This window comes from Palaemon carinicauda, chromosome 4 (genome assembly GCF_036898095.1).
Source record: "Palaemon carinicauda isolate YSFRI2023 chromosome 4, ASM3689809v2, whole genome shotgun sequence".
Classification (NCBI taxonomy): Eukaryota; Metazoa; Arthropoda; class Malacostraca; order Decapoda; family Palaemonidae; genus Palaemon; species Palaemon carinicauda.
In genome coordinates this window covers 49,919,266-50,033,848 of record NC_090728.1, presented here as the reverse complement: position 1 = coordinate 50,033,848, position 114,583 = coordinate 49,919,266, and the positions used below count along the sequence as shown (strand labels likewise).

Genomic DNA, 114,583 nt, shown 5'->3' with positions numbered 1-114,583 from the left:
ACCCGATGATCATATAGCTGCATCCCTGCTGCCCGACAGAAAAAATCTACGGGCGGAATACGCCAGCGATCGCTATACAGGTGGGGGGTGTACATCAACAGCGCCATCTGTCAAGTAGGTACTCAAGTACTCGATGTCAACATAGAACCAATTTTCTCCTCTGTCCCACTGGTTCTCTATTGGGGAGGAAGGGTGGGTCCTTTAATTTATGATCATCGGGTAAGTATATTCAAAAATTTATTTTATTATAAAAATAACATTTTTCAATATCAAACTTACCCGATGATCATATAGCTGATTCACACCCAGGGGGGTGGGTAGAGACCAGCATTACAAGTTGACATTATGAGCTAAGTATTCCGTATTTCATTTTAGCAGTTATTCAAAATAACAAGCATAAAATAAATAAGTACCTGGTAAGGAAGACGACTTGAACAATTACTCTGCCTTTTTAAGTACGTCTTCCTTACTGAGCCTCGCGATCCTCATAGGATGCTGAGCGACTCCTAGGAGCTGAAGTATGAAGGGTTGCAACCCATACTAAAGGTCCTCATCAAAACCTCTAATCTAGGCGCTTCTCAAGAAATGATTTTGACCACCCGCCCAATCAAGTAGGATGCGAAAGGCTTCTTAGCCTTCCGGACAACCCAAAAATATTTCAAGAGAAAGATTAAAAAGGTTCTGGAATTAGGGAATTGTAGTGGTGGAGCCCCCACCACTACTGCACTCGTTGCTACGAATGGTCCCAGAGTGTAGCAGTTCTCGTAAAGAGACTGGACATTCTAAAGATAAAAGACGCGAACACTGATTTGCTTTTCCAATAGGTTGCGTCGAATATATTTTGCAGAGATCTATTAGTTAAAAGGCCACGGAAGTTGTGACAGCTCTAACTTCGTGTGTCCTTACCTTCAGCCAAGCTTGGTCTTCCTCATTCAGAAGGGAATGAGCTTCTCGTATTAACAGTCTGATAAAATAGGAAAAAGAATTCTCTGACCTAGGCAAAGATGGATTCTTAACTGAACACCATAAAGCTTCAGACGGGCCTCGTAAAGGTTTTAAAATAGAACTTAAGAGCTCTTACAGGACATAATACTCTTTCTAGTTCATTTCCAACCATACGATAAGTTTGGAATATCGAACGATATTGGTCAAGGCCGAGAAGGCAGCTCGTGTTTGGCTAGAAAACCAAGATGTAGAACATGTAGCCGTTTCAGATGAGAATCCGATGTTCTTGCTGAAGGCATGAATCTCACTGACTCTTTTAGCTGTGGTTAAGCATATCAGGAAAAGAGTCTTAAAGGTGAGATCTTTCAGGGAGGCTGATTGAAGTGGTTCGAACCTGTCTGACATAAGGAATCTTAGAACCACGTCTAAATTCCAACCAGGTGTAACCAAACGACGCTCCTTCGTGGTCTCAAAAGACTTAAGGAGGTCCTGTAGATCTTTATTGTTGGAAAGATCTAAGCCTCTGTGACGGAAGACTGATGCCAACATGCTTCTGTAACCCTTGATAGTGGGAGCTGAAAGAGATCACTCTTTCCTCAGATATAAGAGGAAGTCAGCTATTTGAGTTACAGAGGTACTGGTCGAGGATATGGATACTGACTTGCACCAGTTTCGGAAGATTTCCCACTTCGATTGGTAGACTCTAAGGGTGGATGTTCTCCTTGCTCTAGCAATCGCTCTGGTTGCCTCCTTCGAAAAACCTCTAGTTCTCGAGAGTCTTTCGATATTCTGAAGGCAGTCAGACGAAGAGCGTGGAGGCCTTGGAGTACCTTCTTTACGCGTGGCAGACGTAGCAGGTCCACCCTTAGGGGAAGTGTTCTGGGAACGTCTACTAGCCATCGAAGTACCTCGGTAAGTTATTCTCTCGCGGGCCAGAGGGAAGCAATTAGCGTCAACTTTGTCCCTTCGTGAGAGGCGAACTTCTGCAGTACCTTGTTGACAATCTAGAACGGAGGGAATGCATATAGATCTAGATGAGACCAATTTAGTAGAAAGGCATCTATAAGAACTACTGCTGGGTCCGGGATAGGTGAGCAAAGTATTGAGAGCCTCTTGGACATCGAGGTTGCGAAGATATCTATGGTTGGCTGGCCCCAGGTGACCCAACGTCTCTTGCATACATCCTTGTGGAGGGTCCAATGTGTTGGAATTATTGTCCCTTCCTACTGAGACAATCTGCTAAGACATTCAAGTTGCCTTGGATGAAACTCGTTACTAGTGAAAAGTCTAGACCTGTTGAACAGGAGAGGAGGTCACTTGCGAACTCGTACCATGTCAGAGAGTAGGTCCCTCCTTGCTAGGAGATGAACATCAAAGCACGGAGTTGACCGTGTTCACCTCCACCACTTTGCCTTGAAGGAGAGACCTGAAGCTTTTCCAGGTCAGACGTACTGCCAGAAGCTTCTTGCAGTTGAAATGCATTGTCCTTTGACTCGAGTTCCATAATCCCGAGCATTCCCTACCGCCTAAGGACGCACCCCAGCCTACGTCCGATGCGTCTGAGAAGAGAACGTGGTTGGGAGTCTGAACAGTCAGGGGAAGACCCTTTCAAAGGTTGATAAAGTCCTTTCATTAAGTCAGACCAGACTATCTTTCCGGAAACCGGGATCGAGACCGCTCTAGCATCTTGTCCTTTTCCAGTGAAGAGCTAGATGATACCGAAGAGGACGGAGGTGTAGTCTTCCAAGAGACACCAATTGAACCACGGATGACAGTGTCTTAACCAGACTCATCCACAGCCTGACAGGGCCGTGTTCCTTCTTCAACATCTTCTGGATGGATAGCATGGCTGGGGGATGATCGTCTTGTTCAGCCATGTCCCCATCAGAGGGTTCCTCATCCGAAACTGATGAGGAAACGGCAACGGAGTGGGCAACGTCTGACTCGCTGAATCCGGTCGCACTGGTGGATGCGTGACGGAGCCAGACACAAGATCATGGTACTGCTGCACAGTCTGTGAACTGTCAACCATGGGGACGCGAGGAAGTACAGCGACAACCCGAAACTGTCTAGACTGTCTGGGTTGTGCAGACAACCCCCTACCGGGTTGCTGAGTTTGCCGCACTGCGTCACAACAAGTCACCTCTGCTGGTTGTTGAACGTCTTCCTAGTGACACACTGAACGTCCACAACCACCTCCGAGAGTCGCTTAACGTCAACGTGCGACTGGCAACCCACACTGGGTCGCACCGGTGGAGGAACCATCTCAACTGGCGGACGTGAGTAGGATACCTCAGCGTCAACAGGGCGTACAACCAACCGGTAGGAAGGTTGTTGGCTGGAAGGTTCTTCTCCGTAAAAAATCCTCTAACAAGGACTAAGCTTGGACTGCATGTCTTGCAACAAAGCCCATTAGGGTCTATGGGAGCAGGTGTGGCAACAGACGGGATTAGCGACTGAAGCGGAACCCTTTACCATCCCTGGAAGCATGTTATGCTTTAATTAAAGTCCATAGGAGGCTAAGCAGCTTAAGGCTCCTCTCCAAATGACAGAGTCCTCAAGGGAATATCAGAAGGAGGGAGAACAGCACTTTCTCATCTACAGGAACCATGTCCGAGAAAAGCTAGGTTATCTCAGTGAGGGATTCACTGGTGCATAAGCAGCAGACCAGAAGGCAACGTTATGTAACTGCTTGACAGTCTGTGAACTGTCAAAAACTGAACTGTCAACCACAACAGATGCGTGAGGACATACAGCAATGGTGTATAGTAGCAGACCAGAAGGCAACGTCATATAACTGCTTGACAGTCTGTGAGCTGGCAACAACCAAAGCTGTGTGGGGAAGCCTCAACTCCTGAATGACTAGTCTGCTGCGGGTGAGTGGCGGTAACCACAGTGGGTTGCAGAGGCTGACACAACGTGTCAAAACACGGCAGCTTGTGGTAGCTCACGCACGGCAACGGAGTGCTCCGTGTGTCTGTGGGAGTCAGCATGCGTCTGGCAGGGTCGACTGCGCATGGGTGGAGGAGCTCTCACAACAAGAGTGTGGGAGCAGGCAGCCATGCTGGGCGCACAACCGTGGCAGGCTGTAGGCCAACGGGTGCATCGTCAACCTTCTCCGCAGTCGGAGTATGGGAGCTGGCAACAACAAAAGCGGAGTGCTGGAGCGTGGGAGGGACTGCCGTGGGTTGCGGAGCATGCCGCATTGCGTCAAAACACGGCATCTTTACAGCACCTTCCCACTGCTGATGCGGTAGCTCACGCATGTCAACGGAGGGTGCAGCATGAACATGCGTCTGGCAGGGTCGGCTGCGCATCGGTGGTGGAGCTCTCACAGGTGGAGTGTGGGAGCAGGCAGCCGCAGTATCTGCTGAGCGCACAACCGTGGCAGGTTGTAGGTTAACAGGTGCAGTGTCAACCTTCTCAGCACGATACTCCTGCATGAAGGAAGCAAGCTGAGACTGCATAGTCTGCAGCATGGAACACTAGGGTCTATAAAAGACGGCAACAAACGGAGCTACTGTCCGTTGTGACTGAGGGTCTAAAACAGCTGGTGCGGCAACAGACGGAGTTACTGCCTGTTGCGGTACCACCTTGCCTCTCTTGGGAGGTGTGCAGTCGTCGGAAGACTGCAGCGAGTCCGAACTGACCCAGTGGCTACACCTAGGCCGTTGGACTTGCGCGGAAGGGACCGACTTGCACTAAAAAGCTGCAAGATTTGGTCCATGGTTTCTGCGAGAAACCTCTTCCGCAGACGAGGAATAAATGGGCTCTCTCATCTTTGTGTGGGTGGGGTGATCACGTCGGCAACGTGTGTAGATACACCCGAAACCACGGAGGGAAACGTCTGTTCGTCGATCAAGGCCTGTGGAACCCATAAGTCGTTCGACATTACTTCTCCCCTGGGCTTGGGAGCTTGTAAGAGGTATCGGACTAGGTGAACAACTGGCACGAACAGACGAACCCTCGAACGCAACACTGTAACATTTTGCGCATATCACTTTATCACTTTTGATTTTCTGTTTGCACTTATTTCACTGAAATCGAAACTTTAACTGATTTCCACCTGAAACACGCAATCCTATCCTTCATTAAAAGGTAGTAATTACGAAAACAGTTATACAATGCAACAGAAAAACATAATTAAAGATAAAGAATTCAGTGGCTGGAAAAGAGACTAAACACTAGATCAAATAAACTACGTTTAAAATCTCTCACCGCATAAAGCCTGGGAACAAGAATAAAACTCTAGAAACGTTTTACCTTCTTCCCCTACAGCGACTAGGGAGAAGAGTAAAAAACGAGAACAACGTTACCCGCTTGAACGAAACGTTTATTCTCCTCTCTCTCCCTCCGTCTCTATCTCTCTCTCTCTTCTCTCTCGACTTAGAACCTGAGAGAAGAGCCCAATTATATATCGTTAAAACATATTATTTGCTAAAGGAAAAAACTGAAAGGTTTCCCAAATAAAAAGTTCCTTTATTAGAATTAAAACCATTTAAGCTAAGAAAGAATGAACGAAACGCTAGAATCGGTTTACTCTTACTGCAACGTGAAACCGTGAAATACTCTCTCTCTATCGTAACGATAGAGCGCATGTTGAACGTTCTGAACGTCAACAACTGCGGAGACAAAACTAAACGTTAGTTCATCTTTGAAAACAGTACGAGACTATCAAAGAAATTCTTTCAAAAACATTAAAATTAAAAAAGTATAAATTCTTAATAGGTAAATACGAAATGACGGGCTCAATGTTAATTAACTTCGGTTCCAAGTAAGGACCGCCTACTATTAGGAAAGGTCGCATATAAACAAACATAAAAATTAATTTTTATAAGTTTATAATAAAAGGAAAGTTAATCGAAGAGGCCTATAAAGGCGGAGAGATATAAAATAAATAGATCTATAACTTGTTAAGCAAAATTACCAAAAACCTAAACACACTTCCGTCTAAGGGAAGGGTCGGCCATTTAAAAGTGAATGAGAGTCCATACTCTCTTCGTCACCAGCACTTCCGTCTAAGGGAAGGGTCGGCCATAATTAAATCTATCCAAAACGAGTTCAAGTTTTGAAATGAAGATAAAACCCCTGCATAGCGAAAGCTCAAAACTGGAATAGTGTACTTCACCAATTCGTTGTGAAAACAAATCCAGTTAGGGACGGCGTATTTAGTAGGTCTTGCCTGTGGCACGACAGAGGGAAAATTGGTTCTATGTTGACATCGAGTACTTGAGTACCTACTTGACAGATGGCGCTGTTGATGTACACCCCCACCTGTATAGCGATCGCTGGCGTATTCCGCCCGTAGATTTTTTCTGTCGGGCAGCAGGGATGCAGCTATATGATCATCGGGTAAGTTTGATATTGAAAACTTTGTTTTAATATGATAAACTGTAGCAAAGTATTACTTGGCTACTCCTCTGGTATAAGGAACTGATTATGTTTTACATGAGAACAATGTTAATAGTTGTAAGTTACCACAAGTGCCTTAAATATGTTATTTTTATAATAAAATAAATTTTTGAATATACTTACCCGGTGATTATATAAGCTGCAACTCTGTTGCTCGACAGAAAACTCTACGTAAAAAATCCGCCAGCGATCGCTATGCAGGTAGGGGGTGTACTTCAACAGCGCCATCTGTCGTGCAGGTACTCAGTACTCAATGTAAACACAGAACTCAATTTTCTCCTCGGTCCACTGGGTCTCTATTGGGGAGGAAGGGAGGGTCCTTTAATATATAATCACCGGGTAAGTATATTCAAAAATTTATTTTATTATAAAAATAACATTTTTCAATATTAAACTTAGCCGGTGATTATATAAGCTGAATCACACCCAGGGGGGTGGGTAGAGACCAGCAATAATTGTTTACATTATTATGAGCTAAGGATTTTTTATTTCATTTTAGCAGTTATTCAAAATAACAAACATAAAATAAATAAGTACCTGGTAAGGAAGTCGACTTAAACAATTACTCTGCCTTTTAAGTACGTCTTCCTTACGGAGCCTCGCGATCCTCTTAGGATGCTGAGCGACCCCTAGGAGCTGACGTATCAAGGGTTGCAACCCATACAACAGGACCTCATCAAAACCTCTAATCTAGGCGCTTCTCAAGAAATGACTTTGACCACCCGCCAAATCAAGTAGGATGCGAAAGGCTTCTTAGCCTTCCGGACAACCCAAAAACAATAATAAAACATTTCAAGAGAAAGATTAAAAAGGTTATGGAATTAGGGAATTGTAGTGGTTGAGCCCTCACCCACTACTGCACTCGTTGCTACGAATGGTCCCAGAGTGTAGCAGTTCTCGTAAAGAGACTGGACATTCTTAAGATAAAAAGACGCGAACACTGACTTGCTTTTCCAATAGGTTGCGTCGATTATACTTTGCAGAGATCTATTTTGTTTAAAGGCCACGGACGTTGCGACACCTCTAACTTCGTGTGTCCTTACCTTCAGTAAAGCTTGGTCTTCCTCATTCAGATGGGAATGAGCTTCTCGTATTAACAGTCTGATAAAATAGGATAAAGCATTCTTTGACAAAGGCAAAGATGGTTTCTTAACTGAACACCATAAAGCTTCAGACGGGCCTCGTAAAGGTTTAGTTCGTTTTAAATAGAACTTAAGAGTTCTTACAGGGCATAAGACTCTTTCTAGTTCATTTCCAACCATACGATAAGTTTGGAATATCGAACGATATTGGCCAAGGCCGAGAAGGCAGCTCGTTTTTGGCTAGAAAAACCAAGTTGTAGAACATGTAGCCATTTCGGATGAGAATCCGATGTTCTTGCTGAAGGCATGAATCTCACTGACTCTTTTAGCTGTGGCTAAGCATACCAGGAAAAGAGTCTTTAAGGTGAGTTCTTTCAGGGAGGCTGATTGTAGCGGTTCGAACCTGTCTGACATAAGGAATCTTAGTACCACGTCTAAATTCCAACCCGGTGTAACCAAACAACGCTCCTTCGTGGTCTCAAAAGACTTAAGGAGGTCCTGTAGATCTTTATTGTTGGAAAGATCTAAGCCTCTGTGACGGAAGACTGATGCCAACATGCTTCTGTAACCCTTGATAGTGGGAGCTGAAAGAGATCGTTCTTTCCTCAGATATAAGAGGAAGTCAGCTATTTGAGTTACAGAGGTACTGGTCGAGGAAACGGATACTGACTTGCACCAGTTTCGGAAGATTTCCCACTTCGATTGGTAGACTCTAAGGGTGGATGTTCTCCTTGCTCTAGCAATCGCTCTGGCTGCCTCCTTCGAAAAGCTTCTAGCTCTCGAGAGTCTTTCGATAGTCTGAAGGCAGTCAGACAAAGAGCGTGGAGGCCTTGGTGTACCTTCTTTACGTGTGGCTGACGTAGAAGGTCCACCCTTAGGGGAAGTGTTCTGGGAACGTCTACTAGCCATCGAAGTACCTCGGTGAACCATTCTCTCGCGGGCCAGAGGGAAGCAACTAGCGTCAACCTTGTCCCTTCGTAAGAGGCGAACTTCTGCAGTACCTTGTTGACAATCTTGAATGGAGGGAATGCATATAGATCTAGATGTGACCAATCTAGGAGAAAGGCATCTATATGTACTGCTGCTGGGTCCGGGATTGGTGAGCAAAATATTGGGAGCCTCTTGGTCATCGAGGTTGCGAAGAGATCTATGGTTGGCTGGCCTCAGGTGGCCCAAAGTCTCTTGCATACATCCTTGTGGAGGGTCCATTCTGTTGGAATTATTTGTCCCTTCCGACTGAGACAATCTGCCATGACATTCAAGTTGCCTTGGATGAACCTCGTTACTAGTGATATGTCTAGACCTTTTGACCAGGTGAGGAGGTCCCTTGCGATCTCGTACAACGTCAGAGAGTAGGTCCCTCCTTGCTTGGAGATGTACGCCAAAGCCGTGGTGTTGTCCGAGTTCACCTCCACCACTTTGCCTTGAAGGAGAGACCTGAAGCTTTTCCAGGCCAGACGTACTGCCAGTAGCTCCTTGCAGTTGAAATGCATTGTCCTTTGACTCGAGTTCTATAATCCCGAGCATTCCCGACCGTCTAATGTCGCACCCCAGCCTACGTCCGATGCGTCTGAGAAGAGAACGTGGTTGGGAGTCTGAACAGTCAGGGGAAGACCCTCTCTTAGGTTGATATAGTCCTTTCACCAAGTCAGACAAGACTTTATCTTTTTGGAAACCGGGATCGAGACCGCTTCTAGCGTCTTGTCCTTTTCCAGTGAAAAGCTAGATGGTATAGAAGAGGACGGAGGTGTAGTCTTCCTAGTGACACAAATTGATCCACGGATGACAGCGTCCCTACCAGACTCATCCACAGCCTGACTGAGCAGCGTTCCTTCTTCAGCATCTTCTGGATGGATAGCAGGGCTGGGGGCTGATCGTCTTGTTCAGCAACGTCCTCATCAGAGGGTTCCTCATCCGAAACTGATGAGGAAACGGCAACGGAGTGGGCAACGTCTGACTCGCTGAATCCCGTCGCACTGGTGGATGCGTGACGGAGCCGGACGCAATATCATGGAACTGCTGCACAGTCTGTGAACTGTCAACAACCATGGGTGCGCGAGGAAGTACAGCGTCAACCCGAAACTGACTAGACCGTCTGGGTTGTGCAGTCAACACCCTACCGGGTTGCTGAGGTTGACGCACTGCGTCACAACAAGTCACCTCTGCTGGTTGTTGAACGTCCTGAACGTCAACAACCACCTCCGAGTGTCGCTTAACGTCAACGTGCGGCTGGCAACCCACACTGGGTCGCATCGGTGGAGGAACCACCTCAACTGGCAGACGCGAGTAGGTTACCTCAGCGTCAACAGGGCGCACAACCGACCGGTTGGAAGGTTGTTGGCCAGAAGGTTCTTCTCCGCATTTAAGTCCTCTATCAAGGACGCAAGCTTGGACTGCATGTCTTGCAGCAAAGACCACTTAGGGTCTACAGGAGCAGGTGCGGCAACAGACGGTGTGACTGCCTGATGAACCGACCGGTTGGAAGGTTGTTGGCCAGAAGGTTCTTCTCCGCATTTAAGTCCTCTATCAAGGACGCAAGCTTGGACTGCATGTCTTGCAGCAAAGCCCATTTAGGGTCTACGGGAGCAGGTGTGGCAACAGACGGGGTTAGCGACTGAGGCGGAACCGTTTACCATCCCTGAAAGCCTTGTTATGCGTGACATAATAGTACAGCAAAACTTCAAAGGCTCGACAAAAGCTGAGAAGTTGACCTGTAAACAACTTGGAGCGTCTCCTGGCTAGGCGCCAGGGAGAGTCTACCAGAATTGTGAAGTCTATCTGGGCAGAGGCATGAACTCCCAAGCCGAGAACTTCTCTCGTGTCATATCAGACTCTCGCTCTATAAACCAGTTTAAAAGAAGGGAAATCAAAGGCTGTATCCCCCAAACTCCTCCTGGTGAAAAAACCAGTCGCCTAGCCAACGTAACGCTCTCTAGGAGAGCGAGAGAGCACTAGCTTAAAAACAACGGCTTCGAAGTAGCTAGGCCTAGTGTAAGTTCTGACGTTTAGGCGAACGAGGAGCAGCAGTTACAAGATCCGGACGAAGATCCTTAAAAAAAATCATCATGATTTAATTAAAGTCCATAGGAGGCTAAGCAGCTTAAGGCTCCTCTCCATCTGACAGAGTCCTCAAGGGAATATCAGTAGGAGGGAGAACAGCAACTTCCTCATCTACAGGAACCTTGTCCGATAAAAGCTGAGTCTCTCACTGGTGCATTAGTAGCGGACCAGAACGCAACGTCATGTAACTGCTTGACAGTCTGTGAACTGTCAACAACTGAACTGTCAACCACAACAGGTGCGTGAGGACGTACAGCGTCCACTCGAGACTGCTTTGACTGTATAGACTGAGCAGTCAAAACAACTCTAGAATGCGGAGGTTGACGCACCGCGTCAAAACAAAACAACTTAGACTGTTGTTGTACCTCGCGAACGTCAACGGAAGGTTCCGTGCGTCGCTGAACGTCAACATGCGGCTGGCAGGGTACACTGGAACGCATGGGTGGCGGGACTCTCTCAGCTGGAGTGCGGCAGAAGGTCGCCTCAGCGTCCACAGGACGCACAACCGTGGTTGGTTGTAGGCTAGAGGTTGGTGCAGTGTCAACCTTCTCCGCACGAAAGTCCTGCATCAATGACGTTAACTGAGACTGCATGGTCTGCAGCACAGACCACTTAGGGTCTACAAGAGCAGGTGCGGCAACAGACGGTGTGACTGCCTGATGCGGTACCGCTTTGCCTCTCTTAGGAGGTGAGCAGTCGTCGGAAGACTGCAGCGAGTCTGAACTGACCCAGTGGCTACAACTTGGCCGTTGGACTTGCGCGGAAGGGACTGACTTGCGCTTAATAAGCCGCGAGACCTTGGTCCATGGTTTCTTACGAGAAACTTCTTCCGCAGACGAGGAATAAATGGGCTCTCTCGTCTTTGTGTGGGTGGGGCGATCTTGGGTAGATACGCCCGAAACCACGGAGGGAAACATCTGTTCGTTGATCAAGGCCTCTCGAACCCATTAGTCGTTCGACAATACTTCTCCCCTGGGCTTGGGAGCTTGCAAGAGGTCCCGGACTAGGTGAACGACAGGCACGAACAGACGAACCCTCGGACGCAACACTGTAACACTTTGCGCATATCACTTTATTACTTCGATTTTCTGTTTTGCACTTATTTCACTGAAATCGAAACTTTTACTGATTTCTACCTGAAACACGCAATTCTACCCTTCATTAAAAGGTAGTAATTGCGAAATCAGTCGTATAATGCAGCACATTAATACCAGCAAAAAACAGAAAACATATATTAAGATAAAAAATTCAGTGGCTGGGAAAGAGACTAAACACTAGTTCATATAAACTACGTTTTCAATCTCTCACCGCACAAAGCCTGGGGACGAGAATAAAAACCTAAAAACGTTTTATCCTTCCTCCCCGTACAGAGACTAGGGACGAGAGTAACACGAGAACAACGTTACCCGCTTGAACGGAACGTTTTCTCTCCTCTCTCTCCCTCCGTCTCTATCTCTATCTCTCTCTTTCTCTCTTGATTTCGCACCTAAGAGAAGAGCCCAATTATATTTCGTCAAAAAAACATGTTATTTGACTAAAGGAAAAAAACTGAAAGGTTTTTCAAATAAAAAGTTCCTTTAAATTAGAATTTAAAACATTTAAGTTAAGAAAGAATGAACAAAACGTTAGAATCGATTTACTCTTACTGCAAAGTGAAACCGTGATACACTCTCTCTCTATCGTAACGATAGAGCGCATGTTGAACGTCCTGAACGTCAACAACTGCGTAGCATAAAAAACTAAACGTTAGTTCATCTTTGAAAACAGTACGAAGACTATCAAAGAAATTCTTTCATAAAATATTACATTTAAAAAGTTTTAAATTCTTTAAAAGCTAATTACGATATAAAGGGCTCAACGTTGATTAACTTCGGTTCCAAGTTAGGACCGCCTACTATCAGGAAAGGTCGCATATAAACAAAACATTAAAATTTATTTTTATATGTTTATAATAATTGGAAAGTTAATCGAAGAGGCCTAATAAAGGCGGAGAGACATAAAATATATAGAACTATAACGTGATAAGATAATTACTAAAAACCTAAACACACTTCCGTCTAAGGGAAGGGTCGGCCATTTAAAAGTGAAAGAAAGTCCATACTCTCTTTGTCACCATAATTAAATCTATCCAAAACGAGTTCAAGTTTTGAGATGAAGATAAAACACCTGCATAGCGAAAGCTCAAAACTAGAATAGTGTACTTCACCAAATAGTTGTGAAAACAAATCCAGTTAGCACAGCGAATTAGTAGGTCTTGCCGGTAGCCCGACAGAGAGAAAATTGAGTTCTGTGTTTACATTGAGTACTGAGTACCTGCACGACAGATGGCGCTGTTGAAGTACACCCCCTACCTGCATAGCGATCGCTGGCGGATTTTTTACGTAGAGTTTTCTGTCGAGCAACAGAGTTGCAGCTTATATAATCACCGGCTAAGTTTAATATTGAAAAATAAAAATTCTTGTGAGGCACTCAATAAATTAACAAGAAAAGCATATGGTTCTTAGAAGTTAAGAACAACCACAAACAGCATAATTTCTTCCCTGCAATTTTGCATGAAAACTAGTAAAATCCAATTAAAAACTTACAGGAATGGTATCAAATCTACATAAAACATGCATTCACCTAGATAAAAGTTTATTAATACTAAATGACAAAATGTTTCATTTATTATCCAGTTCCTGTCCTTTTAACAATCTATCATAAAACAAGGCATGCTCTAAATACAACCCTTCCACACAACACTAATAAGTTTGAAGGAAAATTATAAGCATTTCTCGTTATTTTATAAATGGTTTAGATTCCTCTTACCAGTTACACTGTCTTCATGACTGTCTTGCTGTGACAGAGTGCTTACATCACAACCATCTCCTTGTGATCTGGGACCAGGAGGGGGTAGGTGATGGAAAGGGGAGGCAGCAGCAAAGGGATAAAAGGAATGGGATCTACTACCCATCCCAACATCGCCTCTTCTTCCTACCACAACCGAGTGCTGATGGACTTGCTGTTCCTGCTGATGGCATGGGGAATACTGATGAAGAGCATTCAAATGGGGAAGAAACATGCTTCGAGATTCTTGTGCTTCGTAAGCAGTGTCCACCAATTCCCCCTTACTGCCAAAGTCTGATAACTCTAGGGTTAAAGCCTCTTCAATCTGACACTCCTGTAAAAAATAAGCTGTACAGCATCTACAATCACAAAAAATATAATTTTAAACATTTTTGCTATGTAATAATAAAATTCAACAAAATATTGCATACCTCTTCCTCTGCAGTAATATCAAGTTTTAATTCATACTCTGCTTTACTGCCACTTGAGAGAAATGCTGCCAGTTTACTCCTTTCACTTAGCACACCACTACTTGACCTGCTTCTTATAACATCTCCACCAGTTCCACTACTGCTCGAAGCTGGCAGTGTCACTGCTTCTCCTCCGCTAACAGGGTGATCTGATGACTCAAAGCTTGGGAGGGCTGTCTTAATGCTATGGAAGACACCTGACACTGTTTTGGCCAGAAGCTGAAATTGTATGAGAGGTGTTCGATAAGCGTGGACTACAGTGAACTAAGATTTACTGTACATGAAACAAAGAATAACTTTTATAATACAACCTTTAACTCACTGATAATTCAATAAAAAAAGATTACTTTCACACAATATGTTAAGTTATAAATAAGCTGTTACCTTATCTAAGCGAGGAACATGTAATTCCAAAGGTTTCTTCACAAAAGATACTGATGAATCCAAGCCATAAGCCAAAAATTCTTTCACTGGAGTTGAAATATTCAATTCTGGCCTCTGGATTACCGACTGTTGAGAGAGTACAGCATCATTAGAAATATGCCAGGAGATTAAAATAATTTGATTCTATAGTTCAGTGCTGACACCTCACATTCATTATTATGGAAATGGTAGTACAGTACATACATAAATATACCAAGGCACTTCTCCCAATTTTGGGGGGTAGCCGACATCAACAAATGAAACAAAACAAAAAAGGGAACCTCTACTCTCTACGTTCCTCCAGCCTAACAAGGGACTCAACCGAGTTCAGCTGGTACTGTTAGGGTGCCACAGCCCACCCTCCCATATTATCCACCACAGATGAAGCTTCATAATGCTGAGTCCCCTACTGCTGCTACCTCCGCGGTCATCTAAGGCATCGGAGGCAGCAGCAGGGCCTACCGGAACTGCGTCAAAATCGCTCGCCATTCATTCCTATTTCTAGCACGCTCTCTTGCCTCTCTCACATCTATCCTCCTATCACCCAGAGCTTCCTTCAGGGATAAATACTTATACAGTGATGCCTCAGGATACGAAATTAATCCGTTCAGGATGCGGTTTCGTATCCTGATATTTTTGTATCCTGAGTCTTGTTTTACATGTAAATAGCCTAATCCGTTCCAAGCCTTATAAAAAGTCACCCTTTCTTTCATAAACATGCTAAACTGTAGTAATAAACATGCAATGTAGCCATTTCTATCATTCAATAATTAACACAACCGTTAAAAACAGCCTAATCCATTCCAGAAACCACTATGAGATTATTCAATAATAAAGTTATAGCCAAGTTATCCCCCCCAAGCCCAAAGAAAACGGTCCGTTTTCTTTACTACTGTATAAAAGTTACGGTACTGTATGTACGTAAAGCATTTAGATCAGTGAAGGTGTATTGTTACCTGTACGTACACCTAAATTGATGATTGATACCTGTACACTCTGAAAAAAAAGGTTACAGTTAATTAGTGTAACAAAAAAGTTGAAACTTACCTTTTGATTGAGACGATGTCCGATAGCGAAGTCGCGGTAGAGGAGGATGGCATAAGGCAGAAAACGTAACAAGTGACAGACTACGTACAGTAATTTACACACTTAACACATTAACACTTAAACTTTACGAAATAAAAAAATGGAAGAAATAATTAACACTTAACATTACGTATGGAAAACTATAAAATGAAAGAAAAAATTACTTTAACACTTAACGGTAACATAAAACTTAAAATTGATTTTTTTTTTTTTTGCTCTTTTATAACTTTACGTTTTTCTTATTTTCTAAATCTCTTCTACTTCATCACTTTCTTTTTTCTGTTTCTTTTCTTTACTTTCACCTTCTAATTCTTCATCCCTTCCTCTTTTCTGTTTCTTTTCTTCACTTTCACCTTCGTCTTGGCCTATTAATACCGCTGGCCTCTTTAATAAGAAACTATCCATTGAAGCTTGTTTCTGCCTACTTTTCAACACATTTCTAAAATGCGTTAGGCAAACGTAATATAATACACTACGTTACGTTATTTACAGTCTATGTATAGTAAACACTAATACAGTACAGTGCACAGTAATGAATGTTTATTAACGATAACACGTGGCGTATGAATGTACTGTATATTAACACTAAGTCAAACAAGCGAAAGCAAACAATGTCTGTTAACGATACCGCGGTCGGAACGAAAAGAGAGAGAGAGAGATGAACGCCCGTGCGTAGGCAAGCTGGGATAGTTGCCGACCAATAGGAAAGCAGGATCTTATGGCGTCAGCTAGCGTCTGAGTAGGGAGATAACCAATGGGTGAGCGGGAGGCTGTAAGTGAGTCTACCCAAGTTCAAAGTCAGGCGGCGCGCGCTTTTTAAAATTACTCTCGGCGAAGAGTTGGGATCTCGTAAGGTTTTCGTATCCTGAAATTTTATCCGTATCCTGGGGCATAAAAATCTTCGAATCACTTTTCGCATCCTGAATTTTTCGTAAGCAGAAACTTTCGTATCCAGAGGTATCACTGTACTATAATCAAAGAATTTCATTTATGTTTCACTACATCTACTTGTCTCATTTTTTAAACTATAATGAGAAAAAGACAGAGTAACAAAATAGGAAAAATAAGATTCAAGATGATATTGCATATTATCCTTATTCCTTATCATATCTATTTCTTTTTATCTGCATTTCCCACGATATCTTATGTGTTTATTTTATTCAATGCAGGTTTTGTATAGAAGACTTTAATGTACAAAATGTTATTTTCATTAGTAAAATAAATTTTTGAATATACTTACCCGGTGATCATGTAGCTGCAGCTCTGCTGCCCGACAGAAAAAACCTATGGGCGGGATACGCCAGCGATCGCTATACAGGTGGGGGGTGTACAACAACAGCGCCATCTGTCGAGTAGGTACTCAAGTACTTCTTGTCAACACAGAACCAATTTTCTCCTCGGTCCACTGGGTCTCTATGGGGAGGAAGGGTGGGTCCTTTAATTCATGATCACCGGGTAAGTATATTCAAAAATTTATTTTACTAATGAAAATAACATTTTTCAATATTAATCTTACCCGGTGATCATGTAGCTGATTCACACCCAGGGGGGTGGGTGGAGACCAGCATTCATGTTAACATTAGAAGCTAAGTATCCCGTATTTCATTTTAGCAGTTATTCAAAATAACAAACATAAAATTAATAAGTACCTGGTAAGGAAGTCGACTTGAACCATTACTCTGCCTATTTAAGTACGTCTTCCTTACTGAGCCTCGCGATCCTCTTAGGATGCTGAGCGACTCGTAGGTGCTGAAGTATGAAGGGCTGCAACCCATACTAAAGGACCTCATCACAACCTCTAATCTAGGCGCTTCTCAAGAAAGAATTTGACCACCCGCCAAATCAACCAGGATGCGAAAGGCTTCTTAGCCTTCCGTACAACCCAAAAAACAACAATAAAAAGCATTTCAAGAGAAAGATTAAAAAAGGTTATGGGATTATGGGAATGTAGTGGTTGAGCCCTCACCTACTACTGCACTCGCTGCTACGAATGGTCCCAGGGTGTAGCAGTTCTCGTAAAGAGACTGGACATCTTTAAGGTAAAATGATGCGAACACTGACTTGCTTCTCCAATAGGTTGCATCCATTACACTCTGCAGAGATCTGTTTTGTTTGAAGGCCACTGAAGTTGCGACAGCTCTAACTTCATGTGTCCTTACCTTCAGCAAAGCATGGTCCTCCTCATTCAGATGAGAATGGGCTTCTCTAATCAAAAGCCTGATGTAATAAGAAACTGCGTTCTTCGACATCGGTAAAGCAGGTTTCTTAATAGAACACCATAAAGCTTCTGATTGTCCTCGTAATGGCTTCGTACGTCTTAAATAGTACTTAAGAGCTCTTACTGGGCATAGCACTCTCGCTTGTTCGTTTCCAACCAAACTGGACAGACTTGGAATCTCGAACGATTTGGGCCAAGGACGAGAAGGGCGTTCGTTTTTAGCTAAAAATCCAAGCTGTAAGGAACATGTAGCCGTTTCAGATGTAAATCCTATGTTCCTGCTGAAGGCGTGTATCTCACTGACTCTTTTAGCTGTTGCTAAGCAAACGAGGAAAAGAGTCTTCAAAGTGAGATCTTTAAAAGAGGCTGATTGAAGCGGTTCGAACCTTGCTGACATCAGGAACCTTAAAACCCCGTCTAAGTTCCAACCTGGTGTGGCTAACCGACGCTCCTTTGAGGTCTCAAAAGACTTAAGGAGGTCCTGTAGATCTTTGTTGTTGGAAAGATCTAAGCCTCTGTGGCGGAAGACTGCTGCCAACATGCTTCTGTAACCTTTGATAGTAGGAGCTGAAAGGGATCTTACATTCCTTAGGTGTAAAAGGAAGTCAGCTATCTGCGTTACAGAGGTACTGGTTGAGGATACTGAATTCGCCTTGCACCAGCTTCGGAAGACTTCCCATTTTGACTGGTAGACCTTGAGAGTGGATGTCCTCCTTGCTCTGGCAATCGCTCTGGCTGCCTCCTTCGAAAAGCCTCTAGCTCTTGAGAGTCTTTCGATAGTCTGAAGGCAGTCAGACGAAGAGCGTGGAGGCTTGGGTGTACCTTCTTTACATGCGGCTGACGCAGAAGGTCCACTCTTAGAGGAAGAGTCCTGGGAACGTCTACTAGCCATTGCAGTACCTCGGTGAACCATTCTCTCGCGGGCCAGAGGGGAGCAACCAACGTCAACCTTGTCCCTTCGTGAGAGGCGAACTTCTGCAGTACCTTGTTGACAATCTTGAACGGGGGGAACGCATAAAGGTCTAGATGGGACCAATCCAGAAGAAAGGCATCTATGTGAACTGCTGCTGGGTCCGGAATCGGTGAGCAATAATTTGGGAGCCTCTTGGTCATCGAGGTAGCGAACAGATCTATGGTGGGCTGACCCCACAGGGTCCATAGTCTGTTGCAAACATTCTTGTGAAGGGTCCATTTTGTAGGGATGATCTGACCCTTCCGGCTGAGGCGGTCTGCCATGACATTCATGTCGCCATGAATGAACCTCGTTACAAGAGATATGTTTCGATCTCTTGACCAGGTGAGGAGGTCCCTTGTGATCTCGAACAACTTCATCGAATGAGTCCCTCCTTGCTTGGAGATGTACGCCAAGGCTGTAGTGTTGTCGGAGTTCACCTCCACCACCTTGCCTAGAAGGAGGGACTTGAAGCTTCTCAAGGCCAGATGAACTGCCAGTAGCTCCTTGCAGTTGATGTGTAGTGCTCTTTGATCCGGATTCCACGTGCCCGAGCATTCCCGACCGTCCAGTGTCGCACCCCAGCCCGTGTCCGATGCGTCCGAGAAGAGAAGGTGGTCGGGGGTCTGAACAGCCAGTGGTAGACCTTCCCTGAGAAGAATGTTGTTCTTCCACCAAGTTAGTGCAGACTTCATCTTCTCGGAGATAGGAACTGAGACCGCTTCTAGCGTCATGTCCTTTCTCCAGTGAGCAGCTAGGTGATACTGAAGGGGTCGGAGGTGGAGTCTCCCTAACGCGATGAACTGATCCAGCAATGAAAGCGTCCCTATCAGACTCATCCACTGTCTGACTGAACATCGGTTCCTCTTCAGCATGCTCTGGATGCATTCTTGGGCTTGACTGATTCTGGGGGCCGACGGAAAAGCCCGAAAAGCTTGACTCTGAATCTCCATACCTAGATAGACTATAGTTTGGGATGGAACGAGTTGGGACTTTTCTATATTGACCAGGAGACCCAATTCCTTGGTCAGATCCAGAGTCCATTTTAGATTCTCCAGACAGCGACGACTTGACGCAGCTCTTAAAAGCCAGTCGTCCAAATAGAGGGAGGCTCTGATGTCTGCTAAATGCAGGAATTTGGCAATATTCCTCATCAGTCTGGTAAACACTAGAGGTGCCGTGCTTAGGCCAAAACCCTATCCAAGTCGTCATTGTGGTCAGAACCAATGGTCATACAAATATAAGAAAAAAATAATGGTATTTTTATTTTAAAATAAATTTTTAAATATACTTACCTGGTAATTATATATATATATAGCTTAATCCCGCGTTTTGATATTTAAAAATGGTATTTTTATTTTAAAATAAATTTTTAAATATACTTACCTGGTAGTAACATATATATAGCTTAATCACGCTATATATACGTAACTACCAGGGAAGTTACATATTTAAAAATGGTATTTTTATTTTAAAATAAATTTTTAAATATACTTACCTGGTAGTTATATATATATATAGCAGGATTAAGCTATATATATGTAACTACCAGGTAAGTATATTTAAAAATTTACATTAAATATCACAAATTTTAAGTAACCATTTTTAAATATCGAAATGCGGGATTAAGCTATATATATGTAACTACCAGGGAAGTTACATATTTAAAAATAGACAACATTGAGTTCTTGACATCAAAAGGCTAACTGGTTGTGAAGGGATATTTCACTTCCTGTTTGACTGTGGTGTTTCATATTAAAATGTTATTTTTATTAATAAAATAAATTTTTGAATATACTTACCCGGTGATTATATAAGCTGCAGCTCTGCTGCCCGACAGAAAAACTCTACGTTCAAAATACGCCAGCGATCGCTATGCAGGTAGGGGGTGTACATCAACAGCGCCATCTGTCGAGCAGGTACTCAGTACTCAATGTAAACACAGAACTCAATTTTCTCCTCGGTCCACTGGGTCTCTATTGGGGAGGAAGGGAGGGTCCTTTAATATATAATCACCGGGTAAGTATATTCAAAAATTTATTTTATTAATAAAAATAAAATTTTTCAATATTAAACTTAGCCGGTGATTATATAAGCTGATTCACACCCAGGGGGGTGGGTAGAGACCAGCATTAATTGTTTACATTATTATGAGCTAAGTATTTTGTATTTCATTTTAGCAGTTATTCAAAATAACAAACATAAAATAAATAAGTACCTGGTAAGGAAGTCGACTTGAACAATTACTCTGCCTTTTTTAAGTACGTCTTCCTTACTGAGCCTCGCGATCCTCTTAGGATGCTGAGCGACTCCTAGGAGCTGAAGTATCAAGGGTTGCAACCCATACTAAAGGACCTCATCAAAACCTCTAATCTAGGCGCTTCTCAAGAAAAGAATTTGACCACCCGCCAAATCAACCAGGATGCGAAAGGCTTCTTAGCCTTCCGGACAACCCAAAAAACAACAATAAAAAACATTTCAAGAGAAAGATTAAAAAAAGGTTATGGAATTAGGGGAATGTAGTGGTTGAGCCCTCACCCACTACTGCACTCGCTGCTACGAATGGTCCCAGGGTGTAGCAGTTCTCGTAAAGAGACTGGACATCTTTAAGATAAAAAGACGCGAACACTGACTTGCTTCTCCAATAGGTTGCGTCCATTATACTCTGCAGAGATCTATTTTGTTTAAAGGCCACTGAAGTTGCGACAGCTCTAACTTCATGTGTCCTTACCTTCAGCAAAGCATGGTCTTCCTCATTCAGATGGGAATGAGCTTCTGGTATCAACAGTCTGATATAATAGGAAACTGCATTCTTTGACATCGGTAAAGAAGGTTTCTTAATAGCACACCATAAAGCTTCTGACTGTCCTCGTAAAGGTTAGTTCGTCTTAAATAGAACTTAAGAGCTCTAACAGGGCATAAGACTCTTTCTAGTTCATTTCCAACCAAATTTGAAAGGCTTGGAATATCGAACGATTTCGGCCAAGGACGAGAAGGTAGCTCGTTTTTGGCTAGAAAACCAAGCTGTAAAGAACCTGTAGCCATTTCAGATGAAAATCCGATGTTCCTGCTGAAGGCGTGTATCTCACTGACTCTTTTAGCTGTTGCTAAGCAAACGAGGAAAAGAGTCTTTAAAGTGAGATCTTTAAAGGAGGCTGATTGTAGTGGCTCGAACCTTTCTGACATAAGGAATTTTAGTACCACGTCTAAATTCCAACCCGGTGTAGCCAAACGACGCTCCTTCGAGGTCTCAAAAGACTTAAGGAGGTCCTGTAGATCTTTGTTGTTAGAAAGATCTAAGCCTCTGTGACGGAAGACTGCTGCCAACATGCTTCTGTAACCTTTGATCGTGAGAGCTGAAAGAGATCTTTCCTTCCTAAGGTATAATAGGAAGTCAGCTATTTGGGTTACAGAGGTACTGGTTGAGGATACTGATACCGACTTGCACCAGTTTCGGAAGACTTCCCACTTCGACTGGTAGACTCTAAGAGTGGATGTCCTCCTTGCTCTAGCAATCGCCCTGGCTGCCTCCTTCGAAAAGCCTCTAGCTCTCGAGAGTCTTTCGATAGTCTGAAGGCAGTCAGACGAAGAGCGTGGAGGCCTGGGTGTACCTTCTTTACATGTGGCTGACGCAGAAGGTCCACTCTTAGAGGAAGAGTTCTGGGAACGTCCACCAGCCATTGAAGTACCTCGGTGAACCATTCTCTCGCGGGCCAGAGGGGAGCAACTAACGTCAACCTTGTCCCTTCGTGAGAGGCGAACTTCTGCAGTACCTTGTTGACAATCTTGAACGGGGGGAATGCATAAAGGTCTAGATGGGACCAATCCAGTAGAAAGGCATCTATATGAACTGCTGCTGGGTCCGGAATTGGCGAGCAATAAATTGGGAGCCTCTTGGTCATCGAGGTTGCAAAGAGATCTATGGTAGGTTGGCCCCATGTGGCCCATAGTCTCTTGCACACATCCTTGTGTAGGGTCCATTCTGTTGGGATGATTTGACCCTTCCGACTGAGGCAATCCGCCATGACATTCATGTTGCCTTGAATGAACCTCGTAACTAGAGAAAGGTTTAGATCTCTTGACCAGGTGAGGAGGTCCCTTGCGATCTCGTACAACGTCATAGAATGGGTCCCTCCTTGCTTGGAGATGTACGCCAAGGTCATGGTGTTGTCTGAATTCACCTCCACCACCTTGCCTAGAAGGAGGGACTTGAAGCTTTTCAAGGCCAGATGAACTGCCAGTAGCTCCTTGCAGTTGATATGTAACGTTCTTTGATTCGAGTTCCAAGTTCCCGAGCATTCCCGACCGTCTAATGTCGCACCCCAGCCCGTGTCCGATGCGTCCGAGAAGAGAACGTGGTTGGGGGTCTGAACAGCCAGGGGCAGACCCTCTCTGAGGTTGATGTTGTCCTTCCACCAAGTCAGTGAAGACTTCATCTTCTCGGAAATGGGGATCGAGACCGCTTCTAGCGTCTTGTCCTTTTTCCAGTGAACAGCTAGGTGAAATTGAAGGGGACGGAGGTGCAGTCTCCCTAACGAAATGAACTGTTCCAGGGATGAAAGCGTCCCTATCAGACTCATCCACTGTCTGACTGAACATCGGTCCTTCTTTAGCATGTTCTGGATGCATCCTTGGGCTTGACTTGTTCTGGGGGCCGACGGAAAAGCCCGAAAAGCTTGACTGTGAATCTCCATCCCTAAGTACACTATAGTTTGGGATGGGACCAGTTGGGACTTTTCCATATTGACCAGGAGACCCAATTCCTTGGTCAGATCTAGAGTCCACTTTAGATTCTCCAGACAGCGACGACTGGAAGAAGCCAGTCGTCCAAATAGAGGGAGGCTCTGATATCCGCTAAATGCAGGAATTTGGCAATATTCCTCATCAGTTTCGTAAAGACAAGAGGAGCCGTGCTTAGGCCAAAGCACAGGGCTTGAAATTGGTAGACAACCTTTTCGTAAACGAACCTCAGAAAAGGTTGGGATTCTGGGTGGATGGGGACGTGAAAGTAAGCGTCCCTTAGGTCTAAAGAGACCATCCAGTCTTCCTTCCTGACCGCTGCTAGAACAGACTTCGTGGTCTCCATGGCGAACGTCTGCTTTGTGACAAAGACATTCAGCGCACTGACGTCTAGCACCGGCCTCCACCCTCCTGTCTTCTTTACCACTAAGAAGAGACGGTTGTAGAAGCCCGGGGATTGATGGTCCCGGACTTTGACTACCGCTCCCTTTCTAGTAAGAGAGACACCTCTTGCTTCAAAGCTAGTCTCTTGTCCTCCTCTCTGTACCTGGGAGAGAAATCGATGGGAGACGTTGCTAGAGGGGGTTTGCGTACAAACGGGATCTTGTACCCTTCTCTGAGCAACTTCACAGATTGTGCATCTGCGCCCCTTTTCTCCCAGGTCTGCCAGAAGTTCTTGAGTCTGGCTCCCACTGCTGTCTGAAGAAGGTGGCAGTCAGACTCTGCCCTTAAAGGACTTGGTACCTTTCTTCTTCCCACGTCTCCCTTCGGCACGAGCACCTCCTCTGCTGGAGGCTCTGCCACGAAAGGGCGGAATGAATCTGGACGCTGGAGTGTCCATCCTGGGTCTAGACAAGGTAGGCAAAGGGGTGGCTTTGCGGGCAGAGGACGCAACCAGGTCATGAGTGTCTTTTTTAATCAAGGAGACAGCAATCTCCTTTATCAACTCCTCTGGGAAAAGGCACTTTGAGAGAGGAGCAAACATAAGTTCCGATCTCTGACACGATGTTACTCCAGCTGACAAGAAGGAGCAAAGGTTTTCCCGTTTCTTGAGGACCCCGGAAACGAACGAAGCCGCAAGCTCACTGGAACCGTCCCGTATGGCCTTGTCCATGCAGGACATAATGAGCATGGAAGTTTCCTTGTCAGAAGGGGAGATCTTCCTGCTCAACGCTCCCAAACACCAATCCAAAAAGTTAAAAACCTCGAAGGCTCTGAACACTCCTTTCAACAGATGGTCTAAGTCTGAAGGAGACCAACAAATCTTAGAGCGTCTCATGGCTAGCCTGCGGGGAGAGTCTACTAGACTTGAGAAGTCGCCCTGGGCAGAGGCAGGAACTCCCAAGCCGAGAACTTCTCCCGTGGCATACCAGACGCTCGATCTGGAAGAGAGTCTCGCAGGGGAAACGTGAATGCTGTCTTCCCAAGGTTCTTTTTGGACTGCATTCATTCTCCCAACACTCATAAAGCTCTCTTAGACGAGCGGGCGAGGACGAGCTTCGTAAAGGCAGGCGCGGATGACTGCGTGCCTAAAGCGAACTCAGATGGAGGAGAGCGTGGGGCCGCAGAAACAAACTGATCAGGATACATCTCCCTGAACAGTGCAAGAACTTTCCTAAAGTCCAAGGAGGGTTGCGTGGTCTTGGGTTCGTCGATGTCCGTATGCGGGTCGTCAATGTGTGCAGCGTCGTCATCATCAGAGAGTCCATCATCTGAAAACTGAGGAGGAAGCGGCAAAGGAGTAGGAATCGGCTGGTCAGCTGAGTCCGGCAGCACGGGTGCATGCGTGACTGAACCGGAAGCAACGTCATGGAACTGTTGCCCAGTCTGTGAACTGGCAACAACCATAGCAGCGCGGGGGCGCAAAGCGTCTACTCCAGACTGTCTAGTCTGCTGTGGGCGAGTAGTGGTAACCACACTGGGTTGCGGAGGTTGACGCACCGCGTCAAAACAAAACAACTTAGGTTGTTGTTGTAACTCGCGAACGTCAACGGAAGGATCCGTGCGTCGCTGAACGTCAACATGCGGCTGGCAGGGTACACTGGAACGCATGGGTGGCGGGACTCTCACAGCTGGAGTGCGGGAGAAGGTAGCCTCAGCGTCCACTGGATGCACAACCGTGGGTGGTTGTAGGCTAGCGGTTGGTGCAGCGTCAACCTTCTCCGCACGAAAGTCCTGCATCAATGACGTTAACTGTGTCTGCATGGTCTGCAGCAAAGACCACTTAGGGTCTACAGTAGCAGGTGCGGCAACAGACGGTGTTACTGCCTGATGCGGTACCGCTTTGCCTCTCTTAGGAGGTGTGCAGTCATCGGAAGACTGCAGCGAGTCCGAACTGACCCAGTGGCTACAACTGGGCCGTTGGACTTGCGCGGAAGGGACCGACTTGCGCTTAAGAGGCCGCGAGACCTTGGTCCATGGTTTCTTTCGAGAAACCTCTTCCGCAGACGAGGAATAAATGGTCTCTCTCGTCTTCGTGTGGGTGGGGCGATCTTGGTTAGATACGTCCGAAACCACGGAGGGAACGTCTGTTCGCTGATTAAAGCCTCTCGAACCCTTTGGTCGTACGACATTGCTTCTCCCCTGGGCTTGGGAGCTTGCAAGAGGTCCCGGACTGGGAGGACGACAGGCACGAACAGACGAACCCTCAAGCGCAACACTATCTACAACACTTTCCACAACACTACCACTCACTTTGACACTACCCACTGCACTCTTACACTTCAACTCCTTGACGTCTGCCATGAGTTGGTTACGGTCACTCGCCAATGACTCGACTCTCTCACCCAGAGCCTGGATGGCACGCATCATATCTGTCATCGAAGGTTGTTGAGTGCTAGAAGGGGGATCAGGAGCAACCACTACAGGGGAAGGAATAGGTTGTGGGGCATGAGGAGAGGAAAAATCAACGGAGCGAGATGAACTTCTCCTGACTCTATCTCTCTCTAGCCTACGTGTGTATTTCTGGAATTCGATGAAATCGAATTCCGAAAGCCCAACGCATTCCTCACATCGATCTTCCAATTGACAGGTCTTATCCCGACAATTGGAACAAACGGTGTGAGGATCGATAGAGGCCTTCGGAAGACTCCTTGAACAGTCCCTAGCATTACATTTCCTGAATTTAGGGACTTGAGAAGGGTCAGCCATCTTGAATTAGTCAAAGGGGAATTCAAAATCTATCCAAAGTCGTCAACAAATAATCCAAAATCAATAAAAGAATGCAAGGATGTATTGAAGATAACGTCTGCAAAGCGAAAGCTCAAAACTAGAAATGTGTACTTCACCAAAATGTGAAAACCAATCCAGTAAGCAACAGCGAATTTAGTAGGTCTTGCCGGTGGCACTACAGAGAGAAAATTGAGTTCTGTGTTTACATTGAGTACTGAGTACCTGCTCGACAGATGACGCTGTTGATGTACACCCCCTACCTGCATAGCGATCGCTAGCGTATTTTGAACGTAGAGTTTTTCTGTCGGGCAGCAGAGCTGCAGCTTATATAATCACCGGCTAAGTTTAATATTGAAAAAATATAAATTAAAGTTTAATACAATTGAGTAACTATCATACTATCATGTGATGGTAATTTTAAAATGCTTTCTTTAAAAATAAAGTTCATTTTTTTAAACAAATAAGGAAGCTAGAAAAAAATTTAAATTCTATTTAAATCTCAATTTCATTATTTTCTTCCCTTGAAATATGTTATTTTCATTAGTAAAATAAATTTTTGAATATACTTACCCAATGATCATGTAGCTGTCAACTCTGTTGCCCGACAGAAATCTACGGTCGGGATACGCCAGCGATCGCTATACAGGTGGGGGTGTACACAACAGCGCCATCTGTGAGCAGGTACTCAAGTACTTCTTGTCAACAAGAACTCAATTTTCTCCTCGGTCCACTGGTTCTCTATGGGGAGGAAGGGCGGGTCCTTAAATTCATGATCATCGGGTAAGTATATTCAAAAATTTATTTTACTAATGAAAATAACATTTTTCAATATTAATCTTACCCGATGATCATGTAGCTGATTCACACCCAGGGTGGTGGGTGGAGACCAGCATACATGTTAACAAAGAAGCTAAGTATCTCGTATCTTATTTTAGCCGTTATTCAAAATAACAAACATAAAATAAATAAGTACCTGGTAAGGAAGTCGACTTGAACCGTTACTCTGCCTTTTTAAGTACGTCTTCCTTACTGAGCCTAGCGATCCTCTTAGGATGCTGAGCGACTCCTAGGTGCTGAAGTATTAAGGGCTGCAACCCATACTAAAGGACCTCATCACAACCTCTAATCTAGGCGCTTCTCAAGAAAGAATTTGACCACCCGCCAAATCAACCAGGATGCGGAAGGCTTCTTAGCCTTCCGGACAACCCAAAAATATTTCAAGAGAAAGATTAAAAAGGTTCTGGACTTAGGGAATTGTAGTGGTGGAGCCCCCACCACTACTGCACTCGTTGCTACGAATGGTCCCAGAGTGTAGCAGTTCTCGTAAAGAGACTGGACATTGTTAAGATAAAAGACGCGAACACTGATTAGCTTTTCCAAAAGGTTGCGTCGAAAATATTTTGCAGAGATCTATTTTATTAAAAGGTCACGGAAGTTGTGATAGCTCTAACTTCGTGTGTCCTTACCTTCAGCCAAGCTTGGTCTTCCTCATTCAGAAGGGAATGAGCTTCTCGTATTAACAGTCTGAAAATAATAGGATAAAGAATTCTCTGACATAGGCAAAGATGAATTCTTAACTGAACACCATAAAGCTTCAGACGGGCCTCATAAAGGTTTTTAAAAAAAGGCTTAAGAGCTCTACAGGACATAATACTCTTTCTAGTTCCTTTCCAACCATATCGATAAGTTTGGAATAACGAATGATATTGGTCAAGGCCGAGAAGGCAGCTCGTGTTTGGCTAGAAAACCAAGATGTAGAACATGTAGCCGTTTCGGATGAAAATCCGATGTTCTTGCTGAAGGCATGAATCTCACTGACTCTTTTAGCTGGTAAAGCATATCAGGAAAAGAGTCTTAAAGGTGAGATCTTTCAGGGAGGCTGATTGAAGTGGTTCGAACCTGTCTAACATAAGGAATCTTAGAACCACGTCTAAATTCCAACCAGGTGTAACCAAACGACGCTCCTTCGTGGTCTCAAAAGACTTAAGGAGGTCCTGTAGATCTTTATTGTTGGAAAGATCTAAGCCTCTGTGACGGAAGACTGATGCCAACAAGCTTCTGTAACCCTTGAAAGTGGGAGCTGAAAGAGATCGCTCTTTTCTCAGATATAAGAAGAAGTCAGCTATTTGAGTTACAGAGGTACTGGTCGAGGATACGGATACTGACTTGCACCAGTTTAGGAAGATTCCCCACTTCGATTGGTAGACTCTAAGGGTGGATGTTCTCCTTGCTCTAACAATCGCTCTGGTTGCCTCCTTCGAAAAACCTCTAGTTCTCGAGAGTCTTTCGATACTCTGAAGGCAGTGAGACGAAGAGCGTGGAGGCCTTGGAGTACCTTCTTACGCGTGGCAGACGTAGCAGGTCCACCCTTAGGGGAAGAGTTCTGGGAACGTCTACTAGCCATCGAAGTACCTCGGTAAGTTATTCTCTCGCGGGCCAGAGGGAAGCAACTAGTGTCAACTTTGTCCCAACGTGAGAGGCGAACTTCTGCAGTACCTTGTTGACAAACTAGAACGGAGGGAATGCATATAGATCTAGATGAGAGTAAACTAGTAGAAAGGCATCTAAAAGAACCACTGCTGGGTCTGTTGAGAGCCTCTTGGACATCGAGGTTGCGAAGAGATCCATGGTTGGATGGCCCCAAGTACCCCAAAGTCTCTTGCATACATCTCTGTGGAGGGTCCAATATGTTGGAATTATTGTCCCTTCCTACTGAGACAAACTGCTAAGACATTCAAGTTACCTTGGAAGAAACTTGTTACTAGTGAAAAGTCAAGACCTGTTGAACAGGAGAGGAGGTCACTAGCGAACTCGCACCATGTCAGAGAGTAGGTCCCTCCTTGCTAGGAGATGAACATCAAAGCAGGGAGTTGTCCGTGTTGACCTCCATTACTTTGTCTTGAAGGAGAGACCTGAAGCTTTTCCAGGTCAGACTTACTGCCAGAAGCTTCTTGCAGTTAAAATGCACTGTCCTTTGACGCGAGTTCCATAATCCCGAGCATTCCCTACCGCCTAAGGTCGCACCCCAGCCTACGTCCGATGCGTCTGAGAAGAGAACGTGGTTGGGAGTCTGAACAGTCAGGGGAAGACCCTATAAAAGGTTGATAAAGTCCTTTCCTCAGGTTAGACCAGACTTATCTTCCGGAAACCGGGATCGAGACCGCTTGTAGCGTCTTGTCCTTTTCCAGTGAAGAGCTAGATGAAACCGAAGAGGACGGAGGTGTAGTCTTCCAAGTGACACCAAATGCACCACGGATGACAGTGTCCTAACCAGACTCATCCACAGCCTGACAGGGCCGTATTCCTTCTTCAGCATCTTCTGGATGGATAGCAGGGCTGGGGATTGATCTTCTCGTTCAGCCATGTCCTCATCAGAGGGTTCCTCATCCGAAACTGATGAGGAAACGGCAACGGAGTGGGCAACGTCTGACTCGCTGAATCCGGTCGCACTGGTGGATGCGTGACGGAGCCGGACACAAGATCATGGTACTGCTGCACAGTCTGTGAACTGACAACCATGGGGAAGCGAGGAAGTACAGCGACAACCCGAAACTGTCTAGACTGTCTGGGTAGTACAGACAACTCCTTATCGGGTTGCTGAGGTTGCCGCACTGCGTCACAACAAGTCACCTCTGCTGGTTGTTGAACATCTTCCCAGTGACACACTGACTCCGTAAAAAAATCCTCTATCAAGGACTAAGCTTGGACTGCATGTCTTACAACAAACCCCAAGGTCTATGGGAGCAGGTGTGGCAACAGACGGGGTTAGCGACTGAAGCGAAACCATTTACCCTCCCTGGAAGCATGTTATGCTTAATTAAAAGTCCATAGGAGGCTAAGCAGCTTAAGGCTCCTCTCCAAATGACAGAGTCCTCAAGGGAATATCAGAAGGAGGGAGAACAGCACTTTTTCATCTACAGGAACCTTCTCTCAGTGAGGGTTTCACTGGTGCAAAAGCAGCAGACCAGAAGGCAACGTTATGAAACTGCTTGACAGTCTGTGAACTGTCAAAAACTGAACTGTCAACCACAACAGGAGCGTGAGGACATACAGCACTGGTGTACAAGTAGCAGACCAGAAGGCAACGTCATGTAACTGTATGACAGTTTGTGAGTTGGCAACAACCAAAGTTGTGTGGGGAAGCCTCAACTCCTGACTGACTAGTTTGCTGCTGGCGAGTGGCGGTAACCACAGTGTGTTGCGGAGGCTGACACACCGTGTCAAAACACGGCAGCTTGTGGTAGCTCACGCACGGCAACGGAGTGCTCTGTGTGTGGGAGTCATCATACATCTGGCAGGGTTGACTTGTGCATGGGTGGAGGAGCTCTCACAACAAGAGTGTGAGAGCAGGAAGCCATGCTGGGCGCACAACCGTGGGAGATGTAGGCCCAAGGGTGCATCGTCAACCTTCTCCGCAGTCGGAGTGTGGAAGCTGGCAACAACAAAAGCAGAGTGCTGGAGCGTGGGAGGGGCTGCGGTGGGTTGAGGAGCATGCGGTATGGTATGCGGAGCATGCTGTAAGGTATGCGGCTCATGCTGCATGGTATGCGGAGCATGCTGTAAGGTCTGCAGAGCATGCTGCATGGTATGCGGAGCATGCTGTAAGGTCTGCAGAGCATGCTGCATGGTATGCGGAGCATGCTGTAAGGTCTGCAGAGCATGCTGCATGGTATGCGGAGCATGCTGTAAGGTATGCAGAGCATGCTGCATGGGCTGCGGAGAATGCCGCATAGTGCTGGAACCCGGCAACTCTACAGAACCTTCCCACTGCTGATGCGGTAGCTCACGCATGTTAGCAGATGGTGCAGCAAGAACATGCGTCTGGCAGGGTGGACTGCGCATCGGTGGTGGAGCTCTCAGAGGTGGAGGGTGGGGGCAGGCAGCCGCAGTATCTGCTGAGCGCACAACCTCGGCGGGTTGTAGGTTAACAGGTGCATTGTCAACCTTCCAGCATGATACTCCTGCATGAAGGAGCAAGCTGAGACTGTATAGTCTGCAGCATGGACCACTAGGGTCTATGAAAGACAACAACAAACGGAGCTACTGTCCGTTGTGACTGAGGGTCTAAAACCGCTGGTGCGGCAACAGACGGAGTTACTGCCTGTTGCGGTACCACCTTGCCTCTCTGGGAGGTGTGCAGTTGTCGTACTGCAGCAAGTCCGAACTGACCCAGTGGCTACACCTAGGCCGTTGGACTTGCGCGGAAGGGACCGACTGCACTTAAAAGCTGCAAGATTTGGTCCATGGTTTCTGCGAGAAACCTCTTCCGCAGACGAGGAATAAATGGGCTCTCTCGTCTTTGTGTGGGTGGGGTGATCACGTCGGCAACGTGTGTAGATACACCCGAAACCACGGAGGGAAACGTCTGTTCGTTGATCAAGGCCTGTGGAACCCATAAGTCCTTCGACATTACTTCTCCCCTGGGCTTGGGAGCTTGTAAGAGGTATCAGACTAGGTGAACAACTGGCACGAACAGACGAACCCTCGAACGCAACACTGTAACACTTTGCGCATATCACTTTATCACTTTTGATTTTCTGTTTGCACTTATTTCACTGAACTCGAAACTTTAAGTGGTTTGTACCTGAAACACGCAATCCTATCCTTCATTAAAAGGTAGTAATTGCGAAAACAGTATTACAATGTAACAGAAAAACATAATGAAAGATAAAGAATTCAGTGGCTGGAAAAGAGACTAAACACTAGATCAAATAAACTACGTTTAAAATCTCTCACCGCATAAAGCCTGGGAACAAGAATAAAACTCTAGAAACGTTTTACCTTCTTCCCCTATAGCGACTAGGGAGAAGAGCAAAAAACGAGAACAACGTTACCCGCTTGAACGAAACGTTTATCCTCCTCTCTCTCCCTCCGTCTCTATCTCTCTCTCTCTCTCTCTTGACTTAGAACCTGAGAGATGAGCCCAATTATATATATCGTTAAAACATATTATTTGTTAAAGGAAAAAAACTGAAAGGTTTCCCAAATAAAAAGTTCCTTTATTAGAATTAAAACCATTTAAGCTAAGAAAGAATGAACAAAACGCTAGAATCGGTTTACTCTTACTGCAACGTGAAACCGTGAAAAACTCTCTCTCTCTATCGTAACGATAGAGCGCAAGTTGAACGTTCTGAACGTCAACAACTGCAGAGACTAAATAAAACGTTAGTTCAACTTTGAAAACAGTACGAGACTATCAAAGAAATTCTTTCAAAAACATTAAAATTAAAATAGCATAAATTCTTAACAGGAAAAACGATATGACGGGCTCAATGTTAATTAACTTCGGTTCCAAGTAAGGACCGCCTACTATTAGGAAAGGTCGCCTATAAACAAACATAAAAATTAATTTTTATAAGTTTATAATAAATGGAAGTTAATCGAAGAGGCCTATAAAAGGCGGAGAGATATAAAATAAATCTATAACTTTGTTAAGCAAAATTACCAAAAACCTAAACACACTTCCGTCTAAGGGAAGGGTGGGTAAAAAAAAAAAAGAGAAAGAGAGTCTATACTCTCTTCGACACCAACACTTCCGTCTAAGGGAAGGGTCGGCCATTTAAAAGTGAAAGAGAGTCCATACTCTCTTCGTCACCATAATTAAATCAAATTAATTCCAAAAGCTAGCTAAGCTAATGATAAAGCTTCCTGAATAGCGAAGGCTAAACTCTAGAGCAAATACATCACCAAATCGTGAACAATAACTCCAGAATCAACAGCGTATCCAAGTAGGTCTAGCCGGTGGCACGACAGAGGAAAAATTGAGTTCTTGTTGACAAGAAGTACTTGAGTACCTGCTCACAGATGGCGCTGTTGTGTACACCCCCACCTGTATAGCGATTGCTGGCGTATCCCGACCGTAGATTTCTGTCGGGCAACAGAGTTGACAGCTACATGATCATCGGGTAAGATTAATATTGAAAAAACAATTCTTCTAAAATACATTATTCAAGCATATGATAGAGAGAAAATCATATATTATTATTGATATAAATTAATATTTTCACCATGTGTTTTATATTACATATCAAATATTACTTACAGATACTACAGTAAAGAGTTAGCCCTCACCATACTACAGTTCACCTATCGCTCACTCAGTATATTGCAGATTTATAAATATACAGTAATGATTATATGTAAATCTATATCACAGGTTTCTGAGGGTAGATAAAAGTTTTACATTTTTTATATTTCAATTACTTTTCTTTTAATAGTCATTTTTGGGACTAAAAATGGATAAATATGTTATTTTCATTAGTAAAATAAATTTTTGAATATACTTACCCGATAATCATGTAGCTGTCAACTCTGTTGCCGACAGAAATCTACGGTCGGGATACACCAGCGATCGCTATACAGGTGGGGGTGAACACCACAGCGCCATCTGTGGTCAGGTACTCCAGTACTTCTTGTCAACACCACCTCAATTTTTTCCTCGGTCCACTGGTTCTCTATGGGGAGGAAGGGTGGGTCAATTAAATCATGATTATCGGGTAAGTATATTCAAAAATTTATTTTACTAATGAAAATAACATTTTTCAATATTAATCTTACCCGATAATCATGTAGCTGATTCACACCCAGGGTGGTGGGTGGAGACCAGCATACATGTTAACAAAGAAGCTAAGTATCCCGTATTTTATTTTATTAGTTATTCAAAAATAACATAAAATAAATAAGTACCTGGTAAGGAAGACGACTTGAACCATTACTCTGCCTTTATTAAGTACGTCTTCCTTACTGAGCGTAGCGGTCCTCTTAGGATGCTGAACGACTCTTAGGTGCTGAAGTATAAAGGGCTGCAACCCATACTAAAGGACCTCATCACAACCTTTAACCTCGGCGCTTCTCAAGAAAGAATTGACCACCCGCCAAATCAACAAGGATGTGGAAGGCTTCTTAGCCGACCGTACAACCCATAAAAAGTATTCAAGAGAAAGGTTAAAAAGGTTATGGGATTATGGGAATGTAGTGGCTGAGCCCCCGCCTACTACTGCATTCGTTGCTACGAATGGTCCCAGGGTGTAGCAGTTCTCGTAAAGAGACTGGACATCTTTGAGATAGAATGATGCGAACACTGACTTGCTTCTCCAATAGGTTGCATCCATAACACTCTGCAGAGAACGGTTCTGTTTGAGGGCCACTGAAGTAGCCACAGCTCTCACTTCATGTGTCCTTACCTTCAGCAAAGCAAGGTCTTCTTCCTTCAGATGAGAATGTGCTTCCCTAATCAGGAGCCTGAATAGGTAAGAAACTGAGTTCTTAGACATTGGAAGAGAAGGCTTCTTGATAGCACACCATAAGGCTTCTGATTGTCCTCGTAAAGGTTATGACCTTTTTAGATAGTACCTAAGAGCTCTAACTGGGCAAAGTACTCTCTCCAGTTCGTCCCCCACCAAGTTGGATAGGCATGGGATCTCGAACGACTTAGGCCAAGGACGTGAAGGAAGCTCGTTTTAGCAAAAAACCGAGCTGCAACGAACATGTAGCTGTTTCAGATGTGAAAACTATGTTCCTGCTGAAGGCGTGGATCTCACTTACTCTTTTAGCTGTTGTCAAGCACACGAGGAAAAGAGTTTTTAATGTGAGGTCCTTAAAAGAGGCTGATTGGAGAGGTTCAAATCTTGATGACATAAGGAACCTTAGGACCACGTCTAGATTCCAGCCTGGAGTGGACAACCGACGTTCCTTTGAGGTCTCAAAAGACCTAAGGAGGTCCTGTAGATCTTTGTTGGTGGAAAGATCCAAGCCTCTGTGGCGGAAAACCGCTGCCAACATACTTCTGTAACCCTTAATCGTAGGAGCTGAAAGGGATCTTACGTTCCTTAGATGTAACAGGAAGTCAGCAATCTGGGTTACAGTGGTACTGGATGAGGAAACTGCATTGGCCTTGTACCAGCTTCGGAAGACTTCCCCTTTAGACTGATAGACTCTGAGAGTGGATGTCCTCCTTGCTCTGGCAATCGCTCTGGCTGCCTCCTTCGAAAAGCCCCTAGCTCTTGAGAGTCTTTCGAAAGTCTGAAGGCAGTCAGACGAAGAGCGTGGAGGTTTGGATGTACCTTCTTTACGTGAGGTAGACGTAGAAGGTCCACTCCTAGAGGAAGAGTCCTGGGAATGTCGACCAGCCATTGCAGTACCTCTATGAACCATTCTCTCGCGGGCCAGAGCGGAGCCAACCAACGTCAGCCGTGTCCTTTGCGAGAGGCGAACTTCTGAAGTACCCTGTTGACAATCTTGAACGGCGGGAATGCATACAGGTCGAGATGGGACCAATCCAGCAGAAAAGCATCCACGTGAACTGCTGCTGGGTCTGGAATCGGAGAACAATACAACGGGAGTCTCTAGGTTATCGAGGTAGCGAACAGATCTATGGTTGGCTGACCCCACAGGGCCCAAAGTCTGCTGCAAACATTCTTGTGAAGGGTCCACTCTGTGGGGATGACCTGACCCTTCCGGCTGAGGCGATCTGCCATGACATTCATATCGCCCTGAATGAACCTCGTTACCAGCGTGAGCTTTCGATCTTTTAACCAGAAGAGGAGGTCCCTTGCGATCTAGAACAACTTCCACGAATGAGTCCCTCCCTGCTTGGAGATGTAAGCCAAGGCTGTGGTGTTGTCAGAGTCCACCTCCACCACCTTGTTAAGCTGGAGGGACTTGAAGTTTATCAAGGCCAGATGAACCGCCAACAGCTCCTTGCAATAGATGTGAAGTGTCCTTAGCTCCTGATTCCATGTTCCCGAGCATTCCTGTCCGTCCAAAGTCGCACCCCAGCCCGTGTCTGATGCGTCAGAGAAGAGACGGCGGTCGGGTTTCTGAACAGCCAAAGGTAGACTTCCTTGAGAAGAAAGCTGTTCTTTCACCACGTGAGAGTAGACCTCCTCTCTTCGGAAACAGGAACTGAGATCGTCTCTAGCGTCATGTCCTTTATCCAGTGAGCCGCTAGATGATACTGAAGGGGGCGGAGGTGGCGTCTCCCTAACTCGATGAACAGGGCCAGCGATGAAAGTGTCCCTGTTAGACTCATCCACTACCTGACTGAGCATCGGTTCCTTCTCAGCATGCTCTGGATGCAATCTAGGGCTTAGTAGATCCTTGGGGCCGACGGAAAAGCCCGAAAAGCTCGACTCTGAAGATCCATACCCAGGTAGACAATGGTCTGGGATGGGACGAGCTGGGACTCTTCAAAATTGACCAGGAGGCCCAGTTCCTTGGTCAGATCCATAGTCCATCTGAGAATCTCCAGACAGCGACGACTTGTGGGAGCTCTTAAAAGCTAGTCGTCTGATGGAGCCGGACACAAGATCATGGTACTGCTGCACAGTCTGTGAACTGTCAACCATGGGGAAGCGAGGAAGTACAGCGACAACCCGAAGCTGTCTAGACTGTCTGGGTCGTACAGACAACTCCTTATCGGGTTGCTGAGGTTGCCGCACTGCGTCACAACAAGTCACTTCTGCTGGTTGTTGAACGTCTTCCCAGTGACACACTGACTCCGTAAACAAAAAAAATCCTCTAACAAGGACTAAGCTTGGACTGCATGTCTTGCAACAAAGCTCAAGGTCTATGGGAGCAGGTGTGGTAACAGACGGGGTTAGCGACTGAAGTGGAACCATTACCCTCCCTGGAAGCATGTTATGCTTAAATAAAAGTCCATAGGAGGCTAAGCAGCTAAAGGCTCCTCTCCAAATGACAGAGTCCTCAAGGGAATATCAAAAGGAGGGAGAATAGCACTTTCTCATCTACAGGAACCATATCCGAGAAAAGCTAAGTTCTCTCAGTGAGGGTTTCACTGGTGCAAAACCAGCAGACTAGAAGGCAACGTTATGAAACTGCTTGACAGTCTAGTGAGTTGGCAACAACCAAAGATGTGTGACTGAGGAGCATGCGGTAAGGTATGCAGAGCATGCTGTATGCAGAGCATGCTGTATGTAGAGCATGCTGTAAGGTAAGCAGAGCATGTTGCATGGCGTGCGGCTTATGCTGCATGGGATGAGGCTCATGCTGCATGGTATGAGGCTCATGCTGCATGGGATGAGGCTCATGCTGCAAGGGATGAGGCTCATGCCACATGCGTTGAGGAGGATGCCGCATAGTATGAGGCTCCTGCCTCATGGGTTGAGGCGGTTGCCGCATAGCATGAGGCTCCTGCCTCATGGTTTGAGGAGGATGCCGCATAGCATGAGGCTCCTCATAGCATGAGACTCCTGCCTCATGGGTTGAGGAGGATGCCGCATAGCATGAGGCTCCTGCCTCATGGGTTGAGGAGGATGCCGCATAGCATGAGGCAGCCTCATGGGTAGAGGAGGTTGCCGCATAGCATGAGGCTCCTGCCTCATGGGTTGAGGAGGATGCCGCATAGCATGAGGCTCCTGCCACATGGTTTGAGGAGGATGCCGCATAGCATGAGGCTCCTGTGAGGTTCCTGCCTCAAGAGTTGCGTCTGCCTCAAGGGTTGAGGAGGTAGCTGCGCAGAGAGAGGCTCATGCTGTGAAGAATGCGGTTGCTGCATGCGTTGAGGCGGCTGCCTCATAGCATGAGGTTCCTGCCTCAAGAGTTGCGTCTGCCTCAAGGGTTGAGGAGGTGGCTGCGCAGAGAGAGGCTCTTGCCTCAAGAGTTGAGGCTCTTGCCTCAAGAGTTGAGGTTCTTGCCTCAAGAGTTGAGGTTCTTGCCTCAAGAGTAGAGGCTCTTGCCTCAAGAGTTGAGGTTCTTGCCTCAAGAGTTGAGGTTCTTGCCTCAAGAGTTGAGGTTCTTGGCTCAAGAGTTGAGGTTCTTGCCTCAAGAGTTGAGGCTCTTGCCTCTAGAGTTGAGGTTCTTGCCTCAAGACTTGAGGCTCTTGCCTCAAGAGTTGAGGTTCTTGCCTCAAGAGTTGAGGCTCTTGCCTCAAGAGTTGAGGTTCTAGCCTCAAGAGTTGAGGCTCTTGCCTCAAGAGTTGAGGCGGTTGCCGCATAGCATGAGGCTCCTGCCTTAAGGAAAGTGGAGGTTGCTGCATAGCGCTGGTACCTGGCAACTCCCAATGCGGCAGCTCACGCATGGAGGCAGGCGGAGCCTCAACATCATACGTCTGGCAGGGTGGACTGCGCAGAGGTGGAGGAGAGCTCGCAGGAGGAGGTGTGCTAACCTTCTCTGCCTGAAACTCCTGCATCAACACCGCAAGCTGAGACTGCATTGTCTGCAGCATAGACCACTAGAGTTTAAGAAAGACAACAACAAACGGAGCTACTGTCCGTTGAGACTGAGGGTCTAAAACAGCTGGTGCGGCAACAGACGGAGTTACTGCCTGTTGCGATACCACCTTGCCTCTCTGGGAGGTGTGCAGTTGTCGTACTGCAGCAAGTCCGAACTGATCCAGTGCTAATGGCACCACCTAGGAGTTGGACTTGCGCGGAAGGGACCGACTTGCACTTAAAATCTGCAAGATTTGGTCCATGGTTTCTGCGAGAAACCTCTTCCGCAGACGAGGAATAAAAGGGCTCTCTCGTCTTTGTGTGGGTGGGGTGATCACGTCGGCTACGTGAGTTGGTTACACCCGAAACCACGGAGGGAAACGTCTGTTCGTCGATCAAGGCCTGATGAACCCATAAGTCCTTCGACGTTACTTCTCCCCTGCTTGGGAGCTTGTAAGAGGTCCCAGACTAGGCGAACAACTGGCACGAACAGACGAACCCTCGAACGCAACACTGTAACACTTTGCGCTTATCACTTTATCACTTTTGATTTTCTGTTTGCACTTATTTCACTGAACTCGAAACTTTAAGTGGTTTGTACCTGAAACACGCAATTCTATCCTTCATTAAAAGTTAGTAATTGCGAAAACAGTATTACAATGTAACAGAAAAACATAATGAAAGATAAATAATTTAGTGGCTGGAAAAGAGACTAAACACTAGATCAAATAAACTACGTTTAAAATCTCTCACCGCATAAAGCCTGGGAACAAGAATAAAACTCTAGAAACGTTTACCTTCTTCCCCTAAAGAGACTAGGGAGAAGAGCAAAAACGATAACAACGTTACCCGCTTGAACGAAACGTTTATCCTCCTCTCTCTCCCTCCGTCTCTATCTCTCTCTCTCTCTCTCTTGACTTAGAACCTGAGAGATGAGCCCAATTATATATATCGTTAAAACATATTATTGTTAAAGGAAAAAAACTGAAAGATTTCCCAAATAAAAAGTTCCTTTATTAGAATTAAAACCATTTAAGCTAAGAAAGAATGAACAAAACGATAGAATCGTTCTACTCTTACTGCAACGTGACACCGTGAATACTCTCTCTCTATCGTAACGATAGAGCGCAAGTTGAACGTTCTGAACGTCAACAACTGCAGAGACAAAACAAAACGTTAGTTCAACTTTGAAAACAGTACGAGACTATCAAAGAAATTCTTTCAAAAACATTAAGATAGCATAATATTTTAACAGGTAAAAACGAAATGACGGGCTCAATGTTAATTAACTTCGGTTCCAAGAAAAGACCGCCTACTATTAGGAAAGGTCGAATATAAACAAATATAAAAATTAATTTCAATAAGTTTATAAAAAAAGGAAGTTAATCGAAGAGGCCTATAAAAGGCGGAGAGATATAAAATAAATCTATAACTTTTGTTAAGCAAAATTAAGAAAGAGAGTCTATACTCTCTTCGACACCAACACTTCCGTCTAAGGGAAGGGTCGGCCATTAAAGGTGAAAGAGAGTTCATACTCTCTTTGTCACCAAAATTAAATCAAAAATTAAATCAAATTAATTCCAAAAACTTGCTAAGCTAATGATAAAGCTTCCTGAATAGCGAAGGCTAAACTCTAGAGCAAATACATCACCAAATCGTGAGCAATAACTCCAGAATCAACAGCGTATCCATGTAGGTCTAGCCGGAGGCACGACAGAGGAAAAATTGAGGTGGTGTTGACAAGAAGTACTGGAGTACCTGACCACAGATGGCGCTGTGGTGTTCACCCCCACCTGTATAGCGATCGCTGGCGTATCCCGACCGTAGATTTCTGTCGGCAACAGAGTTGACAGCTACATGATTATCGGGTAAGATTAATATTGAAAATACAGTAATACCGCATATACTCGTGTAACAAGTGATCTTGTATATTGCGCAAGCACCAAATTTTCACACATAAAATATGATTTTATAATGATCTCATGTATCAAAGAATGCTATAATAAACTGACCTCTTCTACTTCACTATTTTATTTCAACTTCTACTTCAAAAAGTTTATTGCCTACATCACAAAATTTTCCATATCATGACAACTAGAGTTAGGATTTTTTCTCTCTTGCAATAAGCTATTACCACAAACAATGCACAAGTGTATTTTAACACCAGAAGACATCTGACTATGATAACTATAATTCTAAAGTAATACTCAGTGACTCATCAATCTGGAAGTGGTGTACTGACAAAATGTTCGATCACAATAAGCGTGATAAGAACAAATGAAGGATGTACCACGCTTCTTGACACATAACGCCACCTATATCACAATCGTATACAAGAGGGGTTGGTAATTGGGAGCTAGGGAAAATGAGAAACTTTTAAAGGATAGATATCAACGCAAGGATTCCTTTTTGAGGAGAGAGCCATATGAATATCAGGCGAGTTTCATAGAAACAATAAAAGATAAGATTAAGATTAATCAATAAATCTAAAATTATATAAAATCTACATATCACCACTTTTTAAACACAGTTAATGCAAAAAATATACATCTGCTTCACCTAAGACTAAAATCTTACAGAAATATACTTATAGTAGAGAGTACTGTAATGTAAAAAATCAGTATTTGCTACAAAATATATTACCTGAAGATATTTTTCAAGGAACTGTTTCCGTGTAGCAATAGTAGTTGAATCTAGCTTACTGAATGGTAAATTCAGCCACTTATTAGGACCTTTCACACCTTTCATAGCACTGCGTAATTTGGATTCCTCTTCTAAGGCAGAGTGAAGATTTAGGAATTCACGAAATCTGAAATAAAAATTTACTTTTAATTATTTTGTTGCTATTGGAAGACTTAATATGTAAGCAATCTTATGTGTATGTAATTCTAACTCTGATTATCGATTTTTTTAATTACTACTATGAGGTTTATGGGAGACTACAATAAGTATCTTTACTTCAAATTCTTGAAGAAAAATTTATCATTGATGTACACTGATAAGAAAAGGGTTTCCTAAGCGACCAGATGCACTCATGTAAATATAAGAAATGGACATTTAAACCATAAAACCAAAATTAATTCCATGTAGAGGTCGAGTTCCGCCCCTTAATTTGTTTAGATAAAATGATTTACAATGGGTCTTCTGAGGCTCTAGCAGCCTTTGTGAGTTTTGTGATTAAGTTTATGGTTAGGAGTGTCTGATGTATAGAAACATTACTTGACTTATTTCTCTACTTTGGTATTTTGGGTTTTGTGTTAGATAAGGTGACTGCAAAAGTGGGTACCAGGACACAAAGTGACGCTTTGAGGTCTCTTTCTGGGGAATACCTGTTTCTTCCTATAAAGCAATATCCTGTTCATCCCTAAAGATTTCTCCTGAGAATTCCTTTAGGTGAAAATGTGACAAATTAAAATAAAATTATGCCATACCTTCTTTTTACACAGTTTGTCTGAAGAACCATACGAGGCTCAGGGACAATTAATGGTTCAGTGGCCCCATCCTCCTCTGATTCCGACGGCGGAGGAGGAACGTTTTCACATAAGTAGATAGCATCATACTGAAAACAGAGGAGTATTTCTAATGTGCATAATACGATAAAATATAAAATAATATCATTAAAAATATCTATATAATTACACAAGTATGCATAAAAAACAAAATTTATATATATAAAAAATTACCTGTATTCTTAAATCTACATATATAATTATGAAATATAACAAATTTTAAGAGTATTTTGTATTTTTCAAAGCTATACAAACCAAAGTCCTATAAAATAAGGAAATGTCTTCAGCAGAGACCGTTGAAATCGTTATCACCAGTTAGTGAGCGGGGGGAAGTAGCTCCTTCCATCAACCTGTCAAAAACTCTTCACTTTTAACCGGCTCAGAACTAGCAGAGGTGGTTGAGATGGGAAGTTTAAGTTTAAAGGAATCAGCTTTGTATAGCTATGAAAAGAAGTGAAGAGAGTAAGGAAGGTGGATTGAGGAGTGAAGAGACAGTGAAAGATGAAAATGGAAGGTTATTGAAAGGAAACGAGGCAAGAAAAAGATGGTCTGAATATTTTGAAAGGTTGATGAATATTGAGGATGATAAGGAGGCAGATATAATTGCTGTTACAGGTGTTGAGATGCTATTGATGGGAGTTAAGACAGAGAGAGATTACAAGAGAGGAAATGAGAGTATTGGATGAAATGAGAGCAGGAAAAGCACCTGGTATGGATGGTGTGAGGTCTGAGATATTAAAGAAAGGGGTGTAACTGTGCTGAATGGTTGGCGATATTGATTAATATACGTTTATGTTGTCAATGGTGCCAGTGGACTGGGTGTTTAAGTGTATTGTTCCACTATATAAAGGTATAGGAGATGTGCATGAGTGTTGTAAATCTAAGGGCATTAGTTTATTGAGCGTGTTTAGTAAAGCACATGGTAGAGAGTTATTTGATAAGATTAATGATAAAATGGAGGATGAAATCTCAAGAGGTGGAGGGTGGTTTTAGAAGAGGTAGGAAATTTATAGATCAGTTTCTATAGTTAGGTAGATATGCAAAAAATATTTGGCAAAAGGTAAGGAGGTATATTTTGCATTAATGGATCTGAAGAAAGCTTATGACAGAGTTGAGAGGGATGCAATGTGGAAAGTGGTGAGGTTATATGGAATTGGGTGAAGGTAAACAAAGTCGAACCCCGAGCCCAAATAGGAGCTGGATTACTTAGGGATGCTAATAAATACAATAAAAGGGAAAGTATTCCCAACGCAGGATCGCAAGTTGAGGTTCAAAGAGGTGGAGCTCCTAGCTCTCAAGCAGAAATCGTTGCAAGCTCATCAGTGGCAATGGCTGTTAGGCCACCTGGCTTCACTAGAGCACTTGGTCCTGACAGCAGCCTTCGCGTGCACTCACTTCATTGGCAGCTGAAGACCTTTTGATCACTGAGCAGGGATACTAATCCTGGCAGAGAAAGAGCAATGAGGACCCCCTGAGATGGTGTCTAGAAGACTCAATCCTTCTGAAAGGAGTAGATCTCCCATCTCTGCCTCTCAAACTGATGTTGTTCATGGATGCATCAAGGGAAGGGTGGGCGGAACACCTGCTTCAGCACATGGCATCCAGGCTGTATTCTGAATCAGATCAGCAATGCCACATCAACCTTCTGGAGTTGAAGGAGACATTTCTTGCCTTCCAACATTTTTAACCACTTCTTTCAGGCACTCAGTTGTGTTGATGAGCAACTACACAACCATGATGGCATATCTAAACAAGCAAGGGGGTACTATTTCACAGCAACTTTGGCTTTTAGCTGTCAAATTCCTGCGCTGGACAAAAAACAACGTGATCTCTCTCTCAGCTCTGTTCATACCAGACAAGAAAGAACATCCTGGCAGACAATCTGAGTTGGAAGACACAGATAGATGGATCAAAGTGGTTTTTAATTCCTCAGATAGCAAACAAGCTAATAACTATATAGCAGTGTTTCTCAACCTTTTTTTACCAATGGCACACTTAGGATCTTATAATAATATCACGGCACACTTGGAAAATTTAAGAGAAAAAAATAAGAGAATATATACTTGTAAATATGAGATGGAACTACAGACTTAAGAAATAAAACCCTTTTAAATATGAACTTACTTTATTTCAGTGTTTTTCTAAGAGTAAATTGTGAAGATGATTAGTGTGAAACTTGTGCCTGGTGTTTTTTGGCGACTTCCTCAATATTCGGTCGAATGTGTGATAAGCAGACCCTCATTTCTTCTTCAGTTGAGCGTAGTCTCTCTCGCTTCTTAGTTTTGATGTTATTTAGGGTTGAGAAGCCAAGTTCACATAAATAAGATGTAGAAAATTGCAACAAAAGTGATAAAGCTTTTTTAGATAATGTGGGATATTCCTCTTGAACAGATATCCAAAATGAGTCAATAAGTACAGTAGACTGTTTTATTTTTAGATCTCTGTCACTAGAAATGGTAGCCAGTTCCTCTTCTTCACACAACTGTAATCCAATATTAGAGGGAATATTCATGAAAGGATTTCGAATCCAATCATACTTCTCTGTGCTCAGTGATGGAAAATAGTGGTCGATGTTTTCATCAAGCGCTGTCAGATGAGAAACAACAATAGGGATCATTTCTTTAATGCAAGTGGTACGCATTGAAGGAAACATAAAAATTACCTGAGCTTGCTCTATTTTTCCAAATAATAATTTTCTTTTTTAGAGCAACTAACTTATCTGTTGAGGTCAGAATATTTTCATTTCTCCCTTGCATGCTACTGTTTGTGTTGTTTAATTGACTGAATATTTCTGTTAGGTATTCCAGTTTAGACATCCAAAGTTCACAACGAAGATGCTCACAGAATTTTCCCTGCTTTTCTTGGTCGAAAAATACGATTAATTCCTTGTATAATTCATGAACACGAGTTAATACCTTACCTTTCGATAGCCATCAAACTTCGGTATGCATTAGTAATCTAACATGCTGGGAGTCCATTCCATTGCATAGTTGTTCAAATAATCTTGACTTCAAAGGCCTACTTTTAATATAATTTACTATTTCAACTAGCTGGTGTAACACCAGTTTTAAATATTCTTGTGATATTTTTGAAATAAGAACTTCTCTGTGTAAAAAGCAATGAGTACTGAAGTTTTTTCTGAACCTTTTTTTCAATATTTTCAGATAAATCTAAAATTCTTCTGTGTATTGTATCATTTGATAAGGGGATTTTGCTAATTTCTTTTTCAGCTTTCTCACCAAACATGGATTTAACAATCTTTTTGCAAGCGGGCAGTATAACTGACTCAACAAGTGTGTGAGATTTAGATTTTAATGCTATTATTTCTGCAACTTCAATTGAAGCAAGCTGAGCCCTTTCTGATGCGGTCATTGTTTTCTCAAATACATTGCGCTGCTTCGATTGCTGATCTAAAAGCCTTTGAAAATATACAAGATCTTTATCCTGCAGAGATGAATGTTTAGAAGTGAGATGTCTCTTTAACTTACTTGGTATCATGGATTCATTTGACATTTTATCGCCGCAAACTACACATAATGGATTTGGTTGAGCAGCATCTCCAGACCAAAAAAATCCGAACTTCAAGTAGCTCTCATTATACTGTCTATCTAAATAATGGCGAATTTTTGCCTTTTTTACATTGGAGTTTGTTGGGTTCAATGATTGTTCACTATCAGACTCACGGCTGTCACTAGCCTCCTTTCTTATAAGAAATTTATCCATTGTGAAGGAATGCACTAAAATCAATAAACATGGTACTCTTGTCCTGCAAATATACTGGTCAATGGGAATTATCATAAAACCCCAACAGACTGAATGAAACAAAATGGCTAGTAATGTGATTGGTGAAGTGCACTACCATGACCACTCAAGTACTGTCTCAACCGACACTGACAACCTGACACCGAGAGTATGCAATGAGAGCGAGACTCAGACACGTATGATACGCGTAGGCAAGGTGACCAGAGCTCTGCTTTTGAGCGGAACAAATCAGTTAACTGATTGTACATATGCCTTACTTTTTTAATGTTAGTAATATGTTCTGCTTTCTTATAAGTGTGCCCCAATATTTACTGAATTGTATGTGTGCGTGTCTGAGAGAGAGAGAGAGAGAGAGAGAGAGAGAGAGAGAGAGAGAGAGAGAGAGAGAGAGAGAGAGAGAATGTTATGTAATGGTTGATAGACCATCCATCCTCACATGTACATTCATCCAACGTTGTTTATATGTGAAGCTTTTAATAGTACAGGAGTCTCAAATGATGTGCATTTCTTTTACAGAAATATACCTACCAAAGACTGAACAAAAGGCATGCACATGATTTTAAGTAAAATTTAAATAACTATTGGCAAAGATATGTAAATTGTTTTCATAATTATATCAAAAGATATGTGTGCATGTGTGTGTGTGCGTTTATAATTCCATATATATATATATATATATATATATATATATGTGTGTGTGTGTGTGTGTGTACATATTGTGTATGTATGTATGTATTTATGTATGTGCTTTATGCATACACACACAAATGTACGGTATATACAAGAGGGAAGTGTCCTTCTTTTAGCTAACAAATCTGGTTACATTACGATGATTACGTATATGATACATATATCAATTATCAAACTTGGAAGTGATTAAACTCCTAACATCGATTGCAGATGATAGCAACAACTGGCAGCCTGAAGATCAAAATTCAATAACAACATAGCAATATACTCATTACAAGTAGACACAGTGCTACATTAAAATGCAACTATTTTGGTTGAAACAAAAGGAACTATACTAAAAAGGGTTTGAAAGCATGAGGCAATACCACGTCATACATCCCAGACAGAACGACGCCCATCACAATACCGAATGCCATCTCCACTTATAATATTAAACTTTTATTGATTGTAGAATTATTATAAATATTATGACGAACTCAAATGGCGGAAAGTTACTTATGTAAACTGCAAAGTAGGCTATATTTTAAATAATTGTCAGTATCAATAAGCGTTACTTTTCATTCATGTGAAACCAAAATCTATACCCATTTTTCGTATTTTCTGGTGTTCCATGACTATATTTCGTGGCACACTTCAAATAATCTCGTGGCACACCAGTGTGCCGTGGCACACTGGTTGAGAATCACTGCTATATAGGCTTCACCAATGCTAGACTATTTGGGACATCCTTTAACTGGAAGCTTCCAATGTACTGCTTTCTAGTGCCAGACCAACAGGTTTCATTCGAGGATGCCTTCCAACATCAGTGGAACAATCTGGATATCTATGCCTTTCCCCCGTTCTGCCTCATATGAAAAGTTCTAAACAGTAACATTGTCAAACAACCTGAACATGACACTGGTAACTCGACTATGGCCACAGGCAGAATAGTACCTGGACTTTCTATTGCTGGTAATGGAGGTTCCTAGAGTGGTTTCCCCTTCCCGTACTGCTACAGCAACCACACGCCCAAATATTTCACATTCAGGTTCCCTATGACTTTACGCTTGGAGGTTATCCAGCATCTTCCCACTCAGAGAGGTTTTCATGGAAAGTGGCGAAACAGACGTCTGAGTACCTCACAATACTAAGTGAAATGGGCCATTAACTGTGGTTGGTGTCATGGAAGGGGCATCCCTCCCCTTGGAGCCACTATTCACCATTCAACTTATTTTTTACATCTCTAGGGGAAAAAGTCTGCTCGGTATCAGTAGTGAAAGGCTATTAATTGGCCTTAAGCCAAGTCTTTAGGATGAAACGAGTTAATATTTCCTCTTCGGTAGAGTTTTCAATACCCGTACAGATTTGAACAAGCCTGCCCCCAGTCAAAAGTGAAACCACCCTTGTGCAACGTGAATTAAGTTTAACATTCCCTGAAAAGAGCACTTATGAGTCACTGAGGTAGGCCACAGACCATAGCCTCACGTTGAAAACTCTTTTTACTTGCCCTAGATTCTGTCTAAAGAGTCAGCGAGCTTCACTTCATAATCTCTTCTACAACTTTGCTAATTCAAGGAGACAGAAGTAAGTACAGGTATTCTTCAGCTTCTTTCCTGAGTTTACTGCAGACTAAAAATCTGTCATTACCCGATCCTAGGTTCACATCCTTTCAGATGTCAAGTCTGATCGAATGCTTTTGTGTCCTGAGATACCATTAAGTTGCTATTTTAAGCGTACACTCATGTTTGTACCCAGACCAACCATCTGTTTGTCAGTACTGGGTCAAAAAGAGTAACTAAAAACACAATCTCTGCATAGATCAGGGAGGTCATTGACTAAGCAATCCTTCTCCTTCTCGTTGGGGACAAATTCGACCTAGAGCTCATGACGTCAGGGGCATAACCACATCCTTAGCATTCAAGAAGAACCTTTCGGTGATGCAGGTTTTACATATAGGAGTCTAAAAACGCCAGTTGACATTCACAGCCCACTACCAGCAGGACTTGACCCACAGATCCCTAGATACGTTTACACTAAGGCCTGTAGTAGCTGCTCAGCAAGAGGTTTAGCTACCTAAGCTCTTCTCACAGGTTTACTAGCAGTTGATTGAGGGCAAAGGTTACAATTTCAGTATGGGGTGAACTTAAAAATGACTGGCCTTTTCTTTTCTTCACCTCAACTGTTTATTGGGGCACAGCATCCAACACCTTGTTATCTGGAACTCTATGTGACTGCAGTTAAGCCCCATGTAGATAGTAGCTGTTCTATAATGAAATATAGAAATTTTGTCCCACCTCTTTACGATGGAGTCTGGCTTGTCTGGGTAACCCATTTTGCATGTTTTTACAAACCTTTTGCATTATATTTGCCTTAGACATTGTAACAGAAGTGTTCTTACACTTACAATCCGCTAGTGCAAGGGCCGTTAACCAGCTGGTAGTGTCGAGCCACTGGTTAACGAAGTGTCAGGATTCTCACTCATTTGCATCATCCTGCTCCATGAAGAGATCCTGATAAAAGCTCAAGACAGTTAGATAACGGACTTCTGTCCTCCTAAGGATGAGTTTCCCATGTTAAGAACAAGGGTTTGTATTCATGTCAGAACAAATGACAAAATTTGGAAGTAATTTGTATTTTTCCTAACTATACAAACATGAATTCTTTACACAAATTTACCCCGTAAGTTCAGTCTGCAATCAAAGTGGTTTGTCAGTGAGTAAGTGGGGGGGGGGTGCCAGTGCTTTCCCCCAGCCGACTGGTAACAACCAGACATTTGTTGACACCTCGTTAAAAACTTTAATGGCCGTACTCCAGCTTTTTTGTTATCATTCTCCTATGTAAAGAATTCCAGTTTGTATAGTTAGGAAAATACAAATTACTATACAAATTTGTCATATAAACAATGGTTAACAATGAAAATTATTTTAAGATTTATAGAAAAAAATCTATAATAATACAACACAAAAGACAAAAAAAATCATTAAAATCTAACCTGGATTGTATAAAGAGTGTATTGTGCACCACCAATCTCAGAGTGAACCTCAGTAGAAGGAACAGATACACTGAGGAAAACACGACCGTCCAAGGGTATTTCAGCCGCTTCCATTAAATCTTCATCCGCTATGCCATTACCACAAGATTCCAGACTCGAAACAGATTTCACAGATGCTGCAAGTATTCTATCTGTCAATTTGAGAAAATTATTCATCCTATAAAGTACCCACTTCACTTTCAGCTTGAACTTGATACATATACTGTACTGTATATGATAAAAACTAATGTAAAAAACAGAATGCAGGGTACAGGTACATAACTATCCATAAGCACCAGACTCCAGAAAAGCCTATTAAAAATTCTTATGATTTTGCAACTTTGGAATCAAGCTTACACTAAATACATTCCTAGACATGCATTTCTCAAAGTCAAGGCACGAAGAAAATATTAAACTCCTCTATTATAAATTTTTCACATGTATTTCATAATATTAAAAAAAAAAAAATTTAAATTCATTAAAATTCAGCTTTGAAGAGTCAAAGGTTTAAGAAAAGATTACAAAACTCAAGCACTAAGCTGTACAAAAATATTTTGAAACATTCGTTAACACCGTTCCTCCACAAGGTTAATCATCCACAGTTTTACAGCCTTTCAGAAAAGTAAATAAAAGGGAACTGCAAAACACTTCTACTGTACATTACAATAAAATGAGTATTGTAGTTTAACTTAGGCTAAATAAGCTACATCCTTGAACATTTGTATTAAAAAGGGATTTTGACGAAGGAAAAATCTATTTCTGGGGAGAGACCTGTGACGCCCGGTGAAAAGGTCCTTCTTTACACTTTTCTGATATAAATCTTCGAAATATACCAGAGAAAGATAAAAGCATGGAATGCAGAGGTTACTACCCTCATGCGAGCACCTTGTGGGTGTCGTGTATACATCAGGGGCGTGTGAAAACCACTATTCACAGGCTGTCTTCCATTTAGATAATTCCTTCATCAAAGGGAAGGGCAAAATATGAACATCACAAGGAAAATTTATAGGGGATAATCACCAATAACTATCTGCAAGTCTTAAGTTTTCATAAGTCATGCATCAAGTAAAATATATCATAACTGATGAAAATGATAACATCGAGTATTACTGAAAATTAAGATTTATGCATTATGCAGATAACTATGACTATGGCACAAGATTAATATAATCTTGTCTTATATCAAATTCTTAGAGAATGACATCTTACCTAAAGACCCTGAGCTATCTTTGTGCGTGAATGTGAAGCGGGACTTTTCCAGGCTGTATCTCCCGGGATCAGACTGTGCAGATTTAGGTTCACTCTCACTTGAACCATGAGAACTTAAGCTTCCCAGACTGTGCTGACTCTCCCTCTCACTTAATAATGATCTAAAATATAAATGTTACAATTATGATACATGTACAAAAATATCACCAAAGATGTTATAAACTTGAATGAAACTGCCAAAAAGAATTAGTCTTAGTCATTATGCAGGATTAAAATCAGTCCTAGTCTAGTATAAATTTGAGAGAAAGTACAGTAATAGGAGTAAATAGGAATGAAGAAGATGGAATACTGAATACTAATATGTATGAAAGAATGGAAGAGGATGACTCATATAAGTAAATATGAGTAAATGTAACACATACTGGCAAGATAAGATATGAGGCGAGTCAATAAATAAGAGGAGCTAAAAAGGTAGCAGTATGCAATAAACTAGAGGATTTGAATTGTCTAAGGAAGGTAATATGGGAACATATGAAGGGATGCATGAATAACCTCTTCTCTATGGAAGTGAAGTGAGGATGATGAAAGAAAAAGAAAGGAAAAGTATTGAAGTTGCTGAGACAGTGTTTGCGTAGTGTGTGAAAAGAATTGATATAACGAAAAATGAGAAAGTATGCAGAAAAATGTACAGTAAAATTGGTATCATAAGTGAAACGATGGATCAGAGCCTTTAAGAGAGATCAGTCATGTGAAAGAGATAAGATATGGAATGAGGTAATTAGGGGTACCACAGGAGTTAAGAGAACTATCACATAAGATCCAAGAAAGTAGACTGAGGTGGTATGGTCATGTCATGAGAAGAGATGAACAGTATATTGGGAGGAGAGTGACGGAAATGGAGGTACAGGGAACAAGAAGGAGAGGGAGACCAAAGCGAAGGTGGATTGACTGTATCAGGGATGACCTTTGATCAAAGGGATTAACCGGTGATGAAGTGTGGGACAGAGGTAGATGGAGAATGCTGGCCAGAAACATCTACCCCACATAAAAGTGGGAAAAGATGCAGACAAAGAAGAAGAAGAAGTCATGTGAAAAGAATGGACAACAACAGGTAAGTAAAGAGAACATATGATACAAAAGCCTTATCAGAAAGGATGGTGTGAGGTACACTTACAGAACAAGCTCCATATGAGGTCACATGAAACTTTACATAAAAAAAATAACTTAAATGAATTATCCATTTTAAATGGACTAGCTAACCATAATCATAGACAAATACTAAATGAGATCATAAAACTTCTAGACAAATATTTATAGTTACTGTGAAGGAATTAAATTTCAACAAAACTTTCAGCAACAAAAAATATTAGATTTCAATCATTATAAATTCAGTATCTTGTACAATCATTACACCTATATGATATTTTTCCTTGAATAAACATACCATAGTCAAATATAAAGTCCTGTATCAAATATTAAAAAGGACTTTCTTGTATTTATGAGCAAAAAACTCACCTTAACTTTGCAATAGTTGATGCCAAGTCTTCACTTTCCTCATATATAGGTGAAAGATCTGGATTTTCCCACCCAAATCCAGCATCATTTATAAGAGGTGAATTAGGTATTTCCAGAGTGTTTGGTAGTTCAACATCTTCCTTAGGCTCAAAATCAAGCGTCGTGTTGCTAGAATTAACACTAGCCTCAGAGTTAGCTACTTCGCTTGTCAAACTTTGGACCCCAAAATTACTTTGCAAAGATGCCTCATCTGTGCCATCATTTTTGTCAAAAGACAACATTTTCACCAAGTGCCCTTTCTCCTTGCGATTTGCTAATTCCTCTTCAGTAGCAACAATTGTGTTATCTTTGGAAGAATTTTCATATACATCGGAATTGCTTGACTTATCATCAAGTTCATTTAATGATCCATGCAATCTCTTTGTATCTTCCTCTACCTCACTGGATTCCTTAGCTTTGTTCATGAGGCTTCCACAGCTTTTACTTCTTGGAATATCACATAAATTTGGTGCACATAAATTTGGTGGATGTGTAGACGGAACAGAATCACTCTCCAAGCATTCACTATCTTCAACCCGGATTTCAATACTCTTGCTCGTTTCTTTTTCTGAACTTAATGTGGCAGTACTATCTTGCTCGAGAGAGGTTAGGGAATCGACAGACAACTTATCACCGATCCTTGGATTATACATTAACTTGTAATCCTCTTCTTTCATACCTTCTACAACATTACGAGCGAAAGGATTCTTTTTCTTTTTCATGGCAGGTGCCTCAATGAAACATCTATCCTCAACAGGGCTTTCCCACATTTTTGTTACAAGAGGCTGGTAAGAGAGAGGCGAGGTGCTGTCCGGTAGCAGTGGTCCAGCTGTCGTGGATATTAAAGTACCAAGTGCTGAAGACACACTCTTATACTCATCTTCCTCTTTACTGTCCTTCTTCTCTAAACTAGAGCTCCTTACATATTCGACTAAGGCTTCTATATTTTCAAATTTTTCTCTTTCACCGTACACCCCATCAAATGAACGGCACTTGACAACAGGTTTACTCTCCATTCTTTTTTTTTCAGCTGGCTGAGGGCACAAAGGTTCACATTCCTGGAGATCGGACAAAGTTTCTTCTTTTATAGATGCAAGTAATTTAGTGAAGCCAGGTACTTTATCAAGATCCACTTCTTGTGACACTCCTGTTGTGTCGCTGGATAGCAAATTTTCCGCATGAAATTTATCTGCTCCCGGCACTTCTGAATGTCCCCTTCCATCCATTTCTTCATCTGTTATGCCAGAAAGTATTTCAGCCAACACTGTGTTAAGCCACTGAGTATCACAAATTAGGTCCACAAAGGCCTGTATAACATTTTGAGCAAAAAGATCTCGCAATGAGAGCAGAATGAGGTCACATCGAGTAACTTCAACAGGCAAATAATGATGCAGAATTATTTGCGCTAACTTGCGATAATAGAGTTGTAGAGTCTCAGGACTTTTAAGGGCAGGGTGTAAGGGTTTATATTTTGCTTGGAGTTCCTGCAAAGCCTGTTGGCTTAATGGTTCACCATCTCTGTGTTTCTTAGATACCTGTGAATAGAAAAGAACATTGTATAACCCAAAAAACTTTCCAACTTTGATATTAAGTCTAAAACCTTCAATATTAATTATTTCACAGAAAAACTATTTTTTACCACAAATCTATCATTCTGATTTGACCTACAGTATTCCTGTGTTGGCTACTGCTCAGGCACTAACGAACATCAATCTAAATAGGATTCTATACCGAATGGTTGGAAGCAGGGTTTACATATATACTGGGCACTTTGGTTCCGATTAGAACCATCTCTTAGCTGTCAAAGATACCTGTTAATCTCCTAAAAACTTGTACCTTTAATTGTTTATTTTCATAATTTCTTATACTATTTCTATTTTTTCTCTAATGGGTTTTAAAATAATCATTTGCATTTTACCCTAATAAAACTTTTCTTGTTCGAATACACTTTCCCAATGATGGAAAGTGTTCAGCTGCCTAGTTTTTCATTGTTCCACAGAAATTATGTGTCAATGCTACACAGCACTGTAAGTAATTTTATCCACTAGATAGTCATATAGTTAAAAGATGGCACTCTACCATACTACTAGATCTATAGCAGAGGCAGTGGAAGATGTACCAGAAGCATTTGATATAGATGATGGTGTCCATTATGGATACCAACATTTATATCAAACTCTGCTCCAGATATAGTAGTATGGTAGAGTACCATCTTTAACTAAATGAATGTCTAGTAGAAAAAATGACTTACAACATTGTGCAGCAATAACACTGTTAATTGCTGTAGAACACTATAAAACTACGCAGCTGAACACTTACATTGTGAGGGAAAGACCTTCACAAAAAATATTATCCAATTCAGTGTAGTCTTCCTCCATAGGCATCTGGTGTCCTCGGGACTTCCCAACTCCAAGTACCCTCATGCCTTGTCAGGGCCAAGTGTGTGGCAGAACACTCTGGAGATTCTGTTTCCCATCTCAAGTACACCCTTTCCACCACAAGGACAGAGCCTGGTACGTAATGTGGGGCTGACGAAGGCCTGAGAAGGTCAACCGCAACAGGAGAACTCCTGACACAGACCCCAGAAGAGACAGAGGAGTACCAGGTGCCTCTCCCACTGTGGATTTGAAGCCCTGTGCTCACTCCATGGCACTCTCCGTCCCCCTTTTTTGGTATTCCAAAGCACGCAAACACACAAGGACAGCCTGAAATGGTGCCATCCTGTCGAGTGACACCCTGCTGGAAGGACGAGCTGGCATCCAAAGACCTTCACAAAAAATATTATCCAATTCAGTGTAGTCTTCCTCCATAGGCATCTGGTGTCCTCGGGACTTCCCAACTCCAAGTACCCTCATGCCTTGTCAGGGCCAAGTGTGTGGCAGAACACTCTGGAGATTCTGTTTCCCATCTCAAGTACACCCTTTCCACCACAAGGACAGAGCCTGGTACGTAATGTGGGGCTGACGAAGGCCTGAGAAGGTCAACCGCAACAGGAGAACTCCTGACACAGACCCCAGAAGAGACAGAGGAGTACCAGTTGCCTCTCCCACTGTGGATTTGAAGCCCTGTGCTCACTCCATGGCACTCTCCGTCCCCCTTTTTTGGTATTCCAAAGCACGCAAACACACAAGGACAGCCTGAAATGGTGCCATCCTGTCGAGTGACACCCTGCTGGAAGGACGAGCTGGCATCCAAAGTAGAGGAAGGAAGGGAGATGGAGGTTGTCAAAGCTCCTCCATCAACCTGGGAACAGACTATATAGTGCTGTACACACTTGTCTCGGCAGACTAATGGGGTTGCCAGGGTCATCAGGGAAAGCAGGGCCACCAGGGCGGCAAGGGTTGCCAGGATAGCCGGGGAAGTCAGGACCTGGGCCACAAAAAAAAAAAGAGAGAGAGAGAGAGAGAGAGAGAGAGAGAGAGAGAGAGAGAGAGAGAGAGAGAGAGAGAGAGAGAGAGAGAGAGAGAGAGAGAGAGAGAGAGAGAGAGAGAGAGAGAGAGAGAGAGAGAGAGAGAGAGAGAGAGAGAGAGAGAGAGAGAGAGAGAGAGAGAGCCCTATCCTTGCAAGTACACTTGGTTTTACTGGACTTCTTTGACCTCTTCCTCTGCTTCTTCATCTTGGAAGAAACATTAGAATCTGAATCAAAGAACAAAGAGGCCAAGTATGTGTAGGGGCATCAGAAACAGTTGTATCCATCCAGGTGACCAAAGCGGCAAAAGACTTCATTGGCGTCTTCTTGGGCGTTGCCAAGACAGACCCCGCTGAAGGCTTCACTCGCTTCTTACCCTTCAAGGCCTACACATGACATTACACACGAGGCCACGACCTGAATTCATTGCATGGGGATGATTGCGAGCAATTTGGGCCCTACAAGACACAGAGGGAGTGGGGATCTACGGCAGTTTTAGCCATTAACCGGTTGCAACGTCCACACTTCCCCAGGAAACATGAAATTTTTGCTTTCATTCCATCAACCAATGATCACAACCTCATTCACTTCCTGTAATAGAAAATGAAACTCATCAGTGGCCGAAACAAAAGTGAAGCTTTCCAGCTGGGAAATGGGGCGGGGTTCCTAACCCCGTATCCACACCAGCTGGATAACTGCTCTTTATCCAAGATATACCAACAATCTTCAGGATCCGCAGAAACAATCTTCCTAATTGAAGGACAAGGGTTTGTATGTTACGTAAGAACAAATGAATATTGTGAAATGCAGTCTGAGCATATAGAAATAGGTAATGACTGCAATCTGAGCACAAATCAGACCATAAAATACTGTTCTATGTGATCATGAGTGAATAAATGAATCTGAAAAAAAAAATACGTTAAAAAATATACTCTAATTAATCGCAGTGATAACATAAAACAGAATTTTAATGAATAAAACTCATTTTACCTTTCTCAGAGCACGATGATACTGTCGATAGTGCTGCAAATAGATGTGGATTAATCCAGAGGCAAGGTGGGTGATACTGGCAGATTCTCTGATCTTCTGACACATATTGGTCAACATCTCTTCTAGAATATCTTTTATCTAGGGAAAAAAATATAAGTAATGTTAAAACGCTTCTTCTTCATCTATTGGCAGTACAGTACCATAAAAAATTCTTTCCAACACATTGGAAATTGAGCACTGGACTAAAAATTCATGATAGTTTAAATATACAGTACTATATAGTATTTAAAGAAATCAAATGCTCTCCATTAAGATTGAAGAAATCACTTGTAAATAAGAATTTCAGTTCACTTTTGCATACAATACACAATTCAACTTTGCTATATTAACTTAAATTTCATAGAAAATTAATATTTTTATTATTGTAAAGATTATCCATAAATCATAACTTAAAATGTCACAGTTAGCAAAAGTTCTTGCACAATCAGATCTTGGCATAATAAGACCACATTTGCCACTTATATATATGTAGGTGATAAAGAAAAGTGCATCACCAAGACAAAAGTGGATACTGAATTATTTATACATTATTATAGAGACTGCTTGTCAATGTATGGATGCTCTAATATATAAACAATACTGGAATAAATTCATAATTTCCAGCAAAAAAAAAAAAAAAATAGAAAATAAATACCACATGCCCACATTGATTTTTTTGTATAGGTATGAAAATTTGTAGATTGCCATTGTTGATTAAAATAAGTAAGAAGCAAGTTTTATCAAATTCATTGACTTGAATTAAGGTAGAAAAACTGTATGATTTATAAATATGCAAAGGAGTCTTTTTTCCCTTTCTAAAGAGAACAAATTCAAAACAACTTTCAAATTGAATATGCTGAAAGAAAATGTAATACATTGGAACAAGGCCAGCATTGTATCAAATCCTTAGGGGGTTTTCCTTACAAAAGTAAATGTATTTTTTTATATATATAAACAAATACATAACACAAGAGAAAATCAACAATTAACATATTGAAAACTTGAAATATTTTACTCAATAAAAATGTTAAAAAGTCTAAAGATGTAATTTTTAACTTCACAAATAGTTATGTGATGGGGTCGAGAAAAAACATACCAAGTTCACCCTTAAACTAATTTTCAAATATTTGGAAGAAATATTAAGTTGAAAATAAAAAAAAAACACTGACTCCTTTCTTAAATTTAGTGAGTTTGACTTGAACATACAAACACTGTACAGCAAAATGCAACTCCAATAAAACTAAACAAATATTTAAACTGATTTGTAAAAATATATTATGGTAACTGGAATAAAAAGAAGTTAGACAAAAACTTTATCTATGATCAAGTTTTACTGACCACACAAGAAGATGCATATCACAGGCAAATCATATACAGTATTAAGGTAATTTCATCAGAAGGCTTTCTAGATGTTATCACATACAGTACTATAAACAGTACTCTTTACTCTTGGTTTCAGCTGCTTTACTCTCAAGACTCCATAAATTTGAATCTTTTTGAGATATGACTACACCCAATAAAATTAAGGAAATTCAACACCTATCACATATGAAATAAAACTTAATTTTTCAGCAAAGAAAAGATTGTTAGATCTGGGTAAGTAATAATCTTTAAGAAATTCACACAGAGGTGACATTAAGCCTGTCATAAAACAAACAGGTCAGGAAACATAGAGGATTAAGTAAAATAAAAAAAAAAATCAAATCTTACAGGTACAGTAATAGCCCTCTTTACGTCTTTTCAGCTTGCATCTTTTCCGACTTTATGTCTCTCATCCTTGAATGCTAGATAAAAAATTAAATGCGCATTACATCATTTCACAGGATCTTAATTCGGTCTCTGTCGCAAACTATTATTATTATTATTATTAGCCAAGCTACACCCTAGTTGGAAGAGCAAGATGCTATAAGCCCAAGGGCTCCAACAGGAAAAAATAGCCCAGTGACGAAAGGAAATAAGGAAATAAATAAATGATGAGAAATTAACAATAAATTAGTCTAAAAACAGTAACAGCATCAAAATAGATATGCCATATATAAACTATCAACAACGTCAAAAACAGATGTCATATATAAACTGTAAAAAGACTTATATCAGCCTGGTCAACATAAAAACATTTGCTCCAACTTTGAACTTTTGAAGTTCTACTGATTCAACTACCCGATTAGGAAGATCATTCCACAACTCGGTAACAGCTGGAATAAAACTTCTAGAATACTATGTAGTATTAAGCCTCATGATGGAGAAGGCCTGGCTATTAAAATTAACAGGCTGCCTAGTATTACAAACAGGATAGAATTGTCCAGGGAGATCTGAATGTAAAGGATGGTCAGAGTTATGAAAAATCTTATGCAACATGCATAATGAACTAATTGAATGACGGTGCCAAAGATTAATATCTAGATCAGGAATAAGAAATTTAATAGACCGTAAGTTTCTGTTCAACAAATTAAGATGAGAATCAGCAGCTGAAGACCAGACAAGAGAACAACGAAAAATAGCCAAAAGAAAACAAACTAAACAAAATTCTTTTGATAATTATAAAAATAAATATACTGTAGTTCCAATCAATATGAAAATACTAGTAAAGTACTGTATACATACTACACATAACAAATATAAGGAAAAATAAACGCTATACTATAGTCTGACAACGCCACTTCAATCCTTCTCAACTGCATATAGTACAGATACATGCTTGGACCCTCACTTATGTCTGTTGGCTTCATTACTTTTTTTAATTTGAACAATTAATTTATGGAAGGTTGTTAACAGTGATATTCTTGATCTAACTGTTTAAGATAAAAGGAGTTCTGACGAAGGAAAAACTTATTTTTGGGAGGTGCTGTGTGGTCTGCAAGGACTTTGCTTTGAAAGGCTAGAACAGGGCTTCCAGTGACACATGATTACCAAAGAAATATTGTTTCTCCTGGGCCAGTGTATCAACGTGCAAAGCATGGACTCATAATGTATGGGGAGACCTTGCAAGTTCAGGCTCATATGAACTTGAAACGGCACCTCAGTTTGCTATGAGTGATGTCAGGCACAGCGTCCCAGAAAGGAATCATCACTCCAGTCCTCGCTGGCATACCTACGTCACAAAAAACTCTCCTATGCTGCAGTATTCTCAGATAAATTAGTCAGCTCTCATTATTTAGTGAAGCATCTATACATACATCTGAATTATCAGTAATTACAGGTATGTTAGCAATTGAAATCATTAAAACAATTAAAGATAGGTTGAACCAAAAGTTTGTCATTTACACATAATATAAGAAGAGCCACAGAAGCCCTAAAAGGTTACACTCATAAGAACCAACTAGTATTATAAATCAAAGAGTTCCTTAACAAATTCTTTCCCCATGGGTTGAATATAGAAATAAATTTATGTTGGATTCCTGCTAATGACTCCCCCCAAACCCCGCTCCCTTAGCTTACAACGATGGTTAGGTTGCAGACACTAAAAGAAATTATTAAGCTTAGGCGGGTCTCGAACCCAAGTCCAGCAGATCACCAAGCATGGATGTTTCCAGTAGACTACCACATTACAAAAATGCATTAGACATGATCAACAGATATGAAAAGGGTGAACAAATTACATCCATTGCACTCTCCTTCAGCAACATCCATGACAAAGATGGCATAGTTCAATATGTTACTGAAAAGATGCGGTCACCTGAAACTTGTACTATCAACAAAAAGAGAGGAGTAATTTTTATCAAAATGAAGCGCTTAATATCCCTTTGGATTGAATGGCAAACACATGAACGGATTCCTACGAGACAAATACCAATCCAAGTAAAAACCAAGTATTTGTTTGAGGTCCTATTTAAAAACCTCCTGAAGAAAAAACAAATGATTTCCCACAAGTTATGGGTGGTTTCATGAATTTAAAAAGATTCTTAGTTTGCACAACATATCAAAGAATTTGGTCTCCCTTGCTGATGAACTTGAGATGGAGCAGGAAGAAGATTCTGATGAATGGATTAAGACCCACAAGCAACCACTGACAAATGAGGACTTGGAGTGACAGGGACAACAAAGAATTATATAGTTTTCCTGACCCAGAACCAAAGAACTTCAAGTTTTGGATATGCAGCGTGCTTTCCATTATCTATCCAAGTGTATAGCAATCTCCGAGTCCCAGGATACTATAGCCGACCAGTTTTTAAAAATTTCTAAGTGTTGAAGGTTTGTTTCTTCCATATAGGAAAACTACTGATGAAAGGAGTTAGAGCCCTATCCAACAACCTTTAGATCAGTTCCCTCTAATAGTAAAAAAACCAAAGTCGGCAGTTATCACCATTCTTGAGCCGGAGAACCACAGACATTGATGTTAAGTGTTTCCAGCAAAGAAAGCTTTTATAGAAGTCAAATCATTAACAACAACTGCATCGTCTTCATCATCTTCCTCCACTATGTAGTTCGTCACTTCCAAATTCACCTCCTTTAGTGTGCAGGAAGCAGAGGAGATGCCAAATTAAAGGTAAATTGACCATTGTTAATATGTTATTTTTATTAGTAAAATAAATTTTTGAATATACTTACCCGATAATCATGTAGCTGTCAACTCCGTTGCCCGACAGAATTCTATGGAGGGATACGCCAGCTATCACAATACTAGAAGGGGGTGTACTTACCAGCGCCACCTGTGGCCAGGTACTCAAGTACTTCTTGTTGACACCTCCTCAATTATTCCTCGGTCCACTGGTTCTCTATGGGGAGGAAGGGAGGGTCGATTAAATCATGATTATCGGGTAAGTATATTCAAAAATTTATTTTACTAATAAAAATAACATTTTTCAATATTAAACTTACCCGATAATCATGTAGCTGATTCACACCCAGGGGGGTGGGTGAAAACCAGTGTACAAGATTAAAGGATAGCTAAGTATCCCGTATTTCATATAATCAGTTATCCACAATAACAATGAAATAATAAGTACCTGGTAAGGAAGTCGACTTGAACCGTTACTCTGCCTTTAATAAGATCGTCTTCCTTACTGAGCGCAGCGTTCCTCTTGGGAGGCTGAATCAACTCAAAGGTGCTAAAGTATACAGGGCTGCAACCCATACTAAAGGACCTCATCACAACCTTTAACCTCGGCGCTTCTCAAGAAAGAATTGACCACCCGCCAAATCAACAAGGATGTGGAAGGCTTCTTAGCCGACCGTACAACCCATAAAAAGTATTCAAGAGAAAGGTTAAAAGGTTATGGGATTATGGGAATGTAGTGGCTGAGCCCTCGCCTACTACTGCATTCGTTGCTACGAATGGTCCCAGGGTGTAGCAGTACTCGTAAAGAGACTGGACATCTTTGAGATAGAATGATGCGAACACTGACTTGCTTCTCCAATAGGTTGCATCCATAACACTCTGCAGAGAATGGCTCTGTTTGAAGGCCACTGAAGTAGCCACAGCTCCCACTTCATGTGTCCTTACCTTCAGCAAAGCAAGGTCTTCTTCCTTCAGATGAGAATGTGTTTCTCTAATCAGAAGCCTGAATAGTAAGAAACTGAGTTCTTAGAACTTGGAAAAGAAGGTTTCTTGATAGCACACTATAAGGCTTCTGATTGTCCTTGTAAAGGTTAAGACCTTTTTAGATAGTACCTAAGAGCTCTAACTGGGCAAAGTACTCTCTTCAGATCATTCCCCACCAAGTTGGACAGGCTTGGGATCTCGAACGACTTAGGCCAAGGACGTGAAGGAAGCTCGTTTAGCAAAAACCGAGCTGCAAGGAACATGTAGCCGTTTCAGATGTGAAAACAATGATCCTGCTGAAGGCGTGGATCTCACTTACTCTTTTAGCTGTTGTCAAGCACACGAGGAAAAGAGTTTTTAATGTGAGGTCCTAAAAAGAGGCTGATTGGAGAGGTTCAAATCTTGATGACATAAGGAACCTTAGGACCACGTCTAGATTCCAGCCTGGAGTGGACAACCGACGTTCCTTTGAGGTCTCAAAAGACCTAGGGAGGTCCTGTAGATCTTTGTTGGTGGAAAGATCCAAGCCTCTGTGGCGGAAAACCGCTGCCAACATACTTCTGTAACCCTTGATCGTAGGAGCTGAAAGGGATCTTACTTTCCTTAGATATAACAGGAAGTCAGCAATCTGGGTTACAGTGGTACTGGTTGAGGAAACTGCATTGGTCTTGTACCAGCTACGGAAGACTTCCCCTATAGACTGATAGATACTGAGAGTGGATGTTCTCCTTGCTTTGGCCATCGCTCTGGCTGCTTCCTTCGAAAAGCCCCTAGCTCTTGAGAGTCTTTCGAAAGTCTGAAGGCAGTCAGACGAAGAGCGTGGAGGATTGGTGTACCTTCTTTACGTGAGGTAGACTTAGAAGGTTCACTCCTAGAGGAAGAGTCCTGGGAATGTCGACCAGCCATTGCAGTACCTCTAAGAACCATTCTCTCGCGGGCCAGAGCGGAGCCAACCAACGTCAGCCGTGTCCCTTTGTGAGAGGAGAACTTCTGAAGTACCCTGTTGACAATCTTGAACGGCGGGAATGCATACAGGTCGAGATGGAACCAATCCAGCAGAAAGCATCCACGTGAACTGCTGCTGGGTCTGGAATCGGAGAACAATACAACAGGAGTCTCTAGGTTATCGAGGTAGTGAACAGATCTATGGTTGGCTGACCCCACAGGGCCCAAAGTCTGCTGCAAACATTCTTGAGAAGGGTCCACTCTGTGGGGATGACCTGACCCTTCCGTCTGAGGTGATCTGCCATGACATTCATACCGCCCTGAATGAACCTCGTTACCAGTTAGCTTTCGATCTTTAGACCAGATGAGTAGGTCCCTTGCGATCTAGAACAACTTCCACGAAAGAGTCCCTCCCTGCTTGAAGATGTAAGCCAGGGCTGTGGTGTTGTCAGAGTCCACCTCCACCACTTTGTTAAGCTGGAGGGACTTGAAGTTTATCAAGGCCAGAATAACCGCCAACAACTCCTTGCAATTGATGTGAAGTGTCCTTTGCTCCTGATTCCAAGTTCCCGATCATTCTTGTCCGTCCAAAGTCGCACCCCAGCCCGTGTCTGATGCGTCCGAGAGGAGACGGCGGTCGTGTTTCTGAACAGCCAAAGGTAGACTTCCTTGAGAAGAAAGCTGTTCTTACACCACGCGAGAGAAGACCTCCTCTCTTCGGAAACAGGAACTGAGACCGTCTCTAGCGTCATGTCCTTTATCCAGTGAGCAGCTAGATGATACTGAAGGGGGGGGAGGTGGAGTCTCCCTAACACGATGAACAGGGCCAGCGATGAAAGTGTCCCTGTTAGACTCATCCACTACCTGACTGAGCATCGGTTCCTTCTCAGCATGCTCTGGATGCATTCTAGGGCTTGGAAGATCCTTGGGGCCGACGGAAAAGTCCGAAAAGCTCGACTCTGAAGATCCATACCCAAGGAGACAATGGTCTGGGATGGGACGAGCTGAGACTCCTCAAAATTGACCAGGAGGCCCAGTTCCTTGGTCAGATCCATAGTCCATTTGAAAATCTCCAGACAGCGACGACTTGTGGGAGCTCTTAAAAGCCAGTCGTCTGACGGAGCCGGACACAAGATCATGGTACTGCTGCACAGTCTGTGAACTGTCAATCATGGGCAAGCGAGGAAGTACAGTGACAACCCGAATCTGTCTAGACTGTCTGGGTCGTACAGACAAACTCCTTATCGGGTTGCTGAGGTTGCCGCACTGCGTCACAACAAGTCACTTCTGTTGGTTGTTGAACGTCTTCCCCGTGACACATTGACTCCGTAAACAAAAAATCCTCTAACAAGGACTAAGCTTGGACTGCATGTCTTGTAACACAGCTCAAGGTCTATGGGAGCAGGTGTGGTAACAGACGGGATTAGCGACTGAAGTGGAACCATTACCTTCCCTGGAAGCATGTTATGCTTAAATAAAAGTCCATAGGAGGCTATGCAGCTAAAGGCTCCCTCCAAATGACAGAGTCCTCAAGGGAATATCAGAAGGAGGGAGAAAAGAACTTTCTCATCTACAGGAACCATATCCTAGAAAAGCTAAGTTCTCTCAGTGAGGGTTCACTGGTGCAAAAGCAGCAGACTAGAAGGCAACGTTATGAAACTGCTTGACAGTCTAGTGAGTTGGCAACAACCAAAGATGTGTGACTGAGAAGCATGCGGTAAGGTATGCAGAGCATGTTGTATGCAGAGCATGCTGTATGCAGAGCATGCTGTATGTAGAGCATGTTGTATGCAGAGCATGCTGAATGCAGAGCATGCTGTATGCAGAGCATGTTGTATGCAGAGCATGCTGAATGCAGAGCATGCTGTGTGCAGAGCATGTTGTATGCAGAGCATGCTGTATGCAGAGCATGCTGTATGTAGAGCATGTTGTATGCAGAGCATGCTGAATGCAGAGCATGCTGTATGCAGAGCATGTAGTATGCAGAGCATGCTGTGAGCAGAGCATGTAAGGTAAGCAGAGCGTGTGCATGGCGTTTAACATTTCTCAGAAATTCCATGACCAGTGCTAGAGTGCTTTATGCATGCTTGCATGGGGTTTAATATCAACATAATATATACCTTACATTCATAACTCATGATTCATATTTTTGCCATATTTTGCGATATTGTTAAAAATATATTGCCAGGAATACAAATATATTTTTATAAGTAATACAAATAACCTCCATTATCATAAGGTTTGAAAATGGAGGTAAGGTATGCTGAACAGCAGAGTCAGAACGAGCTGGAACAACAATAGTTGTGGTTTCCTCTTCAAGACTCTGTTGAGGGAACACCTGAGGCTCAGTCTGCAAAGGCTGATCAGCAGAAGGTAGGCTCATGGGTGGAGGAGGCTGACTCCTGGCATGAGTGGCTGAACTCAAGGGTTGCGCTTGCTGAGTGGTTGGCGGATGCGCAGTAGCAAGTTCCTGAGGAACGAGTTGAGGTTCCTGCGGTGTGAGCTGAGAGCGAAAAGGTAGTGGCTGCGCAGAACGCAGTAAAAATCTCGCAAGTTGAGGCTCCTGAGGCGCAAGGCTAAGGTGTTGAGGTGCTTGCCTTGAGGAGGGTTGAGCTCGCTGCAGCGAGAGCTGAGGAGACTGACTCATGGACGGGAGAGGTTGTTGTACCTCAACCGAGTGTTGCATCACTGGTGGAGCAGCAAGTGGAGGCGGAGGAAGAGAGGTATAATCCTCCTGATCCCATTGTAAAAGTTGCCTTAAGGAAGGCGGAGGCTGAACACCACTGGGAACAGCAAACTCAGAACGTGGCTCAACATCGTACGCCTGGCAGGTGGAACTGCGATCAGACGGAGCGAGCGCAGGCGGAGCGAGCGCAGGCGGAGGGAGTGTAGGCGGAGGCGGAGGCGCAACACTCTCAGCCCGACACTCACGCATCAAGTCCGAAAGCTGTGCTTGCATGGACTGTAGTAGAGTCCACTTGGGGTCGGCAGAAACTACAGGAGGCTGAGGTAAAGCCTTAACAGTCGAGCTCTGTTGTGGCAGAACCTTACTCCTCTTAGGCGGAGTGCATTCAACTGATGACTGAGGAGAGTCAGAGCTAACCCAATGACTGCATCCGGGTTGTTGAACTCTAACTTCGTACGTCTGGCATAGGTCTGGACTTTACGTTTAAGAGGTCTTGAGACCTGAGACCAGCGTTTTCTCCCCTAAATTTCTTCTGCAGACGAGCAAAATAAGGGCTCAATCGTCTGCGGGTGGGAGTGACGGTCTCGGTAAGACACGCCCACAACCACCGAGGATACTTCTGTGCGCCGATCAAGGCCTGCTGAACCCTTCTGCCCTTCGACATTGCTTCTCCCCTGGGCTTGGGAGCTTGCAAGAGGTCCCGGACTGGGAGGACGACTGGCGCGCACAGAAGTACCCTCACGCACAACACTGAACTTTGCGCTAATCACTTATCACTTTGATTTTCTGTTTGCACTTATTTCACTGAACTCGAAACTTTAAGTGGTTTGTACCTGAAACACGCAATTCTATCCTTTCTCAAAAGTTAGTAATTGCGAAAACAGAATTACAATGTAACAGAAAAATCTAATGAAAGATAAATAATTCAGTGGCTGGAAAGAGACTAAACACTAGATCACTCTAGAAACGTTTACCTTCTTCCCCTAAAGAGACTAGGGAGAAGAGCAAAAACGATAAAAACGTTACTCGGTTGAATGAAACGTTTATCCTCCTCTTTCTCCCTCCGTCTCTATCTCTCTCTCTCTCTCTCTCTCTCTTGACTTAGAACCTGAGAGAAGAGCCCAATCATATATATCGTTAAAACATATTATTGTTAAAGGAAAAAACTGAAATATTTCCCAAAATGAAAAGTTCCTTTATTAGGATTAAAACCATTAAGTTAAGAAAGAATGAACAAAACGCTAGACACGGTTACTCTTACTGCAACGTGAATCCGTGAAAACTCTTTCTCTATCGTAACGATAGAGCGCAAGTTGAACGTTCTGAACGTCAACAACTGCAGAGACAAAACAAAACGTTAGTTCAACTTTGAAAACAGTACGAGACTATCAAAGAAATTCTTTCAAAGACATTAAAATAGCATAATATGTTAACAGGTAAAACCAAAATGACGGGCTCAATGTTAATTAACTTCGGTACCAAGAAAAGACCGCCTACTACAGTGAACCCTCGCTACTTCGCGGTTCGACCATCGCGGATTCACCACTTCGCGGATTTTTTCCATAACCCATATATATACAGTAATATATATATATATATATATGTATGCATGTATTTATGTATATATGTAGGTATGTATATGTGTATACATATAAATATATATATATATATATACACACACACACATATATATATATATATATATATATATATATATATATATATATATATAAATATAAATATATATATATATATATATATATATATATATATATATCTAGTGTAGGAAGATGTGATGTAGTTCTAAGGGAAAAGTATGGGAAATATGTCTGGGTAATAAGCAAAGCTCTACCTCCAGTTTGTTTCTACATTATGATCAGAGATAAATGTAAACAAAACATTGTTGCCATTTTTTATCGTGCTTTTTAGCATGTTTAGGAAATGCATGATATAAAATCACCTTTAATATTTGTGCCTGTTTTAGTTTAGGGTACTGTAGTACATGCATTAAGTGTTCTGTACATTAAAGGGTAGTTTGTTAACAGTACTACGTACAAGGGAGGGTTTTAAAAGTCTGAATATACATGTTGAATAAATAGGTAAATATGGTGTCACTACTTCGCGGATTTTCACCTATCGCGGCCGCGACTGGAACCTATCTACCGCGATAAACGAGGGTTCACTGTATTAGGAAGGTCGAATATAAACAAATATAAAAATTAATTTTAATAAGTTTATAATAAAAGGAAGTTAATCGAAGAGGCCTATAAGAGGCGGAGAGATATAAAAAAAATCTATAACTTTTGTTAAGCAAAATTAAGAAAGAGAGTCTATACTCTCTTAGACACCAACACTTCCGTCTAAGGGAAGGGTCGGCCATTTAAAGGTGAAAGAGAGTTCATACTCTCTTCGTCACCATAATTAATTAATTCCAAAAGCTAACTAAGCTAATATAGAAGTTTCCAGTAAAGCGACAGCCGAAATCAAGGAGAAATACTTCACCAAAGTCGTGAAAATACTCCAAGAACATAAGCGTATCCCAGAACGTCTTGCCGGAAGCACGACAGAGGAATAATTGAGGAGGTGTCAACAAGAAGTACTTGAGTACCTGGCCACAGGTGGCGCTGGTAAGTACACCCCCTTCTAGTATTGTGATAGCTGGCGTATCCCTCCATAGAATTCTGTCGGGCAACGGAGTTGACAGCTACATGATTATCGGGTAAGTTTAATATTGAAAAACGTTAATATTACTGTAATACATCTTCCAATATCATATCTGGTTTTTATAGAAGGAGAACAGGTTGTAAGTACTGTGTTGTCTCCTGTATTGCAACATTATAGGGAACATATACAGAACTATTCATCACTGTACAGTATAGGGGGCATTTCCGACATACGTAATAATCAATTTATGGCGCATCTCCAGAAACCAATTAACGACGCAGGGAAGGGTATTACTGTACTTGTACTTGTGATTTATGATTTACATACTTGATTAATTTTCACATGTTCTAGATCTCAACGTTCGTGATAAGACTACAAGAATTGATGACGGATGATTGGCTTGATAAGCTTCGCTTCTGAACACAAAAATATACAAATATTCAAAATCATCTCTTAAAACTACATCTTTTGACTAAAATCTTAACAACAAAATTTATGTCATTTACATCATCATCATTCAAATAAAACAGAAATAGTAGTCATTAAATAAGCAAATGTTAATTACACACTACGAAAACATACCTGGTAAGAAAAATGGTTGTCAGGAGATACAAGACGGTACCACGGCATTACCAGGAAATTATGGAGAGATGTGGCACTCACCACCACCTCTTGCATCACTATATCTGGTGTGCCAGTCAGAACTGCTCGACTATTACCACCAACGGTACTGCTAGTTGATAGTCGACCTTTATCTTGTATAATGGGGTTGCTTGTATGACCTCTGTCCACAACTTTCTCCACGATGCTGAAGACTCTTAACAATGACAATAAGAAATACATTGATGGTATAATGTAAATTAATATTTATGATATAGATACAAAGAATTTTTAGATTACTGTATCTAATTTATATAATTCATACTGACACAACAATGGGACAGAGGTTATTCAACCCTAAGCTGCAAATGAGGGAAAACCCGAAAACTGCGCTATGAAGTAAAATCTAAGAGGTTGGACAGCAAGATGGAAGACAGGACGTGGGAATGGAAGTAAAGTAGAAGGCTAAAAAGAAGGGGTCGTTAGGGGTCAAAGGGACCCTTGAAATACTCTTCAGTTCTGTAATATCTACAGAGACTTTTAAATGCAATGAAAACACTAACTTACAAGGGTGCAATACAGTATGCAATCATACTCAATACTATTAACCCTTTTACCCCCAGGTGCTTTGGAAATTTCCAACCCTTAACCCCCATGGGGTTATTTTTTCCCCAGCACATTTTGCAGTATATTTTTTGTTAAATTGCTCTAACAGCCTTAATTTTTGTCATAGAGAGGTCAGGTTGGTCTCATTCTCTTGGAAAATGCCTGAATTTAAAAAATGTTATTTTGATAATAAAATAAATTTTTGAATATACTTACCCGGTGATTATAATAGCTGCAGCTCTGCTGCTCGACAGAAAACTCTACGGAAAAAATCCGCCAGCGATCGCTATGCAGGTAAGGGGTGTACTTCAACAGCGCCATCTGTCGTCCAGATACCCAGTACTCATTGTAAACAAAGAACTCAATTTTCTCCTCGGTCCACTGCGTCTCTATTGGGGAGGAAGGGAGGGTGCTTTAATTTATAATCACCGGGTAAGTATATTCAAAAATTTATTTTATTATCAAAATACCTGTAACATTTTTCAATATTTAACTTAGCCGGTGATTATAATAGCTGATTCACACCCAGGGGGGTGGGTAGAGACCAGCAATATATGTTTACATTATTATGAGCTAAGGATTTTTTATTTCATTTTAGAAGTTATCAAAATAACAAAAATAAAATAAATAAGTACCTGGTAAGGAAGTCGACTTGAACAATTACTCTGCCTTTTTAAGTACGTCTTCCTTACGGAGCCTCGCGATCCTCTTAGGATGCTGAGCGACCCCTAGGATCTGAAGTATGAAGGGTTGCAGCCCATACCACAGGACCTCATCAAAACCTCTAATCTAGGCGCTTCTCAAGAAAAGAATTTGACCACCCGCCAAATCAACCAGGATGCGAAAGGCTTCTTAGCCTTCCGGACAACCCAAAAACAACAATAAAAAACATTTCAAGAGAAAGATTAAAAAGGTTATGGAATTAGGGGATTGTAGTGGTTGAGCCCTCACCCACTACTGCACTCGCTGCTACGAATGGTCCCAGAGTGTAGCAGTTCTCGTAAAGAGACTGGACATCCTTAAGATAAAAAGACGCGAACACTGACTTGCTTCTCCAATAGGTTGCGTCCATTATACTTCGCAGAGATCTATTTTGTTTAAAGGCCACTGAAGTTGCGACAGCTCTAACTTCATGTGTCCTTACCTTCAGCAAAGCTTGGTCTTCCTCACTCAGATGTGAATGAGCTTCTCGTATTAACAGTCTGATAAAATAGGATAAAGCATTCTTTGACATAGGCAAAGATGGTTTCTTAACTGAACACCATAAAGCTTCTGACTGTCCTCGTAAAGGTTTAGTTCGTCTTAGATAGAACTTAAGAGCTCTCACAGGGCATAAGACTCTTTCTAGTTCATTTCCAACCATATTCGATAGGCTTGGAATATCGAACGATTTCGGCCAAGGACGAGAAGGTAGCTCGTTTTTGGCTAGAAAACCAAGTTGTAGAGAACATGTAGCCGTTTCAGATGAAAATCCGATGTTCCTGCTGAAGGCGTGAATCTCACTGACTCTTTTAGCTGTGGCTAAGCAAACCAGGAAAAGAGTCTTTAAGGTGAGATCTTTAAATGAGGCTGATTGAAGCGGCTCGAACCTTTCTGACATGAGGAATCTTAGTACCACGTCTAAATTCCAACCAGGTGTAGCCAAACGACGCTCCTTCGTGGTCTCAAAAGACTTAAGGAGGTCCTGTAGATCTTTATTGTTGGAAAGATCTAAGCCTCTGTGACGGAAGACTGATGCCAACATGCTTCTGTAACCCTTGATAGTGGGAGCTGAAAGAGATCGTTCTTTCCTCAGGTATAAAAGGAAGTCAGCTATTTGAGTTACAGAGGTACTGGTCGAGGATACAGATACTGACTTGCACCAGTTTCGGAAGACTTCCCACTTCGATTGGTAGACTCTAAGGGTGGATGTCCTCCTTGCTCTAGCAATCGCCCTGGCTGCCTCCTTCGAAAAGCCTCTAGCTCTCGAGAGTCTTTCGATAGTCTGAAGGCAGTCAGACGAAGAGCGTGGAGGCCTTGGTGTACCTTCTTTACATGTGGCTGACGTAGAAGGTCCACCCTTAGAGGAAGCGTTCTGGGAACGTCCACTAGCCATCGAAGTACCTCGGTGAACCATTCTCTCGCGGGCCAGAGGGGAGCAACTAACGTCAACCTTGTCCCTTCGTGAGAGGCGAACTTCTGCAGTACCTTGTTGACAATCTTGAACGGGGGGAATGCATATAGGTCTAGATGTGACCAATCTAGGAGAAAGGCATCTATATGAACTGCTGCTGGGTCCGGGATTGGTGAGCAAAATATTGGGAGCCTCTTGGTCATCGAGGTTGCGAAGAGATCTATGGTTGGCTGGCCCCATGTGGCCCAAAGTCTCTTGCACACATCCTTGTGTAGGGTCCATTCTGTTGGAATGATTTGTCCCTTTCGACTGAGGCAATCTGCCATGACATTCAAGCTGCCTTGGATGAACCTCGTTACTAGCGAAATGTTTAGACCTTTTGACCAGGTGAGGAGGTCCCTTGCGATCTCGTACAACGTCATAGAGTGGGTCCCTCCTTGCTTGGAGATGTACGCCAAAGCCGTGGTGTTGTCCGAGTTCACCTCCACCACTTTGCCTTGAAGGAGAGACTTGAAGCTTTTCAAGGCCAGATGAACTGCCAGTAGCTCCTTGCAGTTGATATGCATTGTCCTTTGACTCGAGTTCCAAGTTCCCGAGCATTCCCGACCGTCTAATGTCGCGTCCCAGCCTGTGTCCGATGCGTCCGAGAAGAGAACGTGGTTGGGAGTCTGAACAGCCAGGGGCAGACCCTCTCTGAGGCTGATACTGTCCTTCCACCAAGTCAGGCAAGACTTCATCTTCTCGGAAATGGGGATCGAGACCGCTTCTAGCGTCTTGTCCTTTTTCCAGTAAACAGCTAGGTGATATTGAAGAGGACGGAGGTGTAGTCTTCCTAACGATACGAACTGTTCCAGGGATGATAGTGTCCCTATCAGACTCATCCACTGCCTGACTGAACAGCGTTCCTTCTTTAGCATGTTCTGGATGCATAACTGGGCTTGGCTTGTTCTGGGGGCCGACGGAAAAGCCCGAAAAGCTAGACTGTGAATCTCCATCCCTAAATACACAATAGTTTGGGATGGGACCACTTGAGACTTTTCCATATTGACAAGGAGACCCAATTCCTTGGTCAGATCTAGAGTCCACTTTAGATCCTTCAGACAGCGACGACTGGAAGAAGCTCTTAGAAGCCAGTCGTCCAAATAGAGGGAGGCTCGGATGTCCGCTAAATGAAGGAATTTGGCTACATTCCTCATCAGCCTTATAAACACAAGAGGAGCTGTGCTTAGGCCAAAGCACAGGGCTTGAAACTGGTAGACAACCTTTTCGTAAACAAATCTCAGAAAAGGTTGGGAGTCTGGGTGGATGGGGACGTGGAAGTATGCGTCCCTTAGGTCTAAAGAGACCATCCAGTCTTCCCTTCTGACCGCTGCTAGAACGGACTTTGTGGTCTCCATGGAGAACGTCTGCTTTGTGACAAAGACATTCAGCGCACTGACGTCTAGCACCGGCCTCCACCCTCCTGTCTTCTTTGCCACTAAGAAGAGACAGTTGTAGAAGCCCGGGGTTTGATGGTCCAGGACTTTGACTACCGCTCCCTTTTCTAGTAAGAGAGACACCTCCTGTTTCAATGCTCGTCTCTTGTCTTCCTCTCTGTACCTGGGAGAGAGATCGATGGGAGACGTTGCTAGAGGGGGTTTTCGTACAAACGGGATCTTGTACCCCTCTCTGAGCAACTTCACAGATTGTGCATCTGCGCCTCTCTTCTCCCAGGTCTGCCAGAAGTTCTTGAGTCTGGCTCCCACTGCTGTCTGAAGAAGCTGGCAGTCAGACTCTGCCTTTAAAGGACTTGGTTCCTTTCTTCTTTCCACGTCTCCCTTCGGCACGAGCACCTCCTCTGCTGGAGGCTCTGCCACGAAAGGGCGGAATAAATCGGGACGCTGGAGTGTCCATCCTTGGTCTAGCTGACAAGGTAGGCAAAGGGGTGGCTTTGCGAGCAGAGGACGCAACCAGGTCATGAGTGTCCTTCTGTATCAAAGAAGCAGCAATCTCCTTAATCAAGTCCTCTGGAAAGAGGCACTTAGAAAGAGGAGCAAACAGAAGTTCGGATCTTTGACAAGGTGTCACTCCAGCTGACAGGAAAGAGCAAAGGTTCTCACGCTTCTTGAGGACTCCGGATACGAACGATGCAGCAAGCTCATTAGACCCGTCACGTATGGCCTTGTCCATGCAGGACATGATGAGCAAGGAAGTTTCCTTCTCTGTCGGAGAGATCTTCCTGCTTAAAGCTCCCAGACACCAGTCTAAAAAGTTGAAGACCTCAAAGGCTCTAAATATCCCTTTCAAAAGGTGGTCTAGGTCCGAAGATGACCAACATATTTTCGAGCGTCTCATGGCTAGCCTGCGGGGAGAGTCTACAAGACTTGAGAAGTCGCCCTGGGCAGAGGCAGGAACTCCCAAGCCGAGAACTTCTCCCGTGGCATACCAGACGCTCGATCTAGAAGAGAGTCTAGCAGGGGGAAACGTAAAGGCTGTCTTCCCTAGACTCTTTTTGGACTGCATCCATTCTCCTATCACTCGTAAAGCTCTCTTGGACGAGCGTGCGAGGACGAGTCTAGTAAAGGCAGGCGAGGATGACGGCATACCTAATACAAACTCTGACGGAGGAGAGTGGCACCTAATACAAACTCTGACGGAGGAGAGCGCGGAGCCACAGACACAAACTGGTCCGGAAACATCTCTTTGAACAGAGCTAGAACTTTTCTAAAGTCCAAAGAGGGTTGCGTGGACTTAGGCTCATCAAGATCCGAATGTGGTTCATCAACGTGAGCAGCACCATCATCATCCGAAAGTCCATCATCCGAGTATTGAGGAGGAAGCGGCAATGGAGTAGGTAACGGCTGGTTAGCTGAGTCCGGTCGCACGGGTGCACGCGTGACTGAACCGGACGCAACGTCATGGAACTGTTGCCCAGTCTGTGAGCTGGCAACAACCATAGCAGCGCGGGGACGCACAGCGTCTACTCCAGACTGTCTAGCCTGATGCGGGTGAGCAGTGGCAACCACACTGGGTTGCGGAGGTTGACGCACCGCGTCAAAACAAAATAACTCTGACTGTTGTTGTGCCTCGCGAACGTCAACGGAAGGCTCCGTGCGTCGCTGAACGTCAACATGCGGCCGGCAGGGTACACTGGAACGCATGGGTGGCGGAACTCTCTCAACTGGAGTGAGCAAGAAGGTTGCCTCAGCGTCCACAGGACGCACAACCGAGTGTGTGGTTGGTTGTAGGCAAGAGGCTGGTGCAGCAGCAACCTTCTCCGCACGAAAGTCCTGCATCAGAGACGTTAATTGTGACTGCATGTTCTGCAGCAAAGACCACTTAGGGTCTGCAGGAGCAGGTGCGGCGACAGACGGTGTAACTGTCTGAGGCGGTACCGCTTTGCCTCTCTTAGGAGGTGAGCAGTCATCGGAAGACTGCAGCGAACTGACCCAGTGGCTACAGCTGGGCCGTTGGACTTGCGCGGAAGGGACCAACTTGCGCTTTAACGGTCGTGAGACCTTGGTCCATGGTTTCTTGCGAGAAACCTCTTCCGCAGACGAGGTAAAAATGGGCTCTCTCGTCTTTGTGCGGCAGGGGCGATCTTGGGAAGATGCGCCCGGTACCACGGAGGGAACGTCTGTTCGCTGATTAAAGCCTCTCGAACCCATTGGTCGTACGACATTGCTTCTCCCCTGGACTTGGGAGCTTGCAAGGAGGACGACAGGCACGAACAGACGAACCCTCAAGCGCAACACTATCCACAACACTATCACTCACTTTACCACTTCCCACTGCACTTTTACACTTCATCTCCTTGACGTCCGCCATGAGCTGGTTACGGTCACTAGCCAGGGACTCAACTCTCTCACCCAGAGCTTGGATGGCACGCATCATATCAGCCATCGAAGGTTCCTGAGTGCCAGAAGGGGGATTAGGAGCAACCACTACAGGGGAAGGAATAGGTTGTGGGGCATGAGGAGAGGAAAAATCAACAGAACGAGAGGAACTTCTCCTGACTCTATCTCTCTCTAGCCTACGTGTATATTTCTGGAATTCGATAAAATCGAATTCCGAAAGCCAAACGCATTCCTCACATCGATCTTCCAATTGACAGGTTTTATCCCGACAATTGGAACAAACAGTGTGAGGATCGATAGAGGCCTTCGGAAGACGCCTTGAACAGTCCCTAGCATTACACTTCCTGAATTTTCGGACTTGAGAAGGGTCAGCCACTTTGAATTGGTCAAAGGGGAATTCAAAAACTATCCAAAGTCATCAACAAATAATCCGTAATCAAAAAAAGAATGCAAGGATTTATATAAGAGAAAGCCTGCACAGCGAAAGCTCAAAACTAGAATAGTGTACTTCACCAAATAGTTGTGAAAACAAATCCAGTTAGCAACAGCGAATTAGTAGGTCTTGCCAGTAGCACGACAGAGAGAAAATTGAGTTCTTTGTTTACAATGAGTACTGGGTATCTGGACGACAGATGGCGCTGTTGAAGTACACCCCCTACCTGCATAGCGATCGCTGGCGGATTTTTTCCGTAGAGTTTTCTGTCGAGCAGCAGAGCTGCAGCTATTATAATCACCGGCTAAGTTAAATATTGAAAAAAAATAAATAAAAAATATGAAAAAAAAAATTTTTATAGCATTTTTTTGCAAGGACGTACCGGTACGTCCAGGGGGGTAAAGGGATGAGTTTTGTGAAACGTACCAGTACATCCATTGGGGGTAAAAGGGTTAAGATTATTACTACAACATTAGTACTTTTTACTTTAATTACCTTGTAAATAATGGGTAGGACTGTGGGCCATGTTTTAAAAGGTTGTTGAAGACAGTCCAACTTGTATAACCAGAACCTAGCGTAATGGTGATAAGGCCAACGGCACAGGCGCAAACCCACCATGCTCCACCTCCACTGAGACAGACACAGACAGGGCACCACACAACACACGAGCCAGCCACCCAAATTGCCCCTCGTACCCATCTGTAAATCAAGTGTTTCTCTTTATATCAAGAATAATGAGGTACTAACATGAGAAAACACATTCAAAATAGAAAAAAATTAGAATTTTGAAAATAGAATTTCTTGTTTCTATACTGTACTCAACTGATGTTCATATTGCTTCGTCTCCAAAAGCTCGGTTTAATCGACACTTACCTGGAAAATTTTAAAAATTTTCCCTTTATCCTGAACTTCAAAAAATACATGCCCTTAACAAAGTAACATAGCCCTCTCCTGTAAGTGGCAGAAAGGCCAGGTTGTCGCCTTGGGAAATACAGATTTCATTTTTGAAGTTGACGTTATCCCTCCTCTTGATACTATGAGTCAGAGGAGAGGAGTTATTCCTGTACAGTATATGAACATCAAGTGACTGTAGAGATGGGAAATTTTATTATTAGAATTCTAATTATTTCTATAAATCTTCCCTCACGTTCATGTTGTGGACTCCCACTCTGTTGAAAGCGGGTTGGGATACAACTGAAGGGAAGAGATGGATAAATTTCAGTACAAGCAATGCAATGAGGTTAAGGTTACAAACCTGGTCTAGATCACTTGTCTAGCTTACTTTGATAAACCGTTTAAATTACAGTTTGAAATACGAAATTCCAAATTGTTTAGTAGTCATTAAAAATACAGTAGTGTATTGTAGATTGATTTTTAAGAGGATGTTTCTAAACACCTACTTGGTATGTAATGGAATTACTCCTAGAATATTTCTCAAGAAAATTTTTACGAAACATCAGGGAAGTAGCTGCGCTTTGCGTGAGGATTACGAATCTGTCGAGCACAGTGTACATTCAGAACCCATACTGAATGAAACGCTGTCTGATGAACTTGTGTGTTGTCTATAGGTAGTGGCGTGTCAATATCATCGTCATACTACTACAATCAACTAGCCTAGTCTTCCCCGTCTCGCTAGAACTTTTAACTTGATCGTTAATCATTGAAACAGTTTCTCATCAGTGGAGCCGAGAGTGAAACGCACTCTTCACAAAGATACATATGTAAATAACAGAATTTCCCTATACGATACAAGAGAATGCGGTACATGATCTCCCAGAAATAATGCCTGTACACATTCCAGGCAATAATTGTACACTATGCCATGGGACGACATCTTGAAATACAGTACTGTATATAAACAAGCTGATAGTATGTTCAATCGCTGACAGATCGACGGAGAAACTAAAATCTATATTTTCTGATGTGACAACATGGGCTTCATACCACTTATGGTAGAGGGCTCTGTCCCTCTGTTAAGGGCATGTATTTGAAGTGGAAGAAAATGGGAAAATTCTAAAAAATTTTTTACAGGTAAGTGTCGATTAAAGCGGGCTTATGGAGAGGAAGCAATATAAACATTGAGAGATTCATAGAAATAATATTCTAACTAGTAAAAAAACCAAAATCTTAACATTGAAATTTATTATCACAATACTTATCGGATGGTCACCATGCTAACAATATTGAAGCAATAGCTTAAATTTTGTTAGCATGATAAATATCAGGTATGATTCACTAAAATAATAATAATGCTTCTAAAAATGAAATGTCTACTTTGTCTAAAAACTCTCGTAATTTGATTCTCGGAATTTGGGGACAGCAGTCAGGAAGGCCATTCAGCCCTGAGGTGAAATTTGGGAAAAACACCAAAGCTGGCTGAAGAAAAGGTTATATTAGAAGATAGAGGAAAGGAAGTGAAAAGGTAAAATTGAGAAATTTTCATGTGAGCCAAAGCTAGAAGACTTAAGGATAATTTTCCCCATTCTCTTCCCAAATATAGCCATATACTGTATCTAATAAAGTTACCTATGACCAACAGCTGGAAGATGGATAGATGGGTGATACCATAATTCCCTGAGAACAGTTCTGACCCAACTTCATTCTCTCTCTGAAGCTTCTACATAAATTATTCTATGTACCGTCTGCCTCCAATTAAAGTTCCCTATTCTCACATCTAACTCCTAAACATTTTTAACATTGCAACCCATACTCAAATTGCAAGGCTCTTGGCTATCCACTAGAACTGAACTATATCTCCCAAAAGTATGTACATGTTCATTTGAAAATAAGCTAAATATAGTTAAAAAGAAAAAGAGATATTACTGTACAGTACAAGGCCATTTTAATTAATTCTATCTAAAGTCATTTCAGCCATAAGCAGGATTATAATGTTACTGTACAGTATTTGGATAGCATGAACATGTAGTTACTGAAATAGGACTAATGGTATTATCTTTTATGAGGAGTTCTTGTCAGTATTTAATGAGCACAATGTATTGACGGATACTGTATGGAATCTGGGCCATCTGGGCCAAAACTGGGACCGAGGAGGTCCTTTAGAGCCATATATGAAACATGTTTGCATAATTGTATAAATGGTCTTTCAAAAACTTACCAATATCTTCTCATCTCCACTTTTCTAATACAAAGCTTAAGATTTACCATTAATATTCACACTTCAACACACATAAAAAATGTAAAAAATGAAGGTTTATATAAAATGAATATCACATGAAAGCAATTGTACAACAATAGATAAAATAATAACATCAAGATAATAGTTAATTTAACATCAAATTTATGCATGAGCAAAATCGATCTACTATTAGAGAAAAATCAATTTGACGGACATCAATTTATAATACTGCAACTTTTTTTTTTTTTAATTTCAATAGAAAAACAAATATACTGTATGATGAACTTATATTTTCAGTCATGACAATACCCTTAGGTATGACACCCCAAAGAAATATAAATCTCCTCAGCTATTGTCATTTCCTCATTCCCATTCTTTAATAAAAAACTAACAATTAACAAATGATGAACGACTGAACACAGTTGTACAAGAAAACAACTTATAAAAATACTGTATTTCACAATAACCCAATTCTACCTCACATTCATGCATCAACTGTACAAAACACAATAGAGAAGTTAATTTAATTTGTAAATATGTCTACAACTATCAAATATTCTTTGGCCGCTTTAAAATATTAAGTTTACAAAAATGCCCTTAACAGAACCGATAACCTAAATTCCCCAAGAACATAGTACATGCTTTCTTTTGGACCCCAAAATTATTGACATGTTTCAAATGGCTGAAGGTTAAATAACATCACTATCATATGTGGATATGAACATCCTCTTATACTTAAATCTTCAAAACCCTAGTCTAGCTGTCTAAATACTTTTCTTATACTCAATTACGCCTTTCCAGGATGATCTTAATTTTTTTTTTTCAAACTACCTGAATTTCTTCACCCTCTTACTACAGAATTTTCCTTAACTTGTTAATATTTCTACAGAAATCCTTTATTGACATATCTTTCATAAAGTTTATTTTGCTTGCTCAATTAATCAAGAACAGTAATTATGGAGTTATTGAGTACTGGTTCTATTCTGTTTCCCCAAATATGACTGAACACATTCTCATATATTCCTAATTTGAAGTTCAAAGAAGAAGAGGAAAGTCAGGGCTTGACTCTGAAGATAGACCTTACCTTTTTAATGGGGAATATATATGTATAGTACTGGTGTGAATGTGTTGAAGGATGGTTTGATCAATCACCCTACCTTACTCTTAACGTGTTATACTCATTTAAACTGATATGCCCAGACCACTACAGTACTTTAGCTTCATTGCTGCCATCCTTTTCATCTTATCCAGTGTCTTTGTTTTCTCGCTCAAACTTCAAACCCTATTACATACAAAAACTCTCACTTCCACTGGCACATGTCTCAGGCCCATGATAAAAGCACTGTCACAAGATAGAATAATTCGCAAAAACAATACCGGTAATTTCATTAGTAAGACAAAGGCAGACATATGCTATGACACTATAATGTAGTATTTTCCAAAATCTCCCTACAGGAATTTTTCGAGACTAACTCATCTACGTAAACATCTACTGTATTCCCTGAGCATTGACTGTACGTATACAACCACAGTAAAAAACTAAAGATGGATGGGACAATATTTTGATATGATGAACAAACTCACAAATACCAAGAAATATTGTGCATAACTGAATACTATAAGTATAAAATTCTTACTATCGGCATACTTAAAGGTGCATTTACGTCATCTAAGCTTGTCCGTCAAATTGGAGAATTAATATAAATCTTGTTACATTACACCAAAAAGACATCAAACTATGTACTCTTTATGTATTACAATGCTCTTACAAACAAACAAATTGGTAGAATTCCGAACTGCCACCAAATCTGAACTCTTGCAATACTGTACTTTGGTGAGAAGCAACAGTATACAGTAGTACAAAAACACAATACCGTACTGTGTAACACATTCACAACAATAGTGACCCAAAGCTGAAGCAGTGTTGAGTGAATAAAAAAATAATGGCTATTAAGAAAACCACCTCTACCTTTCCCAATATACTTCTTCCTGTGTTTCCATGGTTGGTTTGCAAGTAATCACGAAATCTGTTGTCATCCAAAACAATCATTTATCAGAGCTTCACTAACTTTCCAGTATCCTCAGATTTCTTCATTTAACCTAAGATTGTACCTGAACATATATTCAATTTTATAATTGGCAAAAATATAACTACATAAAATACAAAAACTTTCATGAAATGCTTACAAACTGGAAATTTTTAAATACTGTAATGGCAAAGTATGTAATTAGTCATAATTTGGTATTCAATAACAAATATATAGATTTTTACATATGATAATTTAGATTATAAAAAATATAACACTATTTCTTAGTGTTCTCTCACACCAAATAGAAAATACAAACTATATTAGAATGCTGGACTCCACTTGCCGTTTGAATAAGCAACTGTGAAATCATTCTAAATATATCTAAGTATGTATCTCTGCAGTAAATGAAAATTATCATAATGAGATAGCTAAACCAAACAGTTATAAAAAAAATCATTAAAAGTTATGGATTCCAATTATCTTACACAGTAACAATATTCAGAGTGGTACCTTAAATCTTAAAGTATAAGTGTATACAATATATCAACTCTAAAATTACTTTCAAGTTTTGGACATACAGTATATCAATTTAAATATAGAAAGACAATACGAACCTATTTAACTTAAATATAGAAAGGTAATAGGAAGTTTTTCAATTTAAATACAGAAATATAATAGGTTACTAGATTCATAGTCCAAACCTGGACGTAATTCCCCTGAAAAAAATAGTAACAGGAAAAAAATATGTAAGCCTACAAGAAGAAATCAAATGATTCTACTGAGACAAGGGAAAAATAGAGAAGCAAAACAAATGACCTACCCTTCCCATGTATCTTTTTTGTACATAGGAATCTAATCTTGTTCTTTAATATTCTTTCTAAGAATACAATCCTTAGGATCTTTATCAATCCTTTTGTAAAGCTCTCCTTAACACAAATCGAGGGACAAGACCTTGTTCTTCAAGAGGTACCTGCTAAAGCCAACAAAATCTAAGTCCATGGTGAAGACTTTAAGTGTTACCATTTATTGGTTTCTGTTTTTTAAGAAATGAAAATACCAGCCATGCTTGGGCTTCTAACACCAGAAGCATTACCACCTTAATGTCCCAAAATTTTTCTGCTACAGAGATGTTAAACTCATGATTGCTTACAATAGTAAACCCACCTGTTCCTTACCAGAACAGTTGAAGAATTAATGGATAGCTCCTAAATACGGCAACTTATCTCTACGACCTTGAGGTTTATGATACTGTGTAAACACCAGATTTTAGCCCATTCTCTTTCTGTATACATATGCATGTACAACTCTACATAAAATTATCCAAGTCTAAAGGACACTCATGAATGGCAGAGGCAAGGAACCGTGACAGTGTCCTAACAGGACAATGCCCTAGAGACTGACCATATATACATATTATAAGCTCCCAAGCCCCCTCTCCACCCAAGCTAGGATCAGGGAGGGCCAGGCAATGGCTGCTTATGACTCGGCAGATAGACCAAACCCCACTTCCTTAGTTCACAAGGATGGTATAGTTGCATACTCAATTATAACTAATAACTTTGAACAAAACTGAAAAGACATGTAAGCCAATAAAGAACTAATACAAAACTTTATTTTTTGTGACAACTTAAGATTCTAATGACATTCCACAGGATTGGCCTGGATTTACAAATTTTGGCTAAATAGCCAGCAATTGGGCCTGTGAGGCTACTCAGCACACAAGAACAACAGTGGGAAAACCTTGCAGTTACAACATGAAGTAAAATTTATAAGAGGTTGGACAACCAGAAGAAGGAAGGGAAGCAAAAACAGATTCAAAGTAAATGGAAATAAAGCATGTGCACCCGAAGGCCAAAGGAACACTACAAAAAACCTTAATAATGTCTGATATGTACTAATGGTACTACTATCTATAATTAAGATTCCTAAGGATAATATTTGTAAAGATCATAGGAATGGTTTAGCTCCAAAAGTCTGTTTAACATACTTCACTTCTAAATCTACATTGTCAAGTATAATTTACTTTGTTCTGATTTGGGTCTTGTGTGATCGCGGATCAGTGGACCCGGCCATGAACTAATTACTGTATTGTATTGTATAAAAAAAAAAAATTTCTATTTTTTTTCTTCAATGATCAAATGTAGTCGTGAGCATATATGCATTTTTTCTCATGCATAGGTTACTAAGAATAGGGTTTTGGTGATAAAAAAAAGTGCATCTTTATGTAGTACAGTTCTTAGACTTATCTCAGTACTGTACAGTATTTATTTTCCAAAAATAGGCTATGCCTTTTATTTTATTTTTCTGATTATTAGATTTTAGTAATTTTTATTTCATTAACGTAATAAATTTATCTTTATATTTTAGTATTATTTTCTCAACTCAACATAAAAATTTCAAAGATTAACAAAGAAATGTAGTACTAGTCCCATAAAAACCAGATCGTACTCGAGTATCCATATTTGCTCAAATGAAGAAGCTATCTAAGCTCTCAATTGCTTTTCTGTCTCTTTGCCAAGAACCAGATCAAATGGGGGTGCCTAGTCTTCATATTGCTTTGACTTTTTTTTTGTCAAGAATAATTTGTCTGTGGCCAATGTATTTAATGTAGAGCAGCTGGAAAGTGGGCAGCATCCGGAATTAGGCAATATGCGTGCTATGTCCGGCCGCAGTCCACTAACCCCCTACATCAGGAGGAGATTCAGGAAAGGCTCTGTTTGAGAATGTCCAAACAGAGCTGTCAGATCAATATCGTGTAAACCCAACTGTGTTTCAGGCTTCCATCAAAACATCGGAAATAACTTAGCAGTGATGGAAACTTCTCTCACCAAGATTTCTTTCTGGCTTGAAGTAAGACGAGGACTCCGCTCAATAACTTGAGGTTGAACAAGCAGCAGGTCATGAACTGGAACTCTGAACCTAGGCCAGGGTAGACTAAATCCTCAAAATACAGAACCCTTGGGCAACAGTCTGTCATTAAAGTCAGGTGGCAAAAATCCAGAAAAGTCATAATTAGGATAACTGGACACTTCAGTCAGAAACAGGGCTTTCTACACTAGAAGGTCTAAAAAAGTCTTGGCTGGAACGCTTGGAGCCAACAGTAACTTCTTCAGTAAGCAGAACGCTTGAGACTTACCAGACTTACCAACTCTTTGGGGGATGAATAATATCTTCCTCCCAGAAAGAGGAGGCTAAGAAATGAGGTGCTGAAATTTTCTTCTTCACTCAAGAGTTTCAGTACTACACTGTAATTGTTCAACAGCTATTCTCCACTTGGTAAGGGTAGAAGAGACCCTTTAGCTATGGTAAGCAGCTCTTCTAAAGAGAAGGACACTCCAAAATCAAACCATTGTTTTCTAGCCTTGGGTAATGCTATAACCTCTATACCATGGTCTTCCACTGTCTTGGGTTAGAGTTCTCCTGCTTGAGAGTACACTCAGGCACACTATTTTATATGTTTCCTTATTTCCTTTCCTTACTGGGCTATTCACCGGTTGGAGCCATTGGGTTTATTGTTATAGCATCCTGCTATCCCAACTAGGGTTGTCGCTTAGCTAATAATAATAATAATAATAATAATAACTAAAATTTAATAATCACACCAAGAGACTAACCTGGACATCTTTGATAAGCAGATAAATGTCTGTCATGGAACCATCTTGACTTCTTTTTTGGCTTTATTCCTTATAGCTCGCACCATCTGCTGACAATAAACACACTCATGTCAAATGCCTGGGATATTCAGTTTGTAAGAAACCACTTCAAAACAGTTTTGTTTACATATTCCTGATGATTATAATGACATAGATAAAACAGTTCATAGCAATCATGAAGAAGAAATAAAAAATTACAAATCTAAAAAATAAATTGTATTTTTCCTAACCAAACAAACCTGAATTCTTTACTACTGAAGGTAAAAAATACTGCAGTTAAAATAACCTCTGAACGAAATGTACACAACCAGCAGGTAGTTACCCTGCCGGCAGTGGGGAGGCAATCGCCTCCCCTGTAGCACACTTTAACCTCAATTGCATTGCAGCCGGGACTTACGTTGGGGGTTGGCGACGGCCGGCAAATTTGAGTAAAGAATTCGGGTTTGTATGGTTAAGAAAAACAGAAATTCTTTTTAAAATTTGTCATTTGTTCCTACAAAAATACAAACCATTATTCTCTACTACATGAGACTCATCCTTAGGTGAGAGGAAGTCCCCATTCCAACTGGCTGGAAACTTTATGCGATAACTCACGACTTGAGCATCTGCGATGCTACAAGACAGGGTTCTTTACATCTCATGAACTGCAAGAAAAACAGTTGTCTTTGAGTTGAAAATCTGTGTCCTAGTCTGGGAAAGAGAATGATGCATCTGCTGCATCACATTGTATGCCTGGTACATCACACTTCCCCTCGTAAGAAGTGTGGGGGAAAGACTCCGTACTTGGGTACGGAATAGTCCTAAGTCAAATGGGGCATACCTGCATTGAGATCAAGTCTAGCTGCATGGTTTCAAAGCTGAACCCCAAAAGAGGGGTAGATCAAAAGAAAAAGAAAAGGGCCAGTCACACTATCCTTTTGACCCAGACTCATGTCACCCTTGCCTTAATTTGATGCTAATGGTCCTGTGAAAAGAGCCCAGGGTAATTATTCCACTCACTACATGGCTACAACAGGTCCTGAAGAAGAAACCTGTGGGTCATATCCTGCAGGAATAGGACAGTTAACGTCAACTGACATCTCTCTACCTGTAAAACCTGTCACGGAGAGATTCCAGAAGTGTGGCTAGCTGAGCTTGAGAGCTCTTGGTCCGAGTTCCTTCCGAGGAAGGAATCATAGCTCTGGATGCTAAGTAGCAAATCAGTCCAATGAATACTTCTTGCCAATTTGCGGTCAAACCTCAGAGAACCAGGATCTGAGTGTTGACAGTTCCCAGTTTCTGACCTTCGATATCTGGTACAGAACGATGAGATCTATCCTCATCTCCTGAAGTTTGGAAATTAAGCGAGGAAGCTTTCAGTAGGACTCATCCACTGCTACCAGAGCCAAACGGGAGGCTGCTCTGAGGTTGAGGTCCTTTCCCGTGGATAATCCAAGACTGTTTCCGTGGTCTTCTAACTCAGAAGTATCCTTGCGCAATGCAATCTCTTCTCCATGAAAAAACGCTGACTTCAGTATCACTAGTGTAGAAGCACTATTGTATATGAGATGTCACCGTAAGTATTGAAGTCTTGGCTCCCCTCGCTGGCTGTGGGCATGTTTGAAGAAAACCTTTCTAAGGCTGGCTCTGAACTTTGCGTCTCCTTGCCTTCGATTTTAGTCCTCCTTGCTTCTTTATGTAGGCCACCACCGTGGCGTTGTCGCACATCAGTGCCACGGTGTTCCCCCGGAGTAGATGGACGAACTCTAGGCATGCCCTTCGCACTGCCCTCATTTCTAGAACGTTTATGTGTTGGGTTTTCTCCTCGTCCGTCCAACTTCCTCTTGCTGAGCTTCCGAGGAGATGGGCACCCCACCCCTCCTTGGATGCGTCCGTGAACAGGAGCATCTCCGGAGGGTCGGCTGCGAAGGGCATCCCCTTGAGGGTGTTCGATCTGATGCGCCACCACTCCAGGACTCCTTTCGTCTCCGGGAAAACTGGGATCACCTTGTGGGGGAGTCTCTCTAGTTCCAGAGCTCTTTCAGATTCCACTGGACACCCCTGAGTTTGAGTCTTCCCTGGGGGACCAGTTTCTCCAATGACACGAGGTGGCCTATCAGTCTCTGCCAGTCCTTCGCTCTCCTGGGCTGGCCCGACAGGAAGGGACGGAGGATCTGGTCTAAGTTGTCTAGTCTCTCCCCGGAAGGGAAGGCTCTCGCCAACCGGGAGTCTAGGACCATTCCGAGGTAGGTCATCCTGATGGAGGGTATCAATTGGGACTTCTCCAGGTTGATGATGATACCCAGGACATTGCAGAACCGCAGTAGCTTCGCGCCTTGCTCCCTCAGTACTTCCCCTGAGGCTGAAAGTAACAACCAGTCATCCAAGTACCGAATCAGGCGGATACCCTGTTCGTGTGCCCAGGCTGAGACCGTTGTGAAGACTCTCGTGAAGACCCAAGGTGCTGTTGACAACCCGAAGCAGAGGGTCTTGAACTCCAACGTCTGGGAACCACATTTCACCCTTAGGTACTTCCTGCTGGAGGGGTGAACTGGAATCTGGAAGTATGCGTCCTTGAAGTCTATGGACATAATGAAGTCCCCTTCCGTCAAGGACGCTAAGACCGACTTCGGGGTATCCATCTTGAAGTCGGTCTTGCACACAAACTTGTTGAGGGCTGAGAGGTCTGTGACCGGTCTCCATCCCCCTGTCGCTTTCTCCACCAGGAAAAGCCTGCTGTAGAACCCCGGGCCCGGATCCTTGACTGGCTCTATCACCCCTTTTGCCAGCATCGCTGAGACCTCCTCTTGCAGGACTGTCCTTCTCAAGGGGTCTTTGGGAGCCAACCACTCTGCCTGTTGATCTGGCATTAGGGGTGGGGGGTCTGCTAGGAAGGGTAACCTGTACCCTTCTTTCAGGACTGCTACGGTCCACGGGTGCGCTCCGTGGTCCTTCCATGCTTGCCAAGAATGTCTGAGGCATCCCCCCCACCTGAGGCTTCGGCAGGAGTAGGGGGCCTCTCCCCCATCTTCTTCTAGAGGCGCGGCCTGACCGCCCTCTTCTGGCCGCTGCGTAGGAAGGCCTATACGAAGAATGAGCAGGGGCTGTTCCCCTACTGGAGGGCTGCGGTGGCTGCGACCAGGCCGTAGTAGGGACGTCTCTCCTGGGCTGGCTAGGCGAAGCCCGAGGAGGGTGTAGAACGACGGAGGTGGTTCTTCTGTGGATGGGTCTTCTCGCCGGAGGGGGTCAGGAATCTCCCGTGTCCTTCAGTTTCCTGACCCTTTCAATTGTTTCTTCTTCCGCCTTCAGGGGGAAAATTGATTCGTCCCACAGGGGCAGGCTCCTCAGGGACCTCGCTTCCCTGTCGGGGAGGCGCCTGGTGACTTTACTGAGGACTGTGTCCCTCCTCCGCAGAACCCAGTTGGCGGCCTGTGCGAGGGACTGGTACAACAAGAACTTCAGGGCCTTACCTCCAGAGCTAATCAGCTCCTTCAGTAAGGCCTGGTTCTCTGGGATAGTGAGGTCGTAGGAGAACTGGACGCCTACTAGCGTGGAAGCCCACCAACCCAGCCAAGAAGACACGTTTACGAGGTCCTTAGCTATCTCCTCCATCATAGTCGCTTCTAACGGAGAGAAACAGACTGGTGCTGTAGAGGCCCTTTCTTCCGCTGCTCCTTGGCCTAAAACGGCGACCGCTGGCTCCACCGTGCAAGCACCTGCACCTGAAGCAGCTTGGAGGAACTCTGGGTCTTGGGGGCTTCGGCATGGTTGGCCACGATCTTATTCACGTGGGCCCCTACCTAGCCTAACGTCCCTGGCTAACGGGAGTGCTAGAGAGGGTCTCTGCTGGACGGGGGGATCCACCAGTCTGCTGAGACTAGATTGCCAGAATTCTTCGGAGGAGGGCTCGAGCTCGTCCAACCTATGATGCCTCCTGATGAGTCCTATCACCCTACTGTAGGCTGGCACCTCCGCTGCCGAACCCTCTATATTGTCGTCCAGCTCCTCCGTAGGGCGCCCTACTGCTCGAGACGGGGCCCCTCCGACGGAGGCCTCCGTATGGGGGGAAGGAGACAACTTGGCCTGCTCCAACTCCTGTGGGTCTGGATGTAGGGCGGGCATCGCCGTCGAGACGGGGGCCTCCGTCCTAGGTCTATCCTTCTTCGCAGAGGTCCAGGCATCCGTGGGCCTACTCGATGGAGGGAGTCGCTTCTCACGATCCTGCCGATTCGAAGATAACTTGGGGGTCAGGACGAGGCTGCCAGACCGAAGGGGCGACTCTCTCCGCTGGGCGGATGGAGCCGGAACCTTCGTGGACTTATGCCTGTCCGTTGGGACCTGAAGCGACGACTCCCTCCGTCGGTCGTATCTGCCGCAGGATGCGTACCTCTCTGGCGATCGAGTTCTAGGGTGCCAACTTGAGGAGCTCGGGACTGCTGACAGCTCGATGAGTTTACTGCGTGGGATGACCACCCATTTTTCCCCCGGGGAGCCACTTCTATATTTTCTTCTGGGGGTTCTAGATCGCCTACCCACGTAGCGGGACCTGGAGCGCGACGTCTTCGAAGTTTCCTCCGGGCCTCGTCCTCCGAGGAGCAAGAAAAGACTTCGGTTGAAGAGCCCAACGACTTGTAGGACCTCGCCGGCGGGCCCGACTCGTGTCGCATCGTTGGGGGGTCCACTCGCCGCTCGATGGAAGACGGGGGCTGCAAGAAGACGTCCGGAAGTGTAGCTGAAGGCGCTGGAGGGGAGCGTGGGCGTTCTTCAATGGGGGACCAGGTTCCAAAGCCTTCTTCCATCCTCAACGGGGACCTGAAGGGCGTCTACGGTGGTACCCACGCGAGGGAGTCTGACGGCGGAGAGTCCTCTCTCTCAACGGCACCCTCGGCTGCAAAAGCACCTGAAAAGCACGCCCAAGAGGCGGGAGAAGAGGTAGGAACATTTTTACCCCACATAGGGTCATCTGAGGAGACAGGCCCTGCTTGCACCAGGGCTTCGTCCCCCCCACACACTCCCGACCCTCCCTCAGGCCCCTCAGTTGCCTGGGATGATGCCACAACCCCACTATCCTGCAACTCAGACTCCTGGGGAAGGGCCACAGGCCTCTTCCCCGCAACGGACTTACCTCGTCCCCTACTCTGGGTAGGGGAAGGTGGCAGGGAGGCTCGGTCTGACGACACGCCCGGCGAAGTAAGAGGAGAAGCGATGTTCGGCTTCTTAGGTGACCTCTTCGGCGCCTTCTTCTTTTTGGTGCAGTAACGCACCCACTGCACCTCGTTCCAGGACACGCACTCCGGACACGTGGCCGTAGGGGAACACACACTGCCCCTACACGACGAACACAAGGAGTGTGGGTCTACTTCAGGTTTCGACAGGAAAGCACCACATGATTTACCAGCCATAGGCCAAGGAAAACGACGGGGATGTTCCATGACACACTAGTAACGCACCGCGAGACACAGGAACGCAGAGAGAAAGAATAAGCTAAAGCACAAAGGTACCATGTGGGGACCACGTGAGACACAAAGGGAAGTCGGGGACACAAAGGGTCGCACTAGGTTAGGAGAGCGTTGAGATGATATCGCGACCCGACCAGAGAACTTACTGGAGGTCGAGACCTGAGCAAGCATGCTCTCTGACCCGGGGTTAGCCTCAGGGCGCGTATCACTCCGCCTGAGGTTACCCCTCATAGAAAACGGGACTAGGGTAAACTACACAAAACTCTGGTCGGATGGGAGGAGATCCCAGATACTCCTAAGAAAGTAGTTCGAGGTAAGTACTCCGTGTTGGAACAATATAATTTTATCTTAAAGTACAAGAATTTTTTTTTTAAATAGCAAGACTAAGAGCATTTTACACTTTAACGTCTTAAGCAAATCTTGATGCTTTGCACTCAGGTCACCATACGGTACAAGTGTACTATCATGTAAATGTTTAAAGGTGAAAAGGAACTATACCCTGAAGGAAACTACCATAGAAAGAAAGACCTAACCTACTCACTGGCACTGGTGTGCATACTTGAAACCTAGCTTAGGCTAAACAACTTCACAGACAGATTAGGATAAATTACCTAAATTGAAGCTAAGTCATAGAGTAGACTTTACCACATAAAAGATGCAAGCCAAAGTTACATATATGGTTCCATATTAATAAGTTAGATATATCCCCTAACTCAATTCGGGATTGGGGTAGAACATATGTTACATGCTATCGACCGATCTGCGCTATCTGTCAATTGCACAGCGCCATCCATACTTTCCTCTTGGTAAGGGTAGAAGAGACTCTTTAGCTATGGTAAGCAGCTCTTCTAGGAGAAGGACACTCCAAAATCAAACCATTGTTCTCTATTCTTAGGTAGTGCCATAGCCTCTGTACCATGGTCTTACACTGCCTTGGGTTAGAGTTCTCTTGCTTGAGGGTACACTCTGGCACACTTTTCTATTTAGTTTATCTTCCTCTTGTTCTGTTAAAGTTTTCTTAGATTAAATAGGAAATATGTTATTTTTATAATAAAATAAATTTTTGAATATACTTACCCGGTGATTATATAAGCTGCAACTCTGTTGCTCGACAGAAAACTCTACGTTAAAAATCCGCCAGCAATCGCTATGCAGGTAGGGGGTGTACTTCAACAGCGCCATCTGTCGTGCAGGTACTCAGTACTCAATGTAAACAAAGAACTCAATTTTCTCCTCGGTCCACTGCGTCTCTATTGGGGAGGAAGGGAGGGTCCTTTAATATATAATCACCGGGTAAGTATATTCAAAAATTTATTTTATTATAAAAATAACATTTTTCAATATTTAACTTAGCCGGTGATTATATAAGCTGATTCACACCCAGGGGGGTGGGTAGAGACCAGCAATAAATGTTTACATTATTATGAGCTAAGGATTTTTTATTTCATTTTAGCAGTTATCAAAATAACAAACTTAAAATAAATAAGTACCTGGTAAGGAAGTCGACTTGAACAATTACTCTGCCTTTTTAAGTACGTCTTCCTTACGGAGCCTCGCGATCCTCTTAGGATGCTGAGCGACCCCTAGGAGCTGAAGTATCAAGGGTTGCAACCCATACAACAGGACCTCATCAAAACCTCTAATCTAGGCGCTTCTCAAGAAATGACTTTGACCACCCGCCAAATCAACCAGGATGCGAAAGGCTTCTTAGCCTTCCGGACAACCCAAAAACAACAATAAAACATTTCAAGAGAAAGATTAAAAAGGTTATGGAATTAGGGAATTGTAGTGGTTGAGCCCTCACCCACTACTGCACTCGTTGCTACGAATGGTCCCAGAGTGTAGCAGTTCTCGTAAAGAGACTGGACATTCTTAAGATAAAAAGACGCGAACACTGACTTGCTTTTCCAATAGGTTGCGTCGATTATACTTCGCAGAGATCTATTTTGTTTAAAGGCCACGGAAGTTGCGACAGCTCTAACTTCGTGTGTCCTTACCTTCAGCAAAGCTTGGTCTTCCTCATTCAGATGGGAATGAGCTTCTCGTATTAACAGTCTGATAAAATAGGATAAAGCATTCTTTGACATAGGCAAAGATGGTTTCTTAACTGAACACCATAAAGCTTCAGACGGGCCTCGTAAAGGTTTAGTTCGTTTTAAATAGAACTTAAGAGCTCTTACAGGGCATAAGACTCTTTCTAGTTCATTTCCAACGATACGATAAGTTTGGAATATCGAACGATTTTGGCCAAGGTCGAGAAGGCAGATCGTTTTTGGCTAGAAAACCAAGTTGTAGAGAACATGTAGCCGTTTCAGATGAGAATCCGATGTTCTTGCTGAAGGCATGAATCTCACTGACTCTTTTAGCTGTGGCTAAGCATACCAGGAAAAGAGTCTTTAAGGTGAGATCTTTCAGGGAGGCTGATTGTAGCGGTTCGAACCTGTCTGACATAAGGAATCTTAGTACCACGTCTAAATTCCAACCAGGTGTAACCAAACAACGCTCCTTCGTGGTCTCAAAAGACTTAAGGAGGTCCTGTAGATCTTTATTGTTGGAAAGATCTAAGCCTCTGTGACGGAAGACTGATGCCAACATGCTTCTGTAACCCTTGATAGTGGGAGCTGAAAGAGATCGTTCTTTCCTCAGATATAAGAGGAAGTCAGCTATTTGAGTTACAGAGGTACTGGTCGAGGATACGGATACTGACTTGCACCAGTTTCGGAAGATTTCCCACTTCGATTGGTAGACTCTAAGGGTGGATGTTCTCCTTGCTCTAGCAATCGTTCTGGCTGCCTCCTTCGAAAAGCCTCTAGCTCTCGAGAGTCTTTCGATAGTCTGAAGGCAGTCAGACGAAGAGCGTGGAGGCCTTGGTGTACCTTCTTTACATGTGGCTGACGTAGAAGGTCCACCCTTAGGGGAAGTGTTCTGGGAACGTCTACTAGCCATCGAAGTACAGTGAACCCTCGCTACTTCAAGGTTCGACCATCGCGGATTCACCACTTCGCGGATTTTTTCCATAACCCATATATATACAGTAATATATATATATGTATGCATGTATTTATGTATATATGTAGGTATGTATATGTGTATACATATAAATATATATATATATATATATATATATATACACACACACACACACACATATATATATATATATATATATACATATACATATACATATATATATATATATATATATATATATATATATATATATATATATATATATATATATATATATATATATATATATATCTATATATCTAAAGTAGGAAGATGTGATGTAGTTCTAAGGGAAAAGTATGGGAAATATGTCTGGGTAATAAGCAAAGCTCTACCTCCAGTTTGTTTCTACATTATGATCAGAGATAAATGTAAACAAAACATTGGTTGCCATTTTTTATCGTGCTTTTTAGCATGTTTAGGAAATGCATGATATAAAATCACCTTTAATATTTGTGCCTGTTTTAGTTTAGGGTACTGTAGTACATGCATTAAGTGTTCTGTACATTAAAGGGTAGTTTGTTAACAGTACTACGTACAAGGGAAGGTTTTAAAAGTCTGAATATACATGTTGAATAAATAGGTAAATATGGTGTCACTACTTCGCGGATTTTCACCTATCGCGGCCGCGACTGGAACCTATCTACCGCGATAAACGAGGGTTCACTGTACCTCGGTGAACCATTCTCTCGCGGGCCAGAGGGAAGCAACTAGCGTCAACCTTGTCCCTTCGTGAGAGGCGAACTTCTGCAGTACCTTGTTGACAATCTTGAACGGAGGGAATGCATATAGATCTAGATGTGACCAATCTAGGAGAAAGGCATCTATATGAACTGCTGCTGGGTCCGGGATTGGTGAGCAAAATATTGGGAGCCTCTTGGTCATCGAGGTTGCGAAGAGATCTATGGTTGGCTGGCCCCAGGCGGCCCAAAGTCTCTTGCATACATCCTTGTGGAGGGTCCATTCTGTTGGAATTATTTGTCCCTTCCGACTGAGACAATCTGCCATGACATTCAAGTTGCCTTGGATGAACCTCGTTACTAGTGATATGTCTAGACCTTTTGACCAGGTGAGGAGGTCCCTTGCGATCTCGTACAACGTCAGAGAGTAGGTCCCTCCTTGCTTGGAGATGTACGCCAAAGCCGTGGTGTTGTCCGAGTTCACCTCCACCACTTTGCCTTGAAGGAGAGACCTGAAGCTTTTCCAGGCCAGACGTACTGCCAGTAGCTCCTTGCAGTTGAAATGCATTGTCCTTTGACTCGAGTTCCATATTCCCGAGCATTCCCGACCGTCTAATGTCGCACCCCAGCCTACGTCCGATGCGTCCGAGAAGAGAACGTGGTTGGGAGTCTGAACAGTCAGGGGAAGACCCTCTCTTAGGTTGATATTGTCCTTTCACCAAGTCAGACAAGACTTTATCTTTTCGGAAACCGGGATCGAGACCGCTTCTAGCGTCTTGTCCTTTTTCCAGTGAAAAGCTAGATGGTATAGAAGAGGACGGAGGTGTAGTCTTCCTAGTGACACAAATTGATCCACGGATGACAGCGTCCCTACCAGACTCATCCACAGCCTGACTGAGCAGCGTTCCTTCTTCAGCATCTTCTGGATGGATAGCAGGGCTGGGGGCTGATCGTCTTGTTGTTCAGCAACGTCCTCATCAGAGGGTTCCTCATCCGAAACTGATGAGGAAACGGCAACGGAGTGGGCAACGTCTGGCTCGCTGAATCCGGTCGCACTGGTGGATGCGTGACGGAGCCGGACGCAATATCATGGAACTGCTGCACAGTCTGTGAACTGTCAACAACCATGGGTGCGCGAGGAAGCACAGCGTCAACCCGAAACTGTCTAGACCGTCTGGGTTGTGCAGTCAACACCCTACCGGGTTGCCGAGGTTGACGCACTGCGTCACAACAAGTCACCTCTGCTGGTTGTTGAACGTCCTGAACGTCAACAACCACCTCCGAGCGTCGCTTAACGTCAACGTGCGGCTGGCAACCCACACTGGGTCGCATCGGTGGAGGAACCACCTCAACTGGCAGACGCGAGTAGGTTACCTCAGCGTCAACAGGGCGCACAACCGACCGGTTGGAAGGTTGTTGGCCAGAAGGTTCTTCTCCGCATTTAAGTCCTCTATCAAGGACGCAAGCTTGGACTGCATGTCTTGCAGCAAAGCCCATTTAGGGTCTACGGGAGCAGGTGTGGCAACAGACGGGGTTAGCGACTGAGGCGGAACCGTTTACCATCCCTGAGAAGTTGACCTGTAAAAAACTTGGAGCGTCTCCTGGCTAGGCGCCAGGGAGAGTCTACCAGAATTGAGAAGTCTATCTGGGCAGAGGCATGAACTCCCAAGCCGAGAACTTCTCTCGTGTCATATCAGACTCTCGCTCTATAAACCAGTTTAAAAGAAGGGAAAGCAAAGGCTGTATCCCCCAAACTCCTCCTGGTGAAAAACCAGTCGCCTAGCCAACGTAACGCTCTCTAGGAGAGCGAGAGAGCACTAGCTTAAAAACAACGGCTTCGAAGTAGCTAGGCCTAGTGTAAGCTCTGCCGTTTAGGCGAACGAGGAGCAGCAGTTACAAGATCCGGACGAAGATCCTTAAAAAAAAAAATCATCATGATTTAATTAAAGTCCATAGGAGGCTAAGCAGCTTAAGGCTCCTCTCCATCTGACAGAGTCCTCAAGGGAATATCAGTAGGAGGGAGAACAGCAACTTCCTCATCTACAGGAACCTTGTCCGATAAAAGCTGAGTCTCTCACTGGTGCATTAGTAGCGGACCAGAACGCAACGTCATGTAACTGCTTGACAGTCTGTGAACTGTCAACAACTGAACTGTCAACCACAACAGGTGCGTGAGGACGCACAGCGTCCACTCGAGACTGCTTTGACTGCCTAGACTGAGCAGTCAAAACAACTCTAGAATGCGGAGGTTGACGCACAGCGTCAAAACAAGTCAACTCCGATTGTTAGTGAACGTCTTGAACGTCAACAGGAGACTCAGCAAGTGGCCTAACGTCCAAATGCGGCTGAAAAACCACACGAGACCGCATCGAGTGTGGTTCTAAACAACCTGACTGACGTGACTAAGCTACGCCAACGTCAACAGTAAGCACAAAGGAACGTTAGGTTGGCTGAAAGCCAGGATATCGATGAGATAAACGGCTAGACTCAACGGACTAATCGGCAGAATAGTCTTCCATAAGGGAGGCAAGCATATACTGCATGTTTGCCATACAACCCCTTAAGGATCAACGGAAATGGTTGTGGTAATAGACGAGGGTAACGTCTGTGACCGCAACATTTTGCCTACAAAAAAAGACCTTCGGAGTCTGTGTTACGCTTTTGTTAGGCGGCGAGCAGTTATCCGATGACTGCATAGGGTCAGAGCTGTCCTAATGGCTGTAACCAGGACGCTGGACCTGTCCTGAAAGGACTGACTTTCGCTTAAGGGCTTCGAAACCTTGTGACAGGTTTCTTATGCGAAAAGCCTACGGATGGCGAGGAGAAACAACGTCTCTCTCGTCTTATGGTAGGGGAGATCTTGGTAAGAAACACCCGATACCATAGAGGGAAAACGTCTGTTCGTTGGTCAAGGCCTCTCGAACCCATAAGTCGTTTGACATTACTTCTCCCCTGGGCTTGGGAGCTTGCAAGAGGTCCCGGACTAGGTGAACGACAGGCACGAACAGACGAACCCTCGGACGCAACACTGTAACACTTTGCGCCTCGGACGCAACACTGTAACACTTTGCGCATATCACTTTATCACTTCGATTTTCTGTTTTGCACTTATTTCTACCTGAAACACGCAATTCTACCCTTCATTAAAAGGTAGTAATTGCGAAATTAGTCGTATAATGCAAGCTCATAATACCAGCAAAAAACAGAAAACATATTTTAAGATAAAAAGAAAAATCAGTGGCTGGGAAAGACTGAACTCTAGTTCATATAACTACGTTTTCAATCTCTCACCGCACATAGCCTGGGGACGAGAATAAAAACCTAAAAACGTTTTATCCTTCCTCCCCGTACAGAGACTAGGGACAAGAGTAACACGAGAACAACGTTACCCGCTTGAACGGAACGTTTTCTCTCCTCTCTCTCCCTCCGTCTCTATCTCTCTCTCTCTTTCTCTCTTGATTTCGCACCTAAGAGAAGAGCCCAATTATATATCGTCAAAAAAACATGTTATTTGACTAAAGGAAAAAACTGAAAGGTTTTCCAAATAAAAAGTTCCTTTAAATTAGAATTTAAAACATTTAAGCTAAGAAAGAATGAACAAAACGTCAGAATCGATTTACTCTTACTGCAAAGTGAAACCGTGATACACTCTCTCTCTATCGTAACGATAGAGCGCATGTTGAACGTCCTGAACGTCAACAACTGCGTAGCATAAAAAACTAAACGTTAGTTCATCTTTGAAAACAGTACGAAGACTATCAAAGAAATTCTTTCATAAAATATTACATTTAAAAAGTTTTAAATCCTTTAAAAGCTAAAGACGATATAAAGGGCTCAATGTTGATTAACTTCGGTTTCCAAGTTAGGACCGCCTACTCTCAGGAAAGGTCTATATAAACAAAGCATTAAAATTTACAGTATTTTATATGTTTATAAAAAAAATGTTATTTTCATTAGTAAAATAAATTTTTGAATATACTTACCCGATAATCATGTAGCTGTCAACTCCGTTGCCCGACAGAATTCTACGGAAGGGATACGCCAGCGATCACTATACAAGAAGGGGGTGTACTCACCAGCGCCACCTGTGGCCAGGTACTGCAGTACTTCTTGTTGACACCACCTCAATTTTTCCTCGGTCCACTGGTTCTCTATGGGGAGGAAGGGTGGGTCAATTAAATCATGATTATCGGGTAAGTATATTCAAAAATTTATTTTACTAATGAAAATAACATTTTTCAATATTAATCTTACCCGATAATCATGTAGCTGATTCACACCCAGGGAGGTGGGTGAAAACCAGTGTACATGTATATCAAGAAGCTAAGTATCCCGTATTTCATATTATCAGTTATTCAAAATAACAATGAAATTATAAGTACCTGGTAAGGAAGTCGACTTGAACCATTACTCTGCCTTTAATAAGTTCGTCTTCCTTACTGAGCGCAGCGTTCCTCTTAGGAGGCTGAACAACCCTAAGGTGCTGAAGTATAAAGGGCTGCAACCCATACTAAAGGACCTCTACACAACCTCTAACCTAGGCGCTTCTCAAGAACGAATTGACCACCCGCCAAATCAACTAGGATGCGGAAGGCTTCTAGCCTACCGTAACAACCCAAAAAACAACAATAAAAGCATTCAAGAGAAAGGTTAAAAAAGGTTATGGGATTAAGGGAATGTAGTGGCTGAGCCCTCACCTACTACTGCACTCGCTGCTACGAATGGTCCCAGGGTGTAGCAGTTCTCGTAAAGAGACTGGACATCTTTGAGATAAAATGATGCAAACACTGACTTGCTCCTCCAAAAAGTTGCATCCATAATACTCTGCAGAGAACGGTTCTGTTTAAAGGCCATCGAAGTGGCTACAGCTCTCACTTCGTGGGTCCTTACCTTCAGCAAAGCAAGGTCTTCATCCTTCATGTGAGAATGAGCTTCTCTAATCAGAAGCCTTATAAAATACGAAACTGCGTTTTTGGACATAGGCATCGAAGGTTTCTTGATGGCACACCATAAGGCCTCTGATTGTCCTCGTATAGGTTTTGACCTTTTAAGATAGTATTTTAGAGCTCTGACAGGGCAAAGAACTCTCTCTAGCTCGTTACCCACCATGTTGGAAAGGCTAGGAATTTCGAATGATCTAGGCCAAGGACGTGAAGGAAGTTCATTTTTTGCTAAAAATCCGAGCTGTAAGGAACATGTTGCTGATTCGGATGTGAATCCTATGTTCCTGCTGAAGGCGTGAACCTCACTAACTCTTTTGGCTGTTGCAAGGCAGACGAGGAAAAGAGTTTTGAGAGTAAGGTCTTTGAAAGAAGCTGACTGGAGAGGTTCAAACCTAGGAGACATAAGGAACCTTAAGACTACGTCTAGATTCCAGCCTGGAGTGGACAATCGACGTTCTTTAGAAGTCTCGAAAGATTTAAGGATGTCTTGTAGATCCTTGTTGGAGGAAAGATCCAAACCTCTGTGGCGGAGAACTGAAGCCAACATACTTCTGTACCCTTTGATCGTAGGAGCCGAAAGAGATCTAACATTCCTAAGATGTAACAGGAAGTCAGCAACTTGGGTTACAGAGGTATTGGTAGAGGAAACTGCATTGGCTCTGCACCAGCTTCGGAAGACTTCCCACTTGGATTGATAGACTCTACGAGTGGATATCCTCCTTGCTCTGGCAATCGCTCTGGCTGCCTCCTTCGAAAAGCCTCTAGCTCTAGCGAGTCTTTCGACAGTCTGAAGGCAGTCAGACGAAGAGCGTGGAGGTTTGGGTGTACCTTCTTTACGTGAGGTTGACGTAGAAGGTCCACTCTTAGAGGGAGAGTCCTGGGAACGTCGACCAGCCATTGTAGTACCTCTGTGAACCATTCTCTTGCAGGCCAAAGGGGAGCAACCAGCGTCAGCCGTGTCCCTTCGTGAGAGACGAACTTCTGAATGACTCTGTTGATGATCTTGAACGGCGGGAATGCATATAGCTCGAGATGGGACCAATCCAGCAGAAAAGCATCCACGTGAACTGCTGCTGGGTCTGGAACTGGGGAACAGTACAAAGGGAGCCTCTTGGTCATGGAGGTGGCGAACAGATCTATCGTTGGCTGACCCCACAAGGTCCAAAGTCTGTTGCACACGCTCTTGTGAAGGGTCCATTCCGTGGGGATGACTTGATCTTTCCTGCTGAGGCGATCTGCTGAGACGTTCATATTGCCCTGAATGAACCTCGTTACCAGTGAGAGGTTTAGACTTCTTGACCAAATGAGGAGGTCCCTTGCTATCTCGTACAGCTTCCTCGAATGGGTCCCTCCCTGCTTGGAGATGTATGCCAAGGCTGTGGTGTTGTCGGAGTTCACCTCCACCACCTTGTTTAGCAGGAGGGACTTGAAGTTCATTAAAGCCAGATGAACTGCCAGCAACTCCTTGCAGTTGATGTGAAGCGTTTCCTGTTCCTTGTTCCATGTTCCCGAGCATTCCTGTCCGTCCAAGGTCGCGCCCCAGCCCGAGTCTGATGCGTCCGAATAGAGATGAAGATTGGGGGTCTGAACCGCTAACGATAGACCCTCCTTGAGAAGGATGTTGGTCTTCCACCACATGAGAGTAGTCTTCATCTCTTTGGTAATAGGAATAGAGACCGCTTCGAGCGTCATATTCTTGTCCCAGTGAGCTGCTAGATGGAATTGAAGGGGGCGGAGGTTGAGTCTCCCTAACTCGGTGAACAGGGCTAACGATGACAGGGTCCCTGTTAGACTCATCCACTGTCTCACCGAGCATCTGTTCCTCTTCAGCATGCTCAGAATGCACTCTAGGGCTTGGCTGATTCTTGGGGCCGACGGAAAAGCCCGAAAAGCTTGACTCCGAATCTCCATTCCCAGGTAAACGATGGTTTGGGAAGGAATAAGCTGGGACTTTTCTAAGTTGACCAAAAGACCCAGTTCCTTGATCAAGTCCAAAGTCCAGTTGAGACTCTCCAGACAGCGACGACTTGTGGGGGCTCTTAACAGCCAGTCGTCTAAATAAAGGGAGGCTCTGATGTCCGCCAAGTGGAGGAATTTGGCAATATTCCTCATCAGTCGCGTAAACACCATAGGCGCCATGCTTAGGCCAAAACACAGGGCTTGGAATTGGTACACAACCTTTCCAAAAACGAATCTCAGGAAAGGTTGGGAGTCTGGATGAATAGGAACGTGAAAGTAAGCGTCTTTCAGATCCAACGAGACCATCCAGTCCTCCTGCCTGACCGCTGCTAGGACCGACTTCGTCGTCTCCATAGTGAACGTCTGCTTGGTGACATAAGCATTGAGCGCACTGACGTCCAGCACCGGTCTCCAACCTCCTGTCTTCTTGGCCACCAGAAAGAGACGGTTGTAGAAGCCCGGGGATTGATGGTCCCGGACTATGACCACTGCCTTCTTCTGTAACAGGAGCGACACCTCTTGGTGTAACGCTAGCCTCTTGTCCTTTTCCTTGTAGTTGGGAGAGAGGTTGATGGGAGAAGTGGTCAGAGGGGGATTGCGGCAGAATGGTATCCTGTAACCCTCCCTTAGCCACTTGACAGACTGGGCGTCTGCACCTCTTCTTTCCCAAGCTTGCCAGAAGATCTTGAGTCTGGCTCCTACTGCTGTCTGGAGAGGAGGAGAGTCAATGTTTGCCTTTCGAAGGCTTGGAACCTTTCTTGGACCTGCCCCTGAAACCGTCTGGACGGGTACTTCCTCGGCTGGGGGCTCTGCCACGAAAGGGCGGAATAAATCTTGTAGCAGGAGTATCGGCCACTGGGGTGCGGTAAGTTCTAGGAACCGAAGGAGCAACCTTAGCCTTACGTGCTGAAGAGGCCACAAGGTCATGAGTGTCCTTCTGAATAAGAGCTGCAGACAATTCCTTGATAAGGTCCTCAGGAAACAGGAACTTAGAAAGCGGAGCAAAAAGTAACTGAGACCTTTGACAAGAGGTGATACCAGTGGAAAGGAAGGAGCAAAGTTGTTCCCTTTTCTTGAGTACTCCCGAAACAAACATGGAGGCAAGTTCGCCGGAACCATCGCGAATTGCTTTATCCATACAGGACATTATAAGCATGGCCGAGTCCTTGTCAGATGGGGCAGTCTTCTTGCTCAAGGCCCCCAGGCACCAGTCGAGAAAATTAAAAATCTCAAAGGCGCGAAAGACTCCCTTTAAGAAGTGGTCTAAGTCAGAAAAGGTCCAGCAGACCTTAGAGCGCCTCATAGCCGACCTTCGTGGAGAGTCAACCAAACTTGAGAAGTCAGCCTGGGCAGAGGCAGGGATTCCCAAGCCTGGTTCCTCTCCTGTGGCATACCATACGCCCGCCTTAGAAGTCAGCTTAGTAGGTGGAAGATCTAGCGAAGACGAGCTTAGTGTAGGCAGACTTAACAGGTTGCATGCCTAGAGAAAACTCTGATGGAGGAGAGCGAGGGGTAGCAGAAACAAAGTGATCCGGGTAAACTTCTCTGAAAAGAGCCAGGACCTTGCGAAAGTCAATGGAAGGTGGTAACGACTTGGGTTCCTCCACGTCAGAAGAGGGATCATCTAGGTGCGCAGCTTCCTCCTCAGAAACCTCATCACCTGAGGGTTGAGAAGCGAGAGGTAAAGTTACAGCGGTATGCTGAACGGCAGAATCCTGACAAGCGGGTGCATAAACACTTGTGGATTCATCCTCAAGTCTCTGTTGAAGAGGATGAGGGCTGGTAATGACAAAGTCATGAGGCTGGGAAGAAGGAGGCTCTGCGGGAGTCTGGGGAGCAAGCGTGGTGAGAGGCGACTGTAGTAAAACCTGAGGTTCAGGCTGCAAAGACTGCTCAAGCTGAGGAGAAAGAGGTAGATGCATGCGTTGAGGTGGCTGACTCATTGCATGAGGTTCATGTCTCAAGAGCTGCGCTTGCTTCAAGGGTTGAGGTGGCTGCGCAGTAAGAGGTTCCTGTCTCACGAGTTGAGGTTCTTGAGGTGGGTGCTGCGAGAGTTGAGGTGGCGGCTGCGCAGAAAGAGGCACCTGTCTCACGAGTTGAGGTTCTTGAGGTGCTTGCCTCGAGAGTTGAGGTTCTCGCCTCGAGGAAAGTGGAGGTACCAGCTGCGAGAGCTGAGGTGGCTGCCTCAAGGATGGCAGAGGTTGTCATACCTCAAGAGGTTGCTGCCTCGAGGATGGTCTTACTGCAAGAAACTCTTGCCTCAAAGGTAGAGGAGGTTGTAAGGCATAAGACTCCTGTCCCCATTGTTGAGGAGGTTGCTGCGTGGTAAGAGGTTCCTGCCTTAAGGAAGGTGGAGGTTGCTGCACAACGCTGGTATCTGGCAACTCCCAACGCGGTAGCTCACGCATGGAGGTAGCTTGAGGAACCTCAACTTCGTACGTCTGGCAGACTGGACTGCGTAGAGGAGGAGGAGCGCTCGCAGGAGGAGGTGTAACCTTCTCTGCCTGAAACTCACGCATCAATACCGCAAGCTGCGACTGCATAGACTGCAGCAAAGCCATCTTGGGATCAACAGACGTTGAGGTCTGTTGAGGCAGAGCCTTAACAGAAGTTGAGGTCTGTTGAGGCATCGCCTTACCTCTCTTAGGAGGCGTGCAGTCACCTGATGACTGCGGCGAGTCAGAGCTAGCCCAATGACTACATCCGGGCTGTAGAACTCGTGCGGTCTGGACTTTACGCTTAAGAGGTCTTGAGACCTGAGTCCAGCGTTTTCTCCCCGAAAATTCTTCTGCAGACGAGTAAAATAAGGGCTCAATCGTCTGAGAGTGGAAGTGACGATCTCTGGAAGATACGCCCGCAACCACCGAGGATACTGCTGTGCGCCGATCAAGGCCTGCCGAACCCTTTTGCCCTTCGACATTGCTTCTCCCCTGGGCTTGGGAGCTTGCAAGAGGTCCCGGACTGGGAGGACGACTGGCACGCACAGAAGTACCCTCACGCACAACACTGACACTGACACTAGCACTCGGCACAGCACTGGCACTACCACTTCCCACTGCACTTTTCACTTTAAGTTCCTTGACGTCTGCCAAGAGGAACTTGTGGTCACTCACTACCGACTCCCCTTTATCACCTAAAGCCTGAATGGCACGTAAAACATCAGACATATCAGGCTGAGCACAAATAGTAGGATCGGGGGTAGCCACTACAGGGGGAGGAAAAGGTTGAGGATCATGGGGTGAGGAATAAAGCGAAGAGCGAGCCGAACTCCTCCTAACTCTCTCTCTCTCTAACTTAGTGGTATACTTGAGGAATCGAACAAATTCAAGTTCCGAAAGTCCGGCGCATTCCTCACATCGATCTTCCAACTGACAGGATTTTCCCCTACAGTCGGAACAAACGGTGTGAGGATCAACCGAGGCCTTCGGAATACGCCTAATACAAGTCCTACATCGTCTTTGGGGAGGAGCTTGAGAAAGGTCGGACATCTTGAATCAAAGAACAGTCAAGGGGGATTCCAATTAAAGCAAAATATTCGTTAACCATTAATCAAATCAATCTAAAAGCTATCTAAGCTAAGAGACAAGTTTCCTGTATAGCGAAAGCTGAAATCTTAGAGCAATACTTCACCAAAAACCGTGAACAAGACTCCAAAATTATAAGCGTATCCATGTAGGTCTTGCCGGAAGCACGACAGAGGAAAAATTGAGGTGGTGTCAACGAGAAGTACTGCAGTACCTGGCCACAGGTGGCGCTGGTGAGTACACCCCCTTCTTGTATAGTGATCGCTGGCGTATCCCTTCCGTAGAATTCTGTCGGGCAACGGAGTTGACAGCTACATGATTATCGGGTAAGATTAATATTGAAAAAAGAAAGTTAATCGAAGAGGCCTAATAAAGGCGGAGAGATATATATCGAGGAAAATCTATAACGTGATAAGATAATTACTAAAAGCCTAAACACACTTCCGTCTAAGGGAAGGGTCGGCCATTTAAAAGTGAAAGAAAGTCCATACTCTCTTTGTCACCATAATTAAATCTATCCAAAACGAGTTCAAGTTTTGAGATGAAGATAAAACACCTGCATAGCGAAAGCTCAAAACTAGAATAGTGTACTTCACCAAATAGTTGTGAAAACAAATCCAGTTAGCAACAGCGAATTAGTAGGTCTTGCCGGTAGCCCGACAGAGAGAAAATTGAGTTCTTTGTTTACATTGAGTACTGAGTACCTGCACGACAGATGGCGCTGTTGAAGTACACCCCCTACCTGCATAGCGATCGCTGGCGGATTTTTAACGTAGAGTTTTCTGTCGAGCAACAGAGTTGCAGCTTATATAATCACCGGCTAAGTTAAATATTGAAAAATTTATTTTAATAATGTTACTATTCCTAAAATATTTTATTTTTCCTTATTTCCTTATTTCCTTTCCTCACGGGGCTATTTTCCCTGTTGGGGCCCCTGGGCTTATAGCATCCTGCTTTTCCAACTAGGGTTGTAGCTTAGCATATAATAATAATAATAATAATAATAATAATAATAATAGCACAGCAATCGGTAGATTGCGCGGCGCGATCAATGGACATGGATATGGTTGAGGGTGCACATTCAGGTCGGGCTTGCTGCCGAGCAATCGGTCGATTGCGCAGCGCTATCGATTGATTTGGACTTAGAATCTACGTGGTTTATGGTTGTCCAAAAGATTTAAGAAGAAATTAACATTAAGATCAACTAAAAACTGTGAACTTTATTAATATATTCACTTATTTACATGATGACTCGCCATTAAAAAGGTATACTGTAGGCTACTTTCATCAAATCAACCAGAGACTTAAATTAAAATTCACAAGAGTACATTTATTTATTTAGGTACACAAAATATGCCTCACCATCCAAAAAGAAAATACATATTTCAAGTTAAATGCACGATTCACATTTTTTTTTTCATTTAGTAGCACAATTTAATGAATTTATACACACGTCAAGCGGTACCATCGTTTGCAGCCCTCGCATTCTACCATCAAGTTTCCGTCATCCGGTCAACGGCAGTAACAGTAAATGTCCATTTCTTATTTGAGAAGAACAGGACACGAGCAGTAAGTGACACCTGATCAACACATTTTCTGAAATGCTCACGTAATGAGCGATCGTACTTCAGTTCAATTAGATCCTCAGTAATTAGTGACTATCTTTCCTTCCAACTAAATCCTCGTCCATCTCAACTGACGAATTCATGATCTTATTCATGAACTGCTCAGAACCAATAATACAATTTCAATGAGTTTATTCTACAAAGTAGGCCTACAAAATATTACACAATACATAAAACAAAATACATTATATTGTTCTTGTCAACAATATACAAAATAATTTACTTAGGTTGCTTGATATAGCAATATCACCGTCAATGTATCCCTCGAACGCGCAGCGCAACCATCGATGGTTTCGCTATATATTGATGTATGCATTAACAATAGATGGCGCAGCGGGATCGACCGATAGCTCAGATCGGCTGATAGCGTATAACATACATAGGTAAAGCTTAAGACAGCTTGAATTTATTAAACACTATTCTCCACTAAGCTACTTAACCATAAACTTAAGAGAGATTATTTCACCACCATAGAAAAGCCTTGGGAGCCTTTGTATATTACCGGCCAGTTCCTTCAGCATACTTTAAAAACGTAAACTCCCCCCCTAACCTAACCTACAGGCCTTGTCCTTACATACTTAACTAATGGTGGGGGGGGGTGCAACCCCCCTTACACTACCTATTCTTCGCCAAATGTCATCATACATATAGGTGTCCGCTATCATACATACACCCCAAGCCTTCATAGGAGTAACCTCTCTAGCCTGGTCTACTATGGTTTTAGGGTAAGTCTTATCCTAAACTACGGTAGAAATAAATTGCAAATAAGACAGTCTAGGTATAATGAAAAGACCAAAGTGGCACATACTCTAAGTGTACCATGACTCGAGTGGCAATAATTCCTACACAATAGCCTCCTGGCTAGTACAGTGGTAACGAGTTTGCCTAGCATTCGCATAGCAGCAGATCGATCCCTGCCCAGGACTGTGAGTTCAAGCTGTTTACTGGGGAGGCCACTGCTGTGGTAGAGTTTGCCAAGCATTCGCATGGCAGCAGATCGATCCCAACCCTGGACTGTGAGTTTAAGCTGTTTACTGGGGAGACCACTGCCATGGCAAGGCAGGGGGGGTTGGGTTGAGCTTGCCCGGCTGACGTTCTGGTGAGCACCTTTAACCTTTAAAATACCGGTATTATTGTATTGTATTACAGGGCAATGTAACCTAGGGAGTATCAAACTTTACCAAAATACCTCATACGAGAGATGCGACAACTGTCTCCTGCCAGCTGTTACGCCTACGCAATTTCCACCTGTCAATAATTTGTAAACAAACCTTCTAACACGCTCTTCGAAGCTTAATATTGGGTTTGTGGTGATTTAAATTTCCTTCTAGGATCACACTCGCACCGTGTCACTACCTTTCCTGAGTAATTAAGGTGAGAGAAGTATTATACAGATTTAAAGTAAGGTAATATACCTTTAGTTTTCAATGACTCAATGTTACCAGATGCTACGGAATTCTCGGGTTGTTCTGTCACATGGGATAACTTCGGGATGCAAACGCCCAATTAGAACCGTTTCTTAATAATTAGAATATAATATTCCTAAATAGTTCATTTTTATAGGTAATAGATACAAGAAATATCTTATTTTATTATAAATATATTTTATGGAAATAATTATCTAAATAATTGTACATAATATCTTAATTTTCTATTATTTTCATATACTATTTTATATCATATATGTATATTTTGGTAAAGTAAACGCTTCCTTGGTTGTATTTGACACTTCCGAGCTAATCCCAAGGCACAGGAATGAAACGACAAGTCCCTTGTCAAAATAAAGAAGTATTACTTACGTTGACTTTTAAGTCATATATAATAATTTTTACATATTCAAAAGCGCCTATGTCGATATTTTTCATGAAATTGAACATACAAGCCTCGGTTATTTTCGTAAGAATGTTTCAAATCAACGTCATAAATTTGGTATGGTAATACTTTTAAGATAATAGAGAGCTGCGCAAAACGTTTTTATCATCTGAGCAAAACTGGATAAATGTTTCCGAAAACATTTAGTCATAAATATTAATGTTTCGAGTGTAGTGTGGGGACTTTCTATTTTTTTAAATGTTTCGATAATGTGCATTTGAAAATTAACACGAAATGCTGTGCGTGGTACTCTAAATACCTAGGGATGTATAGACAGATTTTGTAGGTTCCGTAGGGCGCAGGGTTCCACTGTGTGATAGGACCAGGAAAACAGCCCTTTAAAGTAAAGTAATGTCAAATATTCTGTATCTGGTTTTCTAAATGGTTTGTAGGATATTCATAATAAAGTGGTAAAGGATGTACTGGTTTGTCAAGAAGTTGTTTTTTCCCTATCTTTTTTATTTACTTTGACATTTAGTCTTCATTTTCAAGATGTCCTAATTAATGGTATTAACTTGTAAATTTTCCTTTTTTTTACTTATTTTAATTAATCTGTAGTTTTTTCTTTCTGGCGTGCTTTCCTAATTGGTATAGTTTTTTTTTTTTTTTTTTTTCTTTTTTTTTTTTTTTTTTTTTTTTTTGTTAATTACAGCGTTCTGATTCTAATACTTGGGTTATAGGTCAACTTACAGTAATAATAATAATAATAATAATAATAATAATAATAATAATAATAATAATAATAATAATAATAAAATTTATGGAATATGGCATGGAATTCTTTCGGCTCTCGTCCAAATATATTTAAGCTGCTAATGGGTATCTTGAACCATTAAACTACCAACGGCCATTACTTTTATGCTTCACTAATTTCGTACGTTAATTGTACTCTAAACAACCATTTTGTTAAAAAAAAAAATAAAAAACCTCTGCCTTCAATAGCTTAGTCTAGTCTCTTTTGGTTATACAAGGAACGAACCAGGAAGATTCTTTAGAGTTATGTTGTGTTTGTTTTTTCTTAAATTCCCTCATTTACCTCGACTCCATGACCTAGATCTTAGATAAAGTTTGCACATGTTGTATCACAGATCATATTGAAATAGTGGCCTTTATCAAAGGACCCTCTCTCTCTCTCTCTCTCTCTCTCTCTCTCTCTCTCTCTCTCTCTCTCTCTCTCTCTCTCTCTCTCTCTCTCATGTAGCCTACTCAAATATCTGACGCCAATGGGCGCAATAAATTGATTAAAATCTCTCTCTCTCTCTCTCTCTCTCTCTCTCTCTCTCTCTCTCTCTCTCTCTCTCAAATTTTGTCTTTCTGTCATACATCATCTGTCTGAAAAGAAGCATTTAGAGATTTCCAAAACACAGTTCCAGAAAATTATACATTTAATCTTTTACCTATTTCAGTTGATTGTTGATGATGAAATTGAATCTTCCCAATTTCATCAAAATTTTAGGCGTTCAAATTTTGGCGTTGATGTAGACCTACTTTTCTCGTTCGAACACCAGTAAGATTTCATGTCTTTATCAATCTATGTTTGTAATATTGTCCTTGTTTAGCTGATCTTTTGTTTTTCTTCTTAAGAGAATTCAATCAAAAGCCATTTCGTTGATAGCTATACGCTGTGTGTAGGCCTATTTATGCATTTAGACCTACTTTTCTCGTTGTTCGAACACCAGTAAAATTTCATGCTGTCTTTTTCAATCTATGTTTGCAATACTGTCCTTATTTAGCTGATATCCTTTTGCTTTTCTTCTTAAGAGAATTCAATCAAAAACCATTTACTTAACAGCTATACGCTGTGTGTAGGCCTATTTATGCATATAATCTGCACGTGTGTGTACGTAGATTAGTAAATGAGCCACACACAGTTGATAATTCCACGAATTTTTGTTTCCTCTTGAAACCCGGCCAAGGAAAACTATGAGTCTTCTCACAACTGTTGCGACACTGAACTATCAAAGAAAAATGCAACGAGAGAAAGTGATGACTAGTTCCCAGGGTCTCATCCCTGCTAATGCAGCTTGTGCTTGTGTTAACATGTAAAGCTTCCTTTACACAGCTAAAGCTTTGTGCGAAGCTTATCATATATTATTAGCCTAAGAATATTTATTATTATTATTATTATTATTATTATTATTATTATTATTATTATTATTATTATTCAAAGGGTTAAGTGTGTAATAAACTGAATATGTTATAATTCATATTCATAAAAAGAAGAAGAATAAAGCACAAGTATAATAAAGTGATGGTGACCTAGGAATGGATCAAGGCAGCAAAATACAAACTTTGATAATATCAGGGAGTGAATTGTCCTCACTGATAGACTAAGCAAAACATTTACAAATCCAGAATTATAGAAAATTCAGTTTTCATCCCAGCTAGCAGAAGAACTAGCAATAATAGCCTACACGTGCAAACGAGTCTTCCAAGTGAACGTCAATACATTTTTATTTCTATTCTTAAGTTTGCTGGGGATCACTGGGTTGGGGAGCGGTAGGTTCGGTCTACTGTTGGCTTACACAGCGCTTTTTGTAGCATGGCTGTTCACGTGCAAACAAACAAACAAACAACGAGATAAGGGAAAACTTATGACGAAGTCACTGCACATCTGGCGGTGCATCAAAAAGCCATTAAAGAGGTGTCAATGATTACATGAAATAGATAAGATAGGAAGGGCGGTGGTGGACATTACATCGGGTAAAACATGAAATACTGTAGAGCTGGGAGGAACGGTAAAGCAAGGCACAATATTTGGCCCCAAAATTCCCCGAAATTATGTTCAGTAGACACAATACTGTTAGTCAGAATATAGAAATAGACAATATAATGGTCCATACAGCAGGGAACAGCTATTTACAAGTAACTGTTAATAGTTCTCTTGCTTGACAGTGCACTCGGGCACACTATTCTGTCTAACTTCTCTTCCTCTTGTTTTGTTAAAGTTTTTATAGTTTATGTAGGAGATATTTATTCTGATGTTACTGTTCTTATATTTCATTTTTCCTTATTTCCATGCCTTTCTGGGCTACTTTCCCTGTTGGAGTCCCTGTGCTTATAACATTCTGCTTTTCCAACTAAGGTTGTAGCTTAGCAATAAATAATAATAATAATAATAATAATAATAATAATAATAATAATAATAATAATAATAATAATAATAACAATAATAATAATAATAATAATATAAGTCTTTACTTTTGGTGTTATGAAAGAAAAGTATTGACTGATATCATCAATATAGGGTAGTTTATTCAGAGCACGCAACTATCAGTCTTGAAATTGGGCCGGCTGTCATAAGGCTAGCTAAAGTGACATTAGGAGCACCGAGCCTCGTTCACTTCTTATACGAGAGATCTATAAAAAGATGGGATAAAAATGCATACAATAAATAAACAAATATCTAAGATTACATAATACAACAACGGCTAGTTCATAGCTTTATAATACACATAGTTGAATAAAACAGAAGAGTAAATTGTTATATAAAAATGAAATCATGAGAATGACAAAACTATATATATATATATATATATATATATATATATATATATATATATATATATATATATATATATATATATATATATATATATATATATATGAACATATATCACAAGCACACGTGATTTTAATTAATGTAAATATCACCCACGAAAGGCATTTAATACCGAATTCTATCTTGGGAATATATATCCACTTGGAATTAATTTTATGGTAACAGCTTCTGGCCGGGTGGGGATTCGAACCCCCACCTGTACGGCTGGAAACCATGCTGGCAGGGACCCTATCGACTGAGCTATCAAGTCGATAGGGTCCCTGCCAGCATGGTTTCCAGTCGTACAGGTGGTGGTTCGAATCCCCACCCGGCCAGAAGCTGTTACCATAAAATGAATTCCAAGTGGATATATATTCCCAAGATAGAATTCGGTATTAAATGCCTTTCGTGGGTGATATATATATATATATATATATATATATATATATATATATATATATATATATATATATATATATATATATATATATATATATATATATATATATATATATGACATTAGAGGTCATAATAATCGTATGGAGATAATTGATTAAATATTCAGGTAATCAGAAAATATAACACTCTTCCGATGAAGTTACTGAAATTATCACTATCATTATTACTTGTTATCATTATTACTTGCCAAGCTAAAACCCCAGTCGGAAAAGCAGGATGCTATAACCCAGGGGCTCCAACAGGGAAAATAGCCCAGTGAGGAAAGGAAACAATGAAAAATAAAATGTTTTAAGAGCATCAACAACACCAAATCAAATATTTCCCATACAAAACTATACAAACTTTAACAAAACAATAGGAAGAGAAATAAGATAGAATAGTGTTCCCGAGTGTACCCTCAAGCAAGAGAACTCTAACCCAAGACAGTGGAAGACCATGGTACAGAGGCTATGGCACTACCCAAGACCAGAGAACAATGATTTGATTTTGGAGTGCCCTTCTCCTGGAAGAGCTGCTAACCATAGCTAAAGAGTCTCTTCTACCCTTACCAAGAGGACAGTAGCTACTGAACAATTAGAGTGCAGTAGTTAACCCCTATGGATGAAGAGGAATTGTTTGGTAATCTCAGTGTTGGCAGGTGTATGAGGACATAGAAGAATCTGTAAGGAATAGGCCAGACTATTCGTTGTATATGTAGACAAAGCAAAAAAATGAACCGTAACCAGAGAGAAGGGTCCAATGTGGTACTGTCTGGCCAGTCAAAGGACCCCACACTCTCTAGCGGTAGTATCTCAACGGGTGGCTGGTGCAAATCTATCATCCTGCAATACGAAAATACTGTATTCTGTTATTCGTCGTTGCAAACAGTTGTTCGCCATTTTGTGGTTACGCAATCTGCGACTTTTGTGTAGAAAAATATGCTTTAATCTTGTTTGGCAATCCTTTGTTCTTGGATGAGCCTAGTTATAGATAGACTCAGGAATTCGTGATAGGCCTTCACCTCGCTCTGAGGATATACACCCTGTCACACCATCACTGCTAGTAACCAAACATCTTGTGCAGCCTCTGGGCTTACAACATTCTGCTTTTCCAACTAGGGTTGTAGCTTAGTAAGTAAGTAAGTAAGTAATAATAATAATAATAATAATAATACACAGGAACTATAGCCACGCAGTAAGAGTGCGCCAGGGTAGGCCTATACCTCCTCAGAGCGAGGTGTACCAGGAATTGCTGTGTCCAACTGTACGTCTCAGGTAGCCTACCTACACCAATGCACTAGTGTCACAGGAAGTTAAAACCTTGGACTTCGCTACCTGTGAGGCAAGAATGGCATAGTTGGGTCTAATTGCACATGGCCTGAGTTAGGAAGCAAGGAACTAAGTTTCACGTGATGAGGGCAAGGCTAACGGCTGACAGATGGGGAGATGTCAATTATTTTCGAAGTAAAGGGAAAATGGAGTAACAGTAGCAACAAATACTTAGAAATAGGACAATTAAATTTTTTCAAAGCAAACCAGGAATGAAATTTGGTTAACGAAATAGCTGACCAAATAAGAAAAAAAAGGGGAAATATCATGAAAGGGATTCAAGATACTGTATATTGCAACAATTATTTTTGCGAAAAAAAAGATAATGACTATGGTTCTTTAGATATTATTATAACATTATTATCATATCATATATTATTATAAAATAACTTTGGATAATGTTATTGATAATAACACTATTATTATTATTATTATTATTATTATTATTATTATTATTATTATTAGTATTATTATCATCATTTGTTTATTTTTATTATGAAATACACATTTACAATCTTACAGTTTATAACATATATAGCATCATAATATATTCACCTACATAATTTCCTATTTTACTCAGTGTATTTACAATTGAAATCTTTACTATTTACCTAAATATGTTTTTAAATAAAACAAATATATCTAACCGTGAATACTTTTTTAATAGAAGTTATCAAATCGTATTTTATTTACATTAAACGTAGTTTATCATTCTGCTTTTAATATATTTAAGTAATTGCGGGTCAGTAATTGAAAATCCTAAGTATCTTTCCATCCATACCCTTGCAATAAAATACTCTATTATAACCATTGCATGAAATTTAAAAACCCACATCTCGATTCCCAGTAAACCTTCGACTACACAAGAAGGCACTAGAAAGCGAATGGAGCAAACATTACCAAAGAGAGAAGACGAAGATGAAGGTGAGAAGACCGGTACCCGGCTGGCCTTGACTCCTCGTCAGAAGCAATCTAGCAAACAGGGAAGGGCGACAAGACATTTATTCTAACAAGACAAATATAGCAATGACACGGTGCTTGTTGTCAACCAAAAGATGCTCTACTGTAGATGCTCATTTGTTTGTTTGCGATAGGAGTGGATTAGGCCTACTGCTCTTATATATATATATATATATATATATATATATATATATATATATATATATATATATATATATATATATACTGTATATATATATGTATATAATATATATATATATATATATATATATATATATATATATATATATATATATATATATATATATATATATATAATGTTTCAATATTGTTACTGTTGTTCTTTAAATATTTT

General features: G+C 42.6%; 2 protein-coding genes across 12 annotated transcripts; both read right to left on the bottom strand.

Moving 5' to 3' along the window:
- Positions 1 to 13,266: 13,266 nt before the first annotated feature.
- LOC137639937 (uncharacterized) lies at positions 13,267 to 107,579 on the bottom strand. Of its 11 annotated transcripts, none has more exons than XM_068372236.1 (14): positions 107,505 to 107,524; positions 84,873 to 84,958; positions 81,198 to 81,340; positions 76,588 to 76,791; positions 69,087 to 69,321; positions 56,689 to 56,826; positions 52,251 to 53,824; positions 50,736 to 50,896; positions 49,488 to 49,678; positions 41,987 to 42,114; positions 41,199 to 41,364; positions 14,180 to 14,305; positions 13,757 to 14,014; positions 13,267 to 13,659 (listed from the first exon to the last, which is right to left on the bottom strand). In XM_068372236.1, exons 3-14 carry the CDS (start codon positions 81,263 to 81,265, stop codon positions 13,282 to 13,284), a joined length of 3,627 nt encoding a protein of 1,208 aa, XP_068228337.1. In that variant the 5' UTR covers positions 81,266 to 81,340; positions 84,873 to 84,958; positions 107,505 to 107,524; the 3' UTR covers positions 13,267 to 13,281. The 11 variants fall into 11 exon arrangements, with proteins under 11 accessions (XP_068228337.1, XP_068228334.1, XP_068228338.1 ...); XM_068372233.1 differs by lacking the exon at positions 107,505 to 107,524 and adding an exon at positions 107,361 to 107,496; XM_068372237.1 differs by lacking the exon at positions 107,505 to 107,524 and adding an exon at positions 107,361 to 107,496 and having other exon boundaries at positions 49,488 to 49,663.
- Positions 72,994 to 75,203, bottom strand: LOC137639064 (uncharacterized). The gene is made up of 2 exons (XM_068371384.1): positions 74,441 to 75,203; positions 72,994 to 74,408 (listed from the first exon to the last, which is right to left on the bottom strand). Exons 1-2 carry the CDS (start codon positions 75,120 to 75,122, stop codon positions 73,591 to 73,593), a joined length of 1,500 nt encoding a protein of 499 aa, XP_068227485.1. The 5' UTR covers positions 75,123 to 75,203; the 3' UTR covers positions 72,994 to 73,590.
- Positions 107,580 to 114,583: the final 7,004 nt, after the last annotated feature.

Coding starts and splice junctions, on each gene's coding strand:
- LOC137639064 (XM_068371384.1), bottom strand. CDS start 75,122: ATGCAGTCACAATTAACGTCTCTGATGCAGGACTTTCGTGCGGAGAAG. Junction 74,409..74,440: donor TCCGTCAGAGTTTGTATTAG/GTGCCACTCTCC, acceptor AGTTTGTATTAG/GTATGCCGTCATCCTCGCCT.
- LOC137639937 (XM_068372236.1), bottom strand. CDS start 81,265: ATGACAACAGATTTCGTGATTACTTGCAAACCAACCATGGAAACACAG. Junction 56,827..69,086: donor ACAACCATTTTTCTTACCAG/GTATGTTTTCGT, acceptor TTTTTTCCCTAG/ATAAAAGATATTCTAGAAGA. Junction 49,679..50,735: donor AGATAGCTCAGGGTCTTTAG/GTAAGATGTCAT, acceptor TCAAATTGACAG/ATAGAATACTTGCAGCATCT.